The following is a 144,179-nucleotide window of genomic DNA, read 5'->3' on the forward strand; positions in this document are numbered from 1 at the left end:
TCCAATCAGCTACGGGATCACATGGGAGGCATGCATACAGCAGTCCAATCCGTGAGCTGATCATGTGAAAGGCATGCGTCTTCTATCCAATCAGCTACGGGATCACATGGCAGGCATGCACCTCGTCGCCATTTTGTTGTTTACTTCTTTAGCAGTTCCTTTCCCTGTCAGCGTCATCTCCTTCACCCTGAGGGGGACGACGTCTCGCTCCCTTCGTTCCCCTGGAGGGAGAGCGGCGTCCCGCTTCCCACACCGTTATTTGAGTATTAGGAGGCATACAAACTGGGTTAGGTCTTAGCACAGCCAGGCGCAAGTGTCGCAGCTAGCTAAGCATAGGGTCCCTTATTTTTATAGCTGCACCTAATTTTAGCTTTGGGGGAAAAAGTTTAGGGCTATAATTTTTAAACTTTAATTTTATTTGGGGCAAGGTGACTTCTTGTTTTTAATATGTTAGCTTAAGTCACTCCATCTTGGTTTGATTTTTAAGGTTCTTCAATCTAAGGTGGCAAAATACAAAGGAGCATTTGTGAAGTCCACAACGAGAGGTATAGGCTTACTTAAAGACTGAAAAGACAGATCTAACCTTGGGCTTCTAGAATGCTCCTGGTGCCTCACACCTTGTCAACATTCTACTAAAGCTTGTATGTATGAGATCCTTTCACCCAGTATATCTTGAACAGATATCAAGAAAATTATAAGACATACTAACATATAGAAAACACAGTTCGAAAAGGCAGCAAAAACAACCAAACAAGGCAGATATGGCAGGAATATTGGAATTATCAGAACAGGAATTTAAAACAACTCTGATTATTATCTTAACAGCTACAATGGCCCAGTTCCTGCTGTTTGCAGGCATCGAGGAGTGAACCAGCAGATGGAAGATCTCTTTCTGTCTCTCTCTCTCTGTCATTCTGCCTTTCAAATAAATAAATATTTTTAAAAGAGGAAAAATAATAATATCCAAGAACTTCCATACAACTAAAAAATGTAGTTGTATACCTAATGGGAATACAAAAAGGAAAAATAATTTGAAAAAAATGATGGCACAGAATTTGCTAAATTAATATTTGACACCAACTCACAGATCAGAAACCTCAAAGAATATCAGGCAGGATAAACAAAGGGCAAACATGTCTACACCTAGAGTCATAGCAAATACAGGCTGTAGTTAATCAGAAATAAAGAAAAATGCTAAAAGAAGACAAAGGTAAAAAACATCTCTTCCGTAGAAAAGCAAAAATTAAATTCATCTAGTTTATTTTCAGAAACTGTGCCAACAAGAAGAGGATGAAGTGAAATATTTAGCAGGTTGAGAAAGAAAGAGGGAAAAAAATCCAGCCAAATATAATTTTATACCCTGTGAATTTATCCTTCAAAAATGAAGGAAAAATAGTCTTTCACAAACAAAAACAGAGGTAATTTGTTGCCAATACATCTGCCTTGCAAGAATTGTTAAAAAGCGTTCCTTTAATCAAAGTAAGATGTTATAGGTCAGAATATTTGGATGTGGGAGTCCTAAGCAGCTTCTTAATTACTTGTGTATTTAAACACTCTTATAAGAGAGAGGCATGGTGGTTAGCTCTTCATCACCACATAGAATGCAACTCAAACTAAGTTTATGGAGAAACTACATTGTGCTAAAGGCTCTGCATAGACTTTCAAATCGCCTTCTTATTTCTCCAAAGTGAGAATGATCCCGATGCAGAGTTTGCCACCAGGTGTAAAGTGGCTTACTATCCTCATTGTCTCCTAGAGGATAGAAAAAGGCATAAGGATTTGGGGTAGAAGTTTCTAAAACAGAGGAGAATACTATCCGAGCTGTGTTTCAGTTGTTAGGCACACTCTAAAAGGGAAGCAAAAGGATACATTGCTCATCTCATTTCATTGGAATTTCATGTTTCTATTCCAGAGCTTGGATATTTATGGCTAATAGTACAAACTGAGCAGACAATTGTGCTATTTTTAGCCCACCCTGTTTTGCTTTTTAATTTCATTATGGCTACCATCTAAATATTAGATTTCACATGCAAATGTAGATTTCAGAAGTCTCCTGAAAAAAAAATTTCAGAAGGCATGATCATTGTGTCTGCCACATTCCTTCCTGGTAGCAATCAGGCGGAACTGAAAGGCCTGAGTGCTCATTAGAAAAGCATTGTTCTCTTCAGTTTCCTGCAGAGCACATAGCTCCCACTTGCTTTCCTAATTTTTTCTGCAGACTTTGTTACTTATTTACTTTTCCTGCTTAACCTTTAGGGACTTCAGTTAGCAACCTGTACTTTCAGTTTTTCCAGTAACTCAAGCTGTTGATTTTTAGCTAGAGGTGTGAGTTTTCTTTCCTTGCCTTACCCTCCTTCTTATGCTTGTCTCTTGGATATCTATTTAAATTTCTTTCACTTTAGAATTCAAAAATGGCATGGGGCCAGCATCCCATATGGGTGCCAGTTTCTGTCCAGGCTACTCTTCTTCCGATCCAGCTCTCTGCTATGGCCTGGGAAAGCAGTGGAAGATGGCCCAAGTCCTTGTGCCCCTGCACCCACGTGGGAGACCTGGAAGAAGCTCCTGGCTCCTGGCTTCAGCCTGGCCCAGTACTGGCTGTTGCAGCGTTTTGTTGAGTGAACCAGATAATGGAAGATCTCTCTCTCTCTCTCTCTCTCTCTCTCTCTCTCTGTGTGTGTGTATGTGTTTATGTCTCCCTCTGTCTTTAACTCTGCCTCTCAAATAAATTAATCTTTTAAAAAAAGAATTCAAAATGGCAGCTATTCAGTGCATTTCACATATATAAACTAGGAAAAAACACAGGTGAAATAATAACATGCATGGTAAACTGGCATTTCTGACAGAAATATAGGCTAATCTGTTTTGCACTAATGCATGGTATTATTGAGGTACACATGCAGAATTGTAAGAAAGCCTTGTAGTTAGTGTAACATTTTGTTCTTCAATTAGATGTCCCATGTAATTGCTAAGACTTACAGAAAAAGTCCTAGTTTTTGGTAAAAAAAAATCTTTTAGGGGTTTTCTGAAAGAACAAAAGCAATTACATTTTTTCCCCATTGCAATCTGAAATGAGGACAATTAAGAGTATGTCCCAAAATGTCAAAATGAACAAAGAAAATGGTTCTGCTCATTCTCTATAAGGATCAGATATTCAATCTGGAAAATTCAACATTTTTCAAAGATTCAGTAAAAATTTCTTAGCTGGCACAGGCCCCAGTGTCCCAGGCCTTACGTTACAGATATTTTAGTAATACCAAATAGGTTGCACTAAACAAATTGACCCCTCCCCATTTTTCTTTTACAATATTTACCTAACTGTAAATATAATCCAGCTAAGTACTTTGTGTGTGTGCCTGTGCACTCAGTACAGGTTTTCCTTTTGTTGTGTCGAAAATGAGTTGAAAAAAATTTTGAATTTACGTGGCACTGAATTGAGTGCACATGCCCACACACACATACACATACACTATATATATATATATGTGTGTGTGTGTGTATATATATATACATATATATATAGTATACAAATCATGGCTGCCATATATTTCATATGGAGATATTTAGAATACTCACTGACTTATACCCCTTAAGTAATACTATATCATATATTTCCTCACTTTGTGATATTCATCACAAATGCCACATTTTGTAAATATTATTAATGTGCATACTTTTTTTCAAGCAGAATAGTGTAGGGGCCGACATTGTGACTCAGCAGATTATGCCACCCCTTGTAACACCAGCATCCCATGTTGGAGCACCATTTCAAGTCTTGGCTGCTCTACTTCCAATCCAGCTCCCTGTTAATGTACCTGGGAAGGTAGCAGATGATGGCTCACACGTGTAGGAGACCAGGAAGGAGTCAATTTTGTTTATCAAGTCAATTACAAGTTGTAGCTATCTTATAAAATAGGGTTTGTGCCAATGAACTTGAGCTTGTCACTGTTGGTCTACACCAGGGAGAATACTTTGGAAGGGTTATTATAATACATTATTATATTTATTATTATTTGGAAGGGTTATTATAATACATCCATATATATTAGTTACCTGTGTGAATTTGTTGAAGGCAAACATTTATACCTTCATTATAAAATTATTAATTCAAAATATTTGCCAAGGTATATAACAAGATATTTCTACAGTTAAATTTCCAGGCATGCGAATGTGTTATTTGGGTGTACTACAATTACCCTGAGTTTTCTTGTCTTGATAGCATCCTGTGCTCCCAAAGTGTAAATATTTGTATATGCCTTTCATATCTTATTTCTGTTTTCAGTGTACTTTCTACATGAACATGTGATAAAGTTATGGAAAAATACAAAACTTGTTTGGATTAATTGCAGCTAGATTATAGTCCATTGCTGAAAACAAGTAGTATCTCACTTAGGTTAAATATTAGAAATACATTGTCATTTGCATTTCATAACTAGTATTTTATTTTGTAAACTTAATGACAATAAAAGAACATTTAAATAGGCCAACTTCAAAAATGGTACAATAGGTCACTTTCATCTGAAGAATGTATATTTTTTAAAAAAAGATTAATTTATTTTAGTTGAAAGAGTTACAAAGAGAAAGAGAGGAAGAAATGGAGAGAGAGATCTTCCATCTGCTGATTCACCCCTCAAATGGCTGTAAAGTCTAGAGCTGGGCCAGACCAAAGCCAGGAACCAGGAGCTTCATCCAAGTATGCCACTTGGGTGCAGGGGCTCAAACACATCAACCATCCTTTGCTGCTCTCCCAGGCCATGAACAGGGCTCTGGATCAGAACTGGAGCTGCCAGGACTCCACCAGGTGCCCATATTGGAAGCTGGCACTGCAGGAGGCAGCTTGACCCACTACGCCATGGCGCCAGCCCCTGAAGAATGTATTTTACACCATTGTTGGAGTTTCCAAAGAGAGCTCTAAATATCATACCAGAATATATTATGATTGTTAACATGTTGAAACATTTCTGAATTATTATAACTGAGAATGGTCCCGCCTTGTAGAGCTTTAAAAGGTCAAAGTATAAAATGCTTTATCCTCACCAAAATAACTTCAAATACAAGAGGTTAAAAGGGCTTACAGATAGTGTATTAATGACACTTCTTATTGAACATGTAGGTATAGTGCCAAGTTATGATGAAAATGTATGCTGATTGGATAGGAACACTACTATGTTAATACACTTGGTTCTTGGATTTTTGTGAGTATAAGAAAAATATAGTTTAATTTCAAATTTTAAATTGCAGCTTTGGAAAATTGCCTTCAGTTTCATGTTTCTTCTCACTAAAACAAACAAAAAGGAGATTTATCAGTGAATGGTACAGGCAATGATTCTTGCTCTCATGGATTGTATATTTCAGCAAGGGAAACTATAAAACACAATACAAATAAGAATAATGCGGGGTGTTACCAAACAAATACCTGGGGAAAGACCATTTCATGCAGAGTAAAGAGCTGGTAGATTTGTATTAAGGTGGGAATATGATTGACATATTACAGTAGTGTGGCTGGAACAGAGTGAGTGAAGGGGAAAGTTGTAATAATGTCAAGAAGAAGTGATTAGATCATGAGAGACCTCATGGATCACTGAGGAACGTAGAATTTTCCTTTGAGTAAAATTGACTTGATTAGAATGACATCATCTGACTCATTATTAGCATTCCTTATGTATTGTGTGGAACAAAAAGAGAAGTTAGGAGGCTTTTGCAGGTATTAAGATGAAAGAGGATGGTGGTTAGGGCCAGGGAGGAAAGTGAGAAGCGATTTGATTCAAGACGTATTTTGAAGGAACAGCTAACATAATTTTTTTACTGGATTCTATATTAAAGAGAACAGAGACAAAGGCTTCACGAGTACTTGGTCTGAACAAGAAGAATAGAGTCACCATAAAATGAGATGTGAATGGTTGCGGAAGCATTGGGTTATGAGATAACATAGATTAGGAGTTTGGTTTTGGATATGTTCAATTTGAGCTATTTCTTTCATATAAAATCATTATTGCTATCCAGATCTAAGAAATCATTAGTCTATGTGTTTAATCTAACTTGTTTATAGTAATTTATATATGATATTAATTCAAATGTTATTATGAATATAATTTGAAAAGTAAAATATTGCTTTAGTCAACTTTTTTTCAGGACTCACCTAGGACAATAAGCAAGGTCAGACATATGTAATTTTAAATCTTAGACCACTTCATTACATTTTCTCCAATTTAGTAATTATAAAAATAGTGTATAGATATTTTTTGTTGTTATAAAGCATACCGAAACATTTCATATTGAAAATATAAATCCACTGAAAAACTTTGTAAAAAATACTTTTATTTTTCTGGCCATTTTGTATTAGATAAGGCATGCTGTTGAGTTTTTACTGTTATTGCTCTATGTTCAGAATAAGTCATCTTGGATTTTGTAACAACTGAAAAATATAATTTGACATTTTTAATATGAAGACCATAATGGTATTTAAAGATGAACTTGAGCTCTGCTAATTCTATTAAAGTAAAGCCTGCCAATGAGCTATAAAGTCTAATTAATCATTTTGTCAGATTTGCTTTCTGAAGCTAGTCAATATAAATTTGAATAAATAGGAAGCAGCTGACCCAGGAACCTTTGAATATTCTGAATAGAGATGCAGCAGCTATACAATATTGTACCTGTAATCTCATTGTACAGCAACACATGTATGGCCCTGTGGGCCACCCATCTTCATTCATGGAATATATATATGCTGAGCCATTTTCAATGCTTTAGTTAGTGAAGACTAACCAAAGTATTTTAAATATTTTAAAGATTTGATGCTATGTTATGCAAAAATCATTTTAAAATGAATAGCTTTTACTTAGAATTTTTGTAGATGACATTGTTCGGTGACTTGTCACATCAAAATGCATCAAAACGCCGTGTTATATCAAAATAATGCAAAGTGACAGATGATATTCAAGCAGTAGCAATGCCCCATAATGAGACGTGTCAGCATTTTTATTGGTCACTTTCAAGAAGTGCTTATTTGGTAAGGATACTTAGAGGAAAAAATTAAAAAAAAAAAAGCTGTGTGCAGATTAAAGTGAATTTGCCTAAGGAATACCACTACCTGTGCTAGTTCATTATTACCACTTGTGAATTAGCTATCTCACTCCACTTATGCACATTGTTTATCAAAATTCTGCAGGCCTGAGCTTCTCTTCCTGTGGTGCTATCCTTGTGCATACTTCATGTACATTCAGAGCAAGAACTGAAATAATCCTGCACTGTTTGTCAGCCAATGCTTAAAGGAAGCAATAGGCTTCAATATCAGCCACTTGAAGAGTGCAGGAATTTGGTCTTAGAATATAACAATTATCCTAACAATTCCATGGAGACTTACATTTGGACCTATTTTAGGAATCAGGGTTTTTTTTTATTTATTTGAAAGACAGAGTGACGGAGAGAGGGAGGGAAAAAAGAGGGAGGTAGGGAGAGAGACAGAGAGAGAGAGAGTGCTTCCATCCACTGATTCACTCCTCCAAATGAGCACAACAACTAGAGCTGGACCAGGCCAAGGCCAGGAGCTTGAAACTCCTTCAGGTCTCCCACATGGGTGACAGGGGCCCCAGTACCTGAGCCATCCTCCACTGCTTTCCCATGCACAGTAACAGGGAGCTGGATCAGAAAGGAAGCAGCCAGGACTTGAACCAGTGCTCTCATAAGGGATGCCGGTGTCTCAGGAAGCAGCTTAATCAGCTGTGCAAAATAGCAGCCTTGGCAATTAGCTATTGAACTCCAGTGTCGTGAATTAAAAGCTGATGATTTTTCTGTAAGACCACAACCAAATTAAACAATCAGGAGTTCCCCTTAATTTTTATCACCATAGGCCGGCGCCACGGCTCACTAGGCTAATCCTCCGCCTTGCGGCGCCGGCACACCGGGTTCTTGTCCCGGTCTGGGCGCCGGATTCTGTCCCGGTTGCCCCTCTTCCAGGCCAGCTCTCTGCTGTGGCCAGGGAGTGCAGTGCAGGATGGCCCGAGTACTTGGGCCCTGCACCCCATGGGAGACCAGGAGAAGTACCTGGCTCCTGCCATCGGATCAGCGCGGTGCTTCGGCCACAGCGGCCATTGGAGGGTGAACCAATGGCAAAGGAAGACCTTTCTCTGTCTCTCTCTCTCTCACTGTCCACTCTGCCTGTCAAAAAAAAAAAAAAAGTAAAAAAAAAAATTTTATCCCCATAGTCCAGCCATCTACACTGCTTATGTATGAAGACCTCAAAAAAAAAAAAAAAAAAAAATACTGTGCTTTCTTCTCAGTCAAGAAAGACTTTGTTCTGGGTATTGAGCCAAGTAAATTTTAAGATCTAAAGACCAAGACACTCTGGCAAAAACAAAAACAAAAAAAAACAAAAAAAAACACAAAAAACAAAAACAAAAACAAAAAAAAACACCTAAATGAAAGATCTCTGCGAGTGAGATCCCAGTGGAAAGAACGGGCCATCAAAGAAGGAGGTACTTTTCTCTGAAGGGAGGAGAGAACTTCCACTTTGACTACAACCTTGTCTAAATATGATCTGAGTTGGTGAACTCAAAAGGCTTCCACAGCCTTGGCAACTCATGACAAGAACCTTGGGAGATTACTGATGCCGTAAACAAGAGTGTCAAATTGTTAAGTCAACAACAGGAGTCATTGTGCACTTACTCCTCATGTAGGATTTCTGTCCTTAATGTGTTGTACTATGTGAACTAATGCTATAACTAGTACTCAAACAGTATTTTACACTTTATGCTCTGTGTGGGTGCAAACTGATGAAATCTTTACTTAATATATACTAATTGATCTTCTCTATATAAAGAGAATTGAAAATGAATCTTGATGTGAATGGAATGGGAGAGGGAGCGGGAGATGGGAGGGTTGCGGGTTGGAGGGAAGTTACGGGGGGGAAAAAGTCATTGTAATCCATAAGCTGTACTTTGGAAATTTATATTTATTAAATAAAAGTTAAAAAAAAGATCTAAAGACAAGATATACTGAATAAAATAAATACAATTCAGATATTGTTGCAGTAACTTGCTTATGAAGTTGTAGTACTGATTTTCGTAGTTCCCCCCCTTGATGTAAGCAGGCAGATAGGATAAAATCAGTTAGATTGTGAGCTGGAAGATCACACCCCTGTGCGATCTTATGCCCCTACCTGATCCCATCTGTACACCCACCTGTCAATCAGACCATGTAACCACTCCCCCTTTAGGAGTAAATAAAAGGCCTGGAGCACAGTGGGTCCTTCCCTTGTTGCCCTGCAGGCACATGGCCTTTGGGCCATTGGCTCTCTGCTTTCCTGCCTGCATGCTTGCTCCACATGACCTACTGGCCTGCTCTCTGCCTTTGCTTTGCTGCCACGCTAAGCTACCTATGGCTGCTCATATCCCTACGCTTGCTCCACATAGCTCGCTCCTGGCCTGCTCTCTGCCTGGTATGGATCCGATGTAGCTTCTAGACCTCTTTCTTCCCTAATTAAAGCCCTCACTTTCTTGTGCATTCCTCTCACTGAATAAAAGGTTTAAAAATTTACAATGTTGTCTGGTCTATTTGAGCCAGTGTTCAGAATTCTTCTCTGAATAATTGGCCAGAACCCACAGGATGATTAATATTGAAAATTATTAATAAGCAGGACGCTATTACCCTTACCTGTAGGTGATGTGCTCCAAGACCCCAAGTGGATGCCTGAAATCACAGATGGTCCCAAATCCTGTGTATGAGGGGTTTTCAAGAAGTTTATGAAACGTGCAATTACTTTGGTTCCAAACCATCTTGAAATCCACGCATAGTTTTATTGTAATATACATTTCCAGCAACTTTTTGAAGACCTGTTGTACTCATGACTTTCTGGGTTTTTTGTTTGTTGAAATTTGAGAGGCAGAGGGAGACAGCAGAGAAGACTCCTATCCGCTTGTTCACTGTTCAGATGACAACAATCCAGGTTTCCCATGTGGGTGAATACAGTGGACAAAGGGATATTCACATTTTAAGCAGCATGGAGCAGGATGGCACAAAATTTTAATCATGCTATTTTAGCATGCCACACGATTTAAAACTTAGGAAGTGTTTGTTGCAGGAATGCTTCATGGGATTTCTAAGTATTAGCACTTAGTGAGATGCGAGAACACTACTTTCATCTCAGTATTTCCATTATAGTAAAATCATCATTTTGGATTTAAAATAAAAGTATTTCTGTTAGCTGCTCTATCCTGCCTGCCTTTTCAATGTCTATTAAAATTTAGTTAAGCTGAAATTCAGATAAAATGATGCTGGAGTTATTTTAAATCATTAATAAATGCTGCAATGTGCGCACACGTGCATGTGTGTGTGTGTATGTGTGTGTGTGGCATAGGAAATAGATTAGAATTCCAATTACTGAAATGTCCTGATCAGACAAAAACATCTTCCTTTTGATTTGTTGGTTTTCCCTTCTTTGATTACACACTTGACTTTTTGTAATATGCACGTCCTTATTCAATCATGGAGTGTTTTTAATATTAAACATCATACATCACATTCATTGGAGAATGGTCAGAAAAGTACATTGCACACTATTTCTTGATACCCCACTAAATTTTGAGTAATGTAATGATATAGCTGAAAAATGTGACATATAAAGCATCATTGCCACTGACATGCTCCCTCTGAAGATGAAGGACAGTAAATTGTTCATCTTCAAGAGATTAACAGGGAGGTTGTTTTCTGTTTGTCTGACTGGTCAAGGACAATTTACAGTTGAGTTACTCTGAAGCAAAGACTTGTTGATTTGAGCACACTCTTATTATAACTTTAGGTACAGGATGATAGATTTTGCTGTCATTTTGATAAACTGCGATCTATGTACTTACAATAAAATGAAACACTGTATTTGTTTGGTCCTGCTTCTTAACAACTAGCAATGAAAGCTTCCTTTGAGGAAGGTTTAAAGATTTCAGTCCCAGAGGCTAACCAAATGTCTTCACTTTTCCGCAAGTAGTCAATTTTGGTTCAGATTAAAGTTAACTATGCCAATACTAGTTTACTTGTGAATATACAACACATAGGATTCTCTACACTGCATGCGAATGCCATGCTAATTAAAGACGTTTGTATAATCCTTCTCTGAAGCTGTAATTATATTACAATGACTCTGAGAAAGTAGACAATACAAATCATTGCTTTTTCAGTTATTTTACATAACAAAAGCAGAGATGGATCTCTTTATATCCAAATTTCATTCATAATGAAAACTAACCATTCAGTAATAGTAAAAAATTAAAGGTTAAAGACCTGGAAGAGTTTCTACAGATTAAAATCATTTGATCAATGCACATGGATTTTAAGGAGAAAAAAATTTGCATAGTTTTTTTAACTTCGTAAATACAAGTTAAGAGCAATTTTGAGAATCTCACTTTTACTAAGCTTCTTTTCAATAATTTTAAAACAACTCCGTCATACCTACCTTATTACCTAAGCTGTAAAGTAAGAAAGTAAGATTGGGCTCTATAATTCATTTCTCCACGGATCTACATAATTTAACATGCTGTTTGCAGCTTTTCCAATGAAAGGTAGCATGCGATTTTGTTTACTTTGAATTATGATGCATTACTTACTATAGAGAATGGAATCTAAGTAGAAACAGGGCAGTGGGCTAAACCTGAATGTGTTTTATACCTTCAGCTGTCTTGCACCTTTTCTCTTGCCATGAGAAGAATTTCCTTCAGGGAACTGAGTAACCCTTGCTCTACCTCCCTAGGCCTCAGGATGAAATGAATGGAATAGAACAAGATTGAACATATACTGAGGGCCACCTGCTGAACCATACAATTTAAAGCAGGGCTATCAAGGCAAGCCAATCTTAGGGCAGCGAATTTCCAACCAATAGCAGATATGTGAGGAAGAAATACTTGCTTTTGTATGCCACTTAGATTTTGAAGCATTTTTTTAATGCAGCAGTAGATGGCTGAGGCATAGATAATCCTATGTGACAAGTTTTACAAGATGCTTGTTGTTACTTTTGATATGTGTTAAATAAACTTTTCTTTTGATTTTATTTTTTATATTCCATAAAGGTCCTGCATGTTTTTTATCAACATGTGATAATTGTACATATTTATGGTGTTCAGTGTAATGTTTCAATACATTTATACAGCACGAAGTATACAAATCATGAGTAGAATTTATATTTTTAATTTATGTTTGGAGCCCTCAAGTTCATTCCTAGCTCTTCATAAAATATATAATGGATTATTGTGAACTATAGTCATCTCACTGTTCTATGGAACACTAGAATTTATTCCTTCTGTATAAGTGTGATTTGGTGCCTATTATCCAATCTCTCTCTCTCCTCCATCCTTTCCCAACCTATTTTAATTATAATTCTACTTCCATATCTTTTTTTCAGCTTTTACATGTGAGAGAGCATATGCAGTATTTTTCTTTCTGTGTCTGGCTATTTCACACAACATAATGATTTCTAGCTTCATCCACTGCAAATGACAGGGTTTCCTTCTCCTTTAGAGCTAAATAATATTCCAATGTGTGTGTGTGTGTTTGTGTGTATCACATTTCTTTTTTTTTTTTTTTTAAGATTTATTTGAAAGGCAGAGTTACATACAGAGAGGGAAAGACAGAAAGAGAGAGGTCTTCTATTGGCTGGTTCCCTCCCTAAATGGACACATCAGCCAGGGCTGTGTCAGGACTAACCCAGAAGCCTGGAACTCCATAGTAGCAGGGGCCCATGCATTTGCACCAACTTTGATTGCTTTCCCAGGCACTTTATCACAGAGCTGGATTGGAAGCAGCACATCTGAGACTCAAATTGGCATTCTGATATAGGATGCTGGTATCACAGGCAATGTCTTAACCCACTGTTCCACAATGCTAGCTAGCTCTTATATATCACATTTTCTTCATTCATTCATCCATTGGTGAGCATCTAGGCTGACACCATGATTTAGCTATTGTTAATAGTACAGCAATAAAAACTCAAGTGCTGGTGTATATTTGTCATACTGATCTCATTTCTTCTCCATGTTCACCCACAAATGTAGTAAATAGATCATAGGGTCAATCTGCTTTTACTTTTTTTAAAAGATTTATTTATTTATTTGAAAGAGTTGCAGAGAGGCTTAAGCAGAGAGAGAGAGAGAGAGAGAGGGGTCTTCTATCCACTGGCTCACTCCCCAGTTGGCCCCAATGGCCGGAGCTGGGCTGATCTGAATCCAGGAGCCAGGAGCTTCTTCTGGGTCTCCCATGTGGAGTGCAGGGGCCCAAGGACTTGGGCCATCTTCTGTTTTCCCAGGCCATAGCAGAGAGCTGGATTGGAAGTGGAGCAGCTGGATTTGAACTGGTGCACATATGGGATCCTGGCACTGCAGGAGGTGGCTTTACCCGCTACTCCATAGCGTCAGCCCCTCTACTTTTACTTTTTTAAGGAACATCGATACAGTTCTCTATAACAGCTTTACTAACTCACATTCTCACTAACAGTGTACAAGAGTTCCTTTTTTCTTCAAATTCTTGCCAGCATTTGTTTTTTTATATATTAATAGCTATTCTCATTGAGGTAAGATAATATCGCATTGTGGTTTTGATAAGTATTGCCCTAATGGCTAACAGAAATGTTTATTCACATCATTTGCTCATTTTTAATTAAATTATTTTGATTTTTGTTGCTAAATTTTTCAATTTCAATTAATTTCCAGACAAATAGTTTGAAAATATTTTCTCTAGTTCTTTCAGTTTTCTCCTCACTTTGTTGATTATTTCCTTTACTGTATGGTAGCTTCATATGTTTATATAATTCCATTTTTCTAGTTTTTGTTTTTTTTTTAACCTGTGCTTTTGAGGTTTCATTCAAAGCATAATTGCCTATATCAATGTCTCAAATTGTTTTCCCTATGTTTTGTTCTAGTCATTCATAGTTTTACATCTTTCATTCAGACCTTAGATCCATTTTGAGTTTATTTTTGTACAGAGTGAGAGATAGGGGTCAAGTGTCAATCTTTTGCACGTGAATATCCAAGTTTTGTTTTGTTTTGTTTTGTTTTGCTTTTTAGCACAATATGTTAAAGTGGCTGTCCTTTCCCCATGGTATGATTTTGGCTCCTTTCTCAAGAAACAGTTGGCTGAAGATGCATGGATTTATTTCTGAGATCTGTTTTCTCCTCCACAGGCCTATGCATTTGTTTTTCTTCCATTACCATGCTCTTTTGGTTACTATAGCTTTGTAATATGTCATGAAACCAAGTATTGTGATAATTCCATATTTGCTCTTTTTTTTGCTGAAAATTTCTTTAGCTATTATTGGTCTTTTGAATTTGCAAATAAGTTTTAAAATTGCTTTTTCTAGTTCTGTGGAAATCAGTACTGTTATTTTAATAAGGAACACATTGAATATATAAATTTATTCAAGTAAGATGGATATTTTAACAATATTATTTCTTCCAACCCATGAAAATAAAAGGTTTTCTATTTTTATTCTTTCATTTCTTTTTTTAGTGTTTTGTAAATTTCATTGTAGTAGTCTTTCATTTCCTTTATTAAATTTATACCTAGATAATTATTGTTTTACTCTTACGAATGGAATTGTTTTCATGAATTCTTTCTGAGGAAGTTTATTATTGATGCTTAAATAAATGCTACTGACTGGAACTGGCACTGTGGCTTTGTAGGCCAAGTTTCCACCCATGGTACTGTCATCTCATATGGGTGCTGGTTTGTGTCCCAGCTGCTCCTCTTTCAATCCAGCTCTCTGCTGTGGCCTGGGAAAGCAGTAGAAGATGGCCCAAGTCCTTGGGCCCCTGCACCCACGTGGGACACCCAGAAGCAGCTCCTGACTCCCGGCTTCAGATCAGTTCAGCTCCAGCTATGGTGGTCATTTCAGGAGTGAACCAGCAGATGGAAGATCTTTTTCTCTGTCTCTCCCTCTTTCTGTAAATCTACCTCTCAAATACGTAAAATCTTTTTAAAAATGTTATTGATTTTTGTATATTGATTTTGTATACTGAAACTTGACTGAACTTGTCAATTCTAATAATCTTTTTGTAGTGTCTTTAGGTTTTTCTATATATAGAATCATAACATCTACAAACAAGAATAATTTTAATTCCTTCCTATTTTTATACTTTTAGTTTATTTCATTGTATAATGACTCTAGCTGAGATTTTCAATAACATTAAATGAATGTGGTGAGAGTGCATATCCTCACTTTATTCCATATATTGCAGGAAACATTAAACCTGGTAGAAGCTCCTGGCTTTTGATTGGCCCATCTCTAGCAGTTGCAACCATTTGGAGAGTGAACCAGCAGATGGAAGATCTCTCTCTCTATGTGTCTCCTTCCTTCTCTCTCTCTCTGTAACTCTACCTTTCAAATAAATACAAATTAAAAATTAAAAAAAAGAAGATTTTAAAAAATTTCCTTTAGATTTTTTCAATGACCCATTGTTTCTTTTTTTTAAGATTTATTCATTTATTTCAAAGGCAGAGTTACAAAGAGGCAGAGGCAGAGAGAGAGAGAGAGAGGTAAAGAGAGAGAGAGAGAGAGAGGTATTCCGTCCACCGACTCACTCCCCAGATGGTCACACTGGCCTGGCCGGAGCTGGGTCGATCCGATGCCAGGGGCCAGGAGCTTCTTCTGGGTTTTCCATGTAGATACAGGGGCCCAAGGACTCGAGCCATCTTCTACTGTTTTCCCAGGCCATAGCAGAGGGCTGGATCCGAAGTGGAGCGGCCAGGACTCAAACCCACATGGTATGCAGGCACTGTGAACAGAACTGCACCCCACCCACCCCCTGCCACTCCACAGCAGACCCCCCCCCCCCCCGGGAAGGCATTGTTTCTTTAACAGCATGGTGTTCAGTTTCCATGTTTTTGTATGGTTTCTGAAATTTCTTTAATTATTCATTTCTTGCTTTATTCCATTGTGGTATGAAAAAATGATATATCCATTTTTTAAAAAAAATTTATTAAGACTTCTTTTTTTTTTTAACATTTGTTTTTTTTTTTATTTTTTTTTATTTTTTTTTTTTATTTTTTGACAGGCAGAGTGGACAGTGAGAGAGACAGAGAGAGAAAGGTCTTCCCTTGCCGTTGGTTCACCCTCCAATGGCCGCCGCTGCAGCCGGCGCACCGCGCTGATCCGATGGCAGGAGCCAGGATCCAGGTGCTTCTCCTGGTCTCCCATGGGGTGCAGGGCCCAAGCACCTGGGCCATCCTCCACTGCACTCCCTGGCCATAGCAGAGAGCTGGCCTGGAAGAGGGGCAACCGGGACAGAATCCGGCGCCCCGACCGGGACTAGAACCCGGTGTGCCGGCGCCGCAAGGTGGAGGATTAGCCTATTGAGCCACGGCGCCGGCCTATTAAGACTTCTTTTGTGAACAAATATTTGATCTATTCCAAATAATGTTCCATGCTCTGATGAGAAGAAAGTGTGTTCTATAGCTGCTGGATGAACTATTCTGCCAATAGTTATTCATTCCATTTTATCGGTAGTATAGTTTTAACTCTGATGTTCTTCGTTGAGTCATTTTGTTTGGATGGTCTTTCCATTGATCAAAGTGGGGTATTGAATTCCACCACTATTATTATACTGGAGCCCATATCTTCCTTTAGAGCTAATAATGTTTATTTTTTAAAAATCCACTATGAGCATATATAATTATAATTGCTGTTTCTTCTTGTGGAAGTTATTCTTGATCATTATATATGATCTATTTTGTGCCTTTGTAAAGCTTCTGTCTTAAAATTTGTCTTATGTAAGTATAGCTACTTCTGCTTACTTTTGGGTTCCATCTGCATGAACTATCTTTTTCCTTTCTTTCACTGCTAGTCGATAGATGTTTTACTGGTGAAGTGAGTTTCTTATAGGTAGTAAGTGTATCATTGAGTTCTTTTTAATCCATCAGTCCGTTTGCCTCTACTAATCAGAGAATTTAGTTCATATGCATTCAAAGTTATTATTGATAAGTACAAACTTACTCTTATCATATTGTTGAATTTCTTGTTTGTGGTGAATACACTGTTCTGTTCTTCCTCTTGTGTTGTTCATATTTGTGGTTTTGCTGTCTCTTTGTTTTTCTAATTCTCTTTTGTATATATAATCTTCCCTTCCAGTGACTTTAATATATTCAAGTATTTTCCTGATGATAACCATCTTTCTTTTGCTTCTGGATGTAGTATTCTCTTAATCATCTTTTGCAAGGTCAGTCTGATGGTGATGAATTATGTCCGTTTTTGCTTATTTTTTTTTAATCTTATAAAGCCTTTACTTCTTCATTTATGAAGGCTAGCTTTACTGGGTATAGTGTACATGGTTGGCAGTTTCTTTTCTTTTAGGATTTGGAATGTCATTCCATTTCCTCCTGCTTATAAGGTTTCTGCTGAGAAATCTGCTATTAATGTTACCAGAGAAATGCAGGGTTCTTGTCTTTGTGCAAGAAAGAATTCAGGCATGAGACAGAGTAGTGGAAAGTAAAAAGTCGCAATGTTTATTAGAATAGGGACATCCGTAAGAACAGATGGGCACCTCTCCAGACAGGACCTGAGAGAGAGTGCCCAGTCGCTCGGACTGGGGAGAGGGGAGCGAGGTTACATGGTTGAGTAGAGAGATTACACCTGGGCAGGCCAGGCGGGCAGCTCAGCAGAGAGGCAGAGGGCTGATCGCGCAGTCCGGTTGAGGCCGGGGTGGGTTTTTAAGGAGATGGGTCTTTGTCTTCACACATCTCCTCCTGAAACAAAGGATTTTATAGATGTAAATATTAAGAAGCTCCTATCTGAGTTTTCCCTTGAAGGCATCAGACAGGAGGAAGCCTAGCTGGTGCCATCCTGGGTTCAGAGGAAGGGTGAACAGGACCCCCTGGAGAATGGGGATCCTGAGCAGGGTGTTTGAAATGCAGATACTGGGCTGCACCTGGGAGATTGTGGAAGATTTGTAAGGCAAAAGGGGCGGGGACCTCCACCTGGCAGGTTATCAGGTAGAAGGGGGCAGGGTAGGATGTGAATACCGGGCTGCCCCTGAAAACATTATCAGGATGACTTTGAGATGCAGCATATGCTGGACATAGAAGTCTTCTATTTAAGCCTGTTACACACACATAAGCTCATATCTAACTTCCTACCTAACATTAAGTTAATGGCTTTTCCTTTAAATGTGCTTGGCACCTTGTTCTTGCAGCTTATAGAATTCTCTTTTTGTGCTGTACTTTTTACAGTTGGACTATAATATTTTATTGTAAGGATCTTTTCTGGTCATATCTATTTGGGATCCTTTGGACCTTCTGTAACTGAATGGCTGAGGGGAAGGCATATAGCACATCATTCACTTTACAGAAGGGTGGTGGTTCAGGTTGATGTAGGCAGGCATACAGGTTAAACAGCCTCCTACAAGGTTTGCATCTCAGTCCCCAGCTAATGCACCTGGAAGGTAGTGGATGATGGCCTGAGTGCTTGGGCCCCTGCTACACATGTGAGAGACATGAATGGAGTTCCAGGCTTCTAGATTTGACCTGACCCAGCCCTGGCCCTTGGGACCATTTAGGAGTGAATCAAAAGATCCACAAGTGGAAGATCTGTTTCTCTCTCCCCTATTCCCTCATCAACCCCATGTCACTCTTCCTTTTAAATAAATAAATAAATGTTTTTCAAAATGACAAAATATAGAGATGGGAGCCAAATTAAATGTAGCAAGGATTTGGGGGTAGCAAGAAGGTGGTTGTAATTATAAACAACATCACAATATCTTTGGGGTGATGAGACAGTTCTGTATCTTGACTATTGTGATGGTTATACAAATTTACAAATGATAAGTTGAAATAAAACTGTACACATTTATTGAACCAATAATCATTTTCATTTCCGTTTTTTAAAGTTGCATTTATTTATTTGAAAGACACAGTTAGAGACAGAGAGAGGAATGGACAGAGAGAGAAAGAAAAAGAGATCTTCCAGCTGGTGATTCATTCCCCAAATAGCTGCAATGGCCAGGGCTGGGTCAGATTGAGGCCAGGAGCCTGGAACTCCTTCTGGGTCTCACGTATGGATGGCAGGGGAACAAACACGTGGGCCATCTTCCACTGCTTTCTCAGGTGCATTAGCAGGGAGCAGGATTGGAAGTGAGCGGTTAAGATTCAAACCAGTGCTCATGTGGAAGCCAGCATCTCAGACAGCATCTGAATCCATCATACTGCTGTGGTCTAACCCATTTTCATTTTTGATATTACATTGTAATCATGCAAACTGTAACCATTGAAAGAAATTTGGTGAAGAGCACATGGGGCTTCTCTATATTGTCTTTTTAACTTTCTTGAATTTATAGTAATTTCATAATTGAAATGTAAAAAAACAATTTTATTGAAAGAGAACATAATTAATTAAAATAGCAACAGCAAAAGTACAGGTAAATACAGATTAAATCAGTGGAAGCAATGTCAAAATGCATTGCAGGAAAATTTAAATTAGTTTTGTGCAAAATTCAGACAGAAAAATCAGGGCCTAAGCTCTATCCTAATAGAAATGGGATGATCTGCAAGAGGCAGCACTAGCAATTTTCTTACAAATACTGAGAATATTCTGAATGTTCTTATAAAACATGTCAGTGCTCTTACATGCCATGGCTCTTAGCTGAATATTAACCTGAGCTCTTCATATACCCTTGTCCTTTTCAAAGCTCAGCTTGCTGGGTTCCATGTGCTTATATCCTATACAGATAAATAAAAAAAATAATAATAAGCAATAAGCTAAGTAAAATTCACTATTCCCTGTGGTCAGCACCTCTTAATTCATAAAATGCTAGCTGCATATTTTTTTCTAGTACATTACGTTTCTCAGTTCACATGAGTTGATGGAAAGGACTTAGGTCCATGTGAATTAATTTATAACTTTGGTGTATCTTTCAGTATACTAATTGCAGGCTAATAGGGAGATACTCTTGAAGTATGTTTGACCCCACTGTGACATATTTCTGCAATTTTCCTTTTTTTTGTTAAGGCAAATTTCTCCAATTTTATATTCTACTGTGGAATATAAGAATCATGACCACCATACTCTTTGAGGATACTTCTGTTTTTACTGTTGGAATCTTATTTTATTTTTTAATCTGCTCTCATAGTTGTCACTTTTTTTTTTATTTTCTTTGGCTATCATCTGTAATGAAATTTCTATACCTGAATATTTTCATTTGAGTGTTATTATCAGCCTGTGGAGAGTGATATATATATATATATACACATACATATATATATATACATACATATATATACATATATATACACACATATATATATATATACACAAAATTTCAAATCAGAAGAATTCTAGCTATCTTTAAAGCAATATGAATTTCTTGGTTTTTTAAGCATGATTCAGTCAGTAACTATTTTAATATAAACTGAAAAGGAAACTAACTCTTCAACTGAATTTCTTACTAACATCTTGAATTCTTGTCTTAGTATCAGAGTGTTTCCAGAGATTTGTGGAGTTCTAGGTTACAATACCAGTAATCTAATAAGAGAATAGGACATTTTGATGCAACTATTTAACTCTTAATACACTTTAAAAACTCATATGTATTTGTTATATTCTTTCAAAGCAAAATGATTTAGGTACTACATTCCCACTCACAAGCCTTGGTGACTTATTTTGAACAGCTTTCTAACACATCTAGGTAGGTTTATAAGTTTGTTCCCCTCAAAAATACTTTTCTTTGGAAAACAAATCTTGTGGAGAATTCTTCTCATCTTGTTGTTTCAGGTTAATATATTTCTAGAAGATGAGTACATGCAGGATCTGGTAATTACAGGAAAAAGCTTACAAAGTAGATCCTATTGTTATGGGGAAAGGGCGGCCTAAGAGATGGCCTCAGGGCTTTGTCTCTTGCAAAAGAAGAATTATCAGGCAGACAAGGTGGTGAAAGTAAAGTAGGATTTATTTAGGTTGGAAACCTCCTGCCAGAGCAGCAAAGAGGGGGGGTTCCAAGAAAGGAAGACCCACAGGGCAAGTGATAATGAAGTTTTGAAGTACAATCTTGGGGACCAAACTGTCAATCAACGAGGAGGTGGTAGCAAACTCAGCAAAAGACCTGATTTAAAATTCTCCATCCTTTCTGGCTTATTTATGATAAAAAACCATAGGGAAGGATGGGGGAGGAATCACCACTTCCTTGCTATTTTCATGGTAAATTTGTAAATTTGGAGATTACTTGATCTGTTAAAGATAATGGAGAGATTCATAATGAAGCAGGATACTTTGTTCTGCTAAAGATAAACTTTTGAGTGGGGGAGCAGACACCTTGAAATTCCAAATTTATACCAGGGGAGCACCCTGACTGCCTATTACCCATTTAACTCCTTATACTATGAGATGAAACTCAAGGCATTTTAACAAGTTGTCCTGAGCTTGCTTTGCCTTAAGATTGGCAAGGGAACATTGGGTGTGGTTAATATATAATATGATTCATAAAGTCCATATCACTTAGAGATACTGAATTACTATACTTGTGAATCACAGAAAGACTTATCAAACATTCTAAGAGTCTCTTGTTATCCTAAAATTCATTTGTATCTTAAATGATTTCCCTAATTTTCCTTCAATCTAACTATAAAGAAAGAATTGACTAGAATATTTTAAAAGGGACATTCATGACATTAAGTTATGTAAGGGAGATGGATAAAATAAGTTGCATGAGGGGGCCAGTATTATGGCACATCAGGTTAAGGCACTGCTTGTGATGATGACATTCCATATCCTAGTGCCAGCTTGAATCCCAGATGCCTCACTTCCAATTTAGCTCCCAGCTAATGTACCAAGGAATGCAGCATAAGATGACATGGGCCACCTGAGCCCCTGCCACCCATGTGGAAGACCTGGATAGAGTTCCTGGCTCTTGGCTTCGGCCTGGCCAGCCCTGTCAATTGTGGTCATTTAAAGAATGAATGGGGGCCGGTGCTGTGGCATTGCATGTAAAGCCACTGTCTGCAGTGCTAGTATCTTGGTATCCCATATAGGTGCAGGTTTGAGTCCCAGCTGTTCCACTTCTGATCCAGCTCTCTGCTATTGCCTGGAAAGGCAGTGAAAGATGGCCCAAGTCCTTGGGCCCCTGCACCTGCCTGGGAGACCCTGAAGATGTTCCTGGTTCCTGGCTTTGGAACTGCCCAGCTACTGCCATTGCAGCTATCTGGGGGGTGAACCAGCAGATGGAAGATGTCTCTCTCTCTCTCTCTCTCTTTCTCTCTCTCTCTCTCTCTGCCTCTCTGTAGCTCTGCTTTTCAAATAAATAAATAAATCTTTTAAAAAATGAGCAAATGGAAGATCTCTTTGCTTTGTTTCTTCCTGTGTAATTGTAATGCTGCCTTTCAATTAAATAGATCTTTAAAATATTAAATCTCATAAGTAGATATATTTCTATAAAATTTAATTTGAAAGATAAATTTAGGGGCTAGATCTGTTGTGTATTGGGTAAAGCCACCACTTGTGATGCCAGCATCCCATGTGGGTGCCAGTTTGAGTCCTTGCTGCTCCACTTCTGATCCAGCTTCCCGCAAATGGCCTGGGAAAGCAGCAGAAGATGGCCCAAGTGTTTGGGTCCTTGCCACCCACATAGGACATTTGGATGGAACTCCTGACTCCTTGTTTCACCCTGTCCTATTGCTAGCTTTTGTAGCCATCTGGAGAGTGAGCTAGCAAATGGAAGAGCTCTCTCTCTCTCTCTGTCTCTCCCTCTTTCTCTGTAATTCTAACTTTCTAAATAAATAAATCTTTAAAAAAAAGACAATTTAAAAATTCTAAAAGCAAGCATGCAATAAAGAAAACTAAACATTTACTTCCAAAATAAGCAATGTAAAATGTGTCCAGATTTTCTTCAGCAATAAACATTTCGTCTAGAAATGAATGGAATGTCACTCTCATATGGGCAAAGGTTCTGTGAACATAATACTTGACCTTTATAAAAATAAGTACTCAAGGATACATTCCAAGATAATGAGGACTTGATTAAATATTAACATGTCAAAAAATAATATAAAGTGACAGGTGATGAATCTTAAAACCAACGAATCATAAGATTTAATATAAATTATATTGTCAATATGTCAAAAACAAGTGAATAACATGAAAAAATATTGAAAAGGAATAGTTACATTATAAAACAAATAATTGTGGCCAGCGCCGCTGCTCAATAGGCTAATCCTCCACCTAGCGGCGCTGGCACACCGGGTTCTAGTCCTGGTCGGGGCGCCGGATTCTGTCCCGGTTGCCCCTCTTCCAGGCCAGCTCTCTGCTATGGCCCAGGAGTGCAGTGGAGGATGGCCCAAGTGCTTGGGCCCTGCACCCCATGGGAGACCAGGAGAAGCACCTGGCTCCTGCTTTCGGATCAGTGCGGTGCAGCGCACCGGCCACGGCGGCCATTGGAGGGTGAACCAACAGCAAAGGAAGACCTTTCTCTCAGTCTCTCTCTCACTGTCCACTCTGCCTGTTAAAAAAAATAAATAATTGCTCCAAAATTGGTTTATACTTCTTAATTGCAAGAATGGATGAGAAAGTATATATAAAGGTGTTCTAATAATTCAAAATAATTGGTACGGTGATGACATTTTCAATGCTTCCCTTCCAAATGAGTTGTTATTCAGTTCTTTCTCCTATGAGATATTTAACTTTCCTCTCTTGCTATTACTTTACCTTAATAAAATATACCCATGTCAGAATACTCAACGTGGTGCAAGTGCACAAAATTTTTGCAATTGTAATAAAGAAATCACAGTTAAAACACTATTACCTTCATGGGGCAAGTCCTTAAATTGATACTATACAAATACAAAGTGTTTTCAAAAGTTCACACAAAATACATATTTTGGGAAAAAAAAGAGCTGTGGGTGAATTTTTAAAAAAAATCTATACCAAAATAAACTTATTTTTAATTCCACTTTCTATGCATTTTTGATGTATTAAATACATCAAAAATACATTAAGTACTACTCATGTAGTGAGGCTGCCATCTTGAGGCTAAATCATGTTCTCTCAGAATCAAATATTATGCATGTCTGAAGAGTTCAAGAAAATTCTCACTACTTCCATGACAATCAGTAGTTTCTACATTACCTGGAGTAGAGCTGCTGAAACACATTTGGTAAAGGACCGCATTAGATAGCTAATCCCAAACTAAGACTTTGTTCTACTGTTACTTAAGGTCTTCAATTGCACCAGCTGCCAAAATCGTGTCCTTCTGCAGCATCTTACCATGTGACTTCTTGCAGAAAGGAATTATAGCAGTCTTTTCGTTTCCTTTATTTAATTCATTCAATTATCTAGTTTATTTGATTATTGCTTTATTTAATTAATATGGCAGGAATCCAACTAGTTTGCTGTCAAAACCCTAATTCAAAGGGCCTCACTGTGTAGGCTCCTCAATACTCTTATGAATGATTCTTATTTTTTTATATTTTTAAAAATTTGAACTTACATAAGCTTGTACATATTTATAGTGTATCAGATGGTATTTATATACAAGAGTACATATGTACTAGCTAGTAAGAGTAAGTGTACTTTTCTCATCAACCACTTAACATTTCTTTATGGTGAAAAATATTCAAAATTCTTTTCTACTAGCTTATTTTTTATTAAAAACATACTGCACATTATCATTATCTATCACCTTACTGTGCAATAGGGAATCAGTGCTTCTTATTCCTAACTACAATTTAGTATCCATTAAATAACCTGTCCCCATCCCTTGGTCCTCTATATTCTTCTCAATTTTAACCACCGTTAGACTAATTTCTGTGAGATCAACTTTTTTAATATTCCAGGTGAGTGATTGATATCACATAATACTTGTTTTTGTGTTTTGACTTATCTGATACAATATAATGACCTCTAATTCTGTCAATATCATTGGTGATGACAAGATTTTATCCTTTGTATGACTGAACACTATTCCATTGTGCTTATGTAATATGTTTTCTTTTTCCATTCATCATTGGGTGGGAGTTTTCAATTGTTTTGGTTTTGTGACTATTGTGAATGGTGCAGCAGTAACATGGAAATTCATGTATCTTGTCAACATACTGATTTAATTTTTTTTTTGCTAAATACCCAAGAATGGATTTACTGGTTCATGTGGTAATTCTATTTCTATTTTTTGAGGAACTTTCAAGCTGTTTTGCACAATGGCTACACTATATTACATTTCCATGAACAGTGTACAGGGGTTTCCTTTTCTCCACATCCTCGACAACTGATTTTGTGCTAGCCAAACTTATTAGATTGAGGTGATATCTTATTGTGATTTTGATTTGTTTTTCCATGTTGATTAGTGATACAGAACATTTTTACATGTACCTTTTGATCATTTGCCTTTCTTCCTTTTACCAATGTCCGTATAGATGTACAGACCATTTTATACTGGGCTCTTATCATTATTTTCTATTGAATTGTTTAAGTTCCCTATGTATTTGTGTCATTAACCCCTTGTCAGATGTATACTTTGAAAATATTTTCTCCCACTCTAGGGTTGTCTCTCTAATCTCTGAGTATTTCCTTTGATGTACAAAGGCTCTTAAATTTTATGAAATCCCATTTGCCTATTTTTTTTTGTTTGTTTCTTCTGCTTTAGGGATCTGATTCAGGTAAATCCTTACCTTTCTTTTTTTTTTTTTTAAACTTTTATTTAATGCATATAAATTTCCAAAGTACGACTTATGGATTACAATGGCTTCCCCCCCATACCGTCCCTCCCACCCACAACCCTCCCCTTTCCCACTCCCTCTCCCCTTCCTTTCACATCAAGATTCATTTTCGATTATCTTAATATACAGAAGATCAGCTTAGTATACATTAAGTATGGATTTCAACAGTTTGCTCCCACACAGAAACATAAAGTGAAAAATAATAGATGATTTTTTTAAATGATGATGAAATCAGAGCAGACCTATTGTCATGTTTAATCCCAGTGAGAGTCAAGTTGGGAATTGATAATTTCTTTTTTTTTTTTTTTTTTACAGAGGATCAGTTTAGTATGCATTAAGTAAGGATTTCAACAGTTTGCACCCCCATAGAAACACAAAGTGAAATATATTGTTTGAGTACTCGTTATAGCATTAAATCTCAATGTACAGCACATTAAGGATAGAGATCCTACATGAGGAGTAAGTGCACAGTGACTCCTGTTGTTGACTTTACCAATTGACACTCCTGTCTATGGCATCAGTAATCTCCCTATGCTCCAGTCATGAGTTTCCAAGGCTATGGAAGCCCTCTGAGTTCTCCGACTCTTATCTTGTTTAGACAAGGTCATAGTCAAAGTGGAGGTTCTCTCCTCCCTTCAGAGAAAGGTACCTCCTTCTTTGATGACCTGTTCTTTCCACTGGGATCTCACTCGCAGAGATCTTTTGCCAGAGTGTCTTGGCTTTCCATGCCTGAAATACTCTCATGAGCTTTTCAGCCAGATCCGAATGCCTTTAGGGCTGATTCTGAGGCCAGAGTGCTATTTAGGACATCTTCCATTCTATGAGTCTGCTGAGTATCTCACTTCCCATGTTGGATCACTCTCCCCTTTATTTACTCCATCAGTTAGCGTTAGCAGGTACTAGACTTGTCTATGTGCTCCCTTTGACTCCCAGTCCCTTCACCATGACCAACTGTGAACTGAAACTGATCACCTGGAACAGTGAGATGGCATTGGTACATGCCACCTCGATGAGATTGAATTGGAATCCCCTGGTATGCTTCCAACTCCACCACTTGGGGCAAGTCAGCCTGAGCATGTCCCAAATTATACATCTCTTCCCTCTCCCATTCCCACCACCATGTTCAACAGGGATCACATTTCAGTTAATTTTCAACACTTAAGAATAACTGTGCATCATAAACCAGCCATATTAAGTAGAACAGATAAAAAAACTACTAAGAGGGATAATGTATTTAGTTGTTCATTAACAGTCAGGGCTATGCTGATCAAGCCACCATTTCCCATAGTGTCCACCTCACTCCAACAGGTTTCCCTCTTGGTGTTCAGTCAGTCGTCACCAAAGACGTTAAAGATCTCTACGATGAAAATTACAAAACCTTAAAGAAAGAAATAGAAGAGGATACCAAGAAATGGAAAAACCTTCCATGCTCATGGATTGGAAGAATCAATATCATCAAAATGTCCATTCTCCCAAAAGCAATTTACAGATTCAATGCAATACCAATCAAGATACCGAAGACCTTCTTCTCAGATCTGGAAAAAATGGTGCTGAAATTTATATGGAGGCACAAGAGACCTCGAATAGCTAAAGCAATCTTGTACAACAAAAACAAAGCCGGAGGCATCACAATACCAGATTTCAGGACATACTACAGGGCAGTTGTAATTAAAACAGCATGGTACTGGTACAGAAACAGATGGATAGACCAATGGAACAGAATTGAAACACCAGAAATCAACCCAAACATCTACAGCCAACTTATATTTGATCAAGGATCTAAAACTAATTCCTGGAGCAAGGACAGTCTATTCAATAAATGGTGCTGGGAAAATTGGATTTCCACGTGCAGAATCATGAAGCAAGACCCCTACCTTACACCTTACACAAAAATCCACTCAACATGGATTAAAGACCTAAATCTACGACCTGACACCATCAAGTTACTAGAGAACATTGGAGAAACCCTTCAAGATATTGGCACAGGCAAAGAATTTCTGGAAAAGACCCGGGAGGCACAGGCAGTCAAAGCCAAAATCAACTATTGGGATTGCATCAAATTGAGAAGTTTCTGTACTGCAAAAGAAACAGTCAGGAGAGTGAAAAGACAACCGACAGAATGGGAAAAAATATTTGCAAACTATGCAACAGACAAAGGGTTAATAACCAGAATCTACAAAGAGATCAAGAAACTCCACAAAAACAAAACCAACAACCCACTTAAGAGATGGGCCAAGGACCTCAATAGACATTTTTCAAAAGAGGAAATCCAAATGGCCAACAGGCACATGAAAAAATGTTCAAGGTCATTAGCAATCAGGGAAATGCAAATCAAAACCACAATGAGGTTTCACCTCACCCCAGTTAGAATGGCTCACATTCAGAAATCTACCAACAACAGATGCTGGCAAGGATGTGGGGAAAAAGGGACACTAACCCACTGTTGGTGGGAATGCAAACTGGTCAAGCCACTATGGAAGTCAGTCTGGAGATTCCTCAGAAACCTGAAGATAACCCTACCATTCGACCCAGCCATCCCACTCCCTGGAATTTACCCAAAGGAATTTAAATTGGCAAACAAAAAAGAGGTCTGCACCCTAATGTTTATTGCAGCTCAATTCACAATAGCTAAGACCTGGAACCAACCTAAATGCCCATCAACGATAGACTGGATAAAGAAATTATGGGATATGTACTCTTTAGAATACTATACCGCAGTAAGAAACAACGAAATCCAGTCATTTGCAACAAAATGGAGGAATCTGGAACACATCATGCTGAGTGAAATAAGCCAGTCCCAAAGGGACAAATACCATATGTTCTCCCTGATCGGTGACGACTGACTGAACACCAAGAGGTAAATCCTTACCTTGCAATGCTTTGAAAATGCTCTTGTTTTTTTTCCCCTGTATTTTCACATTTTCAGGGTTGCATTTAGGATGTTAATCTATTTTGAATTGATTTTTGTTCATGATGAGAGAAAAAGTTCTAGTTTCATTCTTCACCATGTGAATATCCAATTTTCCCACAAAACAATATAAATATTGCTTATAAAGAGAAGAAAAGAAACCAATAATGAAAGAAAGTGATAAAAGTAGCAATAAAGAATTATACATTTGCATTCTCTTTCTCCTTATATTTTGAATTTTTGGACCACATTAAATTGTATTTTGCTTACATTTACTTTCCATTAACATTCACATACAAATTCTTTCAGACAAAATGAACTTTTCAGCTTGGAGACCTCTCCAACTGTACATACAACAGTTTTTAAGCAATAAGTACCAAGCTAATAATCGGTTAAAATTATAAGATGCAGAACTTTTTCTTTAAAGTTTTCTGGTCCCGGAAAATTCAGTAGGGCCAAATGCATTAACTGGAAGTATCATTTGTTTTATTAAAAACAAAACAAATGGAAACATTTTAATCAAGGATGATAATGGATAAAATAAATACATAGGCTCTCATACACAATCATTCTAAATTTTTGCCCAGCACAAAATGATTACATTATCCTTCAGGCTTGCTATATGCCCATATAATCAACGAGAAATTTAACATTTAAACACCCTAGTAACTATTTACCTTAAAAGTATATGAACCTCTGAAAGATATATTATCAGGCTTTGAGAGGTAAGCACATATTGAAGAAGGCTGTTTATAAATGAAACACTATAAAGTTTATGTTTATGTGTATCACTTAGAAAAGAAGGGGCCTGATCTGTTGTATAGTGGGTAAAGCCTCCACCTGTGAAGCCAGCATCCCACATTGTCACTGGTTTGAGTGCTGACTGCTCCACTTTTGATCCAGCTCCCTGCTAAAGGCCAGGGAAAGCAGTGGAAGATGGCTCAGGTCCTTGGGCCCCTGACACTCATGTGGGAACCCAGGATGAAGCTCCTGGCTCCTGGATTTGGTCTAGCTCAGCCCTGGCCATTGTGGCCATCTGGGGAGCGAACCAGTGGATGCAAGATTTCTCTGTCTCTGTCTTTTCCTCTCTCTGTCTGTAACTCTGACTCTCAAAATAAATAGAAATGAAATTTTTTAAAAGACAGAAAAATGTTGTTCTTTTTCCAATAGTATAGCATCACAGCAACACTATGTAGTTAAGACTGAAAGCTTCTGCATACACGTTCACTATACCTCCAAAGTGGTATATGCCTCAGCCATTCTCATTTGGTATTTAACATATACCAAACATTTTCCTGGACTTGCACCAGTTTGTGTAGGCTAAAACAATCATCCTGCCCTTTTAAACTGAGACAAAGCTAACCAGTTGTAGGGAACCAGAATCAGTAAAGAAACATTAATGTTAAAACCTCACAAGATGTCTTCTAAAGACATGATATGATCATAACAGAAGGACTGACTATGCTCCTAGCTATAGTGAATGTAGAGACATTTGGGAGCCTGGAAAAAGTAGGTACCCGAGATATAAATGATTACCATATCAGTAATAACTATGAGAAACTCAAATGTATGTCCTGGATGTTTCTCTAGTGCAACATCGTCCAGTTTGCTGCTGAGGATGACTGAAAGCTATTCTGCCACTATATGTTTGTGTTTAGTGCAAAGTAATACCAAAACAATTTTATGTGAAATTTCAAGCTATTGAAAGGATTGTACAGCTAACCTTATTTTTGTATTCTGAAATTAGTGCTTTAAAACTCAAAATTAATTCCCTAGCTGCTTAGATCATCTACTATCTTAGACAATTCAAATTGAACATGGTTGCCAGCAAATTCCTTTCTAGAGGAAGTAAAAGCCAAGCACACTGTGGTTATACTTTGCTGCTGGTCTCCCCATGCATGTGCTTGACTAATGAGAGCACTCTGTAACCATTTACTGTGCTACTTCAAAGGAACCAAACATGAGAAAAATTGGTATAATTCAAATTTTGACAAATGATTTTTTTGTGTGTGTGGCAGGCTTACTTTTTAAATGAAAGTAAATCTAAAATCTACAATCAGATGGTCACTTTGATACCCTGAATTAGAAGTCTATAAAAATAAACTTAAAACAGCTGTTTCTGAAAAATGCCAAAGTCTTTTAACACTAAAACATAAAGGAAAGTTTGCAAATGCAAGGTGATGCTCAAACCAAAAACTGTGGTTCAAAAATGTGTTCATAGTGAGACTAAAATCGTCACTGCAAAATTTCCCATGGATTTTTGCACTGACATTAAAAGAAAGATTTTAATCTTTTGGTCTCTTGAAGCTGCTACTGAATACAATAAATTTGAAAGAGGGGAAAGAGACTGTGAGGATCTGAAGGCTAGTTAAGGTAACTACCTCAAATACAACTAAATCACAGTTGAAATACAATCATTTCTGTAGGGAGTTGAAGATAAAGAACAGTTTCCCATCACCCCTTCCTGTTTGAAGAGGATCCTCCAGCAGCTTCAATTTCCTACAGTAATCTTTAATCCAAGTAATTAAGTAATCTCACAAGAAATAAACATACATGGCAGCAGGGTCAAAAAGCCGGGCAGCTCTTCCATGCACAAACATTTCAGGAGAAAAACCATCAGTTTTAAAGATACCCATCAGGTTTCAGGAATTCTCCTATACTCTACACCTAATAACGTTTGCTTTATTCCATTGATGACTAAAATTAACGAGTTTTGCATTGCGTTTTTTTTTTTGTCTGTCACTGTATAGACATTGCAGAACTATTCTGCATCACATGATTTTAAATGAAATAAATATAAAAAATGAGCCACACAATCAACACAACTTTAATATGCCACTTTATTTATTTTGATCACCATGGTGGAACCTCCTTATCAACAATCTTGTGAATTAAGGGGCTGATTTTGCTTCTCAGATCCATCAGGCAGCTATGCTCTGACTTAGGTATGGAGCCTCCGTTCTTCACATGGCCAGACAGGAACGCATGGGCCTTTCTCAAGTGGCCCATTGGCTTCCAGGAACATCTTCGCAAGTCCTGGATAACACTGACTTTGTTTGCATGGTACTGTTGCACTGAAGAGATGCAGTTAGGGCCCTCTGCTACTTTCTCACATTTTGCTCTTCAAATTCTGCCTTCTTCTTGGAATGAGTCTTTGACTTGAGGTGGTCACTAACGGCAGACTTGCAGACGTGATTTAGAGCACCCCACGTTGCAGGAAATGCGGAAGAGCTCTCCTCCATCTGTATGCTGCTCCTCTCTGAACTCAGTGACTCCATCCAGGGAAGTCACATCCAAAGTGGTCATAGAACAGTTCCAAGCAGGTGGTGCTGTTGCTACAAATCTTTTTTTTTTTTTTTTTTTTTTTTTTGCTACAAATCTTTCCACTTTGACTTTGAATATGGTAATATGGTTGGGACAAGTTTCCAGTAGTTTTTAGCTTGTTTGTTCTTTTTTTTTTTTTTTTTTTTTTTTGTCTTGGCACTCAGGTGTGAATGGTCTCCAGCACAAAGCCAGACACATACCAAATGCTGGCAGGTTCTGTTTGTTCAAACGTGGAGACGCCTTCGGATCAGTTTCTCAACAAGTGGCGATGGATGGTTTCTGGGCTGCTAACCTCTTTTCCCCTGACGTGCTGGGAGGGCGTGCCTTTAGGTGGGCTTGGGGCTGCTATCGGGGGAAATGGAGGAGCTTCTGCTGGAAAGGAAAGAAGGAAGACAAACACAGCCAGGGTGTGAAAGAGGAGCGCGTGCCTCGGGCACCAGATCCAACCCAAGAAGGCTGCCTTGTCTCTTGCCACACCCCCTCCCTGTCCTCCTGTCACATTTTGTGTTTTTGATGTCACATTTTACATGTTTCTATATTGCCTATCTCTTAACTACTATTGCCTTTATTATCATTTAAATTGCTGTTTTAGTCTTCATTCTAACATGCTATTGGATTATACACCATGTTTATGGTATTAAAGTATTCTGAATTTGTGTTGTTATTTGTCGCTCCCCGTCTTCGTGGAGGAACGACACAGGACCCTGCGCTGTTCTTTCGTCTGCTCGGCCCTCCCCGGGTTTGCTGCTGGTTCTTCCCGGGTTGGCTATTGGTCCTTCCCGGGTTGGCTGCTGGTCCTTCCCGGGTTGGCTACTGTCCCTTCCACCTCCGTGGAAGGGCGGTTCCCCCTGGCCGCTTTCCCCACTTCCGCAGGGGAGCAGCACACCGCCGGCCGGCTCTCTCGGGGGCTGCACAGGTGTTCCCTCAGATAGATGTTCCCCTTAGATGTTCCTCGTGCATGCCGTCTCTCTCCTCCTTTATAGTCCTCCTCCGCCAATCCTAACTCGGCTGCCCACACGCCGAGTACGCTGCTCTCCAATCAGGAGCAAGTCCTACAGTTTATTGGTTGAACTGGAGGCAGCTGTGTAAAAGCTGTTTTCTTCTCTCCCAGCGCCATATTGTGGGAGAGCAGATGCATAGAATAAGTCTTAATTCCAGTAACTTAGTCTAGTCCGAATTGCTCCCCACATTATTCTTACCTTAGCTTCTCATATTTTCTCTTTTATTAGTCTCTCTTTCAGTTGGAAGAATTCCCTTTAGCATTTCTTGTAAAACAGTTCTAGTGGTGATGTATTTTCTCAACTTTTGTTTCCTGGGAATCTTTTTATCTCTCCTTCGTATTTAAAGAATAACACTTCTAGGTACAGCATTCTTAATTTTCAGGTTTTTTCTTCTGTCTTGAAAATCTCATTCCATATCCTGGCCTATAAGGTGTTTTCCAAGAAGTCTGCAGTGTGGTGAACGAGGCACTTTTATGTGTTATTTAGTTCCTGTCTCTTGCAACTTGGAGAGATTCTCTTTTTGCCTTTACCCTTGGAGAACTGGTTGTAATGTTTTGGGGGGTAGACATGGTGAACTCTGTCTATCTTATACCGAAATTGCCATGTATTTGGGAAGTTTTCTGCCATCTTCTCTTTTAATATGTTTTCTATCTCTTTAGCATTATCCAGTCCCTCTGAACTCCAATAACTTAATTACTTTTTAATGTTGTCTCATAAATTTCCATAAGCTTTCATCATTTCTTCTTGATTCTGCTTTCTTTTATTGTCTTCTGTGTATTTTAAAATACTCTGCCTTCGAGTACACAAATTATTTTGTTTGGTCTATTCTGCTATTGATGTCTTCTATCATATTTAAATATTGTTTAATATACTTTTCAGTTAATGGATTTCTGTTCGATTTTTTTAATTACTTCCATGTTGCAGTTGATTTCTCAACAATGTTGCAGTGGATTCGTTTCTGAGAGGAGCAGCGTGGTGGGGGCAAGAGGTGTGGAGTCACCATACAGACCCCAGGAGTCGAGTGAAAGTGGGCTTGAGGCAAGCAGCCTCTGTGTGGTGACTCTGCGCCTCTTGCCCCCACCACGCTCCTCCTCTCAGAAAGGAATCCACTGCAACATTGTTGAGAAATCAACTGCAACATCTCTATCTTTATGTCAAGTCTCTCTGTTAGAGTATTAAATTGCTTCCCTCCTCTTTTTTTTTTTTTTTTTTTTTTTTTGCCAGGCAGAGTTAGACAGTGAGAGAGAGACAGAGAGAGAGTTATAGACAGTGAGAGAGAGAGAGAGAAAGGTCGTCCTTCCATTGGTTTACTCCCCTAATGGCTGATATGAAGCCAGGAGCCGGGTACTTCCTCCTGGTCTCCCATGCGGGTGCAGGGACCCAAGCACTTGGGTCATCCTCCACTGCACTCCCGTGCCACAGTAAGAGAGCTGGACTGGAAGAGGAGCAACCGGGATTAGTACCCGGCACCCCAACCAGAACTAGAACCCAGGGTGCCGGCACTGCAGGCGGAGGATTAGCCAAAACAGCTACTTTGAATATTTCATGTGCATATTTGAAAATATGAGTTCCTACTTGTTTCTTTTTTTTGACACTTTATTTTGTTAAGTGAGGTCATGGTTCCCTGAAAGTTTTTGATGCTGTTGGTGCATTGAAGAATTAAGTATTTTTTACTAATATTCATAATCTGACAATGTTTATGACTTTCCTTCCCAGAAGTCTAAGCAGTCTGCTGATTTTTCTGGGCTTATGGACACTTCTGTTTAAATATTAGTTGGAACTCTAATTCTAATTTTGTCACAAGTCTGCAGTTGATGTGCTGCCACTCTTTCAGTTCTAGAGGATGGCACAAGCCCAAATTTATTCTAAATACATAATTGGTGTGTTGTTTAGAAAGAACTAGGGAGGTGTCTACAAGGGGCTAGCCTGTCCCTGCAAATCTCTCCTGTGGCTGGGAAAGACACAAAAGCTGAGTCTTTGGCCACAAATGCTGATATCAACATGGAGCCTACAACCTATCAAAACAAGTGCAGCATGAGGGTAGGACCAAAGCCTACAGAGCTATGGGCTGTCTGCTGCTGAGATGGATTCACGGGTTGAAGGCACTATAACCAGTCACTTGTGATGCTGGCTAGTATACAGTTTGAGGCCGTCCAGTGGGGCTGGGAGACTGTGTGCCCCTCAGACATAGGTAGAATGTCCTTCACAAACAAGGTGTCAGCTGTGGCTGGAAAACCTTGTCCCGTCCCGCGGGACGTCAACTAGGGCCAAGCACCTAGAAGGAGGAATGAAGGGACAGGAGACACAAGGAAGGCAGCAAGACAAGAGTTCTGCAAAGTTTATTTTGTACACAGGGGTTTATATACTTCTTAGGGGAAGCAGAAGGGGGTGGGAAAGAGGAGCTGTTTGAGAATCTGTTCAGGGTTGAAAGTCAGGTGGCAGGACATAGTTATCGCAAGCAGGCACATGTTATCTTAACCACAGGATGCTCTTTAGTTATCACAGAAAGTTTCAGTCCTCAGGGCAAGAGGCTATGCAGGCACCTTTCCACGCCTAGAGCTATTAGGCAGGGGGAGAGTGTCCCCAACAAAACCTCTCTCCAGACCAACTGGCATCTCCCGACTAATAGCTTCTTGTGCTGCATGTGTGACCTTGTAGCTTCAAATCACACCTTCAGGGTGGGTGCAAGCTTTCACCCACCACTAGCAAAGGAGGGGAGGCTGAGCCCCTAAGGAGACGGTCAGTCTCCAGGAGACCCCTGCTATCTCCATGAGCCCCAAGCCAATTAACATAAATTGACCCATCTGGGTTGCCATATGATATCGGAAATGACCCCCTAAAATATATATGAAAATGTGGCCCCTTGAAGTTCCCCAGAAGCACCATATGGGATGCCACATATGTTACCAGAATTTGGGGTGCCATACGATATCACTATACACTTATTAATAAATTCCCAATATTAATAAGCCTAAGAGCATTCTTGCCTAATATTTAGAGAAGAATTCTAAATATCGGCATCCATAAATGAGGCAGCATGGTACGTTTTAGGCTTTTATTTGGTGCAAAAGGTGCATAGGAAAGTGAGGGCTTTAGTTCAGGTTAAAGAGAAGGGAAAGTCTGGAAACTAGGGTAGCATCAATACCAAGCAGAGAGCAGGCCAAAAGCCACGTGCAGCAAGCGCCTTGAGCTGATATCCACCACTTTTCACCAGCAGCAAAGCGGAGGCAGAGAGCCTTTTGGGATGCTCTTTGCCTTTTATATATTTCTCACAGGGGAGTGGCTTAGGGGCAGGTGGGTGCTCAGGTATAGTCAGGTAGGACATGATGTCACACAGGGGCGTGCTGAAGGTATCAGGTAGGGCGTGAGGTCACAGAGGGGTGTGGCAAAGGCATGGTCTTCCAGCTCACAAACCTAATTGATTTTAGCCTGTATGCCTGCCTACTTCATCTGGACCTGCTCTTGAAGTAGGCAGGCATACAGGTTAAAATCAATTAGGTTTGTGAGCTGGAACACCATGCCTTTGCCACACCCCTGTGTGGCCTCATGCCCCTACCTGGCCACACCTAGGTGCTCACCAGCCAATCAGGTTTATTAACCACTCCCCTTTGGAAGTGGGTTAAAAGCCTGGGACAAGGTATGTCCGGCCCTTCTCTTTTCCCTGGCCTCTTGCCAGGAGGGGGCTGGCTGTAGCCCTGCGCCCCCAGGGCACGTGGCCTTTGGGCCACCCACCCTAGGCTTCCTGGCCTAGATGCTCCCCCATGTGGCTGGTTGGTTCCTGGTGCTGGGTATGAACCCAGATTTACCTCTCTCTCTTAATAAAGCTCTCACTTTCCTATGCACCTTTCACACTAAATAAAAGCCTAAAATGTACCATGCTGCCTCGTTTATCTGTGCCAGTATTTAGAATTCTTCCCTAAATATTAGGCAAGAACCCTCTCGGGCTTATTAATGTTGGGGATTTATTAGTAAGCATATGGTGAAATCGTATGGCACCCCAAATTCCGGTAGCATATGCGGCACCCCAGATGGCACTTCTGGGAATTTAAGGGGCCACATTTTTGTATGAATTTTAGGGGGTCATCCCCGATTTCACAGAGACTCTGATCACAGGCACTGGTCTGGAGACAGAGACAATTGGGATCTTCCCAGTGTTAGATTTTAGCAGCCTTTTAGCAAGCCCCAAGATATAAGTCCTGTGGTTCTTTTCGATCTGCCCAAGAATGCAGGAAGTGAAACAGCAGCAGAGGAAGATTACCTGAGTGCTTTGTCTCAGGTGGATGAAGTTCCACGTTGTTAAGGTAGAGAGATAAGCAAGATTTATTTAAGTTAGAGACCTCCAGCTAAAGTGGCCTGGAGGGAGGCTCCAAGAGAGGAAAACCTGAGGGGCTGATGGTAGTGGGGTTTTTAAGCGCAATTGAGGCCCAATTAGCTAAAAATCAGTTACAAGGCCAGACAAAAACCATCAAAAGACCTGACTTGTAATCTTATTTGCCCTGTCTGGCTTGGTCTTGTTAAGACAAAAGAGCCTGTCTGAAGGGTGGGATAAGGAACTTGTTTTCACAGTAAACTGGGAGCTCTGAAGGGTGAAATCACCTCTCCCTGGCTATTCTCATGATAAAATTGGAAGCTCAAGGAGTGGGACAGGTACTTTTGTTTTGCTAAAGGATGCTTTTGGGGAGAAATATACAGCAGGATTCAACACTTTGATGTTGCTAAAGATAACTTTTGGGGGAAGCAAGCATTTCCTTTTGAGGGACTCATTTTCCATCAGGACCAACCTGGCTGTTTATTGATCCATCTGACTCATCATGGAAGGATGATAAAGAGAACATTCTGGACCTTTAGGACAGTGGTTATGACACTGCTTAGGATGCTCACATCCTATTTTGCAGTGCCTACGCTCAAGTCTCAGCTAGCCTTCCGATTTCAACTTCCTGCTAATGCGCACCTGAGAGGTAGCAGGTGATGATTCAAATACTTGAGTCATTGACATCCATGCAGGAGATTGAGTGTGGGCTCCTGTTTTCAGCATGGCCCAGCTCTGGATGTTGTGGGCACTTGGGGAGTGAAAGTTCTTTGGGTGGGTGTGTGTGTCTCCCTTTTTCTCTGCAGCTCTGCCTTTGAAATAAATAAAGCTTCAATAAACAAGAAGCCAGAGCTGAACAGTTTCTTAAAATGACAAATAAATGAAGATATCTCATTACATTAAATTTTCATTTATTATTACACAGTAAGCATACATTTTACTTGGCCAAAAAATGATGGCTTTGAGTAAGTAGGGGCAAATTTCTCACAGATTAGATATTACATTCTTTAGAATATGATTGGTTAAAAAGCATCTTTAGATACAGGAAGAGTGCAGTCTCTGAAAGGAAAGGCAACTGATTAGTTTGAAGAAGGACAATTCTGAGACTAGATAAGGAATGTATAGACAAAGAACAAAGGATTGCTCAAAGTTGCTTTAGGTGGCTCAGATGAACTACACCTTTTATGCAGATCACCCAAGTCAAATTGACCTGGCAGATAAGGTCTATCTGCACATTCCTCATGCAGGTCTCAGTAGGTGTCTCTCTTGAATGCTTTGCAGGCTTTTTAGGTGCAGTTGATACTCAGATAAAAAGGAGAATGGGCATGTACATCTATTATGTGTAGAGGGACACCATGTGAAAGAAAAGTGAATTCTCAAAAACTCAGTGAAATTGGGATTGATCAAGATGGCGGAATAGGAAGGGAGCACACTGATAGTCCGGGGAGAGATAGTTTAATAAAAGTGGAGATACTGCAGGTTCAAGGAAGAGTAGGGGAGGAAACAGCAGAAGAAACTCTTCTGGAACGCGTGATTCACAGTGGACCTGCATGGAGAGCGTGGGAGCCCACAGTTCGGGACACCAGCGGCAGACTCAACACACCAGCGCTGGAACGCGAGGTGAGCCGAACCTCAGTAGCCCGAGACGGCAGGCAAGCGGAGAGAGGAGACTAGAGGGAACGACCCCCGGTGGGGGGGGGAGTTCACCAGGCTAACTGGAAGAGAGAGAGAGAAAAAAAAAAAAAGGTGACTGGTACGGACATGGGTTTCTCTCTCTCCGCTCACCTCTCAAGGGCGAGCAAGACAAAGAGCAGGCGCCATCTTGGACATACATCATAAGCAGAGCGACCTCAGGTCTGCACTGGCCTAGCAGAAAAACCTGACTCTGGGCAGGGCGAATTAACAGGAGATTAGGACCTAGTAAATTTGTGGTGCTACTGAACTGAGACTGTGAAAAAAGAGACGGTGGGGGAGAGAACTCACGGAATTCACCTGAGCACTCTCCAGAGACGCTACAATTCCATAACTTTGGCAACCCAGTGGGAGACTGAAGGAGAATTTGAGCCCACTCTGAGGGCCGAACAGATTCCCTGTGTGGTCCTTGGGAAAGAGCTTCTGATCTCTGGCTCCTGTGGGTATATCATTTGCCTGCTAACTACCTCCAACTTCGTCAGCTGTGCGGAATTACTTCCCTTTTGAATCAAAAAAAGAAAGAGAGAGAGAGAAAGGTTTACCACACCTAACCTGGGAGTGTCACCTTTGGCACACCAAACAGAGCTCTCAGGCCACACCCATCTCAAGCCCTAAGGCTCCATCAAAAACAGATAGTCCACTTAATCTAGAGTCATAGTATAACAAGAAAAAGCACCACAGTGAAGAAACCAAATATCTCCAATATGTCAAATAACAAACGCAAAAACCGAGGTAATAAAAACAAGGAAGTCACCATGACGCTCTCAAATGAAAAAGACACCCCAATTCAAGATTATGAAGATGATGACATAGAAGAAATGCAAGAAGCAGATCTCAAAAAATTGATAAGAACATTAAGAAATTCTCAAAAACAAATTCTTGAACTACATAAAGCCTTAATGGACAAGATAGAAAATCTCTCTCGTGAAAATGAAATATTAAGGAGGAATCAAAATGAAACGAAACAATTAGTACAACAGGAAACTGTGATAGTGACTGAAGTGAAGAATTCAATAGATCAAATGAAAAACACAATAGAGAGCCTTACAAACAGAATGGGTGAAGCAGAAGAGAGAATATCGGACTTAGAAGACAGAGAACAGGAAAGGATACAGTCAGACCAAAGAAAAGAAGAGGAAATTAGGAATCTAAATCATATTGTCGGGAATCTTCAGGATACTATTAAAAAACCCAACATTCGGGTTGTAGGAGTTCCTGAAGGCATGGAGAGGGAGAAAGGATTAGAAGGCCTTTTTAGTGAGATATTAGCAGAAAATTTCCCAGGTTTGGAGAAGGACAGGGAAATCCTAGTACAGGAAGCTCACAGAACCCCTAATAAACACGACCAAAAGAGATCCTCACCACGACACGTTGTAATTAAACTCTCCACAGTGAAACATAAAGAAAAGATCCTAAAATGTGCAAGAGAGAAACGTCAGATTACTCTCAGAGGATCGCCAATCAGACTCACAGCTGACTTCTCATCAGAAACTCTACAAGCTAGGAGGGAATGGCGAGATATAGCCCAGGTACTAAGAGAGAACAACTGCCAGCCCAGAATATTATATCCTGCAAAGCTATCATTTGTGAATGAAGGTGAAATAAAGACTTTTCATAACAAACAGAAATTGAAAGAATTTGTCGCCACTCGTCCAGCCCTGCAACAGATGCTTAAAGATGTGTTACACACAGAAACACAGAAACACGGTCATCAGTATGAAAGAAGATAAAGGAAGGAAAGCTCACAGCAAAAGATCACAGGGAATTCAAAGCATATATTAGAACTTATCTTTGGCAAATGGCAGGGCAAAGTTACCACTTTTCATTAGTCACATTGAACGTGAATGGCCTGAACTGTCCAGTTAAAAGACACCGATTGGGATTTGCTTCTTAACCTGATGCAATTTTAAATGATGCTTAATTTTGTTTTTAAATTTCAAATCCTAGCTCTTACCCATACATGGAACAACAATGAAATTGTACATGTAATTCGCCACTTTGCTACACTAACATTGTTCCAGGGGTACTTATGATGTACTTTTGAATTTTCTATACATGCAATAATGACATTTGCTAGCAGTTTTATGTCTTCCTTCCCAATATGTATGCATTTTGTATCCTTTCTTTGTGTTACTGCACTGTCTAGTAATTCCACCATAATATTGAAAAGTAGTGGTGAGAAAAAGACACTTCCCCTTTTCTCCAACTTAAGGGAAAACTGTCCAATTTCACTATTAAAGCTGGTTTTGGTAGATATTCTTTATCTAGATGAGGAATTTCTCTTCTGTTCCTTGTTTGCTCAGTTTTTTTATGCCAAATATCTTCTACAAAAGTTGATGTAATCATTTAACATTTTTGCAGTTTGTGTAGTATGACCAATTTATTGATTTTTTAAAATGCTGACAGCCTTGCTTACGTGGGATAAATACCACTTGCTTGTACTACATAAAATTGTTGGATTTTACCTATTATTATTTTGCTTTCTATTTTTATTTTGCATCTTTGTTCATGTGAAATGTTTTTCTATAGTTTTCCTTTCTTAGAAGTTTAACAAGTTTTTTATTAAGGTAATGCTGATTTCACCAATTGAGTTATAAATTATTATCTACACTTCAGATCTCAAGAGAAAATGGTAGAGAGTTGTCCTTTTTTGTACTTGGAATGTATGGTAGAATTCAACTATGAGTTACCCTTGCCTGATATTTTCATTCCTTTTTTTTTTTGGTGGTGGTGGGAAGAAGTATGCATCTTTGATTCAATTCTTTTAAAGGAAATGGGCCTTGACTGATTATATTTCTTTTTGTGTAAGTATTGGCAATTTGTGTTTTAAGCAATTGTTCTGTTCATTTAAGTTATCAAATTTTTGTGCATAGTGATTTTAGTAGCCCCTTATTATCCTTAAGTTTCCATGGAACATTAATGTTCATTTCCAATGATGGCCACTCTTTGATTTCTGATACTGGTAATTTCTGTCTTTCTCTTTTCTTAATGAGCATGGAGAGAGGTTTATGAATTTGTTATTTCACTGAAGTATCTTTTGGTTTTGCTGATTTTCATATATTATTTTCCTATTTTTCAATATTATTCATTTATACTTCAATTTTCATTCCTTTTCTTTTTCATGCTTCAATTGTTCTTCTTGCTACAGTTTCTTAAAATTTATTATCTGGGAACATTCTTCATGTGTTTTGTGAACATTCACAGTTTCAGGTGTATTTTGTTGTCCAGACTGTGGTCCATCCATGGAAGCTTGATCTTGTTGGACAAAGAATTCTGTAAATATTATTAGACCAAAGTAATTGATAAGGCTATTAAAGCCAAATTTATGCTTCTGATTTTTTGCATTTGTGAACAGCCAATTAATGGAAGATTGATGTTCCCAAATATAGTAGTGGAACTTTCTCTCTCTCCTTGAAATTTTGTCAATTTTTAAAAAATATTTATTTATTTGAAAGTTAGGGTGTCTGGGTAGAGCAGGAGTGGGGAGAGACAGAGAGAGCACACACACGCGCGCAAGAGAGAGAGAGAGAAAGAGAGAGAGAAACAGAAAGAGAGAGAGATCTTCCATTCACTGTTTCACACTTGAAATGGCTGCAATACCTGGAGCTGGGCAGGCTTAAGCCAGGAATTCCATCCTGGTCAACCATGCAGCAGAAAGACAGAGAGATGGATTGAGAGGGGCGCATCTAGAATTCCAAACAGCACTCCAAAATGGAATACAGGTGTCCCAAGCAGTGGCATACCCTGCTTTGCCAGAATGCCCACCCTCATTCTGTAGGTTTTTGAAGTGTATTTTGCAGTTCTGAATTTAGGTGTATACACAAATTTGCTAGGTTTTAAAGCAATGGCTGCCTAATCATTAAGTAATCTTCCTGTTTGTCTCTGATAATTTTCCTTGTTCTGAATTCCATTTATCTGAAATTAGTGTAGTACCTCCAGCTTTCTTTCAATTAGTTTTAACATATCTTTTGCTATCGCTTTATTTGAACTTGTCTGAATCAGTATATTTAGTGAATGTCCAAAAGACAAGAGGTAGCCGAATATTGTTATTATACTCACTTTGTCAATCTTTATCTTTTAATGAATATATTTAAATGATTCACATTTAAGCCTTTAAATAAGAAGATGGTTTTCATCCTATTTCACAATGGTTACTGTTCCTCTTCCCTGTCATAGCTAATAAATGATGTTTCTAAGCCCTCTACTGTGAAAAGTTGGTGGGATTCCTCAAGATAAAGCAAAGTATTGGATCCCTAAGTCCATGTTGCCTGGGAGTTTCCCATTCATGGTAGGAATGGCCTCCAGCCACTGGGTAAAATTGCCTTCACACAAAGTTACCCTCTAAGTGCTTCAGCCAGGGCTCTGTTCCAGATAAGCAGGTCCCAGCTGTGATTCCAGCTTTACGACCTTTGATGATTCCTGGGTGCTCATTGCATTGTAACTGCAACTCCTTAGTGTGCCCAGAGAAGCTATTGATGTTTGTTTTGTTTAGCTTATTATTGTTGTAATGAGGAGAGTAATGACTTTCAAGTCTTTTCATTTCGGAAATGATTCTTGAAAGAACTTCCACTTTGACTATGACATTGTCTAAATAAGATCGGCGTTGGAGCCTCGGGTGATTACTGACGCCATAAATAAGAGTGTCAATTGTTAAATCAACAACAGGAGTCACTGTGCATCTACTTCCCATGTAGGATCTCTGTCCTTAATGTGTTGTACTATGTGAATTAGCAGTATAACTAATACTCAAATAGTACTTTACACTTTGTGTTTCTGTGTGGGTGCAAACTGTTGAAAACCTTACTTAGTATATACTAAATTGATCTTCTGTATATAAAGATAATTAAAAATGAATTTTGATGTGAATGGGATGGGAGAGGGAGCGGGAGATAGGATAGTTGTGGGTGGGAGGGAGGTTATGGGGAGAAAAAGCTGCTATAATCCAAAAGCTGTACTTTGGAAATTTATATTTATTAAATAAAAGTTAAAAAAAATAAAAAAAGAGAAAAATACAAAGAGTGGGAATAAGAGAGGTAAGAGATGTGCAATTTGGGACATGCTCAAGCTGACTTACCTCAAACGGTAGAGTTAGAAAATTACCAGGGGATTCCAATTCAATCCCATCAAGGTGGCATGTACCAATGCCATCTCACTAGTCCCAGTGATCAATTTCTGTTCACAATTGATCATAATGATAGGACTAAGAACCAAAGGGATCACATAAACAAGAATAGTGTCTGCAAATACTAGCTGATAGAATCAAAAAGGGAGAGAACGATCCTACATGGGAAGTGAGATACACAACAGACTCATAGAATGGCAGATGCCCTAAACAGCACTCTGGCCTCAGAATCAGCCCTTAAGGCATGCAGATCCGGCTGAAAAGCCCATGAGAGTATTTCAGGCATGGAAAGCCAAGACACTCTGGGGAAAAAAAAATAACCTAAATGAAAGATCTCTGTGAGTGAGATCCCAGTGGAAAGAACGGGTCATCAAAGAAGGAGGTACCTTTCTCTGAAGGGAGGAGAGAACTTCCACTTTGATCATGGCCTTGTCTAAATATGATCAGAGTCGGTGAACTCAGGGGGCTTCCATAGCCTTGGCAGCTCATGACAAGAGCCTAGGGTGATTACTGATGCCATAAACAAGAGTGTCAATTTGTTAAGTCAACAACAGGAGTCACTGTGCACTTACTTCTCATGTAGGATCTCTGTCCTTAGTGTGCTGTACATGGAGATTTAATGCTATAACGAGTACTCAAACAGTATTTTTCACTTTATGTTTCTGTGTGGGAGCAAACTGTTGAAATCTTTACTTAATGTATGCTAAACTGATCTTCTGTATATAAAGAGAATCGAAAATGAATCTTGATGTTAATGGAAGGGGAGAGGGAGTGGGAAAGGGGAGGATTGCGGGTGGGAGGGAAGTTATGTAGGGGGGGAAGCCATTGTAATCCATAAGCTGTACTTTGGAAATTTATATTCATTAAATAAAAGTTTAAAAAAAATTAAAAAAAAATAAGTAGAAAAAAAAAAAACCTCAGTGAAATTTAGAAGCTTACATACCCTCATTAAGGGGATAGAGGAGGGTAAGGGACGCAACTTAGGTAGGAATAAATTATTTGGGGTAACATGAATGGTCTTCAGAAAAGAATAGGTGATAACCCAGGACAACATCTGCCTGGGTATAGTATCCACCTCAAATCTCTCTTGTGATAAGAATTTAATCATCCCTGGTTGATGAAATTCCTACAGAGAGAATTAATGACAAGTGTATTCCTTTTGGAAGGTGTGTCTTTAGGTAAATAAAGGAAGTTCAAGGTAAACCTCTCCCTGAATTTGCTGTTTCCCAAGCATCCTAGGTTTGAAGTGATCAGAATACCAAAGCAGCATGGCGGGGGGGCAGGAAGAGAAGGGCATAATATTTTCTGCACTGTCTGTTTGTTGTGAAAAGGTGAACACATGACCATGAAGTGCGTTGTAGGATGCAGTAACTGAAGGAAATATAGAGATGCTACATGCTGCTTCTAAGAACATTCCTGCACCCCAATTTAGCAATGTTGGTGGAATTGTCTGGAGCCCAATCCTTCTAAGTAGATAGTAAACTGATCAAGAAGAAGAATGGTTTCATGTGCAATCAGTGACATTTTCCCCCTTTTCATAACATTTTATGAAATAAAAGTCTAGAAATCTGTACATTGCAAATGCAGAGATCTACCTCATCTTACTGCTCCCCAATTGTCTCTTTATAAATTCTACATTAATATATATTTGAATATCTACAAACTTGAAGTGGTGAGACTCTTTCTTTGGTCCCAGCTCCCTTTCTAGTATGGAGTATTCACAATAAAATGTTAATTTCGTAGTGTGAGCAACAGTTTTTACTATCAAAATGATTAAATTTTGAGTCAAATAAGGTTGTTTTTTAGAGTGTGTTCAGATAACAGACTCATGAGAAGTTTTTGATTATTCCTGTCAAGACTCAACACCAGCTTCTTATAGATAAATACAAAAGAGAAAGGGAAAAATATTGGCACTAGACATTGCAGTTATTAGTGAACAAGGTTTATCTTGTATAAACATAGACTTATTTTTATGGGAAAATACCATGAGAACTTCAAAAACATCAGTATTGTTAGGAAAAAAAGAGACATCATTATGAAGCATCAAGGGGATATTTATATTTCCCATTGTTGTGATCTCTATAATAACTTACATATGTGGCATTTTTATCTGCTTTATGTTTTTGGTTATGTGCTAAATATTAAAATTGGCATTGGTATCAAGTCCATTATCACTTAGAACCCCATCTGTGTTAATGGAATCATCTGAAATTAATAATTGTGTCTTGTTAAAGCTTTGAAAAAATTTAAAATAAGGCAGGAAGAAACAATATAGGTACATTTTCTCAAACGTGACTTCATCCACAAGTGTTTCTTTGTCCTGGAAAAATTGGTTTTATTGTAGTTTTTAGCATTTTTTTGTTTACACTATAGAAATACTCAAAATAAATATTGGACTAGATTAAAATAAATTAAAAATATGAGGAGATATGTTTTACTAATATGAAGTGACCTAGTTATTATTTATAGGTGAAATAATGGCTCCTGATATTATTCAAAGGTTCCTGGGAAAGTCTACTCACCAAAATACAGCATTAAGGAAGCAGTCTCATATAACAGCACAAAAATATAAAACGTTAATTCTCTTAATTTGGTGAACGGAGCCTCTTTTACTCATCATCTTATGTTTCATAATGTTAGACTACCTTGCACATGTAATACCTTCTCTTGATATTTATCAACTGAAGAACTAGGTGAATTAGAGAGTTAATGCAAATTAATAAAAATATGAAATTTATCATGAATAGTCTGCTATTCTCTGATGAATACATGAATATCTCACATTATTTCAGGGATATAAGAGAATGAATGGACATCAAGCTAGCACTTAGCACCCTTTAATTTCCAAGATAAATTACGTACTGAACTCTAATGCTTTATTCATGATCTTAGATTTATCTAATAAAATTACAAACTATTTAAAGTTACAAAAACATCACTGCCCCTTTTTAAAAGGTAGAGCTATCTGGAGAATCAGTTTTGAGGCAGATACAATACGGTTTTGTGTTTTTGTGTTTACTTCAAAAGAATGGGGGCCAGAATTGTGGTACAGTTGGTTAAGATCCTGTAATGTGTGTTCGAGTCTTATTACTCCACTTCAGATCCAGCTCCCTGCTAATGTGCCAAAGAAAGAGAAGAAGATGGTACAAATACTTGGGATACTGTCACCTGTGTGGGACACCCAGATAGAGTTCCTATCTCTTGGTTTTAGCCTGGCCAGCCCTAGCCATTTTAGTCATAATGAACCAGCAGATGGGAAACCTTTCTCTCTCTGTCTCTCCTTCTCTCCCCCTGAAACTCTGCCTTTCAAATGAATAACTAAATCTTTTAAAAAATTATACTATATACCTACACCAGGTGGATCTGTATTATTACTCTGTTGGTGGCTTAAAAGGTCAAAGATGCTTACCTATCCATTAATAGTTTGTCTCAAATGATTGTCAAATTCATGAAGAGACTCTGGAATAAACTGGACAGATGTATTTTTGCTAGTTCAGAGACTGAACACAAAATGTGACTGCATGTTTCATTTAGGGACTCAGGAGAGAACGCATAAGAAATCCACCCAAGTTAGTCACAGGTTTTTGCTTTCCTAAATCTGCTTAAAGCATCTTTTTTTGGTTAAAACAAGGAGCAATGCTTTGATATAATTCCCTAAACACCCATATTTTCAAGTTCTTCTTCAGCTAGAAGCATTGTTGGTATAGAAACAATCATTATATTAACCATTCATTGCTCTATGAAATACTGTGGTTATCTTACTTCCTTAGATATTCTATTACATTTGTTTCAAAATCATTTCTAATCAAACATATTTGTATGATAATATAAACTGGACCACATATAACTATAAATATATTTAGTGATTTTTTTTATTTTACTTTTTCAGTGATATTTTACCTCTTTCCACTAGTGAGCAGCAAACTGCGTTTTTGAATAAATATTGTCCACTTAAGCACTTGGAAAGGAGTCAAATGTATTGAATATAGTTTGAAATATTTTAAGTTAATTTTAATAACTGAATTATAATTGTTAAATGTATATCTGTGTGTATACATCACTATTGAATTGTGAGGAAAAATTGAATTAAAAGATAAATGTATTTTCTTAGTTTTTATATAATTACCTTTTTATTTATTTGAAAGGCAGAGGGAGCAAGAGAGAAGAGAACATGATCCTCCATTACTGGTTCACTCTCTAAATGTCTGTATCATCTAGGCTGATCCAGACCAAAGCAAGGAACCCAGAACTCAATCTGGGTCTTACACATGGTTGGCAGGAACCCAAGTACTTGAGCCATCATCTGCTTCTTCCAAGAGTGCACATTCACAGGAAGCTGGACTCAAAAGTAGAGCCAGGGCTTGAAACCAGGCATCTGTCAAACAATTACCCCTAAATTTGCTTTGGTATAGACATATTTTTAAATTCCATGCATATGAGAAGTCTTTAAAAATTCATGATTAATGTATATTATGAAAAACTATACATGAATTTCAATTTTTGGCACTAAACAAACCTTAACCATTAATTCCATTTTCCATAAATTATTTGAAATTATATGGTTTTGTGTGTGTGTGTGTGAGTGTGTGTTTATTTATAGAACATATTGGATCTGGGGGCTCAGGTCACAACACCCCCACAAACTAGGGTATTGCTTTATATAATATCATAAACAATAAATATATTATTAGTTAAACAAAATCTAGAAAAATAATTGGGATCTAGCAGTTTTGTTGTTTAATCTGAGCAGGTAAATGTTAGATATATAAAAAGTGGATGGTTGACCTTCAGAGTATAACAGATTAATAGCATCATTTGGAATTTTGACTAAAAGAAACTGAAATCATATTCCTTTTGGAAATCTTCCATTCAATAATTGTTCTTATTTTGACTAACAACACACTCCTGATCTTACTACATATTAAATCTGTGATAGCCTTTGAGGTCTCCACTCAGTTTCTGTGGAAAACAGGACAAATCATGTGTAGGCAAAAGCATTTAACCACTCCATTACTACTGAATAGAAATGTATTGCATATGCAACTTGAATGAAGTTGAACTTTCTCATATCAGAAGCAGGGCTAAGTTAACTTTGACAATTTGCAGTTGTCTGCCTCTTCCCAGTGCCTCAATATGATCAATATGGATGCCTACATTGCACTACCATCCTGGTGACCATCTCCCTCTGGGACGTATTATGTCATAAATGCAGAGTACTTGACTCATACCACTGACTCCCACACCCCAGATGAACCATGTTGATATGTTACAGTGTGGCTCCATGGAATTTGCACCTGCTTGCTCTAGATCCATCAATCGGAACTCTCTGGGAAATATGCGTGGGTAATTCCCTAGACCCCAATATGATTTTTGGCCCACTGCTACCTCACCTTCCTTTTCTTTCTTGCCATTTTCTATTTAAGTGTATATGTTCCAGATGGCTCCCATATTACCATTGGCTCTGTGAGGCATGCTGCCCTTTTCTCTCTGGGATCTGTAAATAGTTCATTACTTCTGTTCTAGCATGTGTTTTGTTGTAGCTAACTTCTTTCCTAGTCAGAACTCTTCTAAAGCGGCCATCCTGGTAGGAATAAAATGAACACATGTCCAATGAGATCCATGAGAGCATCTGATAGACTAAACAAATTTCCTATGAGAGGGATATGTAATCATGGTTTTTCCCATATCATGGATTGCCTTTTCACTCTGTTGGTTGTATCCTTTGATACGAAATTTAAAAAAAAATTTTTTTTGACTTTTAAAACTTTATTTCAACGTAGCTATGCTTACAGAAATACACTCATATTGGTTAAATTTAACTTATTCTAAAATTTTTACCAAAAACCTGGGACCTGGTTTAAGATTTTTAAAAAAAGTATTTGTAGCCTGGCTTATTTTTATGTATTACAAATGTATAAAATATCTTCCATCAAATGCTGCACAAAAAGGCAGCAAAAATCTTGAGAAATATACTTTTGGTTTGTCTCAGAAAAGTAACATGTATTTCACTGTGAAAGTTTATAAAAGTGGTACAATGAAACATTGCTATAATGTTTCAATGTACATATGTGGACCTGGAAGAGCTCTGTGGTATAGGTAATATGGCATGTAGATGTGAATCTACATAAACCTAGATTCAGATAATTTCTTAAATCTGAATTAATACTATCAGCTTACTTCATCTGATAAGGCTAACAAGCACACCCAGCACAGGAAGATTTTCTGATTTATACAAAGGAAGAAAATTAAGTTTCTCCCCAGCTTCTTAGTCCAGAGGTGAAGGTATGCTACAGGCAGGACATTCCTTCCCTCATCAGCATTCACGGGGTGGCATGTGATGAGGTCTTTGTACAATGAAATTTTTTATTTTTATGAAGCTCAATTTATCTTTTTTTTCACCTGCTGCCTTTTTTGGGTATCATAACCAAGAATTCATTGGTAAATTCATTGCAGTGAAGTTTTTCCTTTTTTCCTAATATTTTTCTTTGAGGTCAGCTAGTAGAGATTTGCGTTTTGTCAAAAATTAAGCATTTGATAAAATAGCTACATCTTCCAGTCCTTTCAGACCTATAACTTTGCAGGAGATCTTCATTAACTCTGGTGCGGGATGGGGCATGGGGAAACATCTGGCCTGCAGGCCAGATCAGGCCTGAGAAATCATTTGGTCTGTTCTTGCCAAGACAACTGCAGATGGGACTCAAAATTCAGTAAATCTATAGCAGGCTAATTAATAATTTGTATGGCCCATGAATGATGGTATAAATGTTCAAATGGCCTTGGCAGAAAAAAAATATTCCCTACCTTAATGCGTCCTCTTTCCTTATTGATGCAGGCGTTTTCTCTGGACCTGAAACAATCTTTTTTTTTTCCATCTCCAATTTCTCCATACACACAGCTACTTTTTCTTGTCTTTTTTCCCTAAGAGTCTCTTGCTTCTTCTCAGGGCCTTAAATACTATGTTGTATTTCCCTGCAGATAATCTTTATCGCCAAATGCTCAGGTGTCTGAAGTCCATCTGTTGTTTTCAACAGCTTCCAATCTGATACACAAATTGCACCATTGTTCCTGCCAAGTTCTAAGTCAGGTGATACACAAACAAGTCACTGTAAACAAATCAGATTTTTGTAAACAAGGTCTATTCCCTCTCTCCTCTCTCCAGAGGCTTTTTCACAATCATGCCATAACATACTTTTTTTTTTTTTTATCATTTTGGGTGTATTTTTTCCTGATTGGTTATTTGCATGGTTGCTGCTGATCCTTGAGTACTTTTGAGAACTTGTACAAAATTATTTTAGTTAGTATGTTGCTGTCTACATGATGTTTCCATGAGGAAAGGAGCTTCCTAATCTTCCATATTACTGACCCAATATGTGCCTTTTCAAAAATAAGAGTATCACAGAGCTAATTCTGGAAAACACGTCAACAAAGACCAATTTTAAAATTAATATATGGTTGGCCGGCACCGCGGCTCAATAGGCTAATCCTCTGCCTGAGGTGCCGGTACACCAGGTTCTAGTCCTGGTCAGGGTGCCGGATTCTGTCCCAGTTGCTCCTCTTCCAGTCCAGCTCTCTGCTGTGGCCCGGGAGTGCAGTGGAGGATGGCCCAAGTGCTCGGGCCCTGCACCTGCATGGGAGACCAGGAGAGGCACCTGGCTCCTGGCTTCGGATCAGCGCGGTGCGCCGGCCGCGGTGGCCATTGGAGGGTGAACCAATGGAAAAGGAAAACCTTTCTCTCTGTCTCTCTCACTGTCCACTCTGCCTGTCAAAAAAATTAATATATGGCTATAAATCCTAATAATTTTCCATTCATAATGAACTACTACTTAAATTTCTCAGAAAACATAAAAGCCCCACCATAGGAGTTTCCTCATCTGTAAATATAAAATTTTGACTACAGCATGTCTAAAATATCTTTCCATCATTTATTAAGGTAATCGTCAATTGTGTGATTCTTAAATGGTTAAGGTCAGAATTGTTTTAAGCCTAGCATGATTTCCTTACATGAGTGTTTCACATTTTTGTGTATCTTTACATACATTTCCAAAATCCCAAAATAACTTTCATCCTGATGAAGACATTTAGTTCCTTCTCACTTTCCTATTCCAATTCTTACTTTTTTAAAGATTTATTTATTTATTTGAAAGTCAGTTACACAGAGAGAGGAGAGGCAGAGAGAGAGAGAGAGAAAGAGATAGAGAGAGAGAGGTCTTGCATTCGCTGGTTCAATCCCCAGTTGGCCACAATGGCTGGAGCTGTGCTGATCCGAAGCCAGGAGCTGGGAGCTTCTTTTGGGTCTCCCACGTGGGTGCAGGGGCCCAAAGACTTGGGCCATCTTCTACTGCTTTCCCAGGCCATTAGCAGAGAAGTAGAGCAGCCAGGACTTGAACCGGTGCCTATATGAGATGCCAGCACTGCAAGCGGCAGCTTTACCCACTATACCACAGTGCCGGCCCTCCCATTCTTATATTTTATTAAGATCTATTTTCATTAACTTTCTACACATATGATTAACTCTATACTAAGTAAAAAGTTCAGAAAATTGAATGGAAAAACATTTTCCTCAATAGCTGAGACAAGGGCTGTTGAAAGTCATTGTATCTCAAAGTGTCAATTTTGCGTTTTAGGTGCTCTATTAGTTATTACAGATTAGAGAGAACCTGTAGTATTTGTCCCTTTGGGACTGGCTTATTTCACTAAGTATAGTTGTTTCCAGATTCACCCATATTTTTGCAAATGATAGGGTTTCTTTTCTTTTCTTTTTTTTTTTTTTTTTTACTGCTGTGTAGTATTTCATGGTGTATACATCCCGTAGTTTCTTTATATAGTCTGCAGTTGCTGGGCATTTGGGTTAATTCCATATTTAAGCTATTGTGAATTGAGCAACAGTAAACATGGGGGTACAAAAAATTCTTTCATATGCTGATTTCATTTCCCTTGGGTAAATTCCCAGGTATGGGATGGCTGAGTAATACGCAGGTCTATACTTAGATTTCTGAGGTATCTCCACTGTCTTCCACAGTGCTGTACCTGTTCACATTCCCACCAGTAGTGGAATAGGGTACCTTTTTCTGCACGTTCTCACCAGAATTCATTGTTTGTTGATTTCTGTGTGAAAGCCATTCAGATGGGGGTGAGGTGAAATCTCACTGTGGTTTTGATTTGCATTTCCCTGATGGCTAGTGATCATGAACATTTTTTCATGTGTCTCCTGGCTATGTGGATTTTCTCTGTTGAAAAATGCCTATTTAAGTCCTTTGTCCATTTTTTAACTGGGTTATTTGTTTTGTTGTTATTGAGTTTCTTGATCTCTATATATTCTGGTTATTAATTTTTTATCAGTTGCATAGTTTCAAATAATTTCTCCCATTCTGTCAGTTGCCTTTTCACTTTGCTGAATGTTTCTTTGGCAGTACAGAAGCTTCTCAATATGATGTAATCCCATTTGTCAATTTTGGCTTTGATCGCATATTCCTCTGGGGTCTTTTTCAAGAATTCTTTGCCTATACCAATGTCTTGCAGGGTTTCCCCAATGTTCTCTAATAATTTCATGGGGTTGGGAAATAGATTTAAGTCTTTAATTCATTTTGAGTGGATTTTTGTGTAAGTTGTAAGGTAGGGGTCTTGTTTCATATTTCTGCATGTGGAGACCCAGTTATACCAGTACTATTTGTTGAAGAGACTTTTCTTGCTCCAGGGATTGATTTTATCTCCTTTGACAAAGATAAGTTGTTTGTTGATGTGTGGGTTAAGTTCTTGTGTTTCTATTCTATTCCATTTGTCTATCCATCTGTCTTGTGCCAGTACTAGGCTGTTTTGATTATAAATTCCCCACAGTATGTCTTGAAATCTGGTATCGTGATGCCTCTGGCTTTGTTTTTGTTGTATAATATTGTTTTAGCTCTTCAGGGTCTCCTGTGTGGCATATGAATTCCAACATCATTTTTGCTATATCTGAGAAGAATGTCCTTGGTATTTTGATTGGTATTGCATTGAATCTGTAAACTGTTTTAGATAATATGGACATTTTGATGATATCGATTCTTCTAATCCATTAACATGGAACAGTTTTCCATTTGTTTGTTTCTTCTGTTTCTTTCTTTAATGTTTTATAATTCTCATTGCACAGATCTTTAATGTCCTTGATTTAATTTATTCCAAGTTATTTGATTTTTTGTAGCTATTGTGAGTGAAATTGATCTTAGAAGTTCTTTCTCAGCCATGGCATTGTCTGTGTATACAAAGGCAACTGATTATTGTGTGTGGATTTTTTATCTTGCTACTTTACCAAATTCTTCTATGAATTCCAACAGTCTCTTAGTAGAGTCTTTTGGGTCCCCAACATATAGAACTATGTCATCCTTTTTTTTAAGATTTATTTTATTTATTTGAAAGACAGAGTTACAGAGAGAGGTAGAGCCAGAGAGAGAAAGAGATCTTCCATTCAGCTGGTTCACTCCCCAAATGACTGCAACGCCCAGAGCAGAGCTCATCTGAAGCCAGGAGAAAAGTACTTTTTCCAGGTCCCCACGTGGTTGCAGGGGCCCAAGGAGTTGGGCCATCTTCTACTGCTCTCCCAGGCCAGAGCAGAGAGCTGGATCGGAAGAGGAGCAGCCAGGACTCAAACCAGCACCCCTATGGATACCAGTGCTGCAGGCTGGGGCTTTAACCCACTACGCCATAGCACCATCTAACAACTATGTCATCTTAAAATAAGGGTAGTTTGACTTACTCCTTGTCAATTTGTATCATTTTAATTTCTTTTTCTTGCCTAATGGCACTGGCTAAAACTATATTGAATAGCAGTGATGAGAGTGGGCATCCTTGTCTGACTTGGGATCTCAGTGGGAATGCTTCTAACTTTTCCCCATTCAATAGGACACTGGATGTGGGTTTATCATAAACTGCCTTGACTGTGTTGAGGAATTTTCCCTCTATATCTAATTTGCTTAAAGTTTTCATCATGAAAGGTGTTGTATTTTATCAAATGCTTTCTCTGAATCTATTGAGATAATCTTATGACTTTTGTTCTTGAATTTGTTAATGTGATGTACCACATTGATTGATTTGCAAATGTTGACACATCCCTGCATACCTTAGATAAATCCCAATTGGTCCAGGTGAATGATCTTTCTGATGTGTTGTTGGATTTGATTGGCTAGTATTTTGTTGATGATTTTTGCATCCATGTTCAGCAGTGAAATTGATTGTAGTTCTCTTTCTCTGTTATAAATTTTTCTGGCTTAGGAATTAAGGTGATGTTGGCTTGCCAGAAGGAATTTGGGAGGACTGCCACCCTTTCAATTATTTTGAATAGCTTGAGAAAATTGGAGTTAGTTTATCTTTAATTGTCTGGTGGAATTGAGCAGTGAAGCCATCTGGTCCTGGGCTTTTCTTTGTTGGAAGAGTCTTTATTACTGATTCAGTTTCTGTCTTGGTTATTGGTCTGTTTAGGTTTTCTATGTTTTCATGGCTCAATTCAGGTAGGTTGTATGTGTCCAGGAATCTATCCATTTCTTCTAGGTTTCCTAGTTTGTTGGTATACAGCTCTTGGTAGTAATTTTTGATCATTCTTTTTTATTACCATGGTGTCTGTTGTTACATTTCCTTTTTCATCTTTAATTTTATTGATTTGTGTCTTTCCCCTCTTTTTTATTTTTTGGTGAGTTGGGCCAATGGTGTATCAATTTGTTTATTTTTTTCAAAAAAACAGCTTTTCATTTTGCTGATCTTTTAAATTTTTTTTGGTTTCAATTTTGTTTATTCTCTAATTTTAATTATTTGTTTTCTTCTACTAGTTTTGGGTTTGGTTTTCTGCTGTTTTCCTGAGTCCTTGATGTGCAATGATAGTGCATTTATTTGGTGCCTTTCCAATTTCTTGATGTAGGCACCAATTGCTCTAAACTTTCCCTTAACAATGCTTTTGCTGTATCCCATAAATTTGATATGCTGTATTTTCATCTTCACTCATTTCCAGAAATTATTTTTATTTCTCTTTGTTTTTTTTTTCAATGACCCACTGTTCATTCAGCAGCATGTTGTTCAGTCTCCATGTGTTTACATATTTTCTAGACATTATTGAGTTGTTGATTTTCAGCTTCATCACATTGTAGTCGGAAAAGATGCATGGTATGATTTTGATTTTTTTTGAATTTGCTGAGAATTGCTTTATGGCCCAGAATGTGGTATATCCTAGGAAAACTTCCATGCACTGGTGAGAAGAGTGTGTGTTCTGCAGCTGTAGGATGAAAAGTTCTGTCCCTTTGGTCTATAGTGTCAATTAACTGATGTCTCCATACTGATTTTCTGTCTGATTGATTTGACAAATGGCTGAAAGTGGGGTATTAAAGTCCTCCATTATTATTGTATTTGAATCTATGTTTCCCTTTAGACCCATTAACATTTCCTTTACAGGGGCCGGTGCTGTGGTGCAGCAGGTTAACACCCTGGCCTGAAGTGCTGGCATCCCATATGGGTGCTGGTTCGAGACCCTGCTACTCCACTTCTGATCCAGCTCTCCGCTATGGTCTGGGAAGGCAGTAGAAGATGGCCCAAGTCCTTGGGTCCTTGCACCCTCATGGGAGACATGGAAGAGGCTCCTGGCTCCTGGCTTTGGATCGGCACAGCTCTGGCCATTGCAACCAACTGGGGAGTGAACCATCAGATGGAAGACCTCTCTCCCTCCCTCTCTCTCTCTCTCTCTTTCTGCCACTCCACTCTCTGTGTAACTCTGACTTTCAAGTGAATAAATAAATCTTTAAAAAAACTTCCATTAGATATCCAGGTGCCCTGTAGTTAGGTCCATTACATTTATAATAGTTACATCTTCTTGTTGATTTGATCCCTTAATCATTACATAGTGCCCTTTCTTTGTCTCTTTTAACAGATTTTGTGTTAAAGTCTAATTTCCGATATTAGGAACTGGCTACACCAGTTCTTTTTGTTTGTTTGTTTGTTTTTTAAAGATTTATTTATTTTATTTGAAAGTCAGAGTTACACATAGAGAGAAGAGGCAGAGATAGGGAGGTCTTCCATCCGATGGTTCACTCCCCAGATGGCCACAATGGTTGGAGCTGCGCTGATCTGAAGCCGGGAGCCAGCAGCTTCTTTTGGGTCTCCACATGGGCTCAGGGGCCCAAGGACTTGGGCCAACCTCTACTGCTTTCCCAGGCCATAGCAGAGAGCTGGATTGGAAGAGGAGCAGCCAGGACTAAAACCGGCGCCCATATGGAATGCCAGCGCTTCAGGCCAGGATGTTAACCCACTGCACCACAGCACTGGCCCCAACTAGTTCTTTTTTGGTTTCTGTTAGCGTGGAATATCTTTTTCTATCCTTTCACTTTCAGTCTGCATGCATCTTTGTTGGTGTGATGTGTTTCTTGTAGGCAGCAAATAGTTGGGTTTTGTTTTTTAATCCATTCAGCCAGTCTATCTTTTAACTAGAGAGTTGAAGCCATTTTCATTCAAGGTGACTATTGATAAGCAATGACTTGGACCTGCCATTTTTTTGTAAATATTCCTATTTTTTCTTTGGATTTCCTTTGTACTCTTACTGTACTTTCTTTGGTAATGATGATCATGTTTCTGTGTTTCTATATGTAGCACATCCTTAAACATCTTTGTAATTTTGGACAATTGTGACAAATTCTTTGAATTCTGTTTATTATGAAAGGTGTTTATTTCACCTTCACTCATAAATGAGAGCTTTGCAGGACACAAAATTCTGGGTTAACAGTTTTTCTTTGCTTTAAGACTTGGAATATATTTCCCCGTTCTCTCCTATCCTGTAGGGTTTCTGAGGAGAGGTCAGCTGTGAGTCTATTTGGAGATCCTCTGAAAGTAATCTGGTGTTTCTTTTGTGTACATTGTAGAATCTTTTCTTTATGTTTTACTGTGCAGAGTTTGACTACACTGTATTTTGGTGAAGGCGTTTAATCATCATGTCTATCAGAAGTTCTCTGTGCTTCCTGTACTTGGACATCCCTTTCTTTCTCCAAATTAGGGAAATTGTGTATAATTATTTCAGTAAGAAGGCCTCCTAATACATTCTCTCTTTCCATTCCTTTAGGAACTCCTAAGATTCATATGTTGGTTCATTTGATAGGATCCAATAAATCTCTGACACTTTTTTAGTTTTCTAATTTCTTTTTTTTCTTGGTCTGACTGTGAAATTTCTCTCCTAACTCGCATATGCTTTCTTCTGCCTCACAGATTCTTTTTTTAAGGCATTCTAAAGTATTTTTTATTTGTTCTATTGAATTCTTCATTTCCAATATTTCATTTGATTTCTCTTTAAAATCTCATTTTCATTGGAAAAAATTTCATTCATGACATGTACAGATATTTTTAGTTCATGAATTTGTAGCTGATTACTTCTAAGTAATCCTACGATTATTTTTTTGAATTCTGTTTCTGGCATTTGTTCAATCTCTTCATTCTCACAGTCTGGTATTGAAGTGCTGTGTTCTTTTGGGGGGGGTGTCTTGTTGTCTTCGTTATTCCTGTTTCTTGAATTGCTGAGTTTGTTATTAGGCATTTGTGGAGATACTTTTTTTTTTTTTTTCTCCTGTGATGGCTTTTATTTTTGAACTATGCCTCTGTGTCTTAGTGGAGTATCAACTTTTTCGCCGGGTGTGCCCAGGGAGCTCTGTTCAGTGAGGGGAGTGTCCAAGGTGACACTCACATTGGGTATAATAAATTTCTCTCTCTCTCTCTCTCTCTAATCAGAGGAGAGGATTGCTTAGCTCTGCTGATGTAGTCTCATGCTCACCTTCTCTCCTCCAAGGACACCAATGCCTGGGCTCTAGCCCCAGTGGGTACAATATTCATCCAAGCTGCTATAAGAACTACACAAAAGATCTATGCAATCCTTAGTGTGAACATGGATTCTGTAGCAATGACCATCATCATGGAATCAGGTAGCCCCAAGCATGTGGAACTGTCCACAGTAACTGCCCAAAGTCCCAGCCACACCCTGTGCCTTCCCACAAAACCACAGTTTTTTCACAGTCCTGGCACACTAGGTTCCAACAGTCATGAGCTCCCTGTCAATTATCCCAGCCAGACTCATGCATGTCCTCTTGGCTGGTTGCTGGGTGCATGTACATGAGCTGGCACAGCTGTTACATATGTCCAAAATGATGCCCACCCTTCCTCTGCTAGTTACAGGATGCTGGTGCCGGGTGGTTGGAAGAGAGAAAAACATGCTAGCAGCACCATTTTTTTAAAGCTATCTTCCCCAGACTAGAGCAGTAAGCTCTCTCCCTATTCAGCCACCTTGAAAAACTCAACATATTGTTTTGTGTCCACTATGCACCAGCCATTGTTTTAGAAGCTGGAAATGGAGTCACTGAACTTACAGGGCTCAAAATCTTGTGGAGGTGACAAAATAATTTACTAGTTAATTCCAAATGTGATTTTCATCACAAGAAACCATATTTTAGATGACTGCATGAGTGAACATTCCCAGAGATGCTAAAAAGCAACAAATAAAACTTTTTTTTTCACATTCTCAAAACTATAAATACTTGAAGTGAATAGGAGCACTGACCTTGATTACAAATCCCATTCCAATACAAAAAATATTTAAAAATTTGGCTTAAATATTTGAAATGCATATAGTGTCTCTGAATATAACCATGTGACTTATATAATATCTGAAATTTCACCCTTAGAATCATGCATGACAGTGAATAAACAAAGTAAACAGATGACCAAAATTTAGATATGCGAATCTCAAATCTAGCTCCTGTAGTATTTGAGTATCATAAAGAAATATAGCTGACCCAGCATCATTATTCAGTGCTCACAGCATATCTGTTTTCTAGGGTAAATAAATATTTTTACAAACCACATTAATAGTTCTGGTTTTAAATTGATTATATATGTAATAGTGAAAACATAAATGCTTATTTCATTAATATTGATATATAGTATTATTATTTTCCCAAAAAAGGAAATATGTACTTATGTGGAGTTTGATATTTCATAAAATATTCATTGATATTAGTTATTTTACTCTGATCAATTGCAGAAATTTACATTATGGTACTATCATTTATCATTTCCAAATAATCTAAGATGTCTGATTATTCTGTATCTCAAATTATAAACCTAAACTGCTAAATGATTCTAGAAATCATGTACTATGGGTTTAATTTATTCTATCACTCCTATTGTTGCTTCTTTCTGTCATCTCATCTTTTCCCTTCTCCCTCTTTATAGTATCCACACATACGTGAAGATTCTTCAAATGTTTTTTTGAAAATGGAATTAAAAGATAAGTTCATTTTGGCACAAAAAATTTTTAAAATCCAGGCATGGTTTCTTCATGATACACATTTTCCATGAAATATTTGAAGTAACTTCATAGATACACTGTAGCAGTTCATTATCAGTTGCTTTAACAAAATACTTGAGGCTGGATAATTTGTGAATAAAAGTTTGTTTATATCACAAGTTTCTCTTTTTAAAAGCTTTATGCATTTATTTGAAAGGCAGAATTACAGAGAGAGGGAGCTGCAATGACTGAGACTAGACCAGGTCAAATCCAGGAGCCTGGGCTCTAGCCCACTCTAGCCCACTCCATCTGAATCACTTGCCTGGGTTCAGGGATCCAAAGACTTGGGCCATCCTCCATTGCTTTCCCAGATGCATTAACAGGGAGCTGGATTGGAAGTGGAGGAGCAGGGACTTAAACCAGTGCCCATATGGGATGCTGGCATTTTAGCGTGCAGCTTAGCCCACTGCACATAGTGCTAACCCCCATATCATAAATCTGATGCCAGCTTCTGCTCATCTCTGGTAAGAGTTGAAAGTTGGACGGCATCACAATGTCAGAAGTGCTTGTGGAAGGGGTCATGCCATGAGATAGCAAGTCAAAGAGATTTTAGGGGTCAGGCTCACTCTTTTATAATAACACGTTTTCATGAGAACTAGTTCATTCTGCAAGAAAAACATTAATGTCTTCCAAGGATGGTACCCCCTGTGGCCTTGACACATCCCACTAAGCCCCACGTCTTAAAGGTTTCATCATTTCTTACATCACTACACTGTGACCATGTTTCTAATGCACCAACCCTCTGGATACACTAAAACCATATCCAGATCATAGCACATACCTGAATACCATATATTCAGTGTAACACATCTGAACTATTTTTAGAAAATTTCAGAACTAACCTAGTTTTCAAGAAGAGTGAGCTATACACAAACACAGATAATAACCAGGAGCTACTGTGTTTAATACAAATTATTACAAGTCTTTGACTTTTTTGATGGCTAGCATAATTTAGACCATTAGAAGTGGGGAAGGGAGATTTTAAAGATCATCCTGCCCAACTCTCTGCCAAACTTCCCTTTCTTATAGAATTTTTCCTTTAAGAACTCAATATTCATGACATGGACTGTTTTATGTTATCAAAATTGAGATAATATCACTAGACTAATAGACGAGACATATTGAGAAATGTTTAGTAAAAGAAACCATGCCGACTCTAGTTTATTGTAGTCTTTTTTGTAACTGATCAATTTCTAAGCTGTAGGTAAAGTTTATTTTTCTCACTTCGCATAAGACAGATTGCTCAGTTGTAGCTCAAATATTGTAAAGCTGGGAATATTAGGTACTCAGGTGGGACTTTTCCTTGAAAATAGTTTTACAATTTTAGATGAATGTTTGAAATCAAAGGACAATGTAATAAAAGATGTCTGAAGTTTAACAATAAACTATCTCTTTGTCCTTAGCATTGTTAAACTTCAGGACTTGACAGTCACTGAAGTATGATGCTAGCTGAAAACATGGTGGCTAGAGTTACACATACGTTTAGAGAAAATTCATTTAGATGGGCTTAAAATTAGCTGGAAGCGTATTTATTATGAGCTGTCAAATCCACTGGGTTACTGATTTTCTGAAATGGAAATATGTGGTGAAGAAGAGTAGATTTTGGCACAGGAACTGAGAGAAACCACAGCAATGTGGGTGCTGCAGTTAGTTTGAATGCTTCAGCTTTAAAGAAATCAGTAATCACATATGTTCCTATTTCTCCTATAATAATCATTACCAAGGTCATACATCTTCTGAAATAAAAAAAGTACATATTTTCTGTTTCAATTTCTTTACAAAATTGGAGTATACTGATATATTTTGAGTACCAGTAACTGGAAGCAATAAATGTGAAGTTAGTAAAGTCAAGTTGAATAAGAGTAAATTATAAATAACTCTTTTTCTAAAGCTTTCATTTATATGAGAGGTAGAGTTACAGAGAGAGAGAGAGAGAGAGAGAGAGAGAGAAAGGTTTTCCATCTGCTGGTTCACTCCCCAAATGGCCTCAATGGCCCGAGCTAGGCAGATCCACAACTAGAAGCCTGGTTCTGCCATGTGGGTGCAGGGGCCCAAGCACTTGGGCCGTCTTCTACTGCTTTCCCATGCTATAGCAGAGAGCTGGATTGGAAGAGGAGCAGCCAGGATTAGAACCCCAGCCTATATGTGATGCCGGTGCCATAGGCAGAGGCTTAGACTATTATGCCACAGTGCCAGACGCAGTTAGTAATTTAATATCATTTATTGCCCCATGTGGTAGATGTTGATAAGTAAAATTTTTTTCTGTATCTACTTACTTTGATGTATCACGACTGTAAGCTTGACCTTCAATTTTATGTATTCCTTATACACTAAATGTTTACAACAGGCTCATAATTTCCAATAATATGTAAGATAATTATCCCAATGATGATCTGATTTTAACTTCTCAATCATAGAGAAAGGAATGGCGTTCTCTGAAATCATATTACCTTGGGTTGAAAATTTTGAAAAAACAATTTCCTAGAAAGTTGGGTATATAATTATTAGAAATATAAAGACTGATGGCCATGGTAATTAAAAAGTAATATAAAGTAGTATAAATATAATATAAAGTAATATAAATATAAAGTAATATAAAATAATATAAAGAAGATGGGCATGGTAATTAAAAAGATGTCATAGGCGGGCATGGTTCCGTGGCACAGTAGGTTAATCCTCTGCCTGCAGTGCCAGCATCCCACATGGGTGCCAGTTCTAGTCCCGGCTGCTCCACTTCCTATCCAGCTCTCTGCTATGACCTGGGAAAGCAGTAGAAGATGGCCCAAGTCCTTGAGCTCCTGCACACATGTGGGAGACCCAGAGGAAGCTCCTGTCTCCTGGCTTCAGATTGGCATAGCTGAGGCTGTTGTGGCCATTTGGGGAGTGAACCAACGAAGGAAGACCTTACTCTGTCTCTCCCTCTCACTGTCTGTAACTCTACCTCTCAAATAAATAAAATCTTTAAAAAATAAGATGTCATAGGACAATTTAGTTGAATTTCATAACTTAATGAGTAAGGGTTTTTTTTTAAAGATTTATTTATTTATTTGAAAGTCAAAGTTACACAGAGAGAGGAGAGGCAGAGAGAGAGAGAGAGGTCTCCCATCCGATGGTTCACTCCCCAGATGGCTGCAACAGCCTCAGCTATGCCAATCTGAAGCCAGGAGACAGGAGCTTCCTCTGGGTCTCCCATGTGGGTGCAGGGGCCCAAGGACTTGGGCCAGCCTTTACTGCTATCCCAGGCCATAGCAGAGAGCTGGATCGGAAGTGGAGCGGCTGGGTCTCAAACTGGCGCCCATATGGGATGCCGGCACTTCAGGCCAGGGCATTAACCTGCTGTGCCACAGCGCCGGCCCCATGAGTAAGGGTTTTAATGAGATTATTGATACACCTAGGGCATGAAGGAGGTATTTTCCTTGCAACAGGTTCCCACAACTGCCTCACCTCAGGCATGAACATGAACAGAAATAGACACACCAAGTTACCTCATAAGAGCTGTTCAAGCCACATGAAAGACCTTAGGGATTTATTTTGCTGTCAGAAAAGTTACATAGAGGAAATCAAGAAGAAAAGAATTGCCTGTGTCACTTATCCCCCAGCTCCAAAAGAGCAAGATACAGAGATGCCTCCCACTTAGGGGGAGAGGAAATGGACTGGAACCCAGGGTCTGCCCCACTGCAAAATATTCGGTAATGCACCTCTGCTTTGGTACCTATGCCATTACCTGTAGAGTGAATATCTGGAGCTTCCACATCCTGGTGGCCTCTGTTACCCTTCCCTTGACCAGTAGCAGAAAGCAAAATTCCAGCCATATGGAGAGACCAGTAGAGGAAACTTAGGAACATGTGCACCTGGTATGACTCAAATACTTCTAGGGGCCGGTGCTGTGGCATAGTGGGTAAAAACACCATCTGCAATGCTGGCATCCCACATGGGCGCCGATTTGAGTCCTGGCTGTTCCACTTCTGATCCAGCTCTCTGCTATGGCCTGGGAATACAGTAGCAGATGGCCCGTTCCTGCACTCACTTGGGAGACCCAGAAGAAGCTCCTGGCTCCTGGCTCCTGGCTCCTGGCTTCGGATTGGCATATCTCCACCCATTGTGGCCAATTGGGGAGTGAACCAGTGAATGGAAGACCTCTCTCTCTCTTTCTTCCTCTCTTCGGCTCTGTCAACAGTTAATATAATGAATGTTGAAAAGCTAAAGGTTAGAATTTCTAAGTTCTGAAACATAAGAAAGACGCCTACTTTCACCATTTCATTCAATATAGTATTGGAAATTCTAGCTAGAACAATTATACAACAGAAACAAATTATTGGGATACAAATTAGAAAGGAAGAAGTCATGTTGTCACTGTTTGAAGATGGCATGATGTTATAGTTAAAATACACCGAAGACTCCACTCAAAAGCTGGTAGAATGAGTAAATGAGTTCCAAAAAATTTCAGGATACAAATGCACAAAAATTAGTAGTGTGTTATATACCAATAGAGAATCATCTGAAAAAGAAATCAATAATGCGATCCCACTTCCAATAGCAACACAAAAAATAAAATATTTGGAAATAAACTTAACCATAGAGGTGAAAGGTCTCTTCAGTGGAAACCATATATCGATGATAGAAGAAATTGAAGCAGACACAAGAAATGGAAACACATCCCATGATCATGAATTGGAAGGGGCCATATGGTTAAAATGTGTATACTACCCAAAGTGATGAACAAATTAAATGAAATCTCTATAAAAATCCCAAAGACAGTTTTCAGAGAACTGGATAAAACATTACTCAAGTTTGTATGGAGTCATAGAATTTCCTGAATAGCCTAAGTGACCTTCAGCTAAAAGAGAAAAGCAGGAGGCAGTACACTACTGTGGTAACATACACTGGGGAGGAAAACTGAAGAGGTGAAGTGTCATTTAGATCCTATCATATCGAAGGTATACATGAGTACTATCAATCTGATCACACTGTGGAGCTCTGCCTTGATAATGTGACTCGAGATTGTGTTTGTTAGACTCCTTCACCAAGAAAATACTCCTGTATCTCCACTCCCATGCTGGATTCTTTGGAAAGAAGTCACTACGTTGTAGCCCACACTGAAGGCATGGGGAGTTAGGACTTATGCTTCACTTACTAGAAGGAACATATCTAAATCAATTTTCTGGAATTCTTCTGTGTAAGGCTTTTCTATCCTCTCCCCTGCCACTGTTTTATGTATTCAATCATTTGTATATAACAGGTTAATATCTTGGGTATTTTTTTATATCTTGACTTAAAACACAATGCTACTTAGTTCGTTGTTTAAATTTTCAAATTTAGTCAATATGAGCTCTTTCAATTAATTTCTGTATCCCAGTAATATATCAAGGTACTTAAAAATTCATAGATGAACATAATTAAAAATAGCACATATTTTCCATGAACATTTTGAAAAGCCTAATACATGCACCATTTGGCAGCACATCTTTTTTAAACTTCTGACAGCAAAATGCTCCATGATCATCCTGTATATTTTCTTCCCTAGTCCTAGAATGAGCACTTTTCTGAGAATCCCTGTGTCCTATTACTGGAGAATGATAGTAGTAATGAAGATCATGGTGTTAGGTCTGCTTGTTGCTGATGGCTTTCATTGTTTATAGATGTTTTCAACTGGAAGAGCAGTGGCCATTTAAAACTTAGTATACAAATATCTATAAATGTTTCTATATGTAACCATCTGTATTTATATGAAACTAAACATGAGTAGATCCTGATTTCTCCAAATCTATTAACACATAGACCATTCTACCCTTCTCTCCTTATTCTTGCCTTTCTATTTCAGCAATGATAAATTTGATCTATTTTTTTGGAAAGATGTTAGTAAATGGTACTAGAAGGAGGATTTCTTTTTTGTTTGTTTTCGTTAAGAGAACTCAATGATCTGCAGCCTTCTAGTACAATCCTGTTGGGAATGAACTTTATGTTTTTGTACACATAATGAACATCTGGTAACAAGGCATTTGAAATCTTACCTAATGAGAGAAGGAAAAGAAAAAGCAATAAAATCTTTAGCATGCTTGTTACTTATGGCTTAAAATATTTTCCCTTAATCATTGAAAGGAGAGAATTTTTTAAAATGGTAGCAGTTTTAAACAAGGAAAAACCTGAACTCATAAATATTATATATATATATATAAACCGTGAAGTTTAATGGAACATTTTATGCTTCTGAGCAACTCGTTTACATAATTAAATTTTCTTTGATCTCTAAATACAGGATTTAATCATAATGCTCATTAGAATAAATGATTCTTTAATTCAATTGTATCAAGATGGTATGGAAAATTATCAGGTCATTAGAAAACATTTGTTTGGTTGTTAAGTTAGCTTAGAAATTTGTGAGCAATTGTTTGTTCTTTTGTTTGGGAAAATTATTGATTCTAAAATTATTTAAAGTATTTTATCTAATTTGTTGCAAAATGTGTTCACTAAAGTACCACCTCAATCAATTTATTTTTGCTAATGACTTCATGTTCAAAATAAGACATGCATAAATCAATATTGTCAACATAGCATTGTGAAAGAAATTCTTTACTTTTTTAAAAATTACACCCATATAGTAGCCATTACCTGTCAATTAAAGTGGTATAAGATCTTTTTTCCAACTATAATTTAATAAATATAAATTTCCAAGTACAACTTTTGAGTTATAGCAGCTTTTCCCCCCACAATCTCCATCCCACCTGCAACCATCCCATCTCCTACTCCCTCTCCCATCCCATTCTCCATCACTATTCATTATCAATTATCTTTACATACAGAAGATAAACTTAGAATATACTAAGTAAAGATTTCAACAGACTGCACCCACAAAGACACACGAAGTATAGAGTACTGTTTGAGTAGTAGTTTTACTGTTAATTCCCATAGTACAACACATTAAGGACAGAGGTCCTACATGGGGTGTAGGTGCGCAGTGACTCCCATTGTTGATTTAACAACTTATTTATGATGTTAGTAATCACTTGAGGCTCTTGTCATGAGCTGCCAAGGCTATGGAAGCCTCTTGAGTTCACCAACTCGGATCTTATTTATACAAGGCCATAGTCAAAGTGGAAGTTTTCTCCTCCATTCAGAAAAAGGTACCTCCTTCTTTGATGGCCCGTTCTTCCCGCTGGGATCACACTCACAGAGATCTTTCATTTACGTCTTTTTCTTTTGCCACAGTGTCTTGGCTTTTCTTCCCTGCGAAACTCTCATGGGCTTTTTAGCCAGATCTGAATGCCTTAAGGGCTGATTCTGAGGCCAGAGTACTGTTTAGGGCATTTGCCTTTTGATGAGTCGGCTGTGTATGCTGCTTCCCATGTAGGCTCATTCACTCCTTTTTGATTCTATCAATTATTATTTGGAGACACTGGTCTTATTTATGTAATCCCTTTGACACTTAATCCTATGATTTTGATCAATTATGAACTTAAACTTATCACTTTAACAAGTAAGATGGCATTGGAACATATCACCTTGATGGGATTGAATTGGAATCCCCTGGCACGTTTCTAACTCTACCATTTGAGGCAAGTCCGATTGAGCATGTCCCAAATTGTACATCACCTCCCTCTCTTATTCCCACTCTTGTATTTAACAGGGATCACTTTTCAGTTAAATTTAAACACTTAAGAATAATTGTGTGTTAATTAAAGAGTTCAACCAATGGTATTAAGCAGAACAAAAAAATGCAAAAAGGAATAAAATAGTAAGTTGTTCCATGACAGTCAAGACAAGGGCTGACCAAGAGAGTTTCTCATAGGGTCCATTTCACTTCAACAGGCTTCCTTCTAGGTGTTCAGTTAGTTGTCACCAATCAGGGGAACATACGACATTTGTCCCTTTGGGACTGGCTTATTTCACTCAGCATGATGTTTTCCAGATTCCTCCATTTTGTTGCAAATGACCGGATTTCATTTTTTTTTACTGCTGTATAGTATTCTAGAGTACATATCCCATAATTTCTTTATCCAGTCTTCTGTTGATGGACATTTAGGTTGATTCCAGGTCTTAGCTATTGTGAATTGAGCTGCAATAAACATGGATGTCCAAACAGCACTCACATTTGCCAATTTAATTTCTTATGGGTAAATTCCAAGGAGTGGGATGGCTGGAGATTGTATGGCAGGGTTAAATTCAGGTTTCTGAGCAATCTCCAAACTGACTTCCATAGTGGATATACCAGTTTGCATTCCCACTAACAGTGGGTTAGTGTCTGTTTTTCCCCACATCCTCGCCAGCATCTGTTGTTGGTAGATTTCTGTATGTAAGCCATTCTAACTGGGGTGAGGTGGAACCTCATTGTGGTTTTGATTTGCATCTCCACATTTTTTCATGTGTCTGTTGGCCATTTGGATTTTTCTTTTGAAAAACATCTATTTAGGTCCTTCGCCCATCTCTTAAGTGGGTTGTTTGTTTTGTTGTTGTAGAGTTTCTTGATCTCTTGGTAGATTTTGGTTATTAATCCTTTATTGGTTGCATAATTTGCAAATATTTTTTCCCATTCTGTCAGTTGCCTCTTCATTTTCCTGACTTTTTCTTTTGCAGTACAAACTTCTCAATTTGATGCAATCCCAATTGTTAATTTTGGCTTTGACTGCCTGTGCCTCTGGGGTCTTTTCCAAGAAGTCTTTGCCTGTGCCAATATCTAACAGGGTTTCTCCAATGTTCTCTAATAATTCGATTTAGGTCTTTAATCCATGTTGAGTGGATTTTTGTGTAAGGTGTAAGGTAGGGGTCTTGCTTCATGCTTCTGCATGTGGAAATCCAGTTTTCCCAGCATCATTTGTTGAATAGACTGTCCTTGCTCCAGGCATTGGTTTTAGATTCTTGATCAAATATAAGCTGGCTGTAGATGTTTGGATTGATTTCTGGTGTTTCTATTTTGTTCCATTGGTCTATCCATCTGTTTCTGTACCAGTACCATGCTGTTTTGATTACAACTGCCCTGTAGTATGTCCTGAAATCTGGTATTGTTATGCCTCTGGCTTTGTTTTTGTTGTACAAGATTGCTTTAGCTATTTGAGGTCTCCTGTGCCTCTATATGAATTTCAGCATCATTTTTTTCTAGATCTGAGAAGAATGTCTTTGATATTTTGATTGGTATCACATTGAATGTATAAATTGCTTTTGGGAGAATGGCCATTTTGATGATATTGACTTTTCCAATCCATGAGCATAGAAGATTTTTCCATTTCTTGGTATCCTCTGCTATTTCTTTCTTTAAGAATTTGTAATTCTCTTCGTAGAGATCTTTGACATCCTTGGTTAAGTTTATTCCAAGGTATTTGATTGTTTTTGTAGCTGTTGTCAATGGGATTGATCTTAGAAGTTCTTTCTCATCATGGCATTGCCTGTGTATACAAAGGCTCTTGATTTTTGTGCATTGATTTTATATCCTGCTACTTTGCCAAACTCTTCTATGAGTTCCAATATTCTCTTAGTAGAGTTCTTTGGATCCCTTAAATAAAGAATCATATCCTCTGCAAAGAGGGATAGTTTGACTTCTTCCTTCCCAATTTGTATCCCTTTAATTTCTTTTTCTTGCCTAATGGCTCTGGCTAAAACTTCCAGTACTATATTGAATAGCAGTGGTGAGAGTGGGCATCCCTGTCTGGTACCAGATCTCAGTGGAAATGCTTCCAACATTTCCATATTCAATAGTATGCTGGCCATGGGTTTTTCATAAATTGTTTTGATTTTATTTAAGAATGTTCCTTCTATACCCAATTTGCATAGAGTTTTCATGACGAAAAGATTTTGTATTTTATCAAATGCTTTCTCTGCATCTATTGAGATAATCATGTGGTTTTTCTTCTGCAGTTTGTTAATGTGGTGTATCACATTGTTTGATTTGCAAACATTGAACCATCCCTGCATACCAGAGATCAATCCCACTTGGTCTGGGTGGATGATCTTTCTGATGTGTTGTTGCATGCTGTTGGCTAGAATATTATTGAGGATTTTGTGTCTATGTTCACCAGGGAAATTGGTCTGTAATTCTCTTTCTCTGCCACATGTTTTTCAGGGTTATGAATTAAGTAATGCTGGCTTCATACAAAGAATTTGGGAGGATTCCCTCTTTGTCGATTGTTCTGAATAGTTTGAGAAGAATTGGAGTTATTTCTTTAAATGTCTGGTAGAATTCAGCAGTGATTCCATCTGGTCCTGGGCTTTTCTTTGTTGGGAGGGCCTTTATTACTGATTCAATTTCTGACTCAGTTATGGGTCTGTTTAGGTTTTCTGTGGCTTCGTGGTTCAATTTCAGTAGGTTGTTTGTGTCTAGGAATCTATCCATTTCTGATAGATTTCCCTGATTGCTGGCATACAACTCTTTGTAGTCATTTCTGATGACTCTTTATTTCTTTGGTGTCTGTTGTTACATTCCACTTTTCATTTCTGATTTTATGTATTGGGGTCTTTTTTTTAGTGAGTTGGGCCAATGGTTTGTCAATTTTGTTTATTTTTTTCAAAAAATCAGCTCTTTGTTTTGCTGATCTTTTGTCATGCTTTTTGGATTCCATTCTGCTGATTTCTTCTCTAATTTTAATTATTTCTCTTCTCCTACTAGTTGTGGGTGTGATTTGCTGCAGTTTTTGTAGATCCCTGAGAGGCATTGACAGCTCATTTATTTGGTACTTTTCCAATTTCTTTGCTGTATCGCATAAGATTTGATATGTTGTGCTGTTATCCTCATTTACTTCTGGAAAGTTTTTGATTTATCTTTTGATTTCTTCTATGACCCACTGTTCATTCAGGAGAATGTTATTAAGTCTCCATGTGTTTGTATATGCTCTAGGAATTCCTGAGTTCCTAATTTCCAGCTTCATTCCATGGTGGTCTGAGAAGATGTATGTTATGATTTCAATTAGATTTCAATTTTTTCAATTTACTGAGACTTGCTTTATGGCCTAGTATGTGGTCAGTCCTAGAGTAGGTTCCATGTACTGCTGAGAAGAATGTGAATTCTTTAAGTGTAGGATGAAAAGTTCTGTAGATAGCTGTTAGTTCCATTTGGTCTATAGTATTGATTAAATCTGCTGTTTCCTTGTTGATCTTCTGTCTGGTTGATCTGTCTATTGCTGAAAGTGGAGTATTGAAATCCCCTAATACTATTATATTGGAGTGTAAGTCTCCATTTAAGTTGCTTAACATATCTTTTAAATAACCCGGTTCCCTCTAATTAGGTGCATATACCTTTTTAATAGTTACATCTTCCTGTTGAATTGATCCCTTAATCATTACATAGTGCCCCTCTTTGACTCTATTAACAGTTTTTGTGTTAAAGTTTATTTTGTCTGATATTAAGATGGCTAAGCCAGCTCTTTTTTGTTTCTATTGGCTTGGAATATCTTTTTCCAACCCTTCATTTTCAATCTGTATGCATCTTTATTAGAAAGTTGTGTTTCTTGTAAGCAGCAAATAGATGGGTTTTGTTTTTTTAATCCATTCCATTCAGCCAGTCTGTGTCTTTTAACTGGAGATTTGAGGCCATGTACATTCAATGTGACTATTGGTAAGTAGTGGTGACTTTGCCCTGCCATTTTTCCAAAGGTATTTCTTTTTCTTTTCTTTTCTTTTCTTTTCTTTTTTTTTTACAGGCAGAGTTAGACAGTGAGAGAGAGATACAGAGTGTAAGGTCTTCCTTCCGCTGGTTCACTCCCCAAATGGCCACTACAGCCAGCACGCTGCGCCGATCCAAAGCCAGGAGCCAGGTGCCTCCTCCTGGTCTCCCATGATGGTGCAGGGCCCAGAGACCTGGGCCATCCTCCACTGCCTTACCAGGCCACAGCAGAGAGCTGGACTGGAAGAGGAGCAACCGGGACAGATCTGGCGCCATGACCAGGACTAGAACCCAGAGTGCCAGCGCCGCAGGCGGAGGATTAGCCCAGTGAGCTGTGGCGCCAGCCCAAAGATATTTCTAATATATGTTTGAACTTTCTGTGATCTATAACTGGGAGATTTTCTTCCTTTACCTTCTGGTGTACTGATGGCCATGTTTCTGTGTCTAACACATCTTTAAGCATCTTTTGCAATGCTGGATGAGTGGTGACAAATTCTTTCAATTTCTGTTTGCTATGAAAGGTCTTTATTTCATCTTCATTGACAAATGAGAGCTTTGCAAGATATAATATTCTGGGATGGCATTTTTTTCTCTTAGTACTTGGGCTATATCTCGCCATTCCCTTCTAGCCTGTAGGGTTTGTGATAAGAAGTCTGCTGTGAGTCTAATTGGAGGTCCTCTGAGAGCAATCTGAAGTTTCTCTCTTGCACATTTTAGAATATTTTCTTTATGTTTCATTGTGGTGAGTTTTATCTCAATGTGTTGTGGTGAGGATCTCTTTTGGTCATGTTTATTGGGGGTTCTATGTGCTTCCTGTACCTTGATGTCTCTTTCCTTCTCCAAACCCGGGAAGTTTTCTGTTAGTATCTCACTAAAAAGCCTTCTAATCCTTTTTCTCTCTCCATGCCTTCAGGAACTCCTAGAACCCGAATGTTGGGTTTTTTAATAGTATCCTGTAGATTCCCAACACTATTTTTTAGATTTCTAATTTCCTCTTCTTTTCTTTGGTTTGACTGTATCCTTTCCTGTGCTCTGTCTTATAAGTCCAATATTCTCTCTTCTGCCTCACTGATTCTGTTTTTAAGGCTCTCAAATGTGTTTTTCATTTGTTCTATGGAATTCTTCATTTCATTTTGATTTCTCTTCAATATCTCAATTTCATGTTCTACTAAATTCTTCATTTCATTTTGATTCCTCCTTAAGATTTCATTTTCATGAGAGAGATTTTCTGTTCTGTCCAGTATGGATTTCTGTAGATCATGCATTTGTTTTTGATAACTTCCAAATGTTCTTATCACAATTTTTTAAAAATCTATATCTTGCATTTCTTCTATCTTATCATCTTCATAATCTTGTATTGGAGTGTCATGTTCATTTGGGAGTGTCATGATGTCTTCCTTGTTCTTGTTTCTTTGGTTTCTGCATTTGTTGTTTGGTATTGTGGAGATATTCTTTGGTTTCTTCTTTTTTTTTTCCTGCTGTGGTGGCTTTTCTCATTATACTAAGACTCTAGATTAAGTGGACTGTCTGCTTTTGGTGAATCTCTAGAGGCATGTGGTGGGTGTGGCCAGAGAGCTCTGTTCAGTTCTTCAAGATTAAGGGTGTGCCAAAAGTGACACCCAGGTTTGACATGGTAAATCATCTTTCTCTCTCTCTCTTTTTTTATTCAGAAGGGAAATAATTCCACTCAGCTGAGCTCTTCTCGATGGCATTCAGTGCCGGAGCACTAGCCCCAGTGGGTATAATATTTGTCTGCTCTGCCACAAGGACCACACAAAGGATCTGTGCAGTCCTCAGTGTGAGCTCAGATTCCCCTGCAATGTCTCTCACCAGGTAGCCAAGGCCACCTGAGTTTATGGCGTCTCCCACTGAGACTACTCACGTCTCAGTCACACCATGAGTTCTCTCACACACCCTCAAATTTTGTTTTCACAGTCCCAGTTCATAAGCTCCACACACTCACTAGGCCTTAGTCTCCTGTTATTACTCCCAACCAGAGTCAGGTTTTTCTCTTTGGCTGAGGGTGGGCACAGCACTGAGCTGGCGCAGCTGTTATGCATGTCCAAAATGGCACCTGCTCTATTGTCTCGCATGCCTTTGTAAGGTGTGTGGAGAGAGAGAATCGTGTCCATACCGTCCCTTTTATTTTTTTCTCTCCTCTAGTTAGGCTGGTGTACTTTTCTCCATGGGGCTTCAAGCCTCGTTCCCTCTAGGCTCTTCCTGCCACTTTTCCACCAGTGTCTCAGACTAACGTGGTTTTGCCTCACCTCTTTCCAGTGCTGGTGCAGAGGAGAAGATTCTTGGCAGCTTCTCTCCCGAGCCGTGGGCGCTCATATTCTCCATGTAGATCCACCTTGTCCCTCTAATTCTGGAAGAGTTTCCTCTGCTGTTTTTCCCATAACTCTTCCCTGAGACTTCACTATCTCCATTTTTATTAAACTATCTTTTCCTGGAATATCAGTGTGTTCCACACTCTTGGATCCCTCCCTGGGATGGTAATTATTACATTGGAGTTTCTTGGTGCTGGTGCTGTGGCTCAGTGGATTAAGCTGATGTCTGCAGTTCTGGCATCTCTTATGGTCACAGGTTCAAGTACTAGCTGTTTCACTTCTGATCCAGCTCTCTGCTAATATATCTGGGAAAGCAGCAGAAGATGGCCCAAGTGCTCAGGCTCCTGTAATCTCATAGAGAGCCAGATGAAGCTCCTAGCTTCTGGCTGCAGCCTGGCAGAGCCCTAGCCCATTGCTGCCATTTGGGGAGTGAAACAGTAGATGGAAGGTCTCTCTGTCTCTCTTCTTTCTTTATGTAATTCAGCCTTTGAAATAAATAAATAAATAAAACTTAAAAAATAAATTTGATTCTCTTATTAGCTATTCAAATAGATATATCAAATAGTGAGTTGCATAGTAGGAATGGAAAATAAGGGAAGAGTCTGAGATAAAGATATGTGAGTATACAAAATCAATGGAATATAGAAGCTAACGGGGTTGAATGACATTCCCTATGAAAATTTTAAATAGGTACACAAAAGGGTAGATACAATTCTCCAGTATATTCCATAATCTAGAGAGTAAACAGAGGAAAATTTGTCTGGTGTTGTGGCACAGGGGGTTAAGCCACCACTTGTGCTTCTCACATCCCAGATTAGAGAAATAGTTTGAGTCCTGGCTGCTCCAGTTCCTGTCTAGCTTTCTGTTGGGCCTCTGCCAGCTATGTGGGAAATCAGGATAGAGTCATTCCAGACTCCTGGTATTGAAATGTGAACAAGTGGATGAAAGCTTGCACACTCTCTCTTTCTCTGTCTCTCTTTCTCTCTCTCTCCACCCACCCACCTCATTCTCTGTTGCTCTGACCCTCAAATGAATAAATAATTCTTAAAAAAAAAAGGAGAGGAGGTGGGGATGTGCTGTGGTGTCGTGGGTTAGGCTGCTGCCTACAGTGCCTGCATACCATATGAGCACTGGTTCAAGTCCTGGCTGCTCCACTTCCAAGCTGGGTCCCTGCTAATGCGGCTGGGAAAGTAGTGGAAGATGGCCGAAGTGCTTGGGTCCCACACCCACATGGGAACCCAGATGAAGCTCCTGGCTCCTAGCTTTGGTTAGGTCCAATCCTGGCAGTTGTGGTCATTTAGGGAGTGAATCAGTGGGTGGAAGAATTTTCTCTCTCTCTGCCTCTGTATTTCCCTCTCCTACTCTGTAACTCTCTCTTTCAAATAAATAAATAAATCTTTAAATACAATTAAATAAATAAATTCAAAAACAATTAAAGGCCGGTGCTTCGGCTCACTAGGCTAATCCTCCGCCTTGCAGCGCTGGCACTCCGGGTTCTAGTCCTGGTTGGGGCACCGGATTCTGTCCCCGGTTGCCCCTCTTCCAGGCCAGCTCTCTGCTGTGGCCAGGGAGTGCAGTGGAGGATGGCCCAAGTGCTTGGGCCCTGCATCCCATGGGAGACCAGGAGAGGCACCTGGCTCCTGCCATCAGATCAGCACGGTGCGCCGGCTGCAGGGCGCCGGCCGCGGCGGCCATTGGAGGGTGAACCAACGGCAAAGGAAGACCTTTCTCTCTCTCTCTCTCACTGTCCACTCTGCCTGTCAAAAAAAAAAAAAAAAACAAACAAATAAAAGAACACATGAACAAGACACACTAAAAGTTGCTGATAAGGAAAGACCAATAAAAGAAATACATTATCATGCACTAGGAACCACTAGCAACTTCATAGTTCTAAATCTAGTGTTTTGTAGTAATAAGAGGGCAGTGTGTTAGCAGATTAGGATGAATTTGATGAACCATCTCAAATGCAATGAAAGAGATTTGGGCTCTGTCTGTGTGAATATAAAATTGTTTTGATCCAAAATGCTATCGCCATTTTACTATATCACCATTTTGTTTTTAGCCAGTTACAACTTAAAAGATTTTGTTGTCAATGTGAATGTTGCCAACAGCTTAAAGTAGCATATTGAAATATGTAGTAGATGTTGCCATACTCTCAGCAATCTATTCACAATCAGCACTACTACACCACAGTGCTGGTCAGGAGAAAGAGAATATTAAAATGTGTGGATGTCATGCAATTTGGTAGTTATTAATGTCATCACTGAACTATACCTTCTGCATAATAACATATCCTTCTTTATTTTCTTTATGATCCTTGTTATGTGATAATAATATCCCCCTTTTCAATAAAAACAGTATGAATATGCATGTATGTAATATTTACATATGAAGTGAATATGGTAAAATGCTAAGAACTGTTAAATCTAAAAATTAGATAAAATACTTTAAAAATAAGAAAGCATCAAATTCATACACAAGAAAACAAATATTTGAAATTTCAGTTGTGAGGCAGAGAAAGAGAAATAGACAGAGTCTGCAGGAGAGAAGAGAGAGACAGAGAGCAAGCTACAATCTACTGGATTACTCCCCAAATGCCTGCAACAGCTGCGGCTGAGCCAGGCCAAAGCCAAGAACCAGGAACTCTATCCAGGTCTCCCATGTAGTGGCAGGCATCCAACAACTTGAACCATCATTTGATGCTTCCAGGATCTGCATTAGCAGAAAGCTGTAACTGGGAGTGGAGCCAAGACTCAAACCCAGACACAATGATATGGGATGAGGGCATCCCATGAAAGCAGTATCTTAACTGCCAGGCCAAATGCTTGTACCCTAACAAACCATTTATGTCGATTTTCACCTGAATGTTTATCTGTAGCTTGAAAAATGATCCCTATCCTCATGGATAGTGTAGGTTCCTGGTAATTAATACACATTCTGGCAATGGGCAAGCAATGAAAGTCAGAAATTACTATATATACTAACTCCTTTGTGCCCTTGGGAAAAATAACTCTGAGGTGAGTATTCTACTCAATTTCCCAGAAATCCCAAGTAGGATTAAGCTGTAGTAAACTACAGTGCTATGTATCTTGATAAAAAGCCTTATATAGTTTTCCTTCCCATTACCAGTTTTAATTCACCCTCTCCCCCAACAGATTACACATGCAAGTCTTCCTGTTAGCACGTGTTACCGAGGCAATCCAAATTAGAAAAAAAGATGGGCAGAAGTATGCTCTAGACTGACCATACTGAGTTTAATTAGGGGAAATACTGGTAGCTGGATTACTAGCTAAAATACTGCAATGATTTAAGCAATATAATCTAAAGACTTAGAATTTATTTAAAAAAGATCAAGAAAAATGCTATACCTGAGCCCTGTATAGGAAGTAAAATTGAAAGGACTTAATGGATTCAATGTGTGAAATTAGGGGGAAGAAAAAGTAAATATTTCTTGTAGTATTTTTGCTTTTGTTCACAACATAGTGGTCAATTAGACATTGAAATAAAAAATATGAAAGTAGGTGAGTCTAGATATGAGTGAGAGATTAAAATTCAGTTTGAGATATGTGAAATTTGGAACACTTGTGGAAAATCTAAGGGGATATAAATAAAAAGTTTTTGGATGCAAAATTCTGCATGTCAGATAAAAGTCAGTAAAGAAAACATGATTTTTGGAATCAGTCATTGATATGAAAGTGAATGAGGTCACTCTAGATCTACATATTTAAGTGTGAGAATTGATTCCCTAGGACCAAATTCCAAGAAACATGAATATTCACGACTTGGTTAAGGGTGAGCCACCCATTAAGAAATGTTAAAAATGAATAGATCATTACAATACTATAAAATCTAGAAAGCAGAGAGTTTCAAATTATGGGTAGCTAATAATTTATTGCATATTTCTTTGTTTCCTTTTCCTGATCATTTTTACAAGGGGATATTTGTAGAGGTGGAGAGAATGATCTCTTGGACATAGATTGTATCTGAATGATGAACAGCAAGAAGGTAAGTAGTAGAGTTGAGGTATCATTGGAAAGAGGTGTGATTAAATAATTTTTTTTGCCCTGTGATTTTTCAAAACTGTCGTGAGATATATTTTATATTAATATATATAGATATAAATACACATACATACATATATATATTTGTACTTTGTATCAATTACATATATATGATATAAATAACTTTGTCCAGATCATCTTTGCTGACATTGAGCGAAGTTTGGCAATAGCCAGAAAGGATGTCTTTAAAAGAAGTTCAGGATAAAGAGCACAATGTCTGAAATAGTATTGTAATTATAGACACTCTATATCACTATTTTACATAAAACATGTTAAAGAGACTACTCATCCACTCACAAGCACTTACATACTTGAAAATACTCAATCATTAGGTTAAATAGTTATATTAAATGAGTAGAATTCATATTAACTTATAAAGAAAATTTTCAATTCACCAAAATATTAGTACCTCCTAATAATTTGGATATCTATGATATCTACATTAACTACAAGCTATATTTTACTTAATTATAGTAGAATATTTTACCTACATCTTATGAATTTTAGCAATTTTGAAGCTAATTTAAAATACATTCCTGCATAATATGTATAGAAAGCAAAATAATGCTGAAACTTATTTTATTTCACAAAAGACCGTTGTTTTAAAATTTTGAGAGAAAATAAGTGGTAAAGCATGTAAATGTTTTCATAGTACTTAAATTTTGGATCAGACACAGTCCAGTCCATGTATATCATATAACCCTTAATGATAATACATACTCTCCCATTAACATAAATCACAGTTGTTAAGAATGAAAATTTTGAAATCAAGATCATGATTATTTTGGAAATACTGGGAAAAGTTGGTTACAGCTGCTGAACCTTTACCTCTTTTGAGAATTACCTTTGCCTTAGGAAAAACTGTAATTAACAGCTATGATGTTTATGTTTTTATTATTTTTGTTTCAGATGTGCAGAAAGTGCTGTCAAAAGAACCAGTAAGTTATTTATTTTTTTAATATTTGTTTATTTATTTGAAACGCAAAGTTACAAAGTTACAGAGAGGCAGAGAGAGAGAGAGAGAGAGAGAGAGAGACGGAGAGAGAGGGAAAGAGGGCTTCCATCCACTGGTTCACTCCCCAGATGGCTGCAACATCTGAAGCTTCACCAATCCAAGTCAGGAGCTTCTTCCAGGTCTCCTGCACTGGTGCAGGAGCCCAAGGACTTGGGCCATCTTCCACTGCTTTCCCAGGCCATAGCAGAGAGCTGGATCAGAAGTGGAGTATCTGGGACTTGAACCAGTGCCCATATGTGATGGTGGAGCTGCAGGTGGCAGCTTTTAGACACTACACCACAGTGCCAGCCCTCAGAGAACCAGTACATTATAAGCCACTGTAAATTTCCTCTTTTTTTCTGGTTTTCTACAGTTTTCATCATGTGGAATGATAATTTCCTAGTATATCCAGTGTAATAGTTAAAAGTATGTGCTTTGGAATCAAACTCTCCTGTTAACACATATGTGACCCATGTAAACTATGTGCTTCATTTTCAGCATCTATAATATTGGGGAAATAACAAATACTTATTTTAAAGTGTTGTTGTAAGTATCAAATAAAGTATATAGTACTTAAAATGATGTTTTTCACATACAAAGTAGTCAACAATAAATTATTGCAATGAAATATTTAAGATGTCTGTATATGTTTTATTTTGTAAGATTAACATCAATATTTTATTCCCCCTCCAATGGCAGAAATATGTTCAATACATTGTTGCTTATTTAATTAGTGTAGATAATTTGCAATTCCATTACAACTTGTAAATTTAAGTATTATGTGTTCAACGTTAAAAGTAAATTGCTGGAGCTTTGTAACATATTTTAAATCAGGGAGTGTAGTGTCTCCTGATTTGTGCTTCTTGCTTAAGATTGATTTGGCTATTTCAGGACTCTTGAGGCTCCACACAAATTTGGTAGTGTTTTTTATAGTTCTGTCATCACAAAAATGTCACTGGAATTTTGATAGGGATTGCATTGAATGTGTAAATTACTTTGAGTAGCATGCATATTTTGATGGTATTGACTCTTTCCATCCATGAACATGAGATGTCTTTCCACTTCTTTGTGTCTTTTTCAATTTCTTCCATTAATGATGTTGATTTTCATTGTAGAGATCTTTCACTTCCTTAGCTAAGTTTATTTCTAGATAGTTTATTTTTTGTAGATGTTGAAAATGGGAATGATCTCTTGTTTTCTTTTTCAGATGATTTATTATTGGTATAAAACAACACTATTGATTTTTGTATGCTGACTTTGTATCCTGCAACTTTCCTGAATTTTTTTACTATCATATAGGGGTGTTGCATTTTACATTTTCTACATTTATTGAGATGATCATATTTGTATCATCAATTTGTATTCTTTATTCTGTTGATATAGTATGTATCATGTTTTACATTGTTTATGTGGACTTAATTTTCATCCCTGGGATGAATTCCAATTGGTTATGGTGAATAATCTTTTTTAATGTGCTGTTGGGTTTGATTTGCTAGTATTTTGGTGGGGAATGTTGCATTTATGTTCATCAAGAATATTGGCCTGTAGATAACTATTATTACTGTATCTGGTACCAAGGTCACGCTGGCTTCATAGAATTAATTTGGAAAATTCCCTCACCTTCTTTTTTCTGCAAAAACTTAGGAAAGATTGATGTTAATTTTTTAAATGTTTGGCAGAATTAAGCAGTAAAAGCATCCAATCCTGGGATTTTCTCTGATATGATACTTTTTATTATGTTTGCAATTTCACTATACAATATTGATCTGTTTAGATATTCTGTTCCTCCAAGATTCAATCATGGTAAAGTGTGTGTTTCCAAGACCTTGCCCATGTATTCCAGGTTATCAAATATATTACCATATAGTTATTTATAGTCATCTCTAACAGCTGTTTGGCTTTCTGTGGAGTCAATCATAATGTTTCCATCTTCACTTCTAATTTTATGTACTTGAATCTTCTCTATTTTTTTAGTATGGCAAAAGTTTTAGAAATTTTATATATCTTTTGTTCCCTTGATTTGTTTTTGTATTTTTGTCTCTATGTTGTTTATTTGGACAGTAAATGTTATTATTTCTGTTCTACTAATTTTGGATTTGATCTATTCTTATTTTTCTTGTTCCTTTAGGTAAAGTGGTAAGTTGTTTATTTGAGATCTTTCTATTTTCAAATTTTCTTTATTTATTTAAAAGAGAGAGAGGAAGAGAGGAGGGGAGGGGAGGGGAGGGAAGGGAAGGGAAGGGAAGGGAAGAGAAGAGAAGAGAAAAGCTATCTTTCTTCTGATGGTTCAAATTCCAAATACTTACTATAGCTGGGATAGTCCAGGATGAATTCATGAGCCGGGAACACATTTCAAGTCTCACACGTGGAAGATGTGGAGCCAAGTATTTGAGCCACAATATGCTGCTTTTCAAGGTGCATATTAGCAGGAAATTGGATCAGAAGCAGTTCTAGAATTGAAATCAGAGACTCTAGTATTGTTGTGGGCATCCCAAGCAATGTCTTAATCACTGCAACAAGTGCTACCTCTACTTCTTTTTTGATGCAGTAATTGATTGCTATAAATTTCCCTCTTAATACTGTTTTTTTTTTATATATTTTGACATGCTATTTTTCCATTTTAATTATTTCAAGATATATTTTAATTTCCTCCTTTAGTACTTCTTTGATGTATTTTTTGTTCAGTACTAAGTATTTTAATTTCCATGTACTTATGTGGTTTCCAAAGTTTTAGTTTTTTTGAATTCTCATTTTATTGCATTGTGGCCAGAAAAGATACTTGATATTACTTATGTTTTTAATTTTGCTTAGATTTTTTTATGATCTACCATATGATCTATCTTGGTAAATTTTTCATATGCTGTTGGGAAGAGTATGTATTCTTGCAGCTATTGGATGGAATGTTCTTTAGATGTCTGTGATGTTCAAATTTTCTAGGAAGAATTTCAAGTCTACTGTTTATTTGTTGATTTTCTCTCTCAATGATCTATCCTTTTCCTAAAACTCTCTACTATTATTGTGCTGGAATCTATCTCTTCCTTTAGGTCTATTAATATTTAATTTATACATTTGGGTGCTCCAATTTGGGGTGCATGTTTATATTTATTTGTTCACAAATATTTTATCTTGTTGGATTTAGCTCTTTATCATTATATAGTGATTTTCCTGACCTATTTTTACTGCTTTTTCTTTAAAATATTTTTATCTGATAGAATTATGGCTAGTCCTGCTTTGTTTTGGGTTCCATTTGCATGGGATATGTTGTTTCACCAATACCACAATGCTAGATCAAACCTGAAGCTTACAGCTCATGGAGACCAGCACACGTGAGTTTAGGATTACAACCCACTCTGCTATGGTTTGCTTACTGTTGAGATGAACTTACTGTCCAATACTGCACTTGCCAGCCACTAGTGATGTTGGCTGGGATACAGGACCAATCAATTGGGACCACAGGACTCTTTTTAACCCTGAAACAAGTCTAAAGGCTCTGTCTGCAGGCACTGGTCCAGGTTAGGGGCCAATAGGATCTACTCTACTCTGGCTTTTTCCAGGCTGGAGCTGACTCTCAAAATAGTCTTGTGGTTCTTTGCTGTCTGTGCAAGGCTGTAGGATAAGTGAGAGATGTACCCCATCAGCTATACAGAAAGATACCAGGTGGATCACACTTGGGTTTCACAGTTAGCAGGCTTTGTGCGATCTTGAAGGTGGGTAGTGGAACAGCAGGCCCACATGAAGCTTGTGATGATGCATGTCAAAATATTTCATTTTCACCAAGGCGCAGGTCTCTGAATGATCAGGAGCAAGTCCAGTGAATCTGTCCACAGGCATTTGCCTTGTGTTGAGAACATCAGGTTTTGTTCAGGGTTAGACTTTACCAGCCTAGCAAAGAGTCCCAAGACGCAGTCCCATGATTCCTTGACATTTGTCCAAGGTTGGGACAGTCAGATAAAGGCAGCCCCCTGGCCACTCATACTTCCCACAGGCTGGTCATACCTGTGTCCTGCAGTTACCAGGTCCCAAGAAGTCCCAGGGGTACCTTTAATGCCAACCCAAGACCATGCTAAAGTGAGTCTGCCATACCACAGCACAGATCTCTGCCTGATGACCACACAAGTCTAGAGGCTATCTGTAGGCACCAGTTTGGGGTGTAGAAGCCTTTAGGTTTTATAAATTGCTGGATTTCAGACCAGTTGCCTGGGCTCCAAGCTCCAAGGCAAGGACCTAAGCTACCTCTTTTGGACTCTTTGCAAGGCTGGCATTTCACATCACCTTCTGTTGGCAGTTAGGGAAGGAGTGGCAGAGGCCTCCTGGTTAGGAATGCTCCAAATACGAAGTCTGCAGCCACATACCTGGGGACAGAGGCCATGTGGCTTATCCTTGACTTTTTTTGGAGTGAGTCTGGCACTGAGACTCAGTTTCTCTCTTTGTGCCAAGCAGGATACATCTATCTCCACACTGTGCTCCTTGAAGCTGGTGGAGGGAGGTCTCTCCTTCATGCTTTCTTCATGTAATTATTATCATGCTAAAAGGTATTGTGCTCCTGCACCTGACTTCTGTATTTCTATTGAAGGTGACTTGGTATGTGAATAGCTGTTCAAATTGGTGTGTCCTTGGGGTAGTTGGTCACCAGATATTCTTACACAGCCACCGTTTTGATTCAGCCTTGCTCTGCCTTTCTGGAATTGCCACATCAATTTAATTCCCACAGCCTCACTAGGCATTGCCTCATCAGGGGCCCCGTGCATGGACTTCTGCCTTGCAGTACAACTCTATGTGGTCTTTCAGACTTTCCTTTGAAATACTAGAAGAAGCTGCCATGACCCTGATAATGCTTGCACTCTGCACAGTTGCTAAATCAGTATCACCTAGGAGGTAACAAGATCTGCTGCCTGTACAAGGTGTTACTGGGCCCACTTGCACCAAAGCAACAGTAGTGTTGGAGCACTTTGCCAGCAATCCAGGACATAGAGGTGGTCCTGGGCAGAGTTCCCTCTGTCTCTTTTCTGAAAGGATTATGGCCTGGAAAATAGTTGAAACAATTTCCATGTCTAAAACACTAAGTTTCTGATGGGGGCAGTAGTTTCAAACACATGGACATTCAGCATCCAAAGTACAGCTGATATGAACTAAAAAATAGCAGTATTTTGGTGAACGAATCATCATTTGTATATTGCTATTCTTGCTTGCTTGTTATCTTTTCATACTTAGTCTTACTTCCTACACGTTCTGGAAACTAGTCCTATAATACTCTGCTTCAGTACATTGAAACATCATTCTTCATCTGAAATATTCAAGCACCTTCTAAAGGATATTAGCATGCCACATATTTAGAGAGAAAGATGAGAGGGAGAATAGTGCCTTCACCAACTTTTCATTTATCTTCTTATAATTTTATTTAATCCTTTCATTCTATCTTCTAGGGTATGTGAGACCCATTTAGAGAACAAAATTACTCATCTCTGTTACATTATCAATACACTGCTAACATATTTTTATTATCTTATACAGTGTTTTGGGTAACTGAATGAGAAGGAAGTTTAAACTTCACGTGCTATATTAAGCTTACAGATACTTGTACTTGAAATTAGGAAAATATCACTTGACATTCCTATTACTTTGACCCAAATAATTTATTCTATACAACTGTCAGCCTTGGTAGACAAATGTATCACCTAGACTCTTCCACTTCTGTGTAGCACCCAAGTCTTTAGATGAATCTTTAAATATGTGCTATAAACTATCTGTCATCTGTTCAGAAAAGATGGAGAATGAGTGATGCAGATGACAATGTCATCCCTTCTACAAGAAAAAGTAAAATAACTAGATAATGTTTAACTGCAGGACGTGCTATATATACTTTGCTTTCAGAATTTTTATCAACAGTATTTTACCAACAGCAAAGTTTCCACATCATAAATATAGCGGTTCTCCCCTTCGCATCTTCTCACCTACTCATCAAGAATTATTGCTTGCATTTTACAAGTAAATTGAACTATTCATTTATATTTCAAGCCAAACAATTCATTTCAGAAGGAACCAGTAATAAATAACAATACAAACAACTCTTGTTTTCAGTCTCTTGGTAGCATTTTCCAAGGATTATCACAAGCCTTGGAAACCAATAAATAAACTAGATGTAGATCCATAGAACTTAGTAAGAGAAATAATACTTAATCTATGCAAAATTTTGTAAGCAATTTTTAATTCTTTTTTTTTTTTTTTGACAGGCAGAGTGGACAGTGAGAGAGAGAGAGAGAGACAGAGAGAAAGGTCTTCCTTTTGCCGTTGGTTCACCCTCCAATGGCCGCCGCGGCCGGCGCGCTGCGGCCGGCGCATCACGCTGATCCGAAGCCAGGAGCCAGGTGCTTTTCCCTGTTTCCCATGCGGGTGCAGGGCCCAAGGACTTGGGCCATCCTCCACTGCACTCCCAGGCCACAGCAGAGAGCTGGCCTGGAAGAGGGGCAACTGGGACAGAATCCGGCGCCCTGACCGGGACTAGAACCTGGTGTGCCGGCGCCGCAAGGCGGAGGATTAGCCTAGTGAGCCGCGGTGCCGGCCTAGCAATTTTTAATTCTGCAGTAATATACAATGTGCCGAAATTACACAACAGCAGAAACCGAGGAATCTGGCCTCTAGCTGAAAACCTACATGGGATTTCCCCCCATTCTCATCCTGGTAAAGCACACAGGCTTTATCTGACAGGCCTCACTAGGGAAAGCTGCGCTCCTTGGACTTGTTGTGCAGAACCATGCGCTACAGTCTCTGAAGTGAGTTAGGAAACGGAATCTCCTGAAAGGTCAGGTTGTCATCTTCCACATACGAGTATGCATGGATTTCACCATTTTTTGCATCACAACGAACTCTCTTTCAATTCCGCTTTCCACACACTTCCTGAAGTACCCTCCTTCCCAGCACTGGGACTTTCGGGCCTAGGTCTGTTTATCTGAGGTTTGGCTGAGGTCATCTTCAGGAGCCTCTGCATGCGCCTCCTTGTGAGAGAATAAAAGGGCAACCTTGAAGATCTGTATTTCCACTTTTACTCAGCCAGTGCCAAGCGCTCCGCCTCTCACCTTCACCACCACTTTCTCTCCAGCCGAAGGGCCGTCAAACTCTAAGAAATTTTTACAGGACTCCATCCACAGTGGCAGGGCATTCACATCTGTACTCAGCTACAAAACCCAGGGCCTAGGCGCTATTCCAGTGGGAAAATGAAACAGGGAGTCTGTGCATCCCCCAGTTTTAGACATTTGCCTATGCCATTTCAGGACGCAATGAAAAACTGATCTCATTTCATTTTTGTCTAGTTGATATAATCAGCTGCTCTAACATCAGACAACTTAGTTCTCTTTTGCCCAACTCTGCCTCTTCTGACAGAAAGCAATATGACAGAAGTTTTAGTGGGAATCCTTTGAAATGCAAAATGCTTTCTACATAGTTATACAGTTATAGCTGATAATAAGTCCAATATCTGATTGTGATCAGTAAATTCAGTAAAGAAAGATAAATCTTATAATGGGCAGACACAGAGAATCTTCACAATAGAGCCTATATTCCAGAATTAATCATTCTTTTTTCCAATCACAAAATATTCACCTATTTTATGTTGATTCCAGCAAGCTTGTACCACTACGTCCTGTACTGAATATTATGAAAGAGTGCTGAAAATGTTGGCAGTGATAGAACAGGATTAAAAACATGTGCTCTAGTATAACTCTGATTGATTAATTTTGCATAGATTTTCTGTGTCCCATTTACCTCATTTGTAAATGGAGTAATAATGGTTCCTTTATATAATTTCTCTAATAGTTAAACGAGATAATGAACTTAAAGTCCAGGTCCAGAGTATATGCTCAATATGTACAACTGGGTGGGATTTTTGATGTGGACATCCTGGACACTGTGGCATAGTAGGCTAAAGCCTCTGCCTGCAGTGCTGGCATCTCATTTGGGCACCGGTTTGTGTCCCAGTTGCTCCATTTCTGATCCAGGTCTCTGCTATGGCCTAGGGAAGAAGTGGAAGATGGCCCAAGTCCTTGGGCCCCTGCACCCGTGTGGCAGATTGGGAAGAAGCTCCTGGCTTAGAATTGGCACAGCTCCAGCTGTTGTGGCCATTTGGGGAGTAAGCCAGTGGATGGAAGACCTCGCTCTCTGTCTCCCCCTCTATCTGTCTGTAACACTACCTCTCAAATAAATAAATTAAATCTTTAAAATATAAAATAAAATTCAATGTCATTTGCTCTGTTGGATTTTGGACTAACTGGGGATATGCTGCTCCTTCCTTTTTGCCTATTTCTTCTTTTTGGAATAGAACTGCCAACAACTAATCTATCATTATAGTTCAGCAGTATGCCACTTGTTTTGTTTCACACGTTCAAAGTTGGAGAATAATTTGCATTTCAGGATGAAACCTGCCTTTGATTCTTACTGGTATCTGATGAGATGACATATAAATGAGACTCTGGACTTTTGACTTTAGAGTGGATTCTGGAATTAATTATGACATTTGAGGCCTGCACCGCGGCTCAGTAGGCTAATATTCCGCCTTGCAGCGCCGGCACACCTGGTTCTAGTCCCGGTCTGGGCGCCGGATTCTGTCCCGGTTGCCTCTCTTCCAGGCCAGCTCTCTGCTGTGGCCAGGGAGTGCAGTGGAGGATAGCCCAAGTACTTGGGCCCTGCACCCCATGGGAGACCAGGATAAGTACCTGGTTCTGCCATCGGATCATCGTGTTGCACAGGCTGCAGCGCGCCGGCCGTAGCGGACATTGGAGGGTGAACCAACGGCAAAGGAAGACCTTTCTCTCTGTCTCTCTCTCTCACTGTCCACTCTGCCTGTCAAAAAATAAAAAATAAATAAAAAAATTATGACATTTGGGGCTATTGGAACTGAATGTATTTTATGTGAATTGTGGAGAGTTTGGGTAGAATGTGACAACTTGTAAGTTCCCTCTCCAAAATCCAGGTGTTGAAACTGAATGGCCAACATAATAGTATTCAGAAGTAGGGTGTTGGGCCTGCACTGTGACATAGTGGGTAAAGCTGCAGCTTGTGAGGCCAACACCTCATATGGGTGCTGGTTCAAGTCCCAGCTACTCCACTTCCAGTGGAGCCCCCTCTTTATGGCCTGGGAAAAGCAGTAGAAATTGGCCCAAGTGTTTGGGCTCCTGTCACCCACATGGGACACCAGAATGAAGCTCTTGGCTCCTGGCTTCGACCTTACCCAGCCCTGGCCATTGTGGCCATCTGGGTCTAATGGAAGAACTCTCTCTCTGTCTCTCTGTCTCTCTCTCTGTAACTCCAACTTTAAAAATAAATCTTGAAACCAGAAGCAAGGCCTTTAAGAGAAGAATTGATCATTAGGAATTCTCCTTTGTGAATGAAGTTAAAGCTTTATAAAAAAGACTTCATGCAGCATTTTATTCTCTTAGCCTTTCACCTGCTGCCATATGAAGACACACTGTTCCTCTATCCAGAGGATGTAGCAACAAGAGGCCAACTTTGAAACAGAGAGAGACTCTCATCAGACAAGCGAGCCTATGGATACATTGATCTTGGACTGTTAAGCCTCCAGAAGTTTGAAAAATAAAATTCTGTTGACTATAAATGACTCAGACTTGGATATTTTGTTATAGCAACACAAGCAGACTAAGATATCACAAAAAGGATTTACATATTTAATGCAATCCTGTAAAATTAAATGGAGTTTTTTGCAATGATGGGAAAATCAATCCTATAGTTCATTTGGAATCAGAGAAGACACTGATAGCCAAAAGAATATGAGAAAAAAGAACACAGCGATTTCACACTCCCTTCTTTCAGAGATGTATTTCAAAGCCTCAGTAATAACAATGTAATATCAGCATAAACATAGACATATAGACAAATGGAAAAGAATAGAGTCCAGAAATATACCCTCACTTATATAGTCAAGTGATTTGCAACAAAAGTCAAAAGACAATTAAATTGGACATAGTCTTATGAATGGTTTCAGAAAAACTAGATATTGCCATACAAAGAGTGAAATTGGCCTATTATTTTATACCATATAAAATTATTTCAAATGTATCAAAGACTTCAGTGTAATACCTAAAATTGTGAAACTCCTAAAAGAAAATACAAAGCAAAATTTTAATGATATTGCATTTAGCAATAGTTTGACACCAAAATCAAATGCAGCAAAAATCAAAAGAGTTCATTTGAACTACATCAAAATTAAAATATGCTGCACATCAAAGGCACAACTCACTGAGTATAAAGACAAATAACAGAATTTGAAAAATTATATTCAAATCACATATATGATAAGGAGTTAATATCAAGAATATATAAAGTAGTCCTATGATTAAACAACAGAAAATAACTTGTTTAAAAATGGAAAAAGAATGTATAATCATTTTTCAAATAAACTATGCAAACAGACATCAATCTTATGAAAAAATGCTCAATGCCACTAATCATTAGGGAAATACAAATCAAAATCACCATGAAGTATAATCTAATATCTATAAGGTTGGCTACCTCAAAAACAAACAAACAAAAAAACAAGTGTTGGTGAGGATATGGAGAAATCAGAACCCTTGTGCACCCTTGGTGTAACTGTAAAACAGTCATTTCGCAGAATAGTATGGAAGTTTCTTCAATAATTTAAAATAGAACTACCATATGATACAGTGATTACAGTCCTAGGTATATATCGATAAAAATTAAAAAGCAGGGTCTGAAGATGATAATTATACATATGTGTTCACTGAAATATAATTAACAGTAGCTGAGAGGTGGAAACAAATCACATAACCATCAAAAAACTAAATGGATAAAAAACTGATTTATATACAATGAAATATTATTCAACTTGAAAAGAACACATTAAGCAATAGTCAAAAACATGAAAAAAATCATTGAAGATTTTATATTCAATGAAATTTAATGACACAATAGACCCCTTATAGGAGGTATGTGAGGTAAATAGAGTAGTCAAATTGATAGAAACAGAAAGTTCAAAGATTATTGCCAGAGACTGGAGAGAAGGGGATGCATTAAGGAATTGTGATTTTTTCCCCATACACCTTTTATTTAAGGAATACAAACTTCATACAATTCATAAATACAATTTTAGAAACATATTGATTCTTCCCACCATACCCAAGCTCCCACCCACATTCCCACCCTTCTTCCTCCTTCCTCTCCTATTCCCATTCTTATTTTTTACTAAGATCTACTTTCAATTAACTTTATACACATACAGCTAACTCTATACTACTAAGAGTTCAACAAACAGTATTTTTTTTAAAAAAAACACTATTCCTCAACAGTCAATACAAGGGCTGTTCAAAGTCATTGCATTTCAAAGTGTCAATTTTACTTCTATAGATTACCTTTTAGGTACTCTACTAGATGTCACAGATCAGGGAGAACCTATGGTATTTGTCCTTTTGGGACTTGCTTATTACACCAATTCTGATGTCCAGTTTCATCCATTCTGTTGCAAATGACAGGATTTCATTTTTTACCAATGTGTAATATTCCATGGTGTACATATCCCATAATAGCTTTATCCAGCTCTTTGTAGTAATTTGTGATGATTCTTTTTATTTCTGTGGTGTCTCTTGTTACATTTCCTTTTTCATCTCTAATTTTAATGTTTTACGTCTTCTCCCTCTTTTTTATTTTTGGTTAATTGGGTAAATGGTGTTTCAATTTTGTTTATTTTTTCAAAAAAGCATACTTTTATTTTGCTGATCTTTTGCATTATTTTGGTTTCAGTTTTGTTTACTTCTTTTCTAATTTTAATTATTTCTTTTCTCCTACTAGTTTTGGATTTCATTTGCTGTTGTTTTGGGCTGTCATTCCATGCTTTCTCAGGCACCTAAGCTGAAAGCTGGATAGGAAATCTAGGACTCAAACCATCACTGCGATATGAGATGCTGGCAATGCAAGGAGTGGCTTAATGGTGGCCCTGAATCACGAACTTTTAAAATTCAGGGATTAGAGATTTGAGTGAATTGGGTACAGGCTGGGCATTTTCTGTGGAAGAGAGAAAAAAGAAATCCTGGGGTCATGAACGTTTTGGAATAGAACAGAGAAATTGAAAATATGCACACAGAAATGACTGCACTTGTAATGCTTTTGCATTTAAAAAAATATTTTGCCAAACAACTACTCAGTCAATTATGTACTAGTTTTTTTTTTTTTTTTAAGATTTATTTTTTTATATGAAGAAGAAGAGAGAGAGAGAAAGTCCTTCATCCGCCGGTTCACTCCCCAGATGCCTGCAATGGCCAAAGCTGGCCCAGGCCAAAGCCAGGCGCCAGTAGTCTCCCTTGTGCTCCCAAGTGGGTGCAGGAGCCTAAGAACCTGGACCAGACTCCACTGCTCAACCAGGCCATAGCAGAGTGCTGGACTGGAAGTAGAGCAGCGGGGACCTGAACTGGTGCAAAACATGTTATGCTGGTGCTACAGGCGACTTTACCCGCTATGCCACAGTGTAAGCTCCTATGTAGTAGTTTTTTTTTAACAAATATGGAAAAAATTACTGGATAAGATGTTCTTAACTTTGAAATCAACTGTTCCTATAGTTCTTTGAGATAAAACACTAAATAAAAGAATTTCCAGTATTTAGTTGTGTAAAAAGTAACTTTGCTCTAACATTAATATGAAAATGTGAATGGCTGCACTTGTTTCTGTGAAACTTTTCTTTTTAATGTATTTGCATATATCTGGTTTAACGAGCTGTCAGCAGTAGAGGTGTATGCGGTTGCTTTTTATTTCATTTATAACACAACTGCTGCATTTCGTTAAGATCTATTAATGCTAATTTGAGTATATAAAGCTTTCCTTACAATACAGCTTTCCAATAATTTAAATGTCACTATCTTTGTGTTTTTTTGCAAGCCTGGCCACTTGGAGATTCTGCCTTTTCTATTAACTGGCCTCACTGTTCTGCTGTTTTTCCTCCTCCTCTTTCTCTACCTCACTTTACATCTTAATGCGATACATCTGTTAGTGGACAGATTGCACAAGATGAACATAAGGCACCGTTTTCTAAGGTCAGTTAAATGGCCCCACTTGGCCCATTCTGGCTGTGGAAATGAATCCTCCCGATTCTTCAATTTCTGCCACGACAAACACCCAGAAATATTTGGTTGCATTATGTGCTCCTGTTCTATAAGTGAAGATGAAGCTTAAATCCAAAACCTTCTGCTCCTGGGTTACACTGTGTTGGAGACTAAATGGGGAAAGAGAACACCTAAAGGCAAGTTAACACAAAGGTCAAGCAACAGTGGAATCGCTTTATTCTGATTTGACAATTTGAAAAACTCCTGGGGCCCGTCAAGCGAATCAAGGTTCATGAAGGAATTCTGTAAGGAAGTAACACCTCTCTGTGAACATCCCTCTGTGAAACAAAATTCAGATTTTATTGTTTATTGTTGAGGAATTGCATAAGTCTTTTAATTTTCTGATCTTAAAATGTTTGAATGTATCCTATTCATAAAATAAAAATCTGTTTAAATGAGAGTATAATAAGGAAAACTGACTTAAAAAATACGAACTGTCAAGTTTTGTGCCAGGAACTTTATTTACACCATATCATTTACTTAGAAGTGATGTTGTGAAAACTCAATCTGATGGAGAGTAAATGACCTGAACATTCATATGGTACAGATGAAAACAAATTTCTAACTGTAAAGACCAGGATATATTAATTCTCAAATCAAGTTCTTTTTTTTTTTAACTTTTATTTAATGAATATAAATTTCAAAAGTACAGCTTATGGATTACAATGGCTTCCCCCTCCATAACTTCCCTCCCACCCGCAACCCTCCCCTTTCCCTCTCCCTCCCCCCTTCCATTCACATCAAGATTCATTTTCAATTCTCTTTATATACAGAAGATCAGTTTACCATATATTAAGTAAAGATTTCAACAGTTTGCACCCACATAGAAACACAAAGTGAAAAATACTGTTTGAGTACCAGTTATAGCATTAAATCACAATGTACAGCACATTAAGGACAAAGATCCTACATGAGGAGTAAGTGCACAGTGCCTCCTGTTGTTGACTTAACAAATTGACACTCTTGTTTATGGCATCAGTAATCACCCTAGGCTCTTGTCATGAGTGGCCAAGGCTATGGAAGCCTTCTGAGTTCACCAATTCTGATCATATGTAGACAAGGTCATAGTCAAAGTGGAAGTTGTCTCCTCCCTTCAGAGAAAGGTACCTCCTTCTTTGCTGACCTGTTCTTTCCACTGGGATCTCACTCGTAGAGATCTTTCATTTAGGTTTTTTTTTTTTTTTTTTTCCCAGAGTGTTTTGGTTTTCCATGCCTGTAATACTCTCATGGGCTTTTCAGCCAGATCCACATGCCTTAAGGGCTGATTCTGAGGCCAGAGTGTTGTTTAGGATATCTGCCATTCTATGGGTCTGCTGTGTATCTCACTTCCCATGTTGGATCGTTCTCTCCCTTTTTTATTCTATCAGCTAGTATTTGCAGACACTATTCTTGTTTATGTGCTCCCTTTGGCTCTTAGTCCTCTCATTATGATCAATTGTGAACAGAAATTGATCACTGGGACTAGTGAGATGGCATTGGTCCATGCCACCTTGATGGGATTGAATTGGAATCCCCTGGTATGTTTCTAATTCTACCGTTTGAGGTAAGTCAGCTTGAGCATGTCCCGAATTGCACATCTCTTCCCTCTCTTATTCCCATTCTTATATTTAACAGTGATCACTTTTCAGTTAAGTTTCAAATCAAGTTCTTGCTACTAAGTTGCCTAGACAAGGATTTAGCAACTAGCAAAGACTTGGGCTTTTTAGGTAAGAAATTTGTTGATCTTGACTTTTTTTTTCCCCTCTGTATATTGCAGATTAGACTGAGCTTAACAAGTCTGTGGTTTTTGAGCAGTGGGAATATGGGCATGGAAATCTAAATGAAAAAATAATTTCACTTTACACTGACTACTGAAACACTGAAACAGAGAATAAATAGTGAATCATTGAGAAGAGGAGACAGAACAGAGGAAAGAGAATCCATTGACAGTAATCATACTTTTTGGCAATGCACTGCATTCTTGAAGGACAATTTCCTTGGGAGCTTAACTTTGAGGACAATGAAACACTTAAATATATAATATTTGGTTATAGGGTTGTGTAGATTTTATGATTAATTATGTATTTAAGAAGTTATTATGTTTTGAGGATTCTTCTCATAATTTGATAGAGGATAACTATTAAAATTTGCCTTTTATAGCTTATATTTTATTGATTCTCCAATATATATCTTTAAACAGCAAAGTAAAGATATAATTCGTATTATAGCTATGTGCTATCTTTTCATATGTCAAACCAATTCTCATAAAGTATATACTCCAAAGGATGGAAAATGATCTAAAACATTTTTCAAGGTTCTACTTTTCTCAAATCTCATTACCCACCTATTCCAGGCACATACTTAAGAAACCAACCTCCGTGTAAAATAACATTTTTAAAAAGCCTCTTATTGAGCTGTAATTGCAGTTAACAAAGAAGCTTGTGTTAATACAGTATCATTTGGTACAGCATGACCCAAAATGCTTGATGGAGAGATACATAGATGTGAGTGACTGTGTGGAATATACCTCTGTGTGTCCTGCTTTATTTTCCAGGTGCAATGGTTTTTTAAATGTACGTACTGTCTCACAGTGAAGGGTGAATCCTTTTGATGAATAGATTTTGCATAGCTTGTTTTCCTTTGTCATCTGTTCCAATTAGCTGAGTTGGTTAGTCTGATGCCAGGATCGCAGATTTGATCTTTACAAGGATGACTGAACCTTGCACAGAGTGAAACTACCTCACATCCCCAGTCTGTCTCTTCCAACTATCTGGCCACTTCACAAGTATACGTTGTTAGATATACAAAGCTAGCTTTAAAGGATCTGGCTGGCACTGCACAATGTATTTGTTTTGCTATACAGATAACAGTCTAGTAAAACATTTGCACTCTAATAGTACCTGTAGCAATTTGTTGTTTTTGAGAATAACTGAATTTCCTGGATTGCTTGGCAATTACCACTTTAGACACCAAAATGATCTTTGAAATAATGGTGTCATTTTACCTGAATTCTGGACAGGTGAGATCTTATTATAATAATCTTATCACTTATAATAGTTAAAACATGTATTATAATTTTAGCATTTTAAAAAACTGTCATATATAATATTGATTTTCAAAGCACCAACAAACTTCCTTTCTATCTAAAATGTTCAAGCATATGTCTTAAAATTTCTGTTTTTGTAGCATCTCTCATTCTCGATTAATGGCTGCAACAAATAGAAATATATAAATAAATCTATATACATAGACATACACACAGAGACACACCGATATGTATTTATGTGTATAATAAGTACAAGTATGCATATATTTTTATATGCTAGTTTTTAAATTTAAGTTATACATATATGTTTCTTAATCCCTCTAATCTTGTGAGTTAGGTAGACAAATATTATTCCTATTTTACAAGGAAATAGGCTCAGGGAAACAATGCAGTTAGTCTAAGGTCATATTTCAGGAATGTAGCTACAATTCAAGTTCCCTTGTTTCACATCCTATTAACATAATTGTGCTGCCTATATAGCATAATTATAATCTTTATCAGGGACTAAATTTAAAGCCCAGACTCTCAAACAAAGCTATTAAAAAAGATATCCTTAATCTTGGTTTGGTTAGTTTTCTTGAGGCATAGTTTAAGAAAAAGAGACTGCCTGTGTCGAAAACACAATTCATGGAGATTTATAAAATTTTAAAATCATGAAACCAACAATACAATCATGATACACAGAACATACAAGATTAATGTCACACAAAAAAGTTTCCTGTACCAATTCTCAATCTCCACCCAACAGCTGAACTTGGGACATCAAAGATGTACTTTCCACCACTATAGTTTTTGGTTGGTTTGTTTTATTTCCTAGAATGCTTCATAAATAGAATCATTAAGTTTTCAGTGTTTTGTGTTGGTCTTCATTTGTTTAGCGTAATCCTGGTGAAATTTATCTATGCTACTGCATTTATCAACAATTTTTTAATTTTTCTATCTGAATTCCATTTTGTCGCATGGATATAGTTCAACTTGTTTATACATTGTCTAGTTAATGGAGTTGTAGTTCCTTGGTAGATTTTGACTATTACAAATAAAGCTGCTATGAACACATCCTACAAGTCTTTGTGTGGACTTTGTTAATTCTTCTACCTATATCTAGAATTTTAATCACTGGGTCACATGCTGACTCTATTTCTAACATTTTGAGTAACTATAAAACAGTTTCCAAAGTGTCTGCACCATTTATTTTCCCGCCAGTAATATAGGAGTATTATTTCTCCACATTCTGGTTAATACTTGCTATTTTCTCCTTGTTTTTATTGTAAGCCATTTTAGTGATCAGAATTGTTATCTGATTGGTTTTATTTTGTATTTTCCTGATGAATAATGATTTTGCACGTATTTTCATGTGCTTGGTTCACATTTATGTTCTAGGGTAAACTGTTCAACTTTTTGCCTCATTTTAAAAAATGAATTGATTTTCTTAGTTGTAAGAGTGCTGTATATATCCTGGACAAAAGCTCTTTGTAGGTTAAATTTTTTGAAAGTAATTTCTTCTGTAGCATTGCTTTTCATTTTCTTTCTGCTATATTTTGGAAACAAAATATTTTAATATTCATGAACTCCAATGTATCATATTTTCTTGCCAACTTATGTTTTTGTGGTACATTTTATGAACTTTTACCAGAATAAATATTTTATCTTACCTTTAATTTAAAATGTTTTATAACTTTGTCTCTTACATTTAGAACATTGACCTATTTCTTTTTGTTATTTAATATAAAATATCATTCAAGGTTTATCTTATTTATATGTGAATGTCTACAGTTTCTGGTGCCATCTCTTAAAATAGAATGCTATCTCCTTTGAATTGATTCCACAACTTTGTCAAAAATCAATCATTCACATATTTATGGGTCTGTATCTGAGCTTCATCTGTACCATTAATCTGTGTAGGTATTATAGAAAGTTCTTGGGAAATGGAATTAAAAGGTAATACACCTTTTCCATGAACTGTCTGATGACTTCTGATATATATCAATGCCAACAACATACTTCTTGACTACTGTAACTCTATGAGTACTGAAATCAAGGAGTAAAAGTCATTAAATTATTTTCTTCATTTTCAAAATTTTTGACTGTAATCAGTTCTTTGTGTTTCATGAAATTTCAGCATATGCTTGTAGATTTGTAGGTTATATTTTTTAAAGTAATTTCTGTAGTGTTACTACAGTTGTAGCTACAGGTAGGATTTTATTTGAAATTGTGTGATTCTGTATATGATTTCTGAAACAATTTATTTTATTTTTTAAAAATTCATTTTATTTATTTGAAAGACAATTACAGGGAGAGGAAGAAACAGAGACAAAGAGAGAGGACTTCATCAGCTGGTTCACATCCCAAATGGCCACAACAGCTAGAGCTGAGCTGATCCAAAGCCAGGGGTCAAGGGCTACTTCCTGGTCTCCTACATGGATGCTGGGGCCCAAGGACTTGAGCCATTCCCCTGATCAGAAGTGGAACAACTGGGACTCGAACCAGCAACCATATGTGTGCTGGTGCTGTAGGACAGGGCTTTAACCTGCTGTACCACAGCACTAGCCCAGTGGAAGAATTTATTTTAAAAATGTTGTTTATCTATTCCACAAACAACATATAACTCTACATGTATGTATATGTATTTCATTATCTTTGTTTTCTTTCTTTAGTTTATACATATACACACGCCATCCCACACATATGCAGTGTACATTTTATCCAGTATTGTGTGTTCAACATATTTTTTGCACAATATTTAGTTAAATTTTCCCTTGGTATTTCATATTCATGATACTATTATAAATGGCATTAAATTTAAAATTCCATTTCTGATCACTCATTGTTATTGTAAAAATGTAATTTATTTTTCCTTTTTTATATCCTGCAACCTTATCACTCATGTATTAGTTCTGGTAGCTCTCTAGTAGATACATTTGATCTTTGCACATGGATAGTAATAGCGGATCTTTGACTCTGTATCATTAATATATTGTACAGTTTCAAAGTGTTTTGAAAATTTCAAAATACTTCGGGTCATTTGATAATGCCATACTTACTTTATGAGGGATTCCAAAATATTTTCTATACAGACTGCACTATTTGACACTCTCATCAATATCATACCAATGCCTGAGTTTTTCAACAGCTTTATCAACACTTTCTTTTCTATTTTGGGGATTATTGTCATCCTAGAAAGTAAGCAATAGTGTTATAACATGGTTTTGATTTGCATTTTCTAATGATTAGCAGTCTTGGCCATCTTGTACTTATTGGTCATTTGTATTCTCTTCTTTGGAGAAATGTCTATACAGGTCCTTTACTCATATTTGGTTTAAATTGTGTTGTTTCATTTTAGAAGTCTTTCAGATATTCTGGATGTTAGCCCTTTGTTGCTCCCCGTCTTCGTGGAGGAACGACACAGGACCCTGCGCTGTTCTTTCATCTGCTCAGCCCTCCCCGGGTTTGCTGCTGGTTCTTCCCGGGTTGGCTGCTGGTCCTTCCCGGGTTGGCTGCTGGTCCTTCCCGGGTTGGCTACCGTCCCTTCCACCTCCATGGAAGGGCGGTTCCCCCTGCCACATTCCCCACTTCCGCGGGGGAGTGGCACACCGCCGGCCGGCTCTCTCGGGGGCTGCACGGGTGTTCCTCTTAGATGTTCCCCTTAGATGTTCCTGGTGCATGTTGTCTCTCTCCTCCTTTATAGTCCTCTTCCGCCAATCCCAACTCGGCTGCCCACACGCCGAGTACGCTGCTCTCCTCCAATCAGGAGCAGGATCAGCTCCTGGAGGTCAGCACTCAAGTTGGCAAGAGGCAGCTGCGTAGAAGCTGTTTTCTCCTCTCCCAGCACCATATTGTGGGAGAGCAGATGCATAGAATAAGTCTTAATTCCAGTAACTCAGTCCAGTCCGGGTTGCTCCCCACAGATCCCCCTTTCTTTTTATTTTTTGGCGTTGATACGCACCTGTCTTCGGTGCCCCGCAGCACACACTCTGTTCTGCTTGCTAGAGTTGCCCACAGGTGCTTACAAGTCCTATCAATCAGGCAAACCGAATCCAAGCCTTCTCATTGCCGTATTGTGGGGAGACTTATTGGTGTTAATTCGTGCCTGTCTTCGGTGACCTGCAGCCGCCCACAGGTGCTTATCGTCTTACTAATAAGGCAGACCGAATCCAAGCTCTCTCATTGCCATGTTGTTGGGAGGCCTTATTTTTCTCTATTTCTCTACCTCCGGGCATTCCTATCTCTCCTATTTTACTTCTATCTGCCAGCATTCCTATTTCTCTCATTTTACTTCTAAACTTCTGTTTCTCTTATCCCTGCGGCTTCCCAGCGCCCGCCCCGAGGCTGCTTCTCGGCACCTCGCCCCGCGGCAGCTTCACGGCTTTGCGCTGCTTCAGCCCGCGCTTCTCTCATCTGCGCGGCTCAGCTTCGCGCACTCCGCGGTCTCCACGCCCTTCGCGTCCGCACCACGGCCTCGCGCTAGCCCCACGTTCCCTATCTATTCACGCCCCGTGCTCTCTCTGCACGCGGCGGCTTCCGCGAATCACACAGTGTAGCTCACGTTTCTGCCGCCGGCATTCAGTCCAAGTTCCCCGGACTAACCTGGCGAATTCCAACCTGGCGGCCCACGTCTCTGCCTCTGGTTCCAGATTTTCGCCTTTTGCCCCCCGGGCTGACTTAAAGAATTCCAAACTGGCTTACGTCTCCGCCTCGGCCTGCCCCCCGCGGCTTCAATTTCCCTAACATTTTTCTCTACCCAGTATGTTTCCCTAAGTTTTCTTCCAACAATATTCCTCCCTCATTTCTCCTGGCTTCTCCCCACAGTCCGTATCCGAGTCTGTTTGTTCTAGCTTTCACTTTCGCTTTCGACCTTAGAGATTTCTCTCAGCTTCCCCCCGTAGTCCATATCCGAGTCTATGCCTAGGCTTTCAATAGCTTCTTCCGGCACCTTTTCTGTCCGGCTTTTCCCTAGGCTCTTTGCTAGTCTCTCTCTCCGGTATTTTCCACTTCTTCCCGTTTCTTCCCTCCTAGGTTTCCTATCTGAGTCACGGCACCATTTGCTGCTCCTCTGCACGCGGAGGAGCCGCACCGGACCGGACGCTTGTTGTTCCCTTTTTTTTACAAGTCCTTTCTATAGTAAAGTAAGAATAAGTAAACAGCAAACTCCCAAAGCAAGAATGAGTAGAGAGAAATGAGAAAGAACAAAGTAATGAACTTCCCCGCGAACTCTCCAACGCACTCTCCAACCAACCCACGCCACCATGCCGTCTCTCTCCTCCTATATAGTCCTCTTCTGCCAATCCCAACTCGGCTGCCCACACGCCGAGTATGCTGCTCTCCTCCAATCAGGAGCAGGATCAGCTCCTGGAGGTCAGCACTCAAGTTGGCAAGAGGCAGCTGCGTAGAAGCTGTTTTCTCCTCTCCCAGCACCATATTGTGGGAGAGCAGATGCATAGAATAAGTCTTAATTCCAGTAACTCAGTCCAGTCCGGTTTGCTCCCCACAGCCCTTTATCAGATATATATGTTCATTTCATGTAGAAATATTTTTAAATTTGACGTTCAATTTATTTATCTTGTCATTGTTTTCTCACCTTTTGGTGACATGCACATGAACTAATTGGTTAATCCAGTGTGATCAAGCTTTTCCCTATTTTTTCTTCCAAGAGTTTTATAGTTTTAGTTCATACATTTAGACCATTGATACATTTTGAAAACTTTTGTAAATGGTATAGGGTAAATGTATAATTTTATTTTTTACATGTGGAAATCCAGTCTTATCAAGATCGTTTACTGAAAAGACTTTGCATACTTGATTGAATGGCCTTAGTAGATAATGAAGTCACTCAAAAATATATGAGATTTTTATTCTAGACCTTCTATTGTATTTCATTATACCACATGTCTATCTTTATGTCATTATCATACTAGCTTTATTTTTATTATTGTGGTAAAAATTAGCATTGTATATTTTTATGTGTATGATATTATTAGGGTTACCTAGATGCACATTGTTGTGCAACAAATCTGTAGAGTATTTTCATCTTGTGCAGCAGAATGTCTGTGATAACTAAACCACAATTTCCCCATTTCCTCCTATTCCCGCCCCTAAAGCCACCATTCTATTTTCCATTTGTATGAGTTTAACAACTCTACATCATTCAGTGTCTGTCTTTTTATGACTGGTTTATTTCATTTTAATATAATGTACTCAAGCTTCATTCATGCTGCAGCATTGGCTTGCAATGTCTACCTTCCTTTTTAATGTCAAATAATATTCCATTGATTTTCTGTATCATATTTCTTTTTGATTGATTTATCAATTGGCATTTATCTTGTTTTCAAGAAAGAAAATGAAAAGCAATGCTACAGAAGAAATTACTTTCAAAAAATTTAACCTACAAAGAGCTTTTGTCCAGGATATATACAGCACTCTTACAACTAAGAAAATCAATTCATTTTTTAAAATGAGGCAAAAAGTTGAACAGTTTACCCTAGAACATAAATGTGAACCAAGCACATGAAAATACATGCAAAATCATTATGCTGCAATGAAAATAAGTGTACACATATCTCTTTTTGATTCTTTTGGAGTTATACCAAGAGGGGAGATTGCAATCTTATTATTTTTCTAAATCGAGACTAACGTTGGCAGCTTGATACCTTAAAGATTCCATATGAATGTATTTTTTCTATTTTTGAAAAAAACATGATGTGATTTTTGCTAAAGATTGCATTAAATCTGTAGACTTTTAGTAGTATTGACATGATCTGTAAGCATGATATAAAATCATTTATTTATATTTTGTTTAATTTCTTTCAGAAATGTTTTGTAAATTTCAGTGTGTCTTTCTCTCTTGCAAAGTTTACTACTATCTTATTCTTTTGTCACCATTGTGAATACAAGTTTCACAATTGCCTTTCCAGATTGTTCATTTTAGTGAATATGAATTTAATTTATCTTTTTCATATTCATTTTGAATCCTTCCATCTTGCTGAATTTGTTTGTTTTAAAAGGTGTTTGTGTGTGTGTGTTGTGTGCAATCTATAAGATTTTCAATATATAAGATCATACAATCAGTGAAGAGATAATTTCATTTCCTTTACAATTGGTTGCATTTTATTTCTTTTACTAACTCAATTTTTCTGGATAGAACGTTTAGTAGTGTTGAACTACAGTGGCAAAGCAGGCATCCTTATTTTGTTCCCAGTGCTGGTAGGCAAGCTTTAGTTGTTTCACAAATAAAAATGATTTAATTCTTGAGTTTCTTCCTATGCCTTTTAATATGTCAAGGGAATCACTTCTCATTACTAGTTTGACAAGTGCCTTCATTATTAAAGAATGTTGAATTTTGTCAAGTACTTTTCCCACATCAATTTGATTTATTAAGTGTTTTTGTTATTCCCTTTTTTTCTGTTTATCTCATGCATTCCATTGATTTTGTTACGCTTAGCCTGGTATCCTTGAGTTCTAGGAATAAACCACTCTTGGTCATGATAGACAATCTTTTTTATTTTTTAAGTTTACTTAGTTGCTTGAAAGGCAGAATGGGGGCCGGCATTGTAGCATAGCAGACAAAGCCTACATCCCATATGGACACCAGTTCTAGTACCGTCTGCTCCACTTCCAATCCAGCTCCCTGCTAATGGCCTGGAGAGCATCAGAGGATGGACCAAGTGCTTCAGCCTGGCCCAGCCCTAGCTGTTGCAGCCATCTGGGGAGTGAACCAGTGGATGGAAGATCTCTCTCCTCTTCTCTGTTTTAACTGACTTTCAAATAAATAAGTAAGCCTTTTTTTAAAAAGGCAGAATGAAAGAGAGAGGGATATCATTTTTTTACTGCATCACAGGCAACAGCTTAACCTGCAGTGCCACATTATTAGCCTCAAGAGATATTTTCTATCTGTTGAGTCACTCCCCACTTGCCCACAGTAGCCAGGGCTGGGCCAGGACAAAGCCAGGATCCTGGAACTCAATCTCAGTCTCTATGTATATGGCAGCTACCGAAGTACTTATGCCATCACCTGCTGCCTCTCAGGATGCATATTAGCCAGAAGCTGGAGCAGAAGCAGAGGCAAAACTTGAACCAGGCACTCTGATATGAGATATGGGTATGTCAAGTGGTGGCTTCACTCCTTTCACCACAACATCTGCCACAAATTATCCTTTTAATGGGTTGCTGTATTTGGTTTGCTAATATTTTGTTGAGAATTTTAAAAAATTAACCTTCAAAAATGTTATTAGTTTGAAATTTTCTTTTTATTTAGAACCTTTGTCTAGCTTTGCTATCACAGAAATATTTGTCTCATTGACACATTGAGACATATTTTCTTTTATTTATTTATTTGAAAGTCAGAGTTACACAGAGAGAGAAAAGGCAGAGAGAGAAGTCTTTCATCTGCTGGTTCACTCCCCAGATGGCTGCAATGGCCAGAGCTGTGCCAATCCGAAGCCAGGAACTAGGAGCTTCTTCCAGGTCTCTCACACGAGTACAGGGGCCCAAGGACCTGGGCCATCTTCCACTGGTTTCCCAGGCCATAGCAGAGAGCTGGATCAGAAGAGGAGCAGCCTGGACTAGAACTGGTGCCCATATGGGATGCCGGTGTTTCAGGCCAGGGCATTAACCCACTGCGCCACAGCGCCAGCCCCAGGAAGATCTTAATTATCTCTTGTTTTATTAGCTCATCTAGCTAAAATTATATCAATTTTATTGACCTTTCTTAAGAAGCAATATTTGGTTTTGCAATATTTGGTTTTGTTGATTTCCTCTATTGTTTATTTTAGATTTTACCTGAGTTACATAATTTTCATTGTCTCTTTTCTACTAGATTTGAATTTAGGTTATTCTTATTGTAGTAAAGTTTGGTTTTTAACCTGATATGACTTTTTTTTTTTTTTTTGGCCAGGCAGAGTTAGACAGTGAGAGAGAGAGACAGAGAGAAAGGTCTTACTTTCCGTTGGTTCACACCCCCCCCCAAATGGCTGCTACAGCTGGCGCACTGCGCTGATCCGAAGCCAGGAGCCAGGTGCTTCCTCCTGGTCTCCCATGCGGGTGCAGGGCCCAAGCACTTGGGCCATCCTCCACAGCCTTCATGGGCCACAGCAGAGAGCTGGACTAGAAGAGGAGCAACCGGGACTAGAACCCAGCACCCATATGGGATGCCTGTGCCACAGGCAGAGGATTAACCAAGTGAGCCATGGCGCCATCCCCATAATACTTTATTTTAGAATGTTATCAACTTAACTTCAATTCCAAATTAAATTATACTTCTATAGAGTTTCATCACCTTCCTACTTTATGTTATTAATGTCACAGTTTATATTTTTACACATGATATACCAATTAGCTTACATTCATGGTTACTTCTATTCCTTTGTCATTTAAATCTTATGGAAAATAAGAGGGAGAGGGGCACATTAAAATGACAAGAGTACTGGGATTCTGGATGGGGCATGTATATGTTTTTACTGGAGATCTGAGGAAGTGTCTCCAAAAAGTTCACAGGAATGTGTATTCTGAAAATATGTTTGGATTTCAGATTTTTTAAAAAAATATTTATTCATATTTTTGGAAAGGTAGAGTTATGGACAGAGAGGAAGAGACAAAGAGAGAGATATTACATCTGCTGGTTCACTCCCCAGATGCCCATAATGGCTGGGGCTGAGGCTGGGCCAAGCTGAAGCTAAGAGCCAGGAACTCCATTCAGGTCTCCCATGTTGGTGGCAGGGGACCAAGCACTTGGGTCCACTGCTTTCTCAGATGCATTAGCAGGGAGCTGGATTAGAAGAGGAGCACCGAGGACTTGAACCAGAGCTCATCCAGGATGCCAGTGTTGCAGGCGGTGGCTTAATGCACTGTGTCACAACCCCGTCCCCTGAATTTCAGATTTTTTGCATCAATATGAACTTGTACTAATGTGTTATAACATGCCTGAATAAGATAAAAAAAGGCTTTAAGTCTTACAAAAACAGGGGAAATTAAATGTTATTTTTTTCACTCCCCAAATGGGTACAACAGCTAGGGTTGGTTAGACTGAAGCCAAGAGCCAGGAGTTTCTTCCATGTTTCCCACATGGGTACAGGGGCGCAAGCACTTGGACCATTTTCCATTGGTTTCCCAAGCCATAAGCAGAGGGCTGGAATGAAAGAGGAGCATCTAGGACATGAACTGGCTCCCATATAGGATGCTGGCGCTGCAGGTGGAGGCTTAGCCTGCTATACCAGAGTGCTGCCCTATTGCACTAGAAAATTTCTATGCACACTAATGCATACACTGATGGAATTTTATAGACCACTAGGAGTTTCTAGTATACTTTTTTCTTAAATAGCCTTATTGCTATATAATTTGCATTCTATAGAATTCACCAATTTCAAGTGTGTAATTCAATAGATGGCTGTATGTAGATTTGTTCATTATCATGCAACCAGTTTTAGTACATTGTCTTTACCCAAAAAATAAACCTTTCACCCTTTATTATCTGCAAACCCCCAAATAACATCCAATCTAAAGGCACCACTAATCTACTTTATGTATTTATATATTTAACTTCTAGGTATTTTTTAGAAAAATGAATACGTGAGTCTGTGAGTTGGAAATATTTATATAGATTTGTATTTCCAAAAAAGGAAAACTAAGAAAGCCTAAGGAAGGGCATATTGAGGAAATGCTCTAAATAAACAATGCTATTAAAGTTCAAGGAAAGGAGGGGCTGGAGTTGAGAAGCAGTGGGTTAAGTGGCCATCTGCGAAGGCAGCATCCAAGTCCTGGCTGCTCTGCTTCTGATCCAGCTCCCTGCTAATGCCCCTGGGAAAGCAGCAGAAGATGGCCCAAGTGTTTGGGCCCCTGTACCCACGCGGGAGACCTGGATGGAGTTCCAGACTTTTCTTGGCTTTAACTTGGCCAGCCCTGGCTATTGTGGCCATTTGGGGAGTGAATCAGAAGGTGGGAGATCTCTGCCTCTCCCCCTCTCTGACACTCTGAATTTCAAATAAATACATCGTTTAAAAACAATAAAAAGTAGAAAAAAATTTCAAGGAAGATATAGTTCCAAGGATGAAATTATAATCTAATTAGATTGTCAATAATAATCTAATTTGGACAAAAAATTTGAGAATCCTTGTGACTTCTAAGACCAACAATGAAATAATATTACTTCCCTCATTTTATATAGCTCCAACCAGACTCTGGGTTTATTTCCATCCAAACTTTTACAATTATTCACATATCTTCTATGAACTGCTATGCACTTTCAATGTTTGAGAGGAAACGTGACCTCTAATATTAGCAGGTAACATTTAAATAACATTTCTTTTATATCAAGCACAGTATTAAACATTTTACTTGTGTTATTTTGTTTGAAACTTGCAACAATTCTATGACATAGATGTCATCATATTTTTTGCAGATGAGGTCACTTTCATATGCGCCAGTACCATAATCTGTCTGAAGTCACACTACGAAGTTGTAAGACCAAGCTTCAGGTCCAAATCACCTGACTCAAGCCTGAGGAGCTTACTCCTTACATCGTTCTGTTTCATTGCATCATTATGCATATGGAATATGGATTTGTCCAACTATGTATGGAAAAAAGGTTATACACAGCTGTTTCTCAACTGATTTTATTGTAATAATGGAGGAAAATAACAAATTTGAAGGTTGTATAAAAGCTATCTATGTCTCTGGTGTCATTTCTAATTATGTAGCAAGACCCTATTCTATCAAAACATTGCTGTAATAAACCAATTGTTATGCAAACAAGGTGTATGGCCTACAGAATGATGCTTTATAACATATTTACCATTCATTCTTTGAAAAACTGAATTTTATTTAAAAGAAGTACCTTTTATTGTCTCTGTCCATGCTCTAGTCATGCTTTAGAATAAAATCATCTACTTTCTGTTGTTCATGTTAGAAATGTGAGAGGGCAGATGTAAAGAAGAGCTGAGCTGTTCACACTTTTTATTCTATTGCCAAATAACACTTCCCTTTCAAGGCCTGTAATTTTTTATCATCTAAATCATCTCACTCCACAGAAACCATTCAATGCAATAGAGACAATACCCAAAACAAAGCAAAAATCAGACCCGGGAGCGAAGCAGAAGAGAATAATGGATTCAATTTTAGTTTGCAATGCATCTTTTCACTGGCCAAAGCTGTCCTCAGGGAACTGGCATCAGATGTTTCAGCATCGGGGTTTGTATAGACAAAACATTATACCTCTCTCTGTATTCATTTAACCAGAAGTTAATTACTGCACAGAAGTTCATTACTAACCATGTAGATGCCCTGTGGAGTTTTATAAAGGTGTCTAGCCTTATCTATATCAATTTTTTTGAAAAATGATAGAAGGGCATATTCTGAAATCCAACTTAACATACTTAGTAAGCTCAATTATACCACATAAAAATTCTGGTAGGAAAAATTTAATTGTTTATACGCAAACAATATCCTTGTTGAAATATAAAAGTAATCATGGAATGCACATTTTACACATGACAGAATATTTTCAAGCTGAAATGAAAACAGTGAAAAAACAGTTCAGGCTTTTGTTAAGCCATAAATATATACATAGATAGATGAAAAATTTTTGCAAAAATATATGGATATTTTCACATGGGATTATTGTTTTAATGAGATTCCTCAAACTTGAAAAGCATTGGTAAGGATTAACAACAGAATTTTCATCTAAGTACTGTAAAGAACAGACTATATGATTTCTTTCTTTTTTTTAAGATTTATTTATTTGAAAGGCAGAGTTACAGAGAGGCAGAGGCAGAGAGAAGTAGAGGTTTTCCATGTGCTGGTTCACTCCCCAAATAGCCACGATAGCCAGAGCTGGGCTGATCTGAAGCTGGAAGCCAGGATCTTCCTCAAGTCTCCCATGTGAATGCAGGAGCCCAAGCACTTGGATCATCCTCTGCCAATTTCGCAGGTGCATTAACAGGGAGCTGGATGGGAAGTGGAGCAGCTGGAACTTGAACTAGTGCCTATATGGGATGCCGACACTGCAGGCGGCGGCTTTACCCACCATGCCACAGTGCTGGCTCCTGAATATATGATTTCTGATCCAACTAAAGTGCACATCTTTTCCACTGCTAGATGATTACTCAGAAATATATTTTCCTCTGGGAAGCATTTGTATCATTTCTCTTATACAAATTCCAACACTAACTAGATGAACAAAATCACTTTTAATCAATGGCCAACGTTAAGATATTGGGTTTATTTTTAGTGACTTAACAGAGGCAAAAGGGTGTATATTTACAAAAGCACTGTATGACTTTCTCTTCAATGCTCTAATGATATTTGAATAATGAAAAATACATATTTTATGAGTGAGATTGTAAAGCTAATAAAAGCACCTTTATATCCTACATAAATTTGATATCATCATTTAACATCATTATTTACCAACAAAAAGTATTTCCAAGTTGATGTGATCATTTTAAGAGAAAATAGAACTTTAACATTCTCACTTTCTTCTACAAACTAAACAAAAACAAAGCCTATGAACCAAGCAGGTGGTAATTCATAGATGTTTCTAGATTAAACAGGCATAAAATATTATCTTCTAGTCAAGCGTAGAACTCAAGAGTAAAAATGTCAAAAAATAATGAAGTAGAAAGAAAATTTTGATTCTTATTGATGATCCTTTCTGTTTCTTATTTCTTTTAAGTCCTGGTAAAACATTGGTTTTTCTGAAATGCATTTGCTATGCTATTTATGCCACAACTCCTCGTTGCTCAAATTGATTTAGGAAATGTTTTAGATCACACAAGGATTGCGTAATTGTTAAGTCAATGAGAAAAGGCAGCATCAACGCTAATATGTGAGATGCTGCACACAGGGATGAGCCTAGCAGCTGCTACTAAAAGTGCCCCCAAGGTGTACGATCAGGAGAAATGTTCTTCCTAAGTGCAACAAATTCCAGGGGTTAAATTGTCCTTGTTCCATTCTTATTTTAACATGGTCCCCAATTTGAAGTTTTCCTCAGGCTAAATAGGTCTACATCTTTCTTTTGCCCTCTATCCATATTCAAAAAAATATTTAGACTTAATGATTTCACCTACTTAAGAGTTTTCATATTGGACCATTTTGATTCATTTGTCCTGTTACTGCCTTATTATAACTACAATTGCTCTCAACTAAATTACTCTAATTCTTCCCTGTTTTTTTTTTTCCTCCCTTGGGTCATAATCCTCTCAAGCGTATCCTTCACACTACTGCTAGAACAAGCTTTCTAAAAACCTAATCAACTATCCTTTCTTGTCCAGGGTGTAAAGAGCTCAAAAGTAAGACCAGCCTAGCAATGAGTAAAAGCTGGACAACCTGAAAGCATTTCTTCTTAGATCCCTGAAGTAAACGAGATTATAGGGAAGATTGCTGCATCCAAATCAGAAAGACAGACTGGTGGATACAGAAGATTTATTTTTAAAGGTTTATTTATGTATTTGAAAGCCAGAGTTACACACAGAGAGAAGGAGAGGCGGAGAGAGAGAGAGAGAGAGAGAGGTCTTCCATCTGCTGGTTCACTTCCCAACTGGCCGCAAAGGCTGGAGCTACGCCAGGAGCCAGGAGCTAGGAGCTTCTTTTGTGTCTCCCACATGGATGTAGGGGCCCAAGGACTTGGGCCATCTTCCACTGCTTTCCCAGGCAGGAGCAGAGAGCTGGATTGGAAGTAGGGCAGCCGGGACACGAACCAGCACCCATATGGGATGCTGGCACTGCAGGTGGCAGCTTTACCCGCTACGCCATAGCGCCAGCCCCTGGATACAGAAGATTAAAATTTACTGGAGTAGAAACTGGTATATGTAAGCCTCCCCAGGAGACAGTGCCAGAGTAGAAAAACCAGAACTATAATTGACAAACTGGTGAGGACTCAAACAAGTTTGAGTGATTCAGAAGCCCTCTCCTTACTTTTCTGAATTTTAGCCCCAGGAGTTACACCAGGTTCTCACATTGAATATCTAAAAAACTCCCTGGGGGGCTGGCACCATGGCTCACTTAGTTAATCCTCCACCTGCGGCTCCGGCATCCCATATGGGCAGCGGGTTCTAGTCCCAGTTGCTCCTCTTCCAGTCCAGCTCTCTGCTGTGGCCTGGGAGGGCAGTGGAAGATGGCCCAAGTACTTGGATCCCTGCACCTGCATGGGAGACCCAGAGGAAGCTCCTGGCTCCTGGCTTCAGATCGGCGCAGCGATGGCTGTAGCGGCCATTTTGGGGGTGAACCAACAGAAGGAAGATCTTTCTCTCTGTCCCTCTCTCACTGACTATAACTCTACCTGTCAAACAAACAAATGAACAAAGTCTCCCTGGGCATCCTAGCAAGTTGAGAGAGCAATAAGAAATTTGAAATATGCAAGAGTATTGTGTTCTTAACAACATCTGCCTTCAAGAGAAACCATTTTATCAGAGCCTAGCCAGCCTGGGAGAAGGGAAACACCCAACACCAACTCCTCAAACACTCCTCTATCACCAGAAAGCACTTGTAAAATTCACAGCCCCGAAAACCAAGCTCACTAGAAGAGACCTGATCATAAGAAAACGTGTTACCTTGTCCTCAGTGCCAAATCAGAGTAAGGAAGGCAAGGTTTGAAGATAAAGGATAGGAAACGCTTATTCTATTAATGGAATGAAGATGTAGCCAACAAACATTTAAAGAGCTACCATCGTCTTGAGTGCGGGCGGTTCAGGGTTTGAAAGGGGTTCAAAGAGGAACTAATAACACGTCAGGAATTAGAGCTAAGATCTCAGAAGCAGTGAAACACTAAAACTGGTTGTGGATCCAATAACACGATGCTGTTTTATAAATCTCAAACGTCAGTGTGGTTTCTTGAGAAGCATGCTGAAGGAGAACTGATGGCTTGATCTTAACAGGGGTGAAACATAACAACAGCACATTCTGCATGGGTGAGTGCTGCAAAACATGATTTGGCTGGCATCCGAAAGAGGCAAAGCAGTGTGTTAACAGATTCTAGAGTTTCATTAACCATCGGGAGGCCCGCTTGCCTGGAGTCTATGACTAACTTTTATGGCGTCCCTAGGCACTTGCACCCTGTTGTATCCTGTTTGATTACTTGTACCCCAATAAACCCTGTTACAAATGTTAAATTTTCCCTTGTTCCACAATTTAACAGTACGCCACTAAAGGCTGATTTGCCAACATTTATTTCACCCAATGTAACATATTCTGTTTTCAACTAACAACTTAAAACACACTGTAAGGCAAGAAAACACATTTTTGAAGACACAGAGAATACATCAGAAACAGATGCAGATACGGCAGTGTGTTGAAATGATCAGGTTGCGAATTGAAAGCAATTATGATTCATATGTTAAGGGCTCTAAGGGAAAACATGAACACATTTAAGAAGAGTTGAGTAATTTTTTTCGGAGAGACTGAAATTCTTTTTATTCCCCCCAGAAGCTTTTTATTTAAGGTATACAAACTTCATGCATTTCATAAATACTACTTTAGGAACATAATGATTCTTCCCACTGTACCTGCCATCTCACCCATACTCCCACCTTTCTTCCTCATTCCTCTCCTATTCCCATTCTTGTTTTTTGAGAGAGAGATGGAAATTCTAAGAAAATAGTATACATTGTAAAACTATAATAGAAAAAAATCTGTTTTTTTTAATTGTTCTTTTTTTAAATCTGTTTTTTTTTACTTGTTTTTTACTTGTAGGTTGAATATAGTGAGAAAAATTTTTCTGAAATTGAGAATGTGTCAATAGGTATTTTCAACTCTGAAAAGTGGAGGAAAAAAAGAGAAAAAGCATCAGAATATCAAAGAACTGTGGAATAACGAAAGGTGTAACTTATGAATAAAAAGAAAATCAGAGAGAGAAGAAAGGGGGAAAGTAAAATGATCATTTGAAATAATAATAAAGAATTTCCCCCAATCAATGTTAGACACTAATCCCAAATCCAGGAAATTCAGATTAAAGGCCAAATGAAGTTATACATAGCCATATCATTTTCAGAATGTAAGAAATCAAAGACAAAGGAAAAACATTGAAAAAATGCAATGAGGAGTAAAAAAAAACTTACCTGGAGTAGAACGAAGATGAAAGTTTTATCCAATCTCTCCTTAGAAGCCAGGTAATTAAGCAGAGGGTGGCGTGAAACACATTCAAACTGTTAAAAGAAATAAAATCCATCAAACTAAAACTCTGTATTCTCTTAAAAAATTTCTTTAAAATTTAAAGAGAAATGAAGACTGTTTCAGACAAACAAAAATTGAGAAAATCAGTTTCCAATAGGTCCACCTTGCAGGCATTTTAAAATAATTTATTCAGTAATAAGGGAAAAGATAATGTCAGAAACTTAGATCTATGTATAGACACAAAGAAAATGGGGGCAGATGTCATGGTGCAGTGAGTTAAGACGCTGCTTGGTACACCCATCCCATACCCCACATCAGAGTGCTGGTTCAAGTCCTGGCTACTTTGCTTTTCATCTAGCGTCTGCTAAAGCATCTGGGTGGCAGCCGATGACAGCCCAAGTACTTGGGTTCCTACCACGACTGTGGGGGACTTGGATGGAGTTCCTGGCTCCTGACTTCAGCCTGGTTCAGCCCTGGCTATTGCAGGCATTTAGGGAGTGAATCAACAGATGGAACATGTTTGTCTCTCCTCTGCCCGTTGTTCTCTGCCATTCTGCCTTTCAAATAAATAAAGAAAAGGAAGACAGAAAGAAGATTAGAAAATGAATAAGTAAAATAAAAATTCTTAACTGACTTATTATATAACAATTTGCTCAAAATAATAATAGCAATAATGATTTCAAATATTCTAGTTTTATGTAATTTATAGATAAGTGAAATGAATTACACCAATGATACAAGGTATGGGAGGGAATAATGAGGAATATTTTGTTATAAGATGCTCCCTGGGGCCGACGCTGTGATGCAGCAGGTTAAAGCCCTAGCTTGAAGCACTGACATCCCATATGGGTGCCGGTTCTAGTCCCAGCTGCTCCTCTTCTGATCCAGCTCTCTGCTATGGCCTGGGAAAGCAGTAAAAGATGGCCCAAGTCCTTGGGCCCCTGCATCCGCGTGGGAGACCCAGAAGAAGTTCCTGGCTCCTGGCTTCAGATGGGTGCAGTTCCGGCCATTGCAGCCATCTGGGGAGTGAACCAGCGGACGGAAGACCTCTCTGTGTCTGTCTCTACCTCTACCTCTCTGTAACTCTGTCTTTAAAAAGTAAAAAAAAGGTGCTCCCACTGTTCGTGAAGTGATGTACTGTTATTTGAAAGGGACTTAGATTTATTGCGAATGTGTTTTGCAATTTCTATTTCAGCAAGGAAGAAAGTTTTAAGAAGGTAAAATGTATATACCAAGCAAGGAGGAAAAAAAAAAAAACCAACATAAAATTCTCAATTAAAATTACAAAAGGCAGAAGCACAGAAGCCAAGAAATAGGAACAACGAAGAAGGGCAGCAAGTAGAAGAGTGACAAACATGGAAGACATTAATCTAAACATATGAATAATCTGTTATATCAATGTCTAAGTAAAGCAAATAAATAATAGAGTGTATCAAAAAATGAAACCAACTATATCATGTCTATAAGAAACTATTTGATTTTTTTAAGCTTTTTTTCTTTTTTTTGGACATGCAGAGTGGACAGTGAGAGAGAGAGACAGAGAGAAAGGTCTTCCTTTTCCGTTGGTTCACCCCCAAATGGCTGCTGCAGCTGGCGCACTGCAGCTGGCGCACGACGCTGATCCAAAGCCAGGAGCCAGGTGCTTCCTCCTGGTCTCCCATGCGGGTGCAGGGCCCAAGCACTTGGGCCATCCTCCACTGCACTCCCGGGCCACAGCAGAGAGCTGGACTGGAAGAGGAGTGACTGGGAGAGAATCTGGCGCCCCGACCGGCACTAGAACCTGGGGAGCTGGCGCCGCAGGCAGAAGATTAGCCTAGTGAGCCACGGCGCCGGCCTGAGATTTTATTTATTTGAGAGATAGAGTTACAGACAAAGAGGAAGAGACAGAGAGAAAGATTCAGTCTCCAAATGGCCACAATGGCTGAAATTGAGCCGATCTGAAGCCAGGAACCAGGAGCTTCTTTTGGGTCTCTCAAGTGGGTGCAGGGGCCCAGGCACTTGGGCCATCTTCCACTGCTTCCCCAGGTGCGTTATACCAGGGAGCTAGGTCAGAAGTGGAGCATGCAATATGCATATAGGATGCTGGTGCTAAGGGTGTCAGCTTTACTTACTGAGTCACAGCACCAGCCCCTAGAGAAATTATTTAATCAGAGCATAACCATCAAAGATTTGATCAGAGACTAACAACTCTGAGATGAGGGCAGACTCATGTCTTCCACATAGAGGAGGATAATATGCAAATCCAATCCAATCTAGCTTTGCAAGGGGAAAAAGAAAAATACCCAACTCCAAGCCATTCTATGCATCTCTTTGAATTAAAAATAAGTTTAAAAATCAGAATCATATGCAAAGTTGGCAAATCAGTAGGGCAGACTCAATAAAAGACAAGAGTTAATATAGGGTTAAAGAATGCTTCACCTTACCTCACCCTTACCTACACATTATTATGTCCTGTATATAGTGATTCCTTTTACTTAGTATGTAATCTCCATCTGTCAAGATAAAAATAAGACACACTAAAAGGAAATACAGTTTGAAAAGACAGAGAAAGCAACAGAACTAGATACAGAATATTGGAAATGTTGGAATTATTAGAGCAAGAATTGAAAACAACTGCTGTTAAAATGATAAAATTGCAGAGGCTGGCGCTGTAACAGGTAAAGCCACCACCTGCAGTGCTGGCATCCTATATGGGTACTGGTTTGAGTCCCAGCTGCTCCACTTCTGATCCAGCTCTCTGCTATGGCCTGAAAAAGCAGTGGAGGATGGCCCTGGTCCTTGGGCCCCTGCACCTGCGTGGGAGACCCGGAAGAAGCTCCTGCTTCCTGGCTTTGGATTGGCCCAGCTCGAGCCATTGTGGCCATTTGGGGAGTGAACTGGCAAATGGAGGGTCTTTCTCTTTCTGCCTCTGCCTCTCTGTAACTCTGCCTTTTAGAAAGAAATATATAATTCATTGAAAAAAAAAAGATATGATTGCAGAGAAAGAGGACAGGAACTACATTGAACACACAAGGGAATTTAAAGAAATTCACGGAAAATGAAATTTGACAGTTTATTTTGGTACAGAAACTCTTTGAAAGCCATGCATAGTTTTTTTCATGGAACTATGAACGCATGTGAATTTCCATGAACCTTATGAGGATTCTTAATAAATGAATTAATACTTTAATCCAAAATATAGAATAGATGTTAAAAAGGCCTAAATATATGCTGTCTACAAGAGATTCACTTCATGTTTAAGGATAGACATAGACTGAGGGTGAAGAGATAGATAAAACTATTCCATGAAAATGGAAAACAAAATATGCCTACAAAAATGGAGCTTAAGTGAAAGATGGTAAAGTGAAACAGGGCGTTCATTACAAAGTGATAAAAGGTTAATTCATATGAGGCTGTAACTATTGTAAATATGCATGCACTCAAATTTGGAGTATCTAAATGTGTAAATTATATATTAGTAATTTGAAGGAAGAGACAGACTACAATAAATAATATTAGCAGATGTCAATATCTGATTTATAGTAGAGAGATCATCCTGAAAGAAAATCAATAAGGAAATATAGTACTTATACTATACTTTAGACCTAATAGACCTAACATACATATATAGAACATTGTATCCATTAGCAGTAAAATATACATTCCTTGCAAGCACACAAAGCATGATTCAGAAGAGATCATTTATTAATCTAGGAAACAAGTTTGAACAAATGTAGGAAGATATAAAGTATCTTTTCTAACTATAATGGTATGGAAGTAGGAATCAATAACAAGAGGAACATATTAGTAGGTTTTGCACTATTATTACAAAACACCTGGAGTTGAGTACTTTACAAATAAACGAGGTTTATTTAGCTCGCAGTCTTGATGGCAGAAAATGCAAATAGCATGATGCTGGCTCGGGGGCTGGCTGCCTGAATGCACTACCTCAGGGTGAATGGCATCGTGGTGGAAGAATGCGAGTGAGAGAGGAGTCACATGAAAAAAAAAAAAAAAAAAGAAACCAGAGAGAAGAGAGGTGCCAGTCTTGTGAACTCCCATGAATCCCACTCTTAAATCTTCTCAATGCCTCTTGACATCACTACACTTGGGACTAAACTTTCAAAACTCGAGTCTCTGGGGTACATTCAAATCTTATGCAAACCATACAATTATGCCCCTAAATTTCATGCCCATCTCCCAATGCAAAATGCATTCATTTTATCTTCAGTAGCCCCCACATCTTAACTCATTACAGCAGCACTTGAAAGTCCATGTTTAAAGTTGCATCTGAAACTTAAGACAAACCATTTTACTTGTGAGCTTCTATAAGATCAAAAGCAAGTTACATATATCCAAGATATAGTGGTGGGACAGGGATAGGATAAGCATTCCTTTTCAAAAAGGGAGAAAAAAAGTGGGAAATGGTAAGGGACCCAAAGAAAGACTAAAATTCAACTGGCTGACATTAAACGTTAAAACATCAAGCCCAGCATTCTGTGAATACATCAGTGAGGTATAGGACCCCAAGTCTTTCAGAAGTTTTGCTCTGATGGATCTCCCGGGCACATAGCACTTGCTCTGTGGCTGTTACCTACCAAAAACTACATGGTACGGTGCTGATGGCTCAACCTTTCTGGGATTCTCACTGTGGCTCCACCCCCATCTATCTAGTAGACATTCTACTAGTGGCAAATTTCTGCAAGGATTCTGGCCCTGTAGGAAACTTTTACTTGACTTATAAGAATTTCCTTTGAAATCTCAGTGGAAATTTTTACGATCCCATAACTCTTGAATTCTTCATTCCTGCAAAATCAGCATTACACCGATGCCAATAACTGCTACCAGTATGAACCACATCTGGGCCCACTCAAAACATGGCTGTTGTTGCACTGGAGCCCTTTTCCAAAAATCAGGGTACAAAATCCCAAGGTGGCCACTGAGTCCTTTCCTTAAAGCAATTTTACCCTAGAAGGTCTCTGGACCTGTGATGAGAGAGGTGAGTGGGCTTAATGATTTCTGAGATGCCATTGAGGCCTCTTTTGTAATGCTTATATTCTTTTCTAATCTTTGACTGGCACACAGTGAATTTTTTCTATTCTTTTCACTCTATTTTTTTCTCTCAAGTTTCACAGTAAGTTTGATTTAAAGTGGCCAAAAATATCCATGCTGCAGCCTGAACATCTTGGGTCATTTTTTGAAATTTCTTCCACCCTAAAAATCATTCCATGATTTTTTATAGATTTATTTATTTATTTGAAAGGCAGAGTTACAGAGAGGCAGAGGCAGAGAGAGGAAGAGAGAGGTCTTCTATCTGTTGGTTCACTCCCCAGATGGCTCCAAATGGCTGGAGCTGGTCCAGTCCAAAGCCAGGAGCCAGGACCTTCTTCCAGGTCTCGCATGCGGGCACTGGGGCCCAAGGACTTGGGCCATCCTCCACTGTTTTCCCAGACCATAGCAGAGAGCTGGAGTGGAATAGGAGCAGCCGGGACTTGAACCGGCGCCCATATGGGATGCCGGCACTGCAGGTGGCAGCTTTACCCTTTATGCCACATTGCTAAACCCTATTTCATGATTCTTAATTTTGACTTTCTAAAAATACTTACTGTGTGCACACGCTGCAGACAAGTTCCTCACCACAGTGTACAGCGGTGACTTTTAGTGAAATTTCCGGTGAAGTCCTTATGTCCACCTGAGACGTGTTCCCTAATCTCCACATCTTCTGAGCTCTCATAAGAAATTCCTGTAACCCTTTACTTAGAGTGTACTAAGATTTTTCTAATTTGCTATTCCAAACTTTCCTAACCTCTGGCTATAGCCCAGTTTCAAATCATCTTCCATATTTTTAGATGTTAATTATTAGCAATAGCCCCCACTTCTCAGTACCAACTTTCTGTATTAGCCTGTTTTCTATTACTATAATGAAATATTTGAGATTGTGTCCTTATAAAGAGATTTATTAAGTTCATAGTTTTGGATGTGGATATTTAAAACAGTACAGTGCTAGCTCTTGTGAGCTCCCCGCCCCCCCCCCCCCAAATGAATCATCTTTGGAAGGATGGCATGGTGGTAGAATGTGTATGAGGGGGACATTATGTAATGAAACCAGAAATTAAAGACAGGTGAGAAGTCAGCATTGAGACTTCCCTATGAAAGTACATGCCCTAATATCTTAGCACCTTGCAACTTTGCTATACCAAGAGCCAAGCTTTCAAAACTTGGCAGACATATTAAAACTATGCCCAAACGATTGCAAGGAATTTTCATAAGATTCAGAAGTTCATATGAATTAAAACACATGTCCTGAAAAACCAATAATTAATGAATAAATTAAAATAGAAATTTAAAATAATTTGAAACAAATTCAAGTTGGAACATATCATACTAATGCTTATGTGATACAGGAAAAGCAGTCCAACAATGGAAGTTTATAGCAATAAATCCCTATAGCAAAAAAGAAAATGGATATCAAATAAAGGTCTAAGATTATTCTTCAAGGAGCTAGAAAACAATGAATAAACTGAACCCAAAGGAATAAGAAATGATACAAAAGAAAAAGGAATAATAAAGGTCAGAGCATAAATGAATAGAAACCAGAAAAAAGATTGTAGAATAGCAATGAAACTAGGACTTGGTCCTTTTTTAAAAACAAACAAAATTATTAAACATTTAGCTAGAATAAATGCAGGAAAAAAGAGAGGATATTAAAATAAAAAAATCATAAATGAAAGGGGAGACATTACAACTGATACCACAGAAATACAAAAGCTATCAATGATTATGCACCAACAAATGAGACAACCTAGAATCATGGATAAATTCCTTGGCAAATCTAAACTATCAATATTGAATCCTGATGAAACAGAAAATTTGAACAGATAAGCAACTAAGAAGAAGATTGAATTAGTAAAATAATGTCTCCAGTTAAAAAACGTCCAGAATCCAATGACTTCTCTGCTCAATACTAGAAAATTGTTTAAAAAAGAAACAAACCCACTGCAATCTTTCTCAAACTCTCAAAAAGTTAAATAGAAAATGCTTCCAAGACACATTTTATGAGGCAAAGGCCCTGCAAGCAAAGAAAATTATAACACAATATCCTTGACAAACATGGATACAAAAATCCTCAACAAAATAATAGCAAATAAAATTCAATAGCATGTTAAAAACATCATAAACTATAACCAAATGTGTTTTGTCCCTGAGATGCAAATCTGGTTCAATTTATTCAAATAAAACAATTAGATACACCACATTAACCAAAGAAAGACAAAATAACATAATAATCTCAATAGATACAAGAGAAAGCCTTAGACAAAATTTTGTATCCATTCAGCCAAAAACAAAAAGAAGCTAAAAATAAGGCATAATATGAGTGCAGCTCAACACAATAAAGGCCATGTATGAGAAGCTCATGGCTTACATCATCCATGAAAGTGAAAAGTTCAAGGCTTTTCTTCTAAGATCAGGAAAAAAAGTAAGGATGCCTAATAGAGAAATTCTATTCAACATAATACTGGAAATCAAAGCTGCAACAAGTAATAAAGAAAGAAATAGTCATTCAAACTGGAAAGGAAAGATTTAAGTAGTCCCTGTTTGCATGTATATGTATAAGTATAAGTATATGTATATGTATATGTATATAAAGACTTCAACAAAAACTGTTAAAGTTAATAAATTCAGGAAAGTAACAAGATATACAATCTACATGCAAAAATATGCATTATCTCTCGGCATGAAAAAATGAAGTATAAGAAAAATAATTGGAGAAGTAAGACTATTTATAATAGTAATAAAAATAAAATACATAAGAAAAACTTGACCATGAAAATGAAAGACTTGTACATTAAAACTTGTAAAACATGGATGAGCCGGTGCTGCGGCTCAATAGGCTAATCCTCCGCCTTGCGGCGCCGGCACACTGGGTTCTAGTCCCGGTCGGGGCGCCGGATTCTGTCCCGGTTGCCCCTCTTCCAGGCCAGCTCTCTGCTGTGGCCCGGGAGCACAGTGGAGGATGGCCCAAGTCCTTGGGCCCTGCACCCCATGGGAGACCAGGAGAAGCACCTGGCTCCTGCTTTTGGATCAACGCAGTGCGTTGGCAGCAGCGCGCCGGCCGCGGCGGCCATTGGAGGGTGAACCAACGGCAAAAGGAAGACCTTTCTCTCTGTCTCTCTTTCTCACTGTCCACTCTGCCTCTCAAAAAAAAAAAAAATGGATGAAGGAAATTGAAGAAGATATAATTAAATGGAAATATATCCTATGTTCATAAATTAAAAAAAAATGATATTGTTACACATCCATACTACCCCAAAAAACCTAATGTATTAAATGCAATCTCTATCAGAATTCCAACATCATTTTTCACAGAAACAGAAAAATACTTATTAAAACAGCATGGAACCATAGAGATCCTGAAATCCAAGGCAATCAAGTAAATAGAATAAAACTGGAGGTCTCATATTGCCTGACTTCAAAATATACTATAAAGCTGTAGTAATTAAAACAACATGGTGCTGGCATAAAAACATACTCATAGATCAGGGGAAAAGAACACACAGTCTAACAATCCACGTATTTATGTTATTTTTGACAAATGTACCAGGAACTCACCACAGGGAAAGGACAGTCTCTTCAATAAATGCTGTTGGGAAAACTAAATACCCACATGTAAAAGGATGAAATAGATTCTTATCTCATACTGTATACAATGATCATCTCAAAAGTATGGAACATGTAAATGTGAAACCACTAGAAGAAAAATAGAGGAAAAGCCAGATGGCATTTATCTCAGCAATGATTGGATATGAACCTAAAATCACAGGCAACTAAAACAAAAATAGACAAACAGGATTATATCCAAATAAAAAGCTTCTGCATGGCAAAGGAAATAGTCAACAGAATGAAGTGATAACCTAAGGAATGAGCAAAAATATTCACAAATAAGTGGCCAACTGGTACATGAAAAATGTTCAAAATCACTAATTCTCAGGGAAATTCATATTGAAACCACAATGAGATATTGCTTCAAATGTGTTAGATTTACTATTTTTTTAAAAAAAATATGGAAAGCACTGGTGAGGATGTGGAGAAATGGAAATTTTTGTGTATGTCAGTGGTAATGTAAATTATAATAGCCATATGGAAAACATTATTGAAGTTCCTCAAAGAATTGAAAATAGAATTACCATATTGTCTAGAAATCCCATCACTTGGAACACAAGTATATCCAAAGAAGTGAAATCAGTATGCTGAAGAGGTAGTTATACTCCCATATTAAATAGCATTCAACCTTAACAAAGAACACAATCCTGTCAGTTACAACAACACGTATGAAGCTGAAGGACATAAAATTAAGTGAAAAAAGCCAGGAACAGAAATACAAATACTGCATGATCTTACTTATATGTGGAATCTAACAAAGTGGACCTCATAGAATTAGAGAACGGAATGATGGCTACCGATGTCTGTGATTTGGAGAACATGTTGGTCTAAAGATACAAAATTTTAGTTATACAGGAGGAAGAAGTTCAAGAGATCAATAGCTCTTCATGGTGATTGCTGTTAATGAAAGTATGCAGTATTTTTGAAAAGTGCTAAGGGAAACTATTTTAAGTGTTCTTACACACACACACACACACACACAAATGTTATGTGAGGTAATGGGAGTGTTAACTATTTCAATTTATCCATTCCTCAATGTAAACATATCTCAAAACACTATGATGTATACAATGAATATTAACAATTTTTCTTTCTCAAATAAAAGGTAAATTAACTCCACCATTTGGGGCAAGTCCGACTGAGCATGTCCCAAATTGTACAACTCCTCCCTCTCTTATTCCCACTCTTACATTTAATAGGGATCACTTTTCAGTTAAATTTAAACACCTAAGAATAATTGTGTGTTAATTACAGAGTTCAACCAATAGTATTAACTAGAACAAAAAAATACTAAAAGGGATAAAATATTAAATTGTACATCAACAGTCAGGACAAGGGCTGATCAAGTCACTGTTTCTTATAGTGTCCATTTCACTTCAACAGGTTTCCTTTTTGGTGCTTGGTTGGTTGTCACCAATCAGGGAGAACATATGATATTTGTCCCTTTTGGAGTTAGAAATGTGCCAGGGAATTCCAATATAATCCCATCAAGGTGGCATGTACCAATGCCATCTCACTAGTCCCACTAGTCCAAGTGATCAATTTCAGTTCACAGTTGATCACACTGATAGGTCTAAGAGTCAAAGGGATCACACAAATAAGACTAGTGTCTGCTAATACTAACTGATAGAATCAAAAAGGGAGAGAATGATCCAACATGGGAAGCGGGATACACAGCAGATTCATAGAATGGCAGATGTCCTAAACAGCCCTCTGGCCTCAGAATCAGCCCTTAAGGCATTCGGATCTGGCTGAAGAGCCCATGAGAGTATTTCAGGCATGGAAAGCCAAGACACTCTGGCAAAAAAAAAAAAAAAAAAAAAAGAGGACCTAAATGAAAGATCTCTGCGAGTGAGATCCCAGTGGAAAGAACAGGCCATTAAAGAAGGAGGTACCTTTCTCTGAAGGGAGGAGAGAACTTCCACTTTGACTATGACCTTGTTGACATAAGATCGAAGTTGGCAAACTCAAAATGCTTCCATAGCCTTGGCAACTCATGACAAGAGCCTAGGGAGATTACTGACGCCATAAACAAGAGTGTCAAATTGTTAAGTCAACAACAGGAGTCACTGTGCACTTACTCCTCATGTGGGATCTCTGCCCTTAATGTGTTGTCCAATGTGAATTAATGCTATAACTACTATTGAAACAGTATTTTACACTTTATGTTCTGTGTGGGTGCAAACTGATGAAATCTTTACTTAATATATACTAAATTGATCTTCTGTATATAAAGATAATTGAAAATGAATCTTGATGTGAATGGAATGGGAAAAGGAGCGGGAGAGGGGAGGGTTGAGGGTGGGAGGGAAATTATGGGGGAAAAATCCATTGTAATCCATAAACTGTACTTTGGAAATTTATATTTACTAAATGAAAGTTTAAAAAAAGGGAAATTAATAAAATTTTAAAGGAAAGAGAATCATTAAAAAGATGATGTACTGTTGGTAAACAAACATACGAATGCTTCACAACTTATGTTATCATAAAAGGCACATAGGAGTGCAGGCTCAAGTTCCAGCTTTTTAACTTCCAGTCTGGCTCTCTCTAAAATCACCTGGGAAAGCAGTGGGAGATGGCTTAAGTCCATAGGCCCCTGACACCACTGTGGGAGACCCACAGGGCTCCGGGCTTTGGCCTTGCCAAACCCTAGTCATTGTGGCTGTTTTGAGAGTAGACCACTCTGGAAGATCTCTCTCTCTCTCTCTCTCTCTCTCTCTCTCTCTCTCTTTCTCTGTCATTCTGACTTTCAAATCAATAAACAAATATTTTTAAAAAGAAAAATTAGTGCCATGTTAGTACTTCACATATCATTACCAACACCATTACCTTTCCAAAAGATACATGACCCAGCCTCCATCACCTCCTTTGCTACTCACAATGACAGGTTGATAAAGAAACTCCAAGACAGGCTCATTATGAAAAAAGATGACAGGGAAGGGTTTGAGAGAAGTCAAGAAAGTTTAATGCTGATAAATGGACCTTTGCGACATGACTATTATATTCTGTGTCTCACGACCAGAGATTTTCTTCACAGGCAAAAAATAACTGCCAGAAAAATACCCATAAAATGTGCAAATCTAAAAGAAGATTTAATATCACTAAATGAATGGGTCTGGTAAAGTGAACAATTTTCTACAATTGTTTCCACCATGCCAACATATCACCAATGGAATTTGTAGCAGAATGTCAAAAGAATTGCAATAATCCCAATTGTTCTCACCATCTGAATACTGAAAATTTCTCATAACTCCAACACTGTGTGTAATATATAGTAGGGCAAATGAATCTGAAGGAATATCAGTGATTATAAAAAGGAAATACTGAGAAGAATGTCATGTGCCCCAACTGGAGATCACACCAAAGGAGATTTATCACAGTGAATGTCAAAATCCATAAAGAATTACATGCAAAAACAAAATTAAAATTCTTATTTTTAAACTGAAAATGATTGAAGAAATCAAGAAATTATTGAATATGATGTGAAAATTATTGAAATTATGACTTCTATCATTAAGTGACGCAAAATGGAGTTTAAATGCCAGGAAAACAGCTACATTTTATTTTTGCATGCTTCTGTACAAGGTCTGAAAATAGCACATTCATAAGACAAATACACATAGAATTTATTTATACATTGTGAAAAGTGCTGTGTAGGAATAAGGTTACTGCAACAGAATATAATTGGCAGGACTTACTTCACGTACAATGATCAAGAAAGGCCTCTCTGAGGAGGCACTATTTGTTTTAAGTGCTTAGTGACATTAAAATGTGCAAGCATTGCTGTCAGAGAGAGTTGTAGGCCTCTAACCTCACAAAAGACTGAATCATCCTGTTTATTGCCCTCCCCAAATACACACATACACATATATACACATACAGATGCAGTCCCGTTATTATTCCTTTGCAAATAAAAACTAGAAAATAGTGAGAGTTATTTCATCCAGATTGCAGAGTCAATCTTGCTACTTGATCATCATTTTTACTGTGACAGAAACAATGGTAAACTATAGATTATTTTCTGAGGTAGAGCAAAATAATTGTAAGAAATGCAAACAAAACACAGATAAAGATGATAGCAAATTGTCCATGAAAATCAGTTTGAGGAAATTAATATAGGACTTACATTAGCGAGCCATAATGTGACTCGTTTTCATGTGTTACTACTAATAATTGAGACTCACTTTCTCAATTATGTACAGCTTGGGTAGTGGTTAAGAGCACTGGCTTTTGGGTCAATCCACCTGAGTACAAATCCTGGCACAGCCAGTATCTAGATGTGTAAGTGTGAATAAGTTTCTCAACTTCTCTGTCCCTCAGCTTCCTCATCTGAACCTTTGTCACAGAATAAACGAATAAATACCTTTAAGCAAGTAGGAAAGTGCCAGGATTGCGGAAATGACTTTAAGAGAGTTAATAGACTCAGTCCTAAGCACTGAATGTAAATGAACTCATTTAATCTTCACAACAACACTAAAAAGCACGTACTTGTTACTATCCTTGTTTTATAAATGTGAGCATGGAAGCACAGAGGTGTTAAATGGTTTTCCTGAGTTCATTTCCTTAGTAAATGATGAGGGTCAGGATCTGAACTTAGTATATCAACTTAGAGTCCAAGTTCATGATCACTATGCAACAAACCTTAGCTTCCATCGGTATTACCACATCATGGAAGGGGCAAGCAAGTGAGAATTTTCATTTTGGAACTGAAACAGCTATACAATGATGACTAATGTTCACAAAAGCAGTAAAGGTCTTGTGCTCCAGAGGCAACGTTGCCTTTCTCTGTCACTTGGCAAATTAGATTTAGTGAATATTCACTGATTTGGGATAGCAGAATGCAAAGGAGAACTCCAAGGGACTTGAATCATTGCAGTTTTTTTTTTAACTTTTATTTAATAAATATAAATTTCCAAAGTACAGCTTATGGATTACAATGGCTTCCCCCCCCCATAACTTCCCTCCCACCCGCAAACCTCCCCTTTCCCTCTCCCTCCCCTCTTCCATTCACATCAAGATTCATTGTCAATTCTCTTTATATACAGAAGATCAGTTTAGCATATATTAAGTAAAGATTTCAACAGTTTGCACCCACATAGAAACACAAAGTGAAAAATACGGTTTGAGTACTCGTTATAGCATTAAATCACAATGTACAGCACATTAAGGACAGAGATCCTACATGAGGAGTAAGTGCACAGTGACTCCTGTTGTTGACTTAACAATTTGACACTCTTGTTTATGGCATCAGTAATCACCCTAGGCTCTTGTCATGAGCTGCCAAGGCTATGGAAGCCTTTTGAGTTCACCGACTCTGATCATATTTAGACAAGGTTGTAGTCAAAGTGGAAGTTCTCTCCTCCCTTCAGAGAAAGGTACCTCCTTCTTTGATGACCTGTTCTTTTCACTGGGATCTCACTCGCGGAGATCTTTCATTTAGGTTTTTTTGTTTGTTTGTTTGTTTGTTTTTGCCAGAGTGTTTTGGCTTTCCATGCCTGTAATACTCTCATTGGCTTTTCAGCCAGATCAGTGTGCCTTAAGGGCTGATTCTGAGGCCAGAGTGCCGTTCAGGACATCTGCCATTCTATGGTTCTGCTGTGTATCTCGCTTCCCATGTTGGATCGTTCTCTCCCTTTTTGAATCATTGCAGTTTTGACAACTACTAACTGCATGATCTTGAATATATCATTACCTTCTTTAAGTCTCAAATGTTGAAAGAAATGAATTCTTCAGGTCTTCAGCTCTCCAATTCTATGAATTAAAGCTATGACGGTTAGGGGAAACATTCAAGTCCCCAAACGCTTGAGACAATAATTATGTAACTTTCTCTAATCTTCACTTCTGCTTCAAAGAAGAAAAGTGCATCCCACTTCTTGAGGGTAAGATTATGAAAGAAAAATGGTCAGTAAAATGATTTAAGTAGCAACAAACAGCATATATTAAATTAGATATTCTCAAAGTGTGGTGCAAGTAACACCTGGTTGTATACAAGGTGACTTCATATAGTTTATAGTAGAATGACTTAAACTTCAATTATTAATATAACTTACGGTGGTTTTCACAAAGTTGGTGGAAAATGGGATTTAAAGTGTATTTTGATGCAAAAAATTCAAATCTATGCATAGTGTTCTCATAATATGCATTTCCATGAGTTTTTGAAGACTCATCCGTCATAAAATATAATTAGAGCTAGGGTGTTCATTAAAATGGTTAGCAGCATGATGGCAAGTGTACCAACCAATCTGAGGATTAGATGGTGATAGAAATAGAGGTGTGGTTCCAAAGTTCCGTGGGAACCACATGTTAACACACTTTTGTTATCAGATCATACAGAATGAGGTATGTTCAGGGGCCATGAATATACAACTGTTTATTAATCAGTATGGAAATTTTTTAATTCTATGAGATTTATGTGCAATAGTAATATACATGGATAAAATAAGAGATCTGATTTTAGCACCACCAAATTCATGATTTCATGGATTGTTTAATATAAAGCATAGACAATTGAACAATAAGAGTCTATTTAGGGAACATATTGCATGACAAGCAGAAGTAACATTCAAATAGTAAAAATATTGCAAAGATGAGAAGTATATAACTGAAGTTTGAAAAATACTACTGCTGGGTCCCTTTCTTGTGCTGAAGTGGCTTAATGTGTTGCTTGCAATGCCGGCATCCCATATGGACACCAGTTTCAGTCCAGCTGCTCCACTTCCAATCCAGCTCTGTGCTAATGCACCTGGGAAAGCAGCAGAAGATGGAACAAGTGCTTGGGCCCCTGCCACTCACAGGGGGACCTGGAAGATGTTCCAGGCTCCTGGCTTCAGTCTGGCCCCCAGCTCTTCTGATCATTTAGGGAGTGAATCGATTGATTGAAGATATCTTTCTCTTTGTGCCTCTCCCTCTTTCTGTAACTCTTCCTTTCAAATATGTAAAATAAATGTATTTTTTAAAAGAAAAATACTATGGCAATCGATTGAGCAGAACTTGGCTCTCAAAAGTCACATAGATGTTTAGATTTTGAAGTCTTATTTTAAGGATTGATGGATTAAGGGTGGAGACTTGATCTAATTATGGCATTAGAAAGGTGGGTCTGGTAGGAGGTCTTCTTTTTTAAAGATTTATTTATTTATTTGAAAGTCAGAGTTATACAGAGAGAAGGCGAGTCAGAGAGACACACAGAGAGAGAGGTGTTCCATCCGCTGGTTCACTTCCCAACTGCTCTGATCTGAAACCAGGATCCAGGAGCCTCCTCTGGGTCTCCCATGCAAGTTCAGGGGCCCAAGGACTTGGGCCATCCTCCACTGCTTTCCCAGGGCATAGCATAGAGCTGGATCGGAAGTGGAGCAGCCGGGACTCAAACCGGTGCCTATATGGGATGCCAGCACTGCAGGTGGTGGTTTTACCTGCTATGCCACAGCACTAGCCCCAAGTTAGGTGGTCTTTAGGCCACTAGGGACTTGTCCTCAGAAGGTTGCTCTCTCCAGAGCAGGTTATTTATGCCAAGTTTAGCCTAGATTCTCCCGTTTCCTGGCTGCTCAGCTGATCATTTCTTCATACCTGCTCCACCACAGTCAGCCTCCACCAGACACCAGGCTGATGATACCACCTAATCCTGAACTGTGACCCTCCAAACTGTGAGCTACGATAAACCTTTTATTTCCCAAGAAACTCCTCTCAGGTATTGTGGTTAAAGTAATGAAACACTGAATAATGCAACTTCATTCAATAAATTCATTTTGTATATTACCTTTTTAAATTAAAGGTCATCTAGAATATACTAATGTTAGGAAAACTTTTGAACAGTAGGTATTCATTTCATCAGTGGTAACTATGTAAATAAAACTGTGTTTCAGAGCAGATTAATTTTAAAAAGGAAACTCACTAAATAGATAGTACATTAAAATGACATTAAGGGAAAAAATATTCAGTGTGATGCATGGAGAATTAGCTAGTTAATTTCCATTAATGGTAATGGATCTAATTTGCCCTAGATCAGGCCTTTGAATATTAGAGGCAAGCCTACTTAAAAAAAAACGAAATTCAAAATCAAAGTTTAAGAGGTAATAGGTAAGGTAATGGCATTTTACATTATTTCTTCACCACTGTGATCTTTCTGAGCTATTTTAGGGAGTGTAAGATTTTTCCTCCTTTAACTATGAATCCTTCATCTAAATATATTTTTCTTCCACTTCTGCCCTGCCACAGTTGCCCTTGCTAGCCACACACACACACACACAGAGACACAAACACAAATGTCCATTATTTCTCCTTTTTTTTTTTCTTCAACATTCTCTCAGTAAAGTAGGTGCTAACAAAAGGTCCTAAGAGTCTCGATGAGAAAGAAGAATATTGACACAGTAATAGGAGTAACTAGTCAGGATAGTTTCACCTATTAGCCACACATGGAATCCTAACAGTTAATCAACCATGCTTATTGATTGCTAAAAAATACAGATTCAAGTTTGTGATGTGACAGTGGAATTCTACTTTAGAGAGTGAAGATGTTCCAGAGTTTGAAATTGAGTCTTGAGTGCAATTTCATGCTGTATTCATAGATTTTAATATTCTTCCAAACTGTTTTAGGGGAGGGGGGGATATAAAACAATTACAAATACTGGTAAATGTAGGAAGACCTGAAATAATGGCAATGTCATTTATTACATCATAATGTAATTTTCCCCTGGAGTCAGTTCCTGAATTTATGATTTTGAAATCATATTTAAAATTCCATGAATATATATCCATTGTGATAATGTTTTATATTTCTTCTTTTAATAAGGCATTGCTATTAATCTCATTTGTAAACAGAAAAATAAAACAGATAAAACTCTATTTCTTTATGCTTATGTATGGGTGCTTAATAGTTAATTGGGAAATTGACTATTAAATGCATGTAGAAGTGGGGTATTTGAGTTGATATTTAGACAACCAGAATTGTATGTCTGGATCTATTACTAAATTTTTTGATTCTGTGCATAAATAACCTCTTTGTATTCTTCATTTTTCTTCTGTAAAGTAGGAGAGTTAGTACCCTAATTTCTTATGTGGGCATCAAATGACATGTCAAAGAGCATATCAAACTGTATCTTATTGCTATATTGAAATTCGTGTTTTGGCAACAGTAAGAAGCCTTTGGGCATGTTCTTGAAGGATGCAGTAGTAATTTGTCATTTGTATTTTGTATTCATCCAGCACCATTTGAACGTCTTTCCTTAGTGTAGAAAAATTGAATTACACCCACCAGGGGCTTCAGTCAAGAATGGTCAACCTCCAAGCCTTATTCTCCATCCCAGAATTTCTAAGAGACTCTTGATATCCTCTTTTTATTGACATGGCAAAAGTGCCTCTGTTCTTTACAACTAAACCTTTGAGTTATGCTGGAGTGCTGAAAGAAGAGATGGGAGAGAAGAGCATTCTGAAGAGACGGAATAACATAAGTGAAAAGGATGCAGAGATCAGAAGAAATCCAAAACTTTGTATTGAAACTATCTCTCTGCAGGATCTCAGGCTCTCATCAACAAAAATGAGGTTGGGACCCCAGAATTTTCATGCTCCTGTCAAAAATTCCCATTGCTCCCTACCCAAACACCATCAGCTATGCCCAAACTGCCTACCTTAGAAACTTTCAACATGCCCTTATTTCTCATTCATGTCACTGTCTCCATGAATTCCATGACTTCTCAGTCATGCTTCTTGTCTGTACTCGTAACATCATCTAGATTTACACATTGGTTCTCTGATCCCCACTTCCACCATTACAATCCTCCCTATATTTATTTCTTTGATGAGTAGTTCAACTGGAAAAGCTTACTTTGCTTTGCTTGGCTCTTTCAGTCTTGAGTGATAAATATTTTATTTTCTACACCCCTGTTAACTGGACTGGAGGTGAAATAGGGAGTTTCCTTGTTCCTCGTTCCTATTCTTACACTATTCTCCTTTCCATTACCCTACAATTTCCAATGTTATCACCTCAAAAGACCAGGATGCTCATTTTTTCTGCCTGTTGCTCTCTCATCTGTCAATCTCCAAAAATTTCACTTAATTCCACACAGGAAATCAGTTCCTGGATTATCACCCGTTGTAGTTGTCCATAGATTTTAATATATTCATGATGATCCTTGTAAAATAATTTATTTTTTAAAAATTCTTAATTGACAGATAATATCTATGGGTTATACTATAATCCTTTTAAAGGTCTGATTTTCCAATATTTGGAATAATTTTATCCAATGATCATGATTTTCCCAGGGTGACACCCTGGACCTCTTGTATCAATAACTGCAAAGTTTTCTGATCATTATTTAATATACTCTGCTCATATCTTCTATCTTTGCAGATCTTTTCTTCTTTAATTCAGACTCCAAAAATCCTCCTACCCCTCTACAACTGAAAAATACACTTTGCTAGTACATTTTTACTATTCTTTATCATTTTCTTGTCCTCAGCTCCTAATCCGTACAAAATTCCACTCATTTCCTACTCATTATTCTACTCATTTCCTTTCAATACCCTAGAGTCTAATACCTTAATCATGTTTTATCATATTATCTTTGTTATACCACAGGTCTCACTAAGCTTATTTGTCCACCACTCTGCCTGTACCATAATGTAATATAACTTTAGAAAACACATAATCATTATGACTAATCTCACTTTAAACTAAAGACTACTGCACTAAAGTTGATCTGCATTACTACATCGTGTGTCTAATATAGCTGTCTACTACAATAGCTTTTTTGGAACCTCCAAAACTCCCTTCACTATTTTCACTATCAGCTGAAAACTTTGCTCCATATTTCATTGAGAAAACAGAAGTAGTCACAAAATCCTCCTGTAAGAATTTATTGCGAAATTTCTCTACTTAACTACTTGAACTTCTTCCAATATAATCTATTTTTCTTTTTACCTTTTATGGATCAACTAGCCAAAATATTGACTAATGCCAGAACTACTTCTCAAGGAGAGTTCATCTCTATTGCAAACACAGCAGTAACTTTTCTTTCTTTTTTATTTTAATATTTATTTATTTATTTATTTGAAAGGCAGAGTTACAGAGAGGCAGTTCACTCCCCAGTTGGCTGAAATGGCCAGGGCTGAACTGATCTGAAGCCAGGAGCCAGAAGCTGCTTCTGAGTCTCCCACGTGGGTGCAAGGCCCAAGGGCTTGGGCCATCTTCTACTGCCCTCCCAGGCCATCACAGAGAGCTGGATTGGAAGTGGAGCAGCTGGGAGTAGAACCGGCACCCATATGGGATGCCAGCACTTCAGGCCAGGGCTTTAACCCGCTGTGCCACAGTGCCAGCCATAAGGTAACTTTTCTTACATTCTACTGAATCGTTCCCTCCAGTAAAAAGACATGGAAATACTTTCCTCATCTTATGATTATTATTATTATTTTTTGACAGGCAGAGTGGACAGTGAGAGAGAGAGACAGAGAGAAAGGTCTTCCTTTTGCCGTTGGTTCACCCAACAATGGCTGCCGGGGCCAGCACGCTGCGGCTGGTGCACCGCGCTGATCCGATGGCAGGAGCCAGGTGCTTCTCCTGGTCTCCCATGGGGTGCAGGGCCCAAGCACCTGGGCCATCCTCCACTGCACTCCCTGGCCACAGCAGAGAGCTGGCCTGGAAGAGGGGCAACCGGGACAGAATCCGGCGCCCCGACCAGGACTAGAACCCGGTGTGTTGGCACCGCTAGGTGGAGGATTAGCCTAGTGAGCCGCGGCGCCGGCCCCCTCATCTTATTTTTAAAAAACCTCTCTTAACTACAATACTACACATGGCTAGTCTCATGTCTGTTACTCCTTTTTACAGAAAAAGCCTTAAAATAATTGCTAATATTTAACTTCTCTAATTGCTTCTCCTATTGTCTATTAAATATGACTTGCCCTTCCATTATTCTGCTGCAACTTTCTGGTCGAGGTCACAAATGACCTCCACATTGCTGAGTTCAGTGTTTAATGCTCATTTTTTACCTTTCTTGACATATCTGTATTTGATACAAGTGATCACTCCTTCCTCTTAGATATGGATGTTGCTGTTGACCTTCAGGGCACCACAATTATTTGCATTTTTACTTTTACCTCACACTACCCTTCAGTTTCCATGATTAATTTTATTTCTCAAAATTTGAAATGTTGGAATGTGGTAAGAATCCATTTTGGGGCATAAGTGCCTGCATTGCTTTGTTGTCCTCATCTACTATAGATGAACCACAGATTTGTACCTCCAGCTCATATTAATCTCCAGGCTGGGTATGCAACTGTCTGTTCTGCAGCTCCACTTGTTTCTCTGATAGGCAGCTCTTGCCCGACAAATATAATATCAGCTCATGGTATTCCTTCCATACCCGTTACCTTCTTACCTCTTTACTACCTTTGTAAATTTCTGCAAGTTGCTCAGACCAAAATATCTGCAATCATCTTTGACTCTTTCCTTTCTCTAACCCTTTTAATTTAATCTGACAACAAATCCTTTGGGCTCTGCCATCAAAAGATATTCCGAACTCAGGTACACCTCTCAGTTTGCAGTGCTGGGAATTAATGTTTACAGACTTGATTATCACACTGACTGCTCACTGAATTCCGTCTGTCTGCCATTTACTCTTCAATCTATTCTCACTATTCTCAGTACACTCAAAATGCTCTGTTAAAACGTAAATTAGATCCAGAATTTTCCAGAGGCTTATTCTCTCCTGCAGGTTAAAAAGTCTTACAATCACCTACGAAGTTCCACACAATCTTCCTACCACATTCCTTAGAAACAAAAACTACTCTATCATTATAATTATCTTTCTTGCTGACTTTGTTTTAGTCACACTGACCTCTTTGTTGTTCTTAAAATACCTGGAAAACTTCTGCCTCAGGGCCATTGCACATTCTCTTTTCTCTGCCTGAAATGATCTTTCTTTAGATAGCTTCATGACTCAATCATTCCCTGTCTTCAGATCTGATATCCTTCTTTTTTTTTTTTTTTTTTTTTTTTGACAGGCAGAGTGGACAGTGAGAGAGAGAGAGACAGAGAGAAAGGTCTTCCTTTGCCGTTGGTTCATCCTCCAATGGCTGCCGCGGCCAGCGCACCGCGCTGATCCGAAGGCAGGAGCCAGGTACTTATCCTGGTCTCCCATGCGGGTGCAGGGCCCAAGCACTTGGGCCATCCTCCACTGCACTCCCTGGCCACAGCAGAGAGCTGGCCTGGAAGAGCGGCAACCGGGACAGAATCCGGCGCCCCGACCAGGACTAGAAACCGGTGTGCTGGCGCTGCAAGGTAGATGGAGGATTAGCCTAGTGAGCCGAGGCGCCGGCTGCAGATCTGATATCCTTCTAAACCAGACGTTTTCTTCATATGTCCTTACCACAAATACTTCCCTGTTGCTTTCTCTGTTACTTTACTGATTTATTATTCATCTTTCAACTTTGTGCAACTTCAGTGTAACATATATTTTACTTATCTACCTTGTCCATTGAAGGGTTGTTTTAGTAATTTAGTTTCATTTCGTGACTGTCCTTCCAGAAATTTTAAGCAACGTTTCATATTCTCTGAGCTTGAGAATATTTCTTCTATTTTAGCACTAAATGGTGTTCTAAGTGAAGATCTGGTGCTGATCTGTTTTTGCTGTTCTAATCCTAAAAAGTTCTAAGCTTGAGTTTGTTTCAAATCTGCACTTGCCTTTAAATTTACTCCATCTATTAAATCTCTCCATTAGAAATTTTAAACACTTGTAAATTTTCTTCAGAATGAATCAAGGAAGTATCAGAAAATGGATAGGCCATCTATATATGTATTTTCTTGGGATATGGGCCTAAGCCATATGGCCCATATGCCTAAGCCCATAGTAACCAATGCCACAATGCTATAATACAGCCTGAGTCCACTCTTACTATCCAGTGGTAATGCTGGCTTGGATATAAGATTGATCAAATATGGAAATGGAATTCCACTTTGCACCAAAACTGGTTGAGAGACCCTATCAGCAAACACTGTCCAAATGCCTGCAACAGCTGGAAATTGACCAGAACAAACCACAAAACCAGGAGCTGGGCACTCAATCCAGGTCTCTCACTTAGGTGACAGGGATCCAACTACTTGAATCATCACCTGCTGCCTTCCAGTGTGCACATTATCAGAAAGCTGAAATCAGGAATGGAGCCAGGACTTGAACCCAGACAGCATGATATAGGATATTTCTGTTATCTTCATTATTAGGCCAAATGCCTTCCCCTTGCTCTTCTTTTTGCAAAAAGTTGGTTCCATTGGAGGAGGAGTCCTTTGACTACCTCACCATGGAAAGTCCAAATATTCAGGCTTTAGGTAAGGGCCTGGAGTCAAGAACCATGTGGCTCTGTCATACTCTGCATTGTATCGCAGTGAGCACTGTGATTCAATTCTGGTGACTGGATTTAATTTCCCCTCTCTGACCTAAATGTGAGCTCTCTAGGGTATGCTACTTGGATTTGGGGGAGGAGTAATGCAAGCAACTCTGCTTCTTGCTTTCTTTAATGCAACTTTCCTTACTATACTAAAATTAGACACTGTGTATTTCCTTGTTTCCAAAACTCCTGTGAAGGTGATCAAATATGGAAATGGAATTCCACTTTGCACCAAAAGTGATTGAGAGACCCTATCTGCAAACACTATCTTGGAAATAGCGAGTATTAAGATGTGCTAAATATTTTTAACAGCGTGATACTGAGTCCCAATAAAGCCCTGTGGATCCTAACTATCTGCATAAGTTGAGGACAGGCAATAGAGTCAGGCCCTCATTTGATCATGACTGTGAGACCCAAATGTGATGGTTGTTCAAGTTGGTGTCTCTGTGGGGAGGTGGTCATCAGAAAATCTTACTCAGCCATCATCTTGCTCTACCTCTTTAAAAATTATTTACAGTGTTAAATGAATTGAATGTGGAAGCATGTACTGAGAATCTCTTTTAACCTGATTATATTTAATAGAAGCTTGCATTGAAGAGACTGGTGATTGTGTGGCATGTAATGTATACAAATTGCTTATGCTGTTTTCCTTGATGAGTCTCTGCTTATATAGAGTTATGATTCTAAGTTTAAAAGTTTCAAATATGTTAAAAATATGAGACATTATTTTGATGTTATTAAGTTAGTATTCTTGTTTTTTTTTTTTCCCTGTAGCAGCTGGTTACTAAATGCAAGAAAGAAGGTTACTGTTGCTATTTCCATCACTATTTTTATCTTGCTTTGGTAATTGCTGATTGGAACAGGTTGAAATTGGAAACCAGAAGATCATTTTGTTGTTTAATGGAATTTTGTAAAAGTAGAGTAAAAAAGGAGAACATTTTAAAAAATATAACAGAAGTACTTGCTTTTTATTCTAATTTTAATTTGAGATTATCATACTAGATGACAAAGAATATTGCATTTTTATCCATAGAGATTTAGCAATTCTCAAAGTGTTTTTTCAGTTGAAGAGAATAACCCTTTAAACATGCTAAACCAATTAATTAAGTAACATGATCAAATAATTATGTTTTAAAGAATGATGATTATACTTTGATGAAAAAGAGATTAAGATTTGAGATTAAATATCTTACTTATCTAGAATAAAGTATAATTCCATAAGAGGTATGGATATGCAATAAAAGAAATACAGAGAACACTTGAATCAGTGTAAATGAAACAACTACATGCAAAGGAAAAATGGCAGTTTCACAAAGTTATTTCACAAGAAAATATATGATCAGTTTCTATCACATGACTACAATGCTAACCATTTTATTGGGACTTTTTTTTTACATATACACCTCAAGGGTGAGAAGTAATATAGAATCTTAGATAATATTATATACTATCTGCCCATTCATATATGCACATATTCATATACAATAAACAAGCTTATATTATATATAGAAATTTAACAGATTTTTAGAGCCATTTTAGGATAGTAGAAAAATGCAACAAAAAAATAACAGTTTCCGTATACCTGTTTAGGAATTGGATTGTTTACACTCGAAAGTCAAATGTTGAAACCCTAAACCTCAATGTGCATGGACTTAGAAGTAGGGACTGTAAGGAGGAAATTAAAGTTAAACAAAGTCATAAACTACGGCTCTGATACGATAGGATTTTGCCATAATAAGAAGAGATGGCAGATAATTAATGTTCTTTCTCTCTGTATCTCTCTCTTTTTCCCTGTCTACCATGTGAGGACACAGTGAGATTGTGATCATCTATAAGCCAGTAAGAGAATACGAGAATCCCACCAGAAACCAAGCCAGAGCTTTGATCATGGACTTCCTGTTCTCTGGAGCTGAGAAAAAAATATTTCTGTTTATTAAGCACCTAGTCTGTGGTATTTTTTTATAGCAGCATGAGAGAATGAATCAATTTTGCATATGCTTGTTAACTATACTTATAGTTTACATTATGTTTCAGTGTTTGAACTGTACACTTTTGTATGGGTTTTGATAATACATAATGGCATTTATACACCATTACAATATCATACATAATAATTTTATAGTCATAAGAAAACCTTGTGTTCCATCTATTCATCCTTTCCACCCCCTCAAAACTCTTGGCTACCAGTGATCTTTTCGTTGCCTGTATGTTTTGCCTTTAATAAAATGCCACATAGTACAAGAGTACCCCCCAAAATTAATGGAAAACACAATGAAATGATAAGTTTATTTTGGAACAAAAATCTTCAAATCTATACAGTTTTTTCATAATATGCATTTTCATGATTTTTTAAAGGTTTATGTATTTATTTGAAAGGCAGAGTTTACAGAAAGAGGGGGAGACACACACACAGACACACAAACACACACACACACAGAGAAGAATTTCCATTCACATGTTCATTTCCTGAGCACTCAAAATAGCCAGGGATGGGCCACACTGAAACCAGGAGCCAAGAATTTCATCAGGGCCTTCCATGTGAGTGGTAGAAATCTCAGCACTTCAGTTATCATCTGTTGCCTCCCAGAATTCATGTTAGCAGGAAGTTGGATCAGAAGCAGAAGTGAGATGCAATCCTAGGCATACTGATATGGAATGTCTGTGTCCCAAGCAGTGATCAAACATGCTACATCACAATGCCTACCCCAACCTTTGACATCTCAATGAAAACTTTAGACTCACTTTGCCAGTATTACCAAAAAAATGTACCAGAGTTTTGATTGGCATTGCATTGAATCTGTAGATCAACTTGGGAGGAACTAATATGTTAACAATATTGAGTCTTCCTATCCATGAATATGGACTGTATTCCAATTTGTTTAGATAGTCTTTGTTTTCTTTCATCATAGTTTGGCTTTTTCTTTATATAGATTTTATACATATTTTGTTAGGTTTATAGCCAAGTATTCCTCTCTTTTTTGGTGTTAATACAAATAGTGTCATTTTAACAATTTTATTTGAAAGCTAGAGAAAGAGAGATTCAGACAGAGAACACTTAAATCTGCTGTTTCACTCCTCAAATGCTTGCAATAGTCACGACTGGGTCCTGGGTAGAAACAGGGAACTAGGAACTCAATCCATGTCTTTGAGCTATCACACAGATGCTTGGATAACAGGAGCTAGACTCCAGATCCAGTCTAGTTGTCTAGTTGTTGATCATGTTCTTAGTCAAGGTGAAAAAGTTCCTTCCATTCCTAATTTACTGGGAACTTTTCCTAAAAAAAAAAAAAAAAAAAGAAAGAAAAAGAAAAATTTCTGCTGCTCCCAAATGCTTTTTATGCATTTTTGATATGATCACATGATATTCTTTAGGCTTTTAATTATTTTAATTACATTAGGTGATTTTGAAATCTAAGACCAGATTTTGCATACCTTGAATAAATACCACTTGGTTGTGATGTATAATTTTTTGGATACTGTTTTTTTTTAAGATTTATTTATTTAATTGAAAGTCGGAGTTACACAGAGAGAGAGAGGGGTCTTCCATCCGACATTCCACTCCCCAATTGGCTGCAATAGCCGGAGCTGCACAGATCTGAAGCCAGGAGCCAGAAGCCAGGAGCTTCTTCCGGGTCTCTCACACGGGTACAGGGGCCCAAGGATTTGGGCCATCTTACACTGCTTTCCCAGGCCACAGCAGAGAGCTGGATCGGAAGAGGAGCAGCCGGGACTGGAATCGGCACCCATATGGGATGTTTCAGGCCAGGGTATTAACCCACTGCGCCACAGCGCCAGCCCCTGGATACTGTTTTTTAATATCTTGTTTAAGAATTTTGCAGGTAAGTTTATGGTATCTTTTTCCTTTAGATTCTTTTTCTGATTTTGGTTAGATTTTAGGTAATAGGGCCATTCTTGCCTCATGTTATTATTCAGGAAATATTAATATTAACTTGGTTTTAACTTTATGGAAGTGATTGCAAAGAATTGGTATTATTTCTTCATTAAATGCTTGGTAGAATTAACTAGTAAAACCAAATAGGTCCAATGCTTTTCACTTGGGAAGGTTGTTAAAGGCTTATTCAAATTTTTTATTTATCACAATGTGAATTTTGGTAAACAGTGTTTTTCCAGGAATCAGTCCATTTCATCTCAGTAATAATAATTTAGTCATAGAGTTTTTTAATAAATTTTATAATGTTTTTTTATAATGTTGCTTTATTGCTGTTTTAGTGTTCATGGGGCCACTAACAATATCCTCACTTTCATTTCTTTTTTTGTTGTTGTTGTTTTGTTTTTTGTGTGTGTGTTTTTTTTTTTTTTTTTTTTACAGGCAGAGTGGACAGTGAGAGAGAGAGACAGAGAGACAGGTCTTTCTTTTCGTCAGTTCACCCTCCAATGGCTGCTGCAGCCGGCGCGCTGCAGCCAGTGCGCTGTAGCCAGCTCACCGTGCTGATCCAAAGCCAGGAGCCAGGTGCTTCTCCTGGTCTCCCATGCGGGTGCAGGGCCCAAGCACTTGGGCCATCCTCCACTGCACTCCCCGGCCACAGCAGAGAGCTGGCCTGGAAGAGGAGCTACCGGGACAGAATCTGGCGCCCCGACTGGGACTAGAACCCGGGGTGCAGGCGCTGCAGGCAGAGGATTAGCCTAGTGAGCCACGGAGCCGGCCCTCACTTTCATTTCTGATATTAGGATTTTTTTTTGCATGATTAACCTGAGAGGATTAAGAATTTATTGCTCTTGGCTGGCGCTGCAGCTCACTAGGCTAATCCTCTGCCTGCGGCGCTGGCATCCTGGGTTCTAGTCCTGGTTGGGGTGCCAGATTCTGTCCCGGTTGCTCCTCTTCCAGTCCAGCTCTCTGCTGTGGCCCGGGAGTGCAGTGGAGGATGGCCCAGGTCCTTGGGCCCTGCACCTGCATGGGAGACCAGGAGGAAGCACCTGGCTCCTGGCTTTGGATCAGCGCAGGGCGCAGGCCGCTACACGCCGGCCATAGCAGCCACTTGAGGGGTGAACCAACTGAAAAAGGAAGACCTTTCTCTCTGTCTCTCTCTCTCACTGTCTAACTCTGCCTGTAAAAAAAAAAAAAAAGAATTTATTGCTCTTTTCAAAAATTCAGATTTTAGTTTCATTTGTTTCCTTATAACCAGTTCATTGATTTCTGCTGTAATTTTCATTATATTTTATCTTCTAATTATACTGGATTTAATTTCTCTCTTCCTTCTAGTTTTCTTAAGAGTAAGCTTTGTTTATTAATTTTTGATTATTCTTTTCTAATATATTCACATAATGCTATCAATTTTCCTTCTAAACATTACTTCTTCTGCATCAACACATTTTGACATATTTTATTTTCACTGTAATTTCACTTAAAGTATTTCAAATTTTTTTCTTAAATCAGCTGACTCATGTTATTTAGAAGTGTGTTGTTTAAGGTCATCAAAGAAGGAGGTACCTTTCTCTGAAGAGAGGAGAGAACTTCCACTTTGACTACAACCTTGTCTAAATATGATCTGAGTCGGTGAACTCAAAAGGCTTCCATAGCCTTGGCGACTCATGACAAGAGCCTAGGGTGATTACTGACGCCATAAACAAGAGTGTCAAATTGTTAAGTCAACAACAGGAGTCACTGTGCACTTACTCCTCATGTAGGATCTCTGTCCTTATTGTGCTGTACATTGTGATTTAATGTTATAACTAGTACTCAAACAGTATTGTTCACTTTGTGTTTCTATGTGGGTGCAAACTGTTGAAATCTTTACTTAATGTGTGCTAAACTGATCTTCTGTATATAAAAAGAATTGAAAATGAATCTTGATGTGAATGGAAGGGGAGAGGGAGTGGGAAAAGGAAGGGTTGCAGGTGGGAGGGAAGTTATGGGGGGGGGAAGCCATTGTAATCCATAAGCTGTATTTTGGAAATTTATATTCATTAAATAAAAGTTAAAAAAAAAGAAATGTGTTGTTTAATCTTCAAGTATTTTGGTATTTTCTAGTTATCTTGCTGTTAATTTATTTCTATTTTAATTCCTTTGTGGTCTGAAAGTAGACACTTTATGAGCCTGTTCTTTGACATTTGTTAAGATGTGTTTTGTGTTCTGGAATGTGGTCTATCTTGGTGAATGTCCCATGTCAGCTTGATTTAGTTGAGCGTTTTTCTGTTATTGGGTAGTCTAAAAATATCAGTGAGACCTAGTTGACTGATGGTGCTTCTCATTTCAACTACGTCCTTACAGATCTTCTATCTGCTAGATCTGTTAATTACTGTTAGAGTGTTGTATAAGTCTGCAGCAATGAGTCTTGTGTTTCTTCTTGCAGTTCTGTCGATTTTAGCTTTTTCCGTTTTGATGCTATGTTTTTAGGTGCAATGTCATTATGGATTGCCTGTTTTTTTTTTTTTTAAATGATCTCTTTTTTCATGATTTAATGTCTCTACTCCTGATAATCTTTTTAACTCTATATTTTACTATTGTTAATGTAGGTACTATTTCTATTAATATTGCCCTGGTATGTTTTACTTCATCCTTTTATTTTTTATCTATCTGCATACCTAGATTTAAGGCAAATTTCTTCTATACAACAAATAATTGAATCATTTTATATATACTGAACATCTCTGTCTTGTTCCTGGTATTTAGATGTTCATTTTATTACTGATATAGTTGGGTTAGTGTCTACCTTATCTGTGTTTATTTTTTCTTCATTGTTCTTGTTCTTCTACTTTGTTAAAATTATACTCTTTCTGCTTGATCTGACTTAAATTGACCATTTTATATGATTTCTTTTTGTCTCTTTTCCTAGAACCTTCAGTTATACTTCAGTACTGTAGGTGGGGTTATCATTCCCCTAATGTCAGCTAGGGGCTGGAAAAACCCCAGTCATTTAGGTTCTGGAAAAGTAGTTTACATAACAGTTAGGCTTTTATTGTGGAGAACAAAGGCTTTTTTTTTTTAAGATTGATTACCCATTCTCCCCACCCCCACAGAAGCACAAGAGAATTTTCTCTGATTTTTTTAATTTTTATTTTTTAATTTTTTGCCAGGCAGAGTTAGACAGTGAGAGAGAGAGAAACAGAGAGAGAGTTATAGACAGGCAGAGTTAGTGAGAGAGAGAGACAGAAATGTCTTCCTTCCATTGGTTCACTCCTCTAATGGCTGCCACGGTTGGCGCCAAGCCCATCCGAAGCCAGGAGCCGGGTACTTCCTCCCTGTATCCCATGTGGGTGCAGGGACCCGGCACTTGGGCCATCCTCTTCTGCCCTCTCAGGCCACAGCAGAAAGCTGGACTGGGAGAAGAGCAACCGCGACTAGTACTCGGCACCCCAACCGGGACTAGAACCCCAGGGTGCCTGTGCCACAGGTGGAGGATTAGCCAAGTGAGCCATGTGCTGACCTCTCTGATCTTTTTAAAGACAAAATGTAAAAAAAAAAATTATTTTATTTATTTGAAAGGTAGAGTTACAGAGAGAGAGAGAGAGGGAGAAGAGAGTGTAGTATAACAGTATAAATATTTGACAAGTGGGCAAAACAAATCTACATCTTCAAAATAAGATTAAGATAAATGGAATTTCTTTTTTAAAAAAAGATTTATTTATTTGTTTGAAAGTCAGAGTTACAGAGAGAGAGAAGGAGAGACAGAGAAAGAGAGAGAGAGAGAGAGAGAGAGAGAGAGAGATAAAGAGGTCTTCGATCCACCGGTTCACTCCCCAATGGGCTGCAATGGCCAGACCTGCACCCATCCAAAGCCAGGATCCAGGAGCTTCTTCTGGGTCTCCCATGAAGATGCAAGAGCCCAGGATCTTCTACTGTTTTCCCAGGCCACAGCAGAGAGCTGGATCAGAAGCGGAGCAGCTGGGTCTTGAACCAGCGCCCATATGGGATGCTGGCACTGCAGGCGATGGCAGGTATAGCCAGGAGCAGCTGGCTCCTGGAATTTCTTTTTTTTTTTTTAATGTTCTGCTACTCCTCCTTTTTCTGTCTTAAATTACTGCTGTTGAAAAATTAAGTCATTTCAAGGTTTTATTCTATTTTTTAAGATTTATTTATTTTCCTTGAAAGATAGAGTTCAGAGAGAGAGAGAGAGAGAAAGAGAGAAAAAGAGAAAGAGAGAGAGAGAGACATCAATCTTCTGTTTTCTGGTTCACTCCCCAAATGACTGCAAATGCTGGGGCTGGGCCAGGCTGAACACAGGAGCCAGGAGCTTCATCTGGGTGTTCCATATTGGTGCAGGAGCTCAGGCGCTTAAGCCATTTTCCACTGCTTTCCCAGGTGTATTAGCAGGGAGCAGGATCAGAAGTGTAGCAGCCAGGACTTGAACGGGTGCCCACATGGCATGCCAGTGTTGTAGGAGGCAGCTTAACCTGCTATGCCACAATGCTGGCCCCCAAGATTGTATAACTAGCATTCAGTAGTCAGAGTCACGTTTTTTGAATGCTTCTTGGTCTTTAAATCACTACAAAACATGTAGCACAGATAATGAATTAGGTAATGATTCTTCATCTTTCATGCAAAGTTTATTAAAAATGTCTCTTTCCAATATCTCCTTGAATGTGAGTATGAAACATTTTTAATGCCTTATTATGAAACATTTCATCTACTGCTCATGCAAGTCTTACATGGTAAC

General features: G+C 38.3%; 1 pseudogene; it reads right to left on the reverse strand.

Annotated features, from left to right (window-relative positions):
* Positions 1 to 31,442: 31,442 nt before the first annotated feature.
* Positions 31,443 to 118,252, reverse strand: LOC100352801 (CGG triplet repeat-binding protein 1-like; annotated as a pseudogene).
* Between the last annotated feature and the right edge of the window lie 25,927 nt (positions 118,253 to 144,179).

The sequence above is a fragment of the Oryctolagus cuniculus genome, chromosome X (genome assembly GCF_051225735.1).
Source record: "Oryctolagus cuniculus isolate XC-2025 breed Fujian yellow rabbit chromosome X, ASM5122573v1, whole genome shotgun sequence".
NCBI classification, from domain to species: domain Eukaryota; kingdom Metazoa; phylum Chordata; class Mammalia; order Lagomorpha; family Leporidae; genus Oryctolagus; species Oryctolagus cuniculus.